Below are 144,179 nucleotides of genomic sequence, written 5' to 3' on the forward strand. Positions count from 1 at the left end.
CCCTAAAGATCCGTCATCCTATAGGCCTATTGCACTATCTTCAGCTTTGTTAAAGATATTTGAACATCTGTTAAAAAATCGTTTGGAATGCGTTGTTGAAAGCAAAGGTTTACTATCAAGAACGCAGTTTGGGTTTAGACGAGGCATGAGTACAATTGATAGTCTCGCCGTTTTAACCACAGACATAAGACTTGCTTTCTCAAGAAACGAGCATGCTGTGGGTGTTTTTTTGGACATCTCCTCTGCATATGACAGTGTTATTCTCCACTACTCAGGCAGAAAATGCTACAGCTGAGTATCCCTGAGAGGTTAACTAGTGTCATTTGTAATCTACAAATGGCTCGTTTGATTTCAATTCGTCATCATGTCTCTTTCTCACCTCGTGCGATTTGGAAGGGTTTACCCCAAGGTTCTGTCTTGAGTCCTATCCTTTACTGCCTCTATACATACGACCTTGATGAATCTGTGGAGTCATTTTGTAATATATTACAATATGCAGATGACCTTGCATTATACGCCATTTCGCCTTCGTTTTCGGATGCAGCCATTCGATTAAATACTGCTCTATCCTATCTCAATGCCTGGTTATTGAAACATAACCTTAATTTATCAGCTGCAAAGAGTAATGTAGTTGTATTTTCTAAAAAAAGATTTATTCCTAATTTAGATATTTTTATTGATGGTTTCCCAATTTTGAATAAAAATGTAACAAAATTCTTGGGAGTTATTCTCGATTCAAGGCTTACAGGAGTTCCTCACCTGGACTTTATCGCCAATAAGTGTGAAAAAAATGTTAATGTGCTAAGGTCACTTTCTGGCGTATGGTGGGGTTCTCACCCCTACTGTCAAAAACTGCTATATAACGCCATTATCAGAAGCCACTTTGACTATGGAACTTTCCTGTTGGAACCTTGTAATAAATCTGCTTTAAATAAATTAGACAAAATCCAGGCTAAATGTCTTCGGATTGTCACTGGAGCAATGAAATCTTCTGCAATTAACGCTTTACAAGTGGAATGTGTCGATCCTCCTCTTAAATTACGTAGGCAATATCTTTCTGATCGTTTTCTTTGTAGATCCATGTTACTTTCCCAACACCCCCTTTCTTCCAGACTAAGTTCTCTTTCTCAATTGGTTCGCTCTTCTCAGTATTGGTTGCATAAAGACCCACCTTGCCTTATAATTAGTTATAAAACTTTCACCGATCTCCCATGTCCTGTAGTCCAATTCCCCATCAATCCTATTTTTTCGATGGAATATGATGCCCTTTCTTTCACTCCTAACGTTATTTTTAACTTTGGTATAGAGAAAAATAACTCCTGTGCTAATAACCTTTTTAACACTATTGTCAATGATAAATGGAATGGCTGGCTAAATATATTTACTGACGGTTCCAAACTCTCCCCTTCTGACTGCGTAGGCGCAGCTGTTTGGATCCCTAAATATAAGGTGATTTTAAATTTTAAAGTTCCTTCTCTCTCTTCAGTTTTCTCCGCTGAAGCAATTGCTCTTTATGAAGCGGTATCTTTTGTTGAATCTCACAAACTTAATAAATCTATAATTTTTCTGATTCATCTAGTTGCCTTCAGGATATTATAAAATTCCCTCTTCGTTCTAAAACTATTTTCCCCTTAAGCTTAAAAACTAAAGAACTGCTCTATAAATGTCAATGTCTTGGAATTGAAGTAGTTTTAGCTTGGATTCCAAGTCACAACGGCATTAGAGGTAATGAAGATGTAGATTTCTATGCAAAAGAGGCTACTAGATCAGGCTGTTCCACTCATTTTAAAGTTTTCCCTTCGGATCTTTTCTCAGTTGCTAAACCACGACTTTTCCAAAAATGGAATCATATCTGGCTAAGGTCTAAAACTGTTAAGGGCAAACATTATGGTTGTATTCAATCAGAAGTCCCCGTTAGACCATGGTTTTCAAGTATCGTAATGCCAGTAGGTGGGTTACTTCCACCATTATTCGACTTCGTTTAGGTCATGTTTGTTCCCCGTTTTTTGGCTAAAATAAGGATTAGAGATCATTCGTTGTGTGAATGTGGGTTGGAGGATGGTACTATTGACCATATCTTTTTTAATTGCCCAAAATTATCCATTTCTTTATATGATTTAATCCTCCTTATATCCCACGCCCCACAAACTCTAACTGCTTGCTTTCTCAGGTTCATTCCCTTTTATTAAAATTTTATCAAAATTCATTCTTATTAATAATATTAAACTTTAGTATTCGATTTAGTCAGTCCGTCCCTTCTGGACCTTTTTTTCTTCTCTTACTGTCTCTCTTTTTAGTCTTGCTCAATGTAGGTATTCGTATATTCTTGTCCATGTCGTTATTCGTCTCTGTAGTTAGTTGTCGTTCTTCTTTTTTGTTGCTTGTTTCTACTTTATCGTCTTCTGAATTCTTACTTCGTTTCCTACATGTGTATGCCTAGAACTTGACGTTGGCAAAATTGTCCCAAAGGACAGAAGCCAGATAGGAAAAAAAAAAAAAAAAAAAAAAAAAAAAACAAAATTCCGGTTTTAACCACGTCTCACATAGAGCTATAACACAAGGGTTAAATTTGTTAATAAGATAAATTAAATCAGATTTGTTCTTCACTACGCTTCTGCAGTTCCATTGTAGTACTTTGCCTAAGTGAGCCATTGTTAAATATGTCAGTTATTATTTTCAATAAAGGGGCAACGTTGGACGGTAAAATTGTTTGTGACAGTGATGAAACTAAAGCTATAATAATATCAGCCACCGATTGTGGTTCTGGCAGGGTACCAGTTTTAGGAAGTGCACACCCATCAGCATAAGTGGGAGAGTTGAAATCACCCACAAGAGCTTGGTGGGCTGCACGATCATAACCTTGTATCGATTTAGACGGAGAACGGGGCTTCAGAAAAACAGTTTTTATAAGAGTTACTGTGCAATGGTTGAGTGGCTGGAGTTTTGATATCTTGGCTGTTGGCTACAAAAGAAGATGGGGTGTAAACTTTAATGTGTCAGCATATGATTTTGTCACCGGAGGATGTATCTTTGATGCTTCTGAGTATGAAACGCAATTTTGGGCCATATACTTTTTTATATTTGTCTGCCTACTGGCTTCTGGACAAACCTTGCTAATTGCAATATGGGGCCGCCACAAAGACAACAATAACTATTATCTTGGTCGCAATCACAAGATGTACCAGTATGCCCTTGCCCACATTTATAGCACCTTGGTTTAGATCTGCATGTATCTTTAGTGTGTCCATACCGGCAACAATTGTAGCATTGAATTGACGGATAAATGTATAGTTCTACTTTGAGGGAATTAAAACACATAAATACTCTTGTGGGAAGGACCTGACCATCAAAAGTAAGCACTATAGTCTGGGATGGTTTCCAAGTAGCAGAGCCATCCACTATTGTTTTAAAATTTAAGCGTCTTACTTTTATTATGTCACCACAACCTAATGGAACCCTAATATTTTCTTTTATTTCTTCTACAGACATGTCCACCGGTACACCTCTTACGAGCCCCATCCTGGTAACATTAAAAGATGGAATAAAAGCTTCATAACCTTTTCCAATAAGGCATGATGTTTTAAGAAAGAATTTGCAGCTGAGTGACTTGTGAATGCCATTGAAATTTTGTTGCGACCGTCACGCTTCAAACTGCCTTGTACTATGTTTGGCACCTGGTTTTATACAAAAATCTGCCAAAGCATATTGGATGCAAATTAAGATCCTGTGTTACCTCTCCTGTACTAGACCTAGCAACATGAATAATAAATGGTGAAGCATCCAATGCAGTATATTCTTTTCTAATACTATCAGATATATTGGGAGGTAACTGGGAGGCCTGAGATGGAAGAACTTGTGTATGCGGTGCTATAAGAGGTGATGGATTTTCAGTGATTTTTCGTCACTGTCTTCACAACGACATCCACTTCTACCTGAATCTACAGCCATTGCATTTTGCGTTTTTTATTACATGTTTTGCACACCTTATTTAATCGTATGCGCTTTCTTTTTATTTGTATTGGAAATTGAACAATCTGTGTCTATGCTTGAAGCAGTTTCTATTGTTACAAAATGTGATGGTTGGGAACATCACCCCCAGGATCTGGGGCTCGTCCATCCCCAACCCCCAACTAAATATTAATAAAATATACACTTACCAATAGTTGTTTTCTATATACACTACACTACAATTAAATAAATAATGAAAAAATATATACAATTTACAACTTAACTGACTAAATTTCTGAATAAAAATAATTATTTTCAATTTAAGATGAAAAAAGACACCCGCCAAATTTAAAGGTTTCCCGCGCTTTTCTCAACGTTTATTGCAAAATATCCCAGATGGATTTTTTTTTATTTACTCCTTAAGGAGAAGGCAAAGGCTCTCAACCATACAGCCTTATCCCAAAGAGATTTAAAAAATAATATCCTTTGCTCGGAATCCTTTGCAAAACCACAAACGAAACATTTTTTTTTTTTTGGACTTGCATGTAAATATAAAATCATACATCCAGTATACATAATGTGTTGACTGTTAAAAAATACCTATTTTCAGCTTAATTATTTTCTGGGTCTAGTTTAGCTCTCACAACTGAAAATTACACATATAACTAAGTTTTGATTGCATTTTTTGCAGTCTACAAACATGTAGAAAATAATAGCTTTACGAGATTGACATAAGGAACATTGCTTAGTTCTTAGTCTAAAGCCGATTACGCCACCTTACTTGTTTCAAACATGAATATGGTTCATTAAGTAAGTAAAGCGGTTAAGAATCAAAGTCGATAGTCGATAACAAAACGATAGATTGATAATATTATAATACTATTTCCCCATCTCTAAAAAATTATCAAGTTCACATTGTTGCTTTCCTAATAAAATCTAATTACATTGTATAGGTACGTACAAAATGTATAAATATTAAATACGTTAATTATTATACTTCTCTGATATTTAATAATAAAAAATCTTCATCGATTCGAATCGATTTTCACTCTAAATTAAAGTAATAATTATTTATTTCATTCTAACGCAATATGCAAGAAATCGTTATTTATTTAATTTCACTTTTTGTGTATGACAACCCCAAATTAAGTGCAATGAACGACGCAAACGGGGCGGTCGTGCGGCACGTGTTTGGTTTTTACTGTAATGCAGTTATTATGAATAAAAAAGTTTAGTTTCCTTAAAAACTTATTGGATTTTAGTACGAAATTCACATTTGCTGTGACAACTGGTTATGATTTGGTAAGTCTTAATATTATAATGTTTATCACACCGACCACGCGCTCAGTGGAGCACGTTTAAAATCACAGGGAAATTAGAGGTATTTTTCACTATCGCTACTTTTTTTTTATAGGGTAGGTATAGTAAATAAACAAAAACGAAATACTATTTTTTATTAGTTTAAATTAAGAATATCTCGATACGAGTACAGAGAAAATAGAAGGTAGTAAGTAAGTAAGTATATTTGAAGGTTCGTGTTATTACCGCAATAATATTTGTTTCTTATATTATACATATGAAAAGTAAATTTTAAAGGTGTACTTTGGTAGTTACTTCAAAAATGGAGTAAATACAATAAGAAATAAGATCATAGCATTCAAAGTAATATGATTTTCATTGAGAAATCCATATATTTTATCAAGTTCTTGTCGATTGTTTAGTTATTTTTATATATTTAAGTCAATCGTAATTTATTCAAAAACAATATGAACATGTTTATTAGTTGCTTTGTATAGGAGATACCTAATACATGTTATGTATAGAGATTTCCTATAATTACTTTACAATATAGTAATCCGATTGCGTATTCTTTTTCGGAATGTATGAAGGTATTACGTACGTACCGTTATCTTGCGTAGATACCGCTCGGAATATACAAATTGTGTTTGAAGTCGCCAAAGAATCCCTGTTTTATAAATTAAATCTTTTATGCCTTACCATTGTTGGACCCCATTCATAAACACAAATGCTGACAGCTATTAACTCTGTTGCACATTTCATGTGTCTAATTTAAATGTCTCTTAATTCACTGTAATCGTTGTGGATTTGCTTATTTTGTAGTCTGTACCTTGTATATGGTAACTATAATTTAATTAAACTCACTTTATTTTGTATAAATTAAGCGTCTTAACTTATTTTAGTTTTCTGTGTTCACATATTTTTGGAATCCAGTCTAGATTAAAACTTTATAATTTTATGTATATTTTTATAACAATAATTGTAATCTGTTTTATGTACAAAACAAACAAAAAATTTGCTCAGGGTTGTAAAATTTATATTATTTAAAGAAACATTTATCTATTTTCTATAATTAAATGCTATTTAGCATTTTAAATATAGAATTATTCATTTTATTTAAAATATTGTTACAAAAAATCAGTAAGTGTGAGGATGCATAAAACACAGCGAAAGTAACCCTTCATTATTTTCAATGTTTTATCATTTGGTGTTGCAGTCAGCTGCACATCCTGGTCTTTGTGCCCATACAAAGAGTGACTAATGACTCACAATATATCAACAGCTTTCTTTGTACACTGTACAGATTAAACATTTTACACTTTGTAAATATGAATAATAGGAATTGTCCGTTTGGGTCAATTGTATCTTTTTAGTCAACTACAATATAATGTTGGTATATTTATTTACTATTTTTGTATAAGTCGAAATTGTATTTTATCACATATAAAGTAAAGACATAACGTAAAAACAATTTTTTGATTTACAATAATCCATTCATAATCTATTTCAGTGTCAAATTAGTGTTGTATTTTGCCAGTAGATTCTTAGGCTTAGGCTGCCAGAATCTTTTCCCAGTATAGTTCAAATATTTCAACTTTATCTTTCATAAACTACATAATATTTATATCATAGTCAAATATAAATACTTAATGGTTTCACTACAACTTTGAATATGGCATGCCATATCTCCATGCTTGCTAATGAGCTATGTCTATTTTCTGCCCATCCCTTTGTACCATAGAGGAAGTAAGACATAAAAACCAGAGTGTAAACACACATTGTGTAGTGCGATCATCGCGCCACGCCGGCTCAGCGGACAATTGGGATAATTCAATCAACACTGCATTGTTTACAACTAGTCTTTGCTCTCGTCTCTCTCTCTCGTCAGAAGAAAGTTTTAAGTGACTAATATATTTATAAAAAGACGCCCATTTTGTCTGTGTGCCAAAAATTTTTAATTTTCGCATTTACCAATTTAGTAGGATTTTTAAAATTTTCTGATACCTACGTCGATTGCGTTTAATCGTACAATGATAGTGATATCACAGGACATAATAAATATGAAATTATAGCATTTTAATGAGACCAAGGCTCCTTCATGCGTTATCATTCGCGTAATGTTTCCATTTTTATAAAATCAATAATCGTGTTATAAATTTTAGGTAGTTGTCGATATTCAGTTGAAATAACACATAGGTATTTTTAAGTTGAAGTACAGTTATTGGAAATACAGAAGGCAAATCGAATAAAATTAATTATGTGCGTTTTCAATCATTATATTTCAAAGTAAAACTACCCTAAGCGCGTGGGCGCGTTTTTCTCAACACCAGCCTCGATTTTCACCGGTGACCAGGTTTCAGTCACGCCATGTCGGTTACTACTAAGATTTCTTGAGATTATGGCTTAAGTCGTGACGGAAAAAATCTAATAGAGAAATCTTGGTCGAAAATTCTCGCGCATCGAAAAATGAGAAACGTGGCTTCATAACAGTCGTTTGTCGACATGGTTAGTTTCGTACAAACTTAGATTTATTTATTTAAATAAATAACCCCAATCACTATTTTCGAATCAATAATAAAATTTTATACCAGCATAATGCTTGTCGACATTTGTAGACATGCTTACAGATTATTTTGATTGGTTGATACTTAATATGGATCTGAAGATGTTTTATTGATTTCGGTCATAACACCCGGTTAAGTACGGCCTAGTGATTCTAAAATCAAAAAAGCCGCTATCTCATACTATAGCGCAATACAAACTCGTATTGGCACTTCAAAGTTCTTATGTTAATCTATTAAAAAATTCCAGATACCGCTAGCAACAGATATATATGTAAAGTAATTAAAATGTATTTGTGCAAGATCAATTTTTATCTTAGCCAAGATAATTCCCGATGATTAAATACGAGCTTGTATTTTAATAAGCTTTTAAGACGATAAATTCATGTTAACAACTTAATTGTTGATAAGGCGGGTGGGAACATAATAGCACCTACTGAACTGTGAAACAGCAATTAGGTACAAGTTACAACCAGATTATCAGTAAGTAGCCTTTTCGATTTGCTTGCTCCTTTTGTAATTCGTAAAATTAAGGTATTAAAAAAAGAATTCATTTTATTATTACACAGGGGCATATAGCTTTTTATCCTCTTTCTAGTGGGAGGATTGAATAGAATCAATTTATTATTATTCTATTGATTATCTCTTCACGAACTCGTAAGCTTACCAATTACCTCCATAATAATACTAGTAACTCCTGCGCGTGAATAGTTCGTCCAATAAAATTTTCTAAGAGATTATTATATTACGTTTAAATTAAAAAAAGTAATAAACTATAGTTTTTATGATAAGTGTACAAATATTATAGACCTCTAAAATATAATATGCGTATCAGCCCTGCACAAATTATGTTCTGTGTTACTTCGTTGTTATATGCATATCGTCGATTAGATGTTCATTGTACTAATTTCTTGCAACCGATATGTTTATTCGCCTCACGACACGGAAGTATTGACCAAATACAATACTTTTAAACAGCTAAAATATTCAAAGTTGCGATCTTATCGCGTGAAAACGGCGTAATGTGAAATGGGTTCCGTTTTAGGCACGTGTCATTATTATAAACCATCTTTTGTATTTCAGGGGTTAATTATCAATACCTCCGTAAACAGCTAGTCATAATTTATTCACGTGATTTGAATAATATTTAGAAAAATAAGAAACTTAAACTAGTACCTACCCAGAAGTTAGTACCTTTATTTTTAAATGTGGAAAATAAATTATATTTGGTTATTTGTTCAATTAAGGAGAAAATGTATTGCATAATATATTTTCACATTTATAATTTATTGTTCATTATTATTCACGGAAAGTGTGAAAATTTAAATAACGCCAAAAAGAATTTGTACAAAGTTCATTGCTGTGTAAGTACGCAATGCGTAAGCCGCATTTTACCGCACGTGCCTTGTATTACAAAAATCCCACAGAGATTATGTTGTCGCCAGCTATAGTAGCGGTGTGATAACACTTCAAATATTTATCTACAGCAGCTATCAGGTCATTGGGTTTGTATTCTTAAGCCTCTGTAGTTGGTACTCGCTTCCACATTACGACAGTCTAGACAGAACAAATATTACTATTGTTATATTTATAAAGAAAATCATGAATCAATATTTAATATGATTTACTTTTTTTCTGATATCTTGCGTGTTGGGTTGAAATAAATTAACATTCGTGCTGTGCTCGGGCTTCTAGTAAAAAGGATGTATAAAATGTTTGTCAGCACGTTTCCTTTAATTCGCCTTGAACATTTCACATAGGTATAAACAATCAATGAATATAAATAAACCTCGTTGTTTGTAAAATGACAAACTATGCAATTTGCCGACATCAAATTGTTGTTTGCAGCATAATTTGTAGCCCTTGTTGTACTATGGTCCAAATTGCGGAAAAATCTTTAAATATAATCAATTTGTGAATAAAATTACTGTTCTGTATAAAAAGATTTCATTAGCTGTATTTGTTAATGTTTATAACACATTCGTTTTACATTTTGCAACCGTTATAATATCGATCTCTTCAAATCTTTGGCGTTGACAAAGGAAGTGTGGGTACCCAGATGTAATACAATGAATGAATGTATGTTAAGGGCTTGTGCATGAATATTGATGGATCAAGTGTCCGTTATGAGGTCAGTCACTTACGGACCGATATATTTTAGGTCAAGATATAGCAGGAAGCAACACGTAAATGCGGTTGAACTCTTCATCACATTTGCATGTTTAGGTATTTATTAAAAATAAGGGTTTTTACGTGTTCGATTTGCCTTATAGTGTTTTAATTAATTATATTCTGACTTTTGTCCGTAAATTATAATTAGAAACACATATTGTTTTGTATGGCATTATGTTTCAATGATGATGGTCTAAAATAATTTCAATTTTCCAAAAAAATGCCATAATTTTAGCTAAGTTACATTACATACATCTTGTAATTACATTTAAGTTTGCTTCCTCTAACCTTTTTACCCTATTGTAAATTACTACAAATGCGTAAATGTTCGACCATAAAAATAAATGAAGAGCCGAAAGAACTGTTACAAATATACTTCAAAAGCAACTCCACACTTAACGTGAATCAAAAGACATTCAACACCATAGATTAGGTATTAGAGAACGTACCCAAGCCAAAAGTCAACAACCATCTCAACTCAACCAAGATAAAAAGTATTGAGAAGTCAACACGTGGCTTGTTGAAAAACTAGTTGGCGAGACCCAATTCGCTTAAAGAAAGGAGAATACTTGTTAAGACGGGAAAAGCTGTTCAATGGTCGTCTAAATACCAAGCGCTGTCTGTGAGCCTAGGGAAGCGGGACGTCAACGAATAGGCTGTCTCGTTGCATCTCAGTGTGTCGAGGCCTGGATTGTTTTTCGGTCAAATACTTTACGTTGCAATGCGGATTCTGTTTAACTGTTATAGTTCGGAGCAAATGGTTGACATTTAGCGCGATCTTTGAATAATTTCGAGTTAGTTCATTCCTAAAATTAGTTAAAAACGAATTGTTTGTTTTAGACGTTTCTTCGGATATCGGCAGTAGTTTAATAGTATTTGATAGTTTTGCTTTTTTGTAAAGGTACAAGCGAAAAATGACAATTCTGTACGTACTATATGGATTTAGCCTTAATCGAAGTCACGTCGCGTTGTTAGTCCCAGTGAAATCCCGACTGCGTTTAAGGCAAAACGTCTTGTTTCTTATGTAAATTATTTGAAACCAGTTTGAATCCAAATCTCCCTTGGGTTTTGGGTGCCCAATAACGCTTTGATATCAATTACATAATACTATCTCATCGTAACGTAGCACATTGGCTGTATTTCTGGGTTAAGCAAATATTTTTTCAGCCGTGAGACCCGAGTTTCACTTTCTATTCGTATCTAGTATTCAAAATATACATTGTACACGGTTTAAATAGTGTTTTATTAATTTTATACGAGATGTCATAATTTCTGCTGCTTGAACGGCAAAAATATTTAAATGATCACACTTGTAATTTTCATAGCATATTTTGTTGGAAGATTTACAAACACCATAACGCCTTGCCGTGTATTTCTAACACGGATCGCACGGAATTAGCAACGACGTCCCCTCAACTTTTTAATTTGACTAGGCAGTGCAAACGGAGCATTAAATAAAACCGCTTGGCTTACGTCTGCGAGAGCTCGCAACTCTCCTTCCTTAGTCTACAACTCTAAATATATGTGCTAAGAGTACAATTTTCTTCTACACTTTTTTTGAGTTGGAATTTTCTTTGTAATGGATGCATTATCGCATATTTATAAACAAATTGATAACGTGACGTTGTTGATATTGCGTAAAAATGTGCTGGTTACCTAGTTAGTTATCTTGTTACTTAGTAAATTATATTATGAAAGCTCGGTTGTTCAGTTATAATAATTGTTTATTATATAAGAACAGTATACAAAATTAAGTTAAAGTTTATTGTTAATATCTAATTCTCACAATTGCGCAGATCGTGAGCGTTAAGAGGTTTGTAAACTTCAACTATAATTTTATTACTTAATTATTAAGTTCCAAACGATACTGAGCTATCGAATTTCGAATTGTCCAAGTTTCAGTCCATATGATTTATTATATTATTTATCGTTATATTTATTAGTTATAAATACCATTAAATAATACAAAAATATGTTATTAATGAGGTCTATAAACTGTATCCCAATATAGAGGTTGCTTAGGAAGTGCGGCCCACGCAACGATTGCGTCCAATACTCCGAATAAGGGATTGGAGTCTCGCAGTGACGTCATAACCTGTTTGACTGGATGTAGCTTTTGGCATTCTTTGCTATCTTTTTATGGTGACTTTCGTTTAGTGGTCGTTTGAAAATAAAAGAGTCAATTCTCTTGGAAACTTTAATAGCTGCACGTTTATTGAGTCTTTTTTTTTATTGTTGTAGCTATTGTTAATAGCGTATATTTAAGAGGTATTGCTCGCGGCCCGCAAACGTGAAAAAGTTTTCCGGGATTATAGTTCCGCTATATATTTTCCCGGGATAAAAAAAAGTAGCGTAGGTCCCTCTCAGTGTATCAAACTATATTCATACTAAGTTTCATCGAAATCTGTTTAGTAGTTCAGCTGTGAAAGTAGGTATTACATAGTTACTTTCGCAATTTTAATATATACTAAACTGCTTTTATTAATTTTTGAATCTTGTTGAAATCCACGACTCAACAAAAGCCAGGTTTTTAATAAAGCGCGTAGGTTTCATTTGAATGTATAAATAATCTCGAATAATATTTCTTGTTCTTTTATGAGATATTAAACTGTCCGATATAAATTTTTCATCCATTTATTGCCGTTTCAAAAGGATTTATGTTTTACAACAGTATGTAATGATATACAACTAATAAGTACTCACACGTCAGATTCCAGTAGATATTCGAGTTGTTGCGACAAAATAAAAGATGTTCAATTTTCTATATATTATCAACGACACATTAACATCTTTATCGGAGTCGAAATGTCAAGACCATATTTTAAAGCAGTTTTTACGCAGCTAGCGATACGAAAGGTTAGTAGGTATTTATATTTTCGATAAGAAAATGCACCAAAAAAGTTATCGTCGTGTTTTGTTGATAAGAATGAACATAATGAAGGAATAGTAACGTTTATAATAATACTGAAAATATTATTTTTTTATACGTGCACGCTATAGTGGTGGCCCAACTGCACCTGATGGTGGAGTGGAGTTTAATAACATGTCGACTGACCAGAGAAGATTATCCCTCGGCAGTCGACACAATTATGTCGGCCTGTTGGAACCGGATATATACAGGCTTATCCCGGGATGCGATATACTTACGTACGCCACTATTGCGGGTTTTAACAGCTTGTGTACGGTGGTCACTATTCGGGCGGATATAAAATATATCCTACCACCAGCAACTTGTAAGTCAAAATTCGCCTAATCATGTATTGCTCAACATGCAGCCGTGTATGTTGGCAATATATAAGTAACGCACATGTTGTCGAAACAATTTGCAGGTCAGTGTCATGTTATCATGAGGCACTTACCGCCACCGAGGGAGCGACGTATTACCGATTATGTTCTTGCTTGAAAAGCGTAAAGTAGATGTACATACCTATAGATAAATAAAAGACATACATTGTAGCTCTCCACTAGTTGGTCACAGTGACATGAGCTATCAAAGATAATCACCACTCACTGGTACTCTCAGCGGTTATACCCTACTACAGTGCCCGTCGCACTTGCACACTCGTTATAATTCGAGTGATGAGACTATCGGCACTATACACCAACTCGCTCCTAGTTTCTGGCTCTACTAATTTTTCGTGGCACTATACACTCGCTAACTCGTTTTTAGTTTCTTACTCTACTTGCTTTTCGTTCATTTCAATGGGATAGGTGGCTTAGGATCGTCGGACACTACACAAAACGCCTTTTGAATTTGTTATTTCTTTACCAACACCTTATTTTAGAAAAGCTGTTAAATAGATTATCAGTCAGGCTGGCATCAGGCCGGTCCTAAATAAATAGCACCATGTAACCGTGTATGCATCATAACATTCTCGTATTGATAGACTGCCAGATTTTTTACACATATAGATTTTAAATGTTCTCTGGAGTAGACACCGTTCAGATATTATGTATCAAAGTAAATTGTAAATATCTTAAAATAACTAACTTTTCCTATATCCGATTTTACCGCAACAAGACCCATATTTTTTTCCAATTTTACTATTTCTATCTTTGACAATTACATGAAATTCCTCTCAGTAGTTTCAGGGATCGCTTTAGTCACCGCTCTTTTTTATAACTTTTCTTTCCATGTAAAGACATCGGGTTCTGCTACTTTATTAAATGTATGAACCTAAAAATCATTAACTAATTAAAAATATTTTTTGATATTAAATTGTTTCTATTAATGTACTTAAAAAAAAGTTATCGCATCCAACATTTGATAAATATCAGCTTGATTATAACAATTTATCTTCTTCTCCAGATCGTGCCAGCCGATTGCCATACAGATGCCCGTATCAGTTTTATGATATCGGTGGTGACCCTGTGAGCCATGGAGATGACGCATCAAGTGGGCGCGGAGGCGGAGAGCCTCCTGCGGCCGGACCAGAGGGGCGGTGTCATCATGCCAGGGCAGAGGACAGGACGTGAGTACATTTATTGGAACACCTTGTTTTCTTCCTTACAGTTAGTTTATGAGAAAATAACGGCTAAAGTAAAGTCCATAAGAACTTAACTCATAACTTAGGCAAGAGTAACAGTAACGGCAGATGGAGAGAAAAGTTCTCAAGTGGAGATCACGTACTGGTAAGTGCAGCGTTAGACCTTCACCATGCAACGTGGAGAGAGTACTTGATAAAAGGCCACAGGAAAATGGTGAAAGCAAGCAGCTTATGACAGATCCGTCTGGAAATCTTTAAGGGAGGCGTAAGGCGACATGTGGCTGATGATGATAAGAATGATGTTCTTCAGTAACTTTTATTGTTACTTAAGAATTGGCCGTTAGTAGGCAAACAAGGAGGTGGACTATCTAATGATAATAGGCTTTAGCCTTTAGAATTTAGCAATATTAGTGGTGCAGGCAATCTGCTGCAAAGAGAACAGTACTTTTTTACCTATAAAAGGTAATTTTGAGACGTATATACAGTACGATTTAATAGTACTCGTGGGTGAGCGGGAGTGCAACCTTAGTAAAAAAAACCCAAAAGAGTGTAGGCAGGTTGAAGTTGGGCACGGACGTAAAAAAATATATTTTTTATAATTTAACCCTGAAAATTATTTAAAATTAAATAAGATACGTCGTACAGCTAATGGAATGAAATTTTATTTAATGCTTTTTAAACAAATTCATTTATGAGGTTTCTTTGCTGTTTCAGCAAAAACATTATAAACGATTTAAACTTTATTAACTTGTGTGGTCATTAGTGGCACGATTTTTATTTAAATTCATGAGAGAATTTGTGTGGTACATATTTCTTTCGTGCAGTACCATTTTTCGGTTGCCGTTTCCGACACCGCGCTTGAAAGCCACTATTCATTATGCAACGCGGCTGTTTAATTTAACAACGAACTATGATGCTGTTCTTCTGATTTATTATGGTTCCAAGACCTCTAACTATACTGAATAATTATTGAGTTCTTTATTTAATATTTATCATTTCAGTAATTAGTTTTTATTTCTGCTTTTGGTGATATTTAAGTTTTAAAAAAACATATTATTAGTGCTCTTAATTAAATATCCGTGACTAAACATATGTTATGATGTATTGTAAGTGTTCCTACCTAGTATTTTTTTTAATTAACCAAGTTTTAACACCGATCAATCGACCTTCAATTCTCATGTGGGTAGGGCTAGGTCAATAATCGAGTGGTGAGTGAATTGATGTAATTGATCAAACGACTTTTACACGAACACTGGTAGCTTAAACTATGTGAACGCATAGTAACAGCAATTTTATAGAAGTGTAGGCGTAAGGCAAACAACCGGTCGTGAACTAACAAACCGAAACTTTATCGTGACCTTCAAACATGTAAATCCTTCAAATATTGGGATAACGCTGTGTTTCACCCAAGCGGAGTGAAGAAGACATGAGAATTTGTGACAACCTAATTGTTCTTGGACTTCTGTTTTGTTCTATCTCCATGTTTCTATTCGTATGCGCTCTTCCAAAACAATTCCTACCGGAACGGAGCGGAAACGAGTAATTTTAGCGATTTGCTTTCAAAGCCACGAGAAATTTTAACGATTTTATTTCAAATTACTTTATAGTTTTTTATACTAGATACCTATTTTTATCTTTTCATATAAAACTTTTCACGAAGGTTATGTTATGGAAGCTATAAATCTGGTCCTAAAACATCGTCTGTAGAAACTTTATAGCTACCATCGTCCCACCAGTTTAAGGTTTAGGTCGTTCTAGCCTCGATCTTATCTTGGCATGTATCGATCGCTTGCGTGTCTTCGCGGAACAGCTACCAAACTTACATCATCATCGATCTATTATAAACGGACGATCATATATCTGTCATTGTATATTTATTTGCATATCGCTGGCTCGCTATTACAAGTTCCTATGTTATTTTTTACTTATGTTAGAAAGATATGATAAAATTTTTATGTTAGTCAAAATTAGAAAAGACAATAAATAAATGGGTTCCACCTTATTCATGATTCGGGATTATTATTTTTTTTTTGCTGAAAAAGACAAGATGAAATAGAAATCTTATATTAATTAGTAATCCAGCGATATGTCGTTCTGAATTGTATGAATAGTTAAATGTACGAATGATGATAAAATCAAATAAACTCGGTTACGCATTATAAGTGTTGATCCTATATAATATTAATGTGTTCTGATTAGGATTTTTTTTACAAAACGCTTAATTTATTTTTAATAATATCAATTTGTTAGGTGAACTATATAAAGAGCATTGCTTGAAAAACCAAAGAAATAATAAAACAAGCCCAATAGGGGACCGGACTAATTTTTGTTCTTTATTATTATCAAATATTTACGTTATATAAATTATAACACAGAAAGAATTATTTAAATCCGGTAAAAAATCAACAAGTTATAAGTCTTTCAATTTCGGTAGAAGGGGTAAGTAAGAAGAAACAGAAAAGAGGCGCAATAACCACGTGTGACGTCATCGGGCATTACGACGCGTGCGAAAGAAAGAGATGAAGCGAAATCCCACTTCGCGCCCACTTCGGCACATAGTAATATTTGAAATATGAATTACTGGCTCATTTTTTAACCAATTTCAATGCAGTTTTCGCAGGAGGGTTTCTTTTTCGTATTATTAACCATTACATATAAAATAATGTACAAAATCAAACACAGGACGGTCCCCTATTCAACGTAATATTTTTTTTGTCCTGGCTACAGCAGCGTGGGTTATGAATTATGCTTTATGAAAGTCATTGGTTAATGGTTATGAATGAATATGAAAAACGTTACTACAGCGTGGAAACTGCCTTAATCACTAAACGTGCTTACAAATGAGGAATTGTTTTGATAAATAATATCCATACAAAGCCATTTCATACTGGATATTATAATATTTATAAGGGTGACTTTAGATGGATTATGTGTTCAGTTTTCAAGAGAGGGTTAAAATCGTAATGTTAAAGAAAATCGTATTGTTATTGTTTCTTAATTTTTTGCCCGTAATTATAAAGAAAAAATACAATACCCGATGAGAATACAAGTTATTTATTTCTTAACACTAAAATCCTCACTAGCACGTTAAATAAAATGAACCGTCATCGGTGTTCGGACCTTGAGCCTGGCTGATTTGTTTGCGTTAACTTAAATTACTCAACCAAACTTCGGAATGTGTAATTTGGTCTTATAATATAGGATGTTAAAAGACTATCATGTTTTGTGTTATTTCTGTGTTAGGAATTGGTAGTTTCTTACATGTTACTGTTTTTGTTTTGTGCGGGTACGACAAAGTGAACGCTATATTCGAGTAATCCAAAGGTCTCTCCATATAGAAAGTCGACTGACGAGAGGCCATACTCCACTCGCCAGTCGACACAATTATGCCGGCCTCTTTGGACTGCATACACAGGCCGATCCCGGAACGCGACACACTTACGTGTATCTCTGTGGCGGGTTGCTAGTTTTTACTGTTTAAGGGTCGTGTCGTTTACTATCAGGCGAGCGGTTTGCTCAATATTTATTGCGTTTATTCGTGTAGCTCTTAATGATTGCATCGCAGGTCAGATTTAAGTGGAGCAGTCTGAATTTTTTTGACCTCTATTCACTTTTAGGGCGTACTCGTTAGGTATATAAATAAATATTATTCGTGCAAAGTAAGAGTTAGTGAAAAGTATTTTGTTAATAAAATCCTCAATTCATAAACAAATAATTTGTTAGTGATTTAAAATAGATTTCAAAAACAACTTCATGAATCTGTTTTAATTTTGGGGTTTGTCTGATAACTGATTCATTCGTCGTGTCTGTCGATGTCTTTACAAAACAATTTTACTCAATAGGGGACCGGCCTATGCTTGATTCTGTACATTATTCTATATGTAATGGCTTTTAATACGAAAAAGAAGCACGTCTGCGAAAACAGCATAAAAATTGGTTAAAAAATGAGCGAGTAATTCATATTTAAAATATTGTAACGTGCAGAGGCCCTACTTCGAAAAACGAACATCGAAACGTCGTTCCGAAACGAAGAAACGACGAACTTCGGATTTAACCCTACTACCAAATTACTTCGGATCCGTCATCGTTACTTTCGGAACCATAAACAATCGTTCGAATGAAAATATTGTGTCGGATTAGAGATGTGTATCTTCAAAAACCGTAATTTTTTACCTATCATGGCATTCTTGTAAAAAAACATATAAATTGGATGTCTAATTAGGTTTTCTGCAATCTATCTATTATTTCATAACTCTAAATGTTTATTAATGACAAAATAATAAATATTTTTACTGATTATGCAATCTACGGTCTTATTGCATTATGTTTTAATCTGTGGAATATTAGAATTTTTGACAATTGATGGACATTGACAAGTTGTTTGGCGAAAATCACAACAAATTGGAATTGTAATTTACAAGTAAAATTATTGATTGTATTGGTAAGTTTATAATTAAAATGTTATTTACTCGCTTTAAACAAATTATCTTTTTCATTGTAAAGGCAGTTAGTGTAATAACAAGTAAATTTTTGGTTTGATCTATTAAAGAAATCATTAGTTTTGCCCATCGATATACACAATGGTTTTTATGGTAAAATTTATTCAATCTTTCTATGAATTTTATTATTTTTCATCCCAGCAGGAATAAGAAACCATATATTTATGTACCCTGTGTTAGGATGTTTACAATAAATAATTAACATTTTTCTTATGATTCCACCTAACAGTTTCAAGGAGAGTACGACGACGAGTGCACCTTAGCGACACAGGCGGACCTCTAATCGGGTCCTTCGCATTGACTGAACTGAAAAAAAAAGAAGTACTGGAGAGAGTTAAAAGAAATGAATAAAAAAAAAAAACAAATATAAAAATGATTGTAATAATGTTTTATTTTCCGATAACATATATTTGGTAGTTAATCTTCCATGCGTGATGCAGTGTTGGTTATGGCAGCTCTAGCGAGTTAGTAGTTGTTTAATTATTTGATTCTGAAACAAGAAAACATATTATGTTTAAAGTCTAATAAATTCAAAGTCATAGGCACTTTGTACAAAGGATGGCATAAAATTCATAAGTTTTCTAATGGTTATATGGGTGCAGTCAATGCACCCACATACATTTGCCTGGAATTACATATTTATGAAAAATGAGAAAATATTAATGGCTTGTTTAACCTAAGTAAATAAAGTGTTTAAATTTATTTTAAATTAAAGGCTAATGCTATGTGGATGATACTTAGGTACTTTCTAAGAATGATTAATATTTATTTACTCACTGTTCTTTAATAAGAGTCCTTTCTTGTCGGTTTTGTGGAAATTTTATAAATTTAGTCAATATATGAGGCTGACTCAGACACTTGCCTGAGGCACTCAGAGACTGTTTGCTGGGCCATGGACCCATCTACACTTAGTTCCACAGCTCCCTAACAACTCCTGGAATAAAAATGTAGCGCAGTCAAAATATGAAATTAGAAAAATATTATATACATTTTAGTACAATGCATCAAAAAACAAAAACAAGATCATTTAGACGTTAAGAATACTACAATACTAATACCAGCTAGGTTCTTGAGAAAGGTAGAAAGTAATATTTCTTCTGTAGCTTACCTTAGTGGTAGTATCAATTCCCCGTATATGTTCTTTGGAGGAATTAGTGTACTATACACAACTATATCCTCGCAGATGGTTTCAAAAAGGGGTGGCAAAGTCCTATAAGCTCTTAAAAATTCCATGTTACGAAGGTTTTACGCAGTTAGAGACGCTTCCAACTTCGCCCAGCACTTTCCTATTGCAACAATTCTTCACACAGGAGTTATTGAGCAATTTTAAAACCTCTGGAGTACCAAACGAAAGGCTTAGAGCTTTCGTAAAATTGACGTTAAAATCCGAACGAAGAAACGATGTATTTTATGTCAAATGGGTTTTCATAGTGCGGTCGACGAAAGTAAAAATGTCATAAGTGTCAAAATCCGATTACGGATCCGTTGTCGAATCCGTCATCGGATCCGTAACACTTCGTAGTAACAAAATGTACGATCCGTCATCCGAAACTACGGATTTCGTTTTTCGAAGTAGACTCTCTGGTGGGCATGATGTGGGGATATCGCTTCATCTCTTTCTTTCGCACGCGTTGTAATTCCCGATGACGTCACATGTGGATATTTTGTCTCTTTTCTGTTTCTTGTTAACTACCCCTTCCACCGAAATTCAGACTTATAACTTGTTGATTTTTTACCGGATTTTAATAACTCCTTTTGTGTTATAATTTATACAACGTAAATATTTGATAATAGTAAAGAACAAAAATGAGTCCGGTACTCTATTCTCTCAGCACGTTAGACCTCTTCGTACTTGACTGATGTATACTAAACAAAGTGTAATATTATTATCAATATTAAAAACAAAATTCCCAAACGATATGCTAGCACAATGTTTAAATATTCAAATAACATAATTTTATTTGCTTAGGTCATGCGTTACGTGATAATAATATATGCACTATATTTCCGGTTGGCTTTCTTAACAATACCTTCTACTGTTTTGGCACCGATAATTATATTTTAAAGATATAGCTTTCTTGTACGTATGGCGTATGCAACTTAATTAAGCTATAATTGGCAAAGGTGAATATTATCAGCCTTTCCCCCTTGCATTTCCTCCACAATCTATTCAATATATTCAGCATCCTAAAGACGTTTCAATACTTATTACTTAACATCGGTGAATATCTTGTTTGCCGAGTTTGAAAAAAACTCGTGTCATAATCAACAATGACGCATAATGCGAAGGTGTTCTCATGTACTCGGAATGTACTTATGTGCACGGAATACGATATTCTAATGCCTAATTATGTGTGCCTAGAATTTGATACGTAAACATTAAATACAGATCAATATATGTTAAGGTTGTAAATCAATTGTACATGTTTGTTATTAAATTATCCATTAAAAACGAATGCTTATTGTTTATCCGATTGTGATCTTGACCAACTGACACTTGACATTGTGTTTATTTATATACATTTAAAGAGAATAATTTATATCTATGCTGAAGTGATTTTTTCGCTAATAAAATGAAGTACACTGACACACGGAAAAACTAGTTGCATGACGGAATGTATTAAATTTGTATTGGAGATGTTTATGAATATACTCTGCTTCTATTTCTTAATATAATTATGCCCGTCATACTTATTGTACTTCTGGTATTGTATGCATAGCATAAAACTGGGACACATTAATTTACAGTTTAAGGGTAGCAAAATTAACTTATCATCATTTGCTCATTAAATAGAATGTTTTTGAAGTTGGCTATTACTGCTTAATATACTTAAACTACATTATTTAATGCGTTTGGATATAGTTAGGTTAAAAGTCAAATATTTTATCAGCGCCATTATCTTCAATCTAAAGCTAGTAATACAAGCGTGTCACTAGAGTTCAAACAAATGAAGCGCGCGTCAAGAGTGCATACAATAAATTATATAGCGTGATCGCCCCGCGAACGACAATAAGACCTAATGAATTGTGATCTAATTACACTCGTTTGTGATTCAAGAGTTCAAATGTTGCATTTTTTGTATCATCTTGTATTGTGTGGTCGGTTTTAAATGAAAACTTCATAGAATATTAATTTTTTATATATTTTTATATTAGAACTTAGATAAATGCAAATTAATTGACGTATTAATTCATTTAAGACTTCTTGAGATTAAAATAGGTTTTCATTCTTTGATACTTAATTTTGCTAATAATAACAAAATAAAATATATAGCAATAGTATTATATATAAATATATAGTACTACACCTGTGTCATTTTCAACGCCTCATTGTCCTAGACATTCTTGTTATCATAATACTTCACAAAAGTATTCACAACACAAGGAATCGAACTAAAACTTTGATTTATAGCAACGAGAATGATCAACATTTATGTTTGATCAAGCATTTATTGTAAACGTGATCTGTTAGCGTAGGAAGGGAAAGTGATGCATAGGCTCAGAAAAAAACAACGTTCAATATGGTTAATCCTAATCATATTATCGCCTGTGGGCGAGTGATGTCAGACTACAATAGACGAGTGAGGATCCGAGCACACGATGTTTAAGCGAGATGACGCGTTTCAAACGAAACTAAAATGCGTAGTAAACGCAATGCAGTCAGACATTGTGCATTTTATAAATATGCGCTTTTTTTAATGTACTCGATTCCGGTGTAAAAAGCCTCGTTCGCATAGGCCCTAATGAATTTATAATAATGTAACTCCATATTATTATTAAGATTTATGTACTTCGCCTGAATTTCATAAGGAGGATGGCATATTGAACAGTATGTAGCCACTTAAAGTATGTAATGAGTTAGAAGGTAGTGACATTGCACTAGCTTTTTAAAATAGGAAAATAGATAAAAGATTATGTATTTCGCTGCCTAGTGGTAAGGTTGTTTGTAGTGCTCGCCGGTCTGGCAAACAATCTTTACCATTTAGCTGATGTACGCGATTTGTAGAACACGTCAAGTCTTACTAGTTTTTAGAGTAAATGTTGATTACACAGAATGGATGAAAGAAGCTAGTGGCTAGTTACCGATTGAAATAGCATTGGATACAAATAATTCAATGAATCGTACGCTCTTTAAGGAAAAGTGTCTTAAAGAAATCAGGTCTGATTTGTGTTTAATCTTGTGACCTCGGCTAATTTTATCCAAAGTTAATTTGACTGTTAATTTGTTGAGATGTTACGGTTGAATTATTATTTTCGTTCCTCCAATAATAAGTTTAGTAAGATGGTAATCGCGACTTCTAATTTTCGACTAGAGATTTTAAACATAAATTGATTTTAATATTTAATTTATTTATAGAGGTTGTTAATAAACTTATTTTTAAAGGTTGAGTATTCAATTAAATACAATCTAAGCATTGAAACTAAAATTTATAATTATAAAGGTGAAAGTAGTATTTTATTGAATTCAACTTGAAATTTAATTTGGTTTTAAGAAAATCTGAACCTAAGATAAATATAGCTTGTTATTTAGGAATAGATTACACGAGATCTGTACACCATAGTGCATGGCACAAAACCTTTTTAGTTATATAATATTAATATCCGTATGTAGTATATACTGTTTGTCAAATAATTTCTAGTTTGGGCGTCCGTGGGTGTCTGTGGGCGTGAATGTCATCGCCGAATGAAAGTTGTGACTTGTGCGCGATTTTTATTTTTCGTTTAGTTCGGTTTTTATGAAGATCCAAGATTTTGTCGTTGCGGCTTTTGTGGGTGTGTATTTAGTGTTAGTAATTTTGTATGCGTATTCTTTATGGAATTAGTTTGTTCACGTATTCAAATATTGAATATAATGTTTGGTTGTAGGCGATATAATATAGAAATTGTTGTATAAATATGTGTAGTGGAATGAATTTGATGTGGCAATAATGTTAGCCTCGTATTTCAAGAAATTCTATAAGTATGATACTTACTAAAATATGTGACGAAGGTATCACAAACCACAAAGTCTCAGAGTCCCCTACAACATATGGACAGAAATATTTATATTTATTTTACCCCATGGGAAAACGAATTCAAGATACTGTGTTGATAATCCACCATGGGCACCCCCATGTTGCTAAGACCATGTCGTAAATCTGTATGTAAGATTAATGTTTACCCAAAGTGCGTTAGTGCATTACATGGATATTTATTTTGGAGTCGATATCGGCTTTCCACAGGGTTCTGCATCAATAACGGACTAATGGGCGGCCGGTTATTGCGCTCTGGCCAAAATTAAATTGTTCGCAAATAGCTCTGCACTGGCGCTTACGGTGATAAGACGGCGGCTTTGGCGGTTATATGCGGTTTTATTGCGATATTCTTGATGAATTTTTCACGCACGCATTATATGGATTTTTGAAAGTAATTTTAGAAATGATTACCAGCGAATGGTGTGTCATCGGGGAATTGTCGGGGAATAAAACTTAATTCCTAAATAAATGTAGTTTACAAACTTAACAATTTTGTACAAACGAAAAAAAAGTAATTATGACGTAATCGTTTTTTCTGTTCGAATTGGCGTAATCTATACTCTATATTATTATGTAAAGATGAAGACTAACCCCCTTATTCATAAACGTTTTTTATCTTAGGACGGAGTAAAGCTGTGATAACAAGCCTGTTTCTCAGTGTCCAACGGCACCGAGAAATAGACATAGGGCCGTTGTGATTGGTTATTATTGTTGTATTTCAATATTAGCCAATCACAATGGCCCTATGTCTACGCACTGCGAAGACTGCCATGCCGTCAGCACTGAGAAACAGACTTGTTATCACAGCCTTACTCGGTCGTTAGATACAAAACGTCTATGAATAAGGGGGTAAGTTTATTTGATTGAACGCGCTAATCTCAGGAACTAATGGGTCCAACTGAAAAAAACTTTTATTCATTTTAAGAGCTTTTATTGCGCGAGCTGCGTAAACGGTTAAAGTTACGCAACAATCATATGTGGTGATATAGTTCCTCTTAAAAAGTTCTAAAAAAATATTATAAAACAAAGTCCCCTGCCGTATCTGTCTGCTTTTTTTTTTGTCGCGGACAAAGAGCCTTATGACTACCCAGTCTTCATGGGGGGCGATCGGGCGGTTATGTTGGGGTCACCGTGCCTTACGACCCGGCGCACAGTGGATCGAAAAGGCAATATTAGTGACTTAGGAAATAATTTTGTGCTTATCAATTTTTTTTTACGCTAATCGCTAGATATTATTAACGCTTACAATATTCATTCTTAGTAATTTTTTGATAATCATCATAGTTTCGGCTAAAAAAAATATTTCTTCTTTTTGATGTATGGAACGCACTATAAAAACCTAAATTTCTACGGAATCCTGAAAGGTCTTGCTTTGAAACCTTTTTTTTATTAATTTTGGTCTATTCTACTATACTTATGCACTTCGAACGTCTGCATCGACCTGCCACTTTTCCAGTTATACAAGTTGAAAAAAATGATAAAAATGATAATATATTTTATATTTTTTAAAAACGTTTTTTACGATTATCTTAGGCAAATTTAACACTTACTAAATAAAATTATGTAATAAATTGATTATTATTACAGCTTATAATAATATTTGGGCGAAAATTACATCAAATAATTTAATTAAAAAAAGGATTATCCCCATCTACTCACTCAACACATCACATCACATCAGCCCTGTACTTATACTGTCCCACTGCTGGGCACGGGCCTCCTCTACTACTGAGAGGGATTAGGCCTTAGTCCACCACGCTGGCCTAGTGCGGGTTGGTAGACTTCACACACCTTCAAAATTCCTATAGAGAACTTCTCAGGTATGCAGGTTTCCTCACGATGTTTTCCTTCACCGTTGAAGCAAGCGATAATTCACAATGAATACACACATAATTTTTTAGAAAAATCAGAAGTGTGTGCCCTTGGGATCTACTCACTACCACTACTATTTTGTAAATTTTCTAAATTACTCTCTACATTAATAAATTCTAGCTCTTCTGGTTCTGTTGGCAAATGCAGAAGTTCCATTTTTTTAATATTTTATTTTAATAAAATTCTTTGGCTTTTGGAGGGAGTATCAATACATTTTGTTTTGTCATGCGGGGTCTAAGGCTGATCTTTGGATCAGACGACAAAAGAAGATTATGGAAGATGTCCTCATTTGTCGCTATCCTATTTATTTTCCGGGAATGGTTTTCTCTATAATCTCGGAAGTCTTTATTACGTGCTTCTGCGGCTTCTTTTGACAGCTTCCCAATGGGTATGGCCCCAAAATGTTTAATTATATCAGCCCCATGCATTAATAATTTGTGTACACTGGACGGCATATAATACCAAGGATATAATTTAACATATAGTTCTGCGGTTTCATTGCAGAATATAGAAAATTTAATATGATCAACACGCTCTCCAGATGCAATGGCTTGAAGAATCACATAAAAATTTTCTATGAGTTGCTCATTAATGCCAGAGATACGCGCTGTTGTGGCTTTATTTTTAAAAAATCTTCGGGCAGTATTACCGTCGTTAGTACTGCCTGTTCCTTGCTTTACTACATCAATTAATAAACCGCATTCTTCTTTAAATGCTCGGTGTATTGCGATCTTTTTGTTCTTGATTTCATTTTTATCGTCACCCCTGCAGCTCCACTTCTTAATTTCCAAACGATAAGATATGTGGAGTAGGCACTCCACGCATTTTATCCAGGCGTGCAATGACGATAATCCATACTGGTACATTTCTTCATCATTACCTCGCAGATTGTGCGATTTCCATAGCATTTTTTCTTACCATCTTGTGTCAAATTTACATATTTTCACAATTTTTTCAACTCGTATAACTGGAGAAGTGACAGGTCGATGCAGACGTTCGAAGTGCAAAAGTATAGTAGAACCGATTAGGATTAAGTAAAAACTAGTTTCAAAGCAAGACCTTTCAAGATTTCACAGAAATGTAGGTTTTTATAGTGCGTTCCATACATCAAAAACATGAAATATTTTTTTTAGCCGAAACTATAAGGTTTATCAAAAAATGACTAAGAATGAATATTGTAAGCGCTAATAATATCTAGCGATTAGCGAAAAAAAAAATTGAAAAACAAAATTATTTCCTAAGTCACTAAAATTGCCTTTTCGATCCACTGTGCGGCGCGGCGTTGATCCGTCCGGATTTAGATGACTACGGGAATTCTATCCTGGAAAATTTTATCATATCTTTGAATGAATTAGTTAATGCACGTGCATAGAGATATGGATTTCAAAAATTTGAATTAGTGCGTTAAATAGGTTACGCAATATTTAGATACCGCGATTGATTCGATTTGGAGGCTCGAGAAATGTATTGTTCCTTTATGCATACAGATTTCGTAACGATCCATTGTTTGAAAATTTCCCCAGGCGGTAAGTCATGTTTCAAGTATTCTAAAACTTTTATAATAATTTAAATTTCTGATGTTTTATGGTATTTGTTCGCTATATTTTTTAAGATTAACAGCAAATTTTTAAGTTGATAAGTCTAAATGACCACGTAAAGCGTTAATTACTTGACATCGCTCCAGTGTCTCGGAATAGCAAGACAAGATATTATTTAAGGATGCTCTCCGATGGAGTCCCAAATCTTGTTATTGCATGAATTGTAGCATTTTTGCAAAAAACATAAGTGGGGTATGAAATTAATATCTAAGTGCGTTTTGGCAAGGAAATGCTTTCACAAAAATGTGCCGCCAATTCTCTTCCAAGCATCCAATTTTGGTAATCTCTTTCGGAGTCGTTTCCGGCTCTTTCTCGCTGACCTGTGACTTGCGATTATTTTGAACTTGTTCGTTTTGTGACGAGCAACATTGTAGCGGTTGCTTGAACACTAAAATTGTATTAATCGCTGAGAAATCTGAGAAAAAATGTTAGTATAATATATTGGTCTTATTGCAATAATATAAAACAGCTTGCAAACTAAGTTGAGTTAATTTAGCTGAGATCGCATGGCTGAGATATTTTTTTTTGCCTGTGTGCAGACCAATGGCGAAGGGTGAATTTTTTTGAAGGGGAACCCGATACAACGTAATATTCGTAATAATAATATGCATAAATGTGATTTTCAAGTAGTTCAAATGCTAATTAGATTTTACATAAATAACGAAAGGGAAATCGGCAGGCATCGGGTTGTATGGACTGTTTGCCACTGGTGCAGACCGAAAATTATGTAATCCAAGGTACTATGTGTTTTTGCCATACTATATGTTAATGTTTATTTAAAAAATATATATACGTCGAGAAAAAAAATAGGTAAAAAAAATGTGTTAAACAGCCGTGTCAGAAATTCTCATTCCAATAATTTTAAATTACTTCTGTGATTCTCAATGTAATATATTGTATCATTCAGTTATTTCGTTGCACGCCGGGAAATACGCGGAAGCGCCTTAATTCTGCTAGATTATCTAAAGTTTATTCATTTTGTCGAGTTTGTGACAAGTTGGCAGCTCTTACGAGTTCTATTTTACTAAATAAATGTGTTCGTATTTTTCACAAAATATATTTATCATTATAAATGATAGCAGTCAATTGTTTCAGTAATTACTGTGTCTTTTTATACTCGTGACTCAGTTTGCGTTAGTTTTTCCTGAGAGGGAAAGTTCTGCAGGAACCGTATATTTTTTAGTTTAAAAGTTGTATAATAGTTGTGCGTAAAAGTAGGACAAATCTTCAAATACATTTCACAATAAATCATTGAGCAAACTTTTCCGATAACAGAAGTAGTAGATTTTTCTTAAAATTTATATTGTATTGTGAACAGTATTTAATTACTCTTTTATATTGTTTTATTAACTGTTACTGACTGTATAGGTGGCGTAGTTGTACTGCATGCGCGGTACGGCAGCGCTCTGAGGTCCTGGGTTCGAATCTCGAGTCGAGCAAAATGATATTTGGGTTTTTCTGCTCAGTATTAGCCCGGAGTCTAGAATATGTGACCGATATGGCGATAGGCTCGCCTCCAATAGGGACGGAACACACTTGTCGAAAAGTGGGTGCCCTGGTTACGCGTCTGCATAGTCCTTCGGAGACAAATGCGTGATGTGTTTCTGTTTTTTTAATAACTGTTAATACGTATATGTTATATTGTAATGCCACTATCGCCGTGCGACTCTCTAACGGTCACCACTAAGCCGTAGCCTGTGACCGACAGTCTAATGTGCATTGTTTACTTCTAACTGCATCCAGGTCGAGATAAGCGCGCCTATACAAACGCACTGACGCACGCGACACCCGATAACGCAATTTATGTTTGTTAATTATCTTTTACGTACATAGGTTTTTTAAATAAAGCCCGTGCTGAATTTTAAACTGTCCAATGCTGGGCGCGGGCCTTCGCTACTACTAAGAGTTAGGGCTAGGGCTAGGGTTAGGGCTTGTTCCATTAGATGGTTCAGTGCGCGTTGGCAGACATTGTTAGGTTTTTTATTTTATACCCTTTTATACGACTAACCGCCATTTCCAATAAACGATCCCTATCGCTTTTTTCGATCTATCTCAAAAATGGATCAATCAGAGTAATAGTTTTTGGTATGCTTACAAATAAGTTATTTTGATTGATTCATTTCCGAGATTGAAGATTGAGATTGAGATTATTGAAAACGCTGTAAATAAAAATACGAGCAAGTGGCTCTTCATACGTCTGCTTATAAATAGTAGTAGTACATGTGGGAATTTCAATTACAAAGCTCTGCATACAATGGGCTTGTCAACATGAGACTTTAACGCTTTCAAGAATACAGTCCCATTTTGAATAACACGAATTGTCAAATTTGACAGCTTAGTCATTGAAGCTAAATGTGAAATCCTAAAATGTCCAATTACTGCACTGGCTACAATGTAAACATTTATCTATAAACTGAAAAAACAGTGCTCGGACACAACTGCTTGGTGGTAGAAATACACAATGCGCTGATCATTATTCAGACGGACTTTAGTCAACGACGGACTTCCCACGCATTTTGGCTCTTGCATTCCACAATAGGCTTCTAGTTGTCAACCGCAATAATGTCTGTTATGCATTCGCTGCATTGTTCCTCCTTCCTCCGTATTGCGAACCTGACCTACATCCCTCAAGGCATTCAGATGACCGTAACAATAAATATAAGTAGAATAAGTATAGATAACTCGTGGTTTAAGGTTCTTTGCTTATCACCCTGATTGTAATTTACAGATGTATTTAGAACCACTTTCTATATTATTTGAATTGCCATTGGAGATAAACATACACACGTCACGCCTGAGAGGTGCAACCAGTCCACCTAATTTTCGCCATGTGTGTCCCATTACTTGATAGCGAATCAATCTCCATATCGGGCATAAGTTCCGGGCTAAAGGCTGATTTTTCTGTTATTGTATGAATTGATACATTTTCTGCTGAAAAGCTCTTTTCAGGTAATCAAGGTCTTGTAACCTTAGCATATCTTTTGTCGTTTTATTTGCCTTCTCTTATCTTACTCCAAAGTGAGGTCTGTCGACGGCGCAATACACTTTTTAAGCAATGTATTTTTGACTCTATTAGTTCTTGTTTAAACTATTTCGAAGCGTAATTTTTATTAGGACTGTCTGATGAGATCTTTCTTGGTCCAATTTATTAAAAAAATATAATCATCGAACTACATAGGCCGTTATCCCACGACGATGGAGCGAGAAGCCGTAGCGGAACTCGGAAAATTATACATCTACCCTCAGCATAATATGCAAAATGACTCATCCAAAAAATGCTATGATTGCGTAAGAAAATTTATTGTTCATCGATAATAATTAAGTATGCTTTGCTTTGGTCAACAGGCGACCTTACTATGTTATTTGAAGCATGGCCACAGGAAAGTGAACGCTCTCATTAAAATGTGGCACAAATTACACCAGGAAGACATGAATGCGGTCCACGGAATATTTGAATACCGCTGGTTTAAAATGTGACATTCTGTTGCTCATTTGCCGGGGATATTTGCGGGGTTCATTTTATACATGTTGATTCACATTTATACAGTATTTTCAGTAGTAGTACATTTTGTACAAATTTTTACAATTGTGTTCGTGATTTTTTATTTAAAGGTAAAAAAATATTAATTTGTGATTTGGAGTATCGTTGATTGTGGGCGCGTTTGACATTACGTCTCGTGTGTTTTCATACCGCTTTGTAAGTAGAGAAAAAAAAATGACCTGACAGTAGTATGTACAAATCATTTACTTGATATTTGTTGTTTTTTTGGTCAAATCATGAATATTTAAAAATATAATTTTGATATATTAAATAATGAAACGATTAGGGGAGTATTTCTCAAAATAAATGTGTGTGTCTAAATAGTTTTCAATAAATATTATTTATTTGTTTAGTCTCATCTCTTTTTGTTTTTCTTAATGTATTCACTGTGTATATTATTTGATAGAACAAATGTATTAAGACAAATAAAATATGAGACAGAAATTTCATAATATTTCATTAAAACTATTTCGTTAGGTACTTTTCTTTTTTTAAAATACTCAAGTTCGGTAGCTCTTGACTTATAAGCTTAACAAATCGTCAAACACTCTACCGTAGACTTTATTGATATCGCATTTGCACCACTCCGTATATGGTACTAATTGTCCATCGGATGTACGATCCACATGTTACTGCAATGCGAGTCTATTCTCGGTCGAGGATCCCCCGCTAAGGTTCAAGTACAGAGGTATTGCATGCTGTCTAATGTAAGCTTTTATATCCGATGTAATGCAATTCAATTATCGAACTGTAAGTGGAAGAGTTAGCTCAGTAAAGCTAATTTCTAAGCACTTATTCCCGCGATAGAAAGGTTTTATATTTACGCTAATTTAATAACTGTTAGCTGATGATTGTTTTTCACCTTTCCTGGTTTATTGATATCTAACAGTTTGAGTGAAACGGTCACAGAAAACATATTTAGTATACATAGTAATGTAACATAGTTAATGACACTTAATATATTAATTGAAATTTATATAAATTACATTAACAATATATTATGTTGTTGTTACACGTATTGACGTATATCATACGGTATTTAGATTAGTCATCATACGAATATACATATGTGACTAAAATAATAAACATAAAATAATTCCTTTATAAATTTTGGTTTATTAATAATGATATTTGACCAATTATGATAGTAGCAAATAATCGACCGGCAGTCTAAGTCATGTGATATTCGAAGCGCGAGTTCAGTGTGAGGAAGTGTCCGCACGTTTTGCGGTCTACACAATTGTTGAATAGTATAATTTATTATTATATGGCGCTCAATGCGTTCATAAAATAATAAGGTTACACGTGGAATACTTTATATAAATACTAGCGGCTCTGACAGAAGTTTTACCTAAAAAGGAGATAAATTTTTCCGAGTCCAGCGCTACCTACCGGGTTCAATTGTGGATTTAAACTATCTAGAGACCCATCCAGAAATACATAATATATTTCATCAAAATCTGTGCAAATGTTTAGAAGTTCGGGTACAGAAGGTTTTATATTTATCCCAAAAAAATACAACACTGTCTGCTAAATTCACATTCATCGAATCTTTGAACTACAAAAAAAAAAAAACTAAGTTAAAATACATAGTTGTTTTTAGAAATTTCCAATTTTCTGTGCAATTTTCTTGATTATTCTTTCTATAAGAACCATCTACACAGTATGAGGTTACTTTAAAAAAAGACTAACTTTTGCTCCCGGCTTCGCACGCGTGAAGGAATTTTTTGATAAAAGTTCCGGTATATATTTTCCCAGGATAGAAAGTAGCCTTTAACCGTCCCAGGGTCTTAAGCTATCTCCATACTAAATTTCATTAAAATACGTATAATAGATTTTAAGAAAATCGATATCATGCAAACAGACAGAAAAGGGGACTTTGTTTTAAAATATGCATAGATAGATAGAAAAATCGATCATGTTGTTCTTATGGCCTGACAAAAGGAGATAGAGATTCATTTATATATATAGATTAAGCATAGATCTAGAATAAGATTTTAAACCCATAGTTATTTATAGTATACGCGTATATTACAATTTTGCCATTTAATCACAAGGCATGATAGATAGACTACCATTTTGATCGCATGCATAAGTAACGAACTAAAAAGTAAAATTAGGTGATTTTACATTTGGATAGGGCCCGGCTCCCCTTATAAAGGGTGGAAAAAACAGTCGTTGAGTCAAGCTTTTACCTGCCATAGGTCACTATTATTAGTACTCTGCTCCCCACGTTAAGTTTTTATTCAAAAGGGGTCCGAAACGGGTGACAATTCAAAAACGAAAGTGGGTCACGTGACGCGTCCGTTTTTTAACTCGCGTTAGTGTACAACAGTTTTGTAAGATATTATTTTAAGTTTTCGTTCTGGCATCTGTTGGTGTGCATCCAGTAACGCAGGGTTCGATTCTGGCGACCAACGGACGTAACGTTTTTTAGTCGACCCTTTTAAGTACACTACATACACAGTGGCGAAATGTCCATATAATACGGTTTACAATACTTGGTTTTCTTATCTTTGAAAACTTGTTCAATGAAATTGATTTTAGTTTGAATTATTATACTCAAATCTAAGTAAAGTAAATAATGACTGCCTCGATAGCGTAGTTGAACTAAGTTACAACTGCAGTGTTGAAGTCTTGGGTTCTATTTCCGGGTTGGACAGTGATGGGTTTTTCTACTCCGTATCAGTCCGAAGCTTGGAATTTGTGTCCGATATGGCGACATGCTCGCCCCCTATCACATCATGGGACGGAACACGCATGGCGGAAAATGGTCGGTAGAAACAATCTTATCAAAGTGTAGTCACTTGTAAAATAAACTTCAGTCTCATAGACCATTATGTTACTCATTCAATCGAGTTGTTTATAATAATATCAGCCCTGTAGTATATACTTGCCCACGGGGGGTTGAGCACGGGCCTCCTCTACTACTGAGAGGGATTAGGCCTTAGTCCACCACGCTGGCCTAGTGCGGATTGGTAGACATCACACACCTTCGAAATTCCTATAGAGAACTTCTCAGATGTGCAGGTTTCCTCACGATGTTTTCCTTCACCGTTAAAGCGAACGATAAATTCACAAAGAATACACACATGATTTTTTAGAAAAGTCAGAGGTGTGTGCCCTTGGGATTTGAACCTGCGGACATTCGTCTCGGCAGTCCGTTCCACACCCAACTAGGCTATCGCCGCTTCGAGTTGTTTAGTTATGTAATAATTTCTCGTTCAATGCCCGCAAGACAGTTATTTCACCATAGCGTTAGGTTACAGCGGCCTGCGATGATTTCGACACGGGTAACTGTTACAAGATTTTTCCCATCAGGGGCCTTATTCTCTATCCCGCACGTTATTTTAACAGTGCGTAACAAGCACGTAACACAACGCGTCATGTTTAGTACTATAGAAATTTGACTTACAGAATACCATTCCACGCACATTTCTCGGATATAACATGACACGGCCGCGTTACGCGTTTACACTATCATACAGAATAAGGGCCCAGTGCATGAACGAAATGGATCGTCGGAACCCAGAAATGCATTCTTCATTTGTTTATTGTGCTAAGATATTTATGTAGTTATACTGAATAGAAAAAATGGGAAGTTGCAGAGTGAAAGCAATTGTTAAGGCCCTCCTCCGAGCAAACTGCCTTGAGGATTCGTTTCATACATTTATGGCGCCTAATTAAGGGCGGGAGTATGCATAGATTAACGTATAATTAAAAAAGATCCTAGACTATACGAACACAGTAGTAAAAGTGTCCAGAAAGTTACATGGCTCTGTTAGACTCCACAAACAGAAGCAACAGCATCTACAACATGTGGTATATCTGTACTGTACTCGGTATCTTGGGAGTTGAGACCTTAGATGTAAAGTCTCCTGTTAAAACTCAAGTGGGCTTCGTCTTGTTTTTATCCGATTTCGAAAAAGGAGGTTATAAATTTTTCGTGTACTTTTTTTGCTCTATATAGGACATGTTATGGCGATCGCAATGCGCCTGATGGTAAGCGGAGTGGGGTCTAGAGTGTCGATTGAGGAAATTATCCCTCGCCAGTCGACAGAATTATGCCGGCCTATTTGGAACTGGATATGGATATACACAAACTGATCCTGGTGACACATTAACGTAGGCCTCTATGGCGGGCTATACATCTTGTGTATGGAGGTGGCTATCCGGGCAAATACAAATATGCTACCACCACCCACCTACTTACCGAGTTTAAAGTTAACAAATGGTTTGAAATCCGCACCGCGTCCTCTATCCTTGAAGAGCGTTCTACGTAAACACAATTCCCAATGTCCGAGGTTATCTGGAGTCGCGGGCATCATTAATCAGTGTATCCGGCGACGATTCGTTATTTATTGTCCGTTGTGCAGCGACAAATGCGCTACACAAACCGGGGCTCGACGTGCGGCCATGTTCTAATGCTACTTTCGTTTCTCAGTATTTTTATGTTGTTATTTAGTTATTGGTGGCAGTAGGCAATTAGATATACTAAGTACTGCTCGTGGCACTGCGCGGGTGAATGACCTTTTCCGGAAGAAAAAATACTTGGACGGTAGGTCAAGGCATGTGTATTTGTGTGCGAAATTTCATCTAAATCCGTTTTTATTTTCCTATTTATATTTTACTTCGTTTTATAACATCAAAAAAAAATCGCATAAGAAAAGAAGTGGTTAAATATATTGTAGGACTTTATTGCTCGCAACAAGGCCCATTGTTCTATAAATATATTAAGTATTCCAATTATCTATTTGCATGTTCTATTTCAATGTTCAGCGCAATGAATATAAATATTACTGTTTTATTGTACAAAGAAAGTCTTCACTGTATTAAAAAGTTAACAGAAATAAGAGGCCTTAGTGCACAACATGATTATACTATCAAAACTATAACTATGGATAATCTGCATATTTTGCGTTAAAGTTTAAATCAAAGTCAACTAAGCCCGTCCAACTGGTAGATAGAACGGTAGATCATAAAATTGTATCAGGACTAATTCAAACAAAAGAAGTTTTCTGATGTGGGTCTTACTTCTCCCAATAACTGCGATTGACGGCTTAATGCGTTCGGCGCAGCTCTGAGAATCTTATGCTAAATGCAGCGGATTCAATGCATAAACTCGGCCAAAGAATTCCTTTTATATATGAATTTATCGAATCGATAAGTAAGCCGTCTATATTGCGTTTTACATTTACCGGATCTGTTTGGTCGCAATCCACTTCGCGTGCGCAAAATTTAGTGGAAGCAATCGGTGAAATGTCACCTGCAGGGATTCGGAAACGTACAAATTTGTAGGTGACGGCGCTGAATGGGAGAAAATATTGCATATTTAGACTACGGGATTTCATTTTGGCATCTATAGATAGTAAATGTTTTAAGTATGTTGAATTTGCTGTAGTATTTTTATTTGACATATAATAATATAAAATACGGCAAAGAAAATATTTGATATACATGTGATTTCAATTCAACTACAAAAACTGCCCAATTACTTTATTTTATTTTTATTTTATTTTATTAGGACATCCAGTGGTAATTACAATAAAACTTATAACTAAGTAAATCATTTAAGAAAAACACGTGTTAAAGGCATTACCTTCAGGCGTCACAGCATGCACCGAATGGAACTACTTATTTAGTTATTTAATAATAATATAGTTAACAAATAAGAAAAACATCAAAGTATGTAACAATAACAAATGTGAGAGGGATCAATGATTGTTATCATCATTTATAACTTTTAAAACCTGAGTTCGAAAAGCTGCCAATGAGTCGCTAAATACATCTATAGACTGGCCGAGAGAATTGTAAGTTCGAGACAATCTGGGTATTGCCGAATTATATTTGAGATTAGTTCTAGTTAGTGGTGGACAAAACAGACAAACAGGCTGCCTCGGCAGGCGGCTGGGTACGCGTATTTTTATGGCTCCTAATAACGGTGGGCAATCAATATAATTCCGTAAAATTTTGTACAAAAATAACATATCTAGAAGTTTCCTTCGGTCATTCAAACTAATCATTTTGAAATATTTTAATCGGTCAGCATAGGAATTAAGTTCTGCGTTTGACTTATTGTGATAACCGAAATAGTCGCAAACATAAATACTTTACGCCCATAAACTTAAGGTGGTAGCTCAAGGTCCATTTTCATACATTTTGTTTCGGCTTTAATCTGGGTAACTAAACAAGTATTGGCAAGTAAAGAATTTAAATTCACGTCTAGTTAGTGATTAGTTCTCGCAGTTGAAGAAAAATGTAAAAATAATTAATAATCATGGATATTTCTGCCTTTAAAATTTCGTCATATTAAATTTTAAAGGCCGAAATATCCATGATTATTAATTATTTTTACATTTTTCTTCAACTGCGAGAACTAATCACTAACTAGACGTGAATTTAAATTCTTTACTTGCCAATACTTGTTTAGTTACCCAGATTAAAGCCGAAACAAAATGTATGAAAATGGACCTTGAGGTATCGCCTTAACAGTTTAATTAACTTGAGTTCGAATGTCTCACTTCGCCATGAGGTCGGTTTAATATTATTTGGTTTTAAAACATCTATTAGCCCAAATCCCTTTTAGAATGTCATCTAACGGTACCATTTTCCGCTTAAATGCGTTCGGAAATCGTTTGAAACCACCTCGTAAAGTTAAACAATTTGTCCAAAAGTATTTTACTTAATAAGCACTTTTACACACGTGTATACCAATTTGTGCGCTATAAAAATGAAAAAGTTTATTACCATTACGAGGAGCGTTAATAGACCCATTGTTGGATTCTGAAATTGACCGATGTAGGGTCCGCTCGGTTTGCCTACTCGGTTAATTGTGAAAGAAATTATTTCGTGAATGTAGTTTTTTTTCCTTCGTGACTACAGTTTTTGAGCCGAGCTAAATATCGCCGACCTAGTTTTGAGGTAATTTAGTTTTTTGTCCCCAGTATTTGTAGGTACAATTTGTAAAGAAGCCGGTTTTGAAATTAAGTTGCCAAAGGAAATTGAAGGTGTAGAAAATGAGGGTAAACTCTTTAGTCGGATTTTATGTAAGCGTGACCATTAGGCGGTGCCTTTCGTCACGGCGAGTGTAAGTCAAAAGCCAGTCTAGATTTTATTTTTTAAACTGATGCAAAATTTTGTAATTGACATAGACTGTTAATGATTGTTTATGGCACTGGTTTCTATAAGATTCATAGACACATAGCATAAAAAAGTAATTATGTATTCAATTAATACATAACATATGGATATAACTGAAAATTTAATTATATTCATAAACAAGAAGTATATAGGCGAACTTTAAGCCAGAGGCATTTTTGCATTGCAAATGTGATAATCTAACGATGTAGTTGCTTAGCGTATTTATTTATCGTTGTTTATTGTTGTGTTGCAGGCTGGGAGGCGGAGGGAGAGAAGGCGCCGTTCCTCCGGAACGAGCCCGTGAAACTGACACCCGCGTGGGAGGCCACCAACCTGCCCAATGACACGCTCAACTTGAAAGGTAATCGCGTTTTAAATAACTGCCACGGGGAGAGGGCACTACACCTTTATACAAAAAAAAAACCTTATTATGGTATATATAGGTATATATAGGTAAAATAGCCTTATTATGTAGTATATAAGGTTATATTCCCGTGACACACGTAAATGTCTAGTAGCTGTCATGTTTGCCGGCAAACATTGAGATGCTTTAACATAACGTTACTTAATAATGTACTGTGTCAATTAATAGATATTGATGACATAAGTTCAGCTTTCATCCATGATAGAATTAGTATAGAACTAATTTTTGCAAGTATTACCGAGCTTAGCCAGCCTTTGCTATCAGGCACAAATTACAAACCCGAATATTCAAAAGGTTTTAGAATCTGAAACAAACATGTTGATTGTTTTACCTTCAAATCCAGCATAGGATCTCACCGGAATATAAGAGTAGGTATTAATATTGTGTAAAAATTTGACAAATAATACATTCCAGTGGCGAAGTTGTTTTAATGTCCGTAAACGAGACGGATTAGCTGATGATCGGTGTGACACACCAAAAGAATCGTTGATGCTCTGTATGCCGAAGAAAATTTATGGGGATTAGAGAAGAAAAAAGATGTAGGGAATTATCTGGGCTTCCAGATGGAAACCCGGATAAGCCCAGATAATAATAGTGAGATAGATATCTCACTACTCTAGTAATCAATGAGTAGAGTACTGTAATTGGCAATACGTCAATCGTGTCTTAGGTATAGCCATGGACCTAGCACCGCCCAAGGACAAGTACCACATAATATTCCTGACGCTGATGCTGCACGGACTGGGCACGCTCACCGCCTGGAACATGTTCATCACCGCCAAGGACTACTTCGTGAAGTACAAGCTGGTCAACGCGCCGGACTACGCGGACAACTTCCACCCGTACGTGGGCTGGGCGAGTCAGATACCGAACCTGCTGTTCAGTTGGTTCAACATATTTGTTAAGATCGGGTGAGTTGACTATAATGTTGAAGCGTGACCAGGAAAATATAAAACCTGCTTTGTTTGTGCAAACTTTTTGTTTTAAAGTTAACGTTGTCAGTATAAGAAATTAGTTCCATAATTAGCCAAATGGGCGAAGATTTATTATCCTGGTCGAAACTTCTAATCTAACTAATATTGTAAAAAAGTTTGTGAAGATGTTTGTTTGAAACAGACGCAACAACTGCTAAATGGATTTCGATGACATTTGGTTCATGGATAGGCTATGATCTGGATTTTTATCTAAGAATAGTTATAATGTCTTTTATTATTCTTGACTATAATGTGACAAATTCCTTCCCACTTCCAACGCAGTGACGTCACTTATTTGTTGTGTCGTCACATGTATCTAGTGGGTACATTAATGCCTAACTAAAACACACGCATATTTTCACAATGAATTTATGTGCACACAAGTTTTGCGACAATTAACATTTATATTAACAATATACTACCGTAATTACAGAGGCGGCTCTAGCTCATGTGCCGCCTGTGTGCAAGAAATTCCTTAGCGCCCCCTAGGAGACAATGTAATATTTAATAATAATATTAAATCAAAAGTTATTGTGTAAAGTAAAGAAGCCGCTTGCCAGCCTTAGCCTTGGCCGTCGCGAGCGACGCATGTCTCTTTGAAAGTGTGTCCCCTAACGCACTGCGCCCGTGTGCAGTGCACACCCTGCACAATAGCTAAAGCCGCCTCTGCGTATTTAATTAAAATATGTTTCTGATATAAGTGTAAGTAACTCTTATGAATGAAAAAATACTTTGACCCGCTAAATTTTTAGCCTAAAATTTGTTTTATGTTTTTAAATATTTCTTATGAATTCTTGGTAATATTTAATCTGTTTGTGTCTGTACCAAATAAATAAACACACTCCCAAACATCATCACAATTTTATTTATTTTTTTATTATAAGGTTACGCATATTAAGGAGTCTGCGATATAGCTGAGTATATTTAATACGAGTCCTCGTATTTATCATGGTACGACCAGTGTCAGATTTATACTTTCCTCAAGTGTAGACACTTCAAGCTGTAAGCTATACTTATATTACGGATAGTGGCAACACCACCGGTAGTGTTACCACCGTCACCGGTAGTTCAATCATCGACGAGGAATTGGCTATTGGACTTCCCTCGCACAATAGTCTTTGCAGAGACGATTTCCGACTTACCGGTATGCAGACGGCAGACGAGAAGTCCGTTACCCGACAAATAATGCCTGAGTTTGGCGTGCAGTATGCTATGCACACCTGTAATTTTACCGAGGTCTTATTCCTAAGACAGCGAGAAGCTCAGCCCAAGAGCTGACTCCTGGGATGGTTGCGGTTGCATGTACATGAAGACCTCGCGACCTTCGGTATAAGGGAGAGTGTAGTATAGGAGGTTTTAGTGTGTAGAATGGTTTAGTCTGGTGAGTCCGTCAGAAATAGCAAAGCGCATTTTAGCGTGTAAATGATTTCTCAATCTACATTGTGCAGCGAAATTGAATGAATGTTTGTTTTGCAGCGGCAACTTGACGACGCGCATAGTGTGGTCGTTGATGATCGAAGTGGCGATATTTGTGTTCACCGTCGTCCTGGCCATGGTGGACAGCTCCGAGTGGCCAGAGGTGTTCTTCTGGCTCACCATGGTGTCGGTCTTCTTTCTTAACGGTGAGTTTGGAGTAATTTTTACCTCGTTTTATATGACTTCCAGATCAACTGCTGAAATGGACTAATCGAAAAGGTTCGCTCATCGCGTTGACTCCACCAGCAACACAATTAATTCTTGGGATTGCGGGTGTACAAACGGCCTTGGTTTTTGGTCCGATAAAACCAAATACGTTTTAATTTCTGTTAGCTCTGGATGAAACCTGTGGCCTCTCACTCCATTCAATTCATCAGCCGTGCCACCAAAGTAATGTGTTTATTTAATATTCTGTCTGGTTTATTTTAAACAGAGTAAGTGTTGATTAAATTCGTTATATTATTTGAATCGTTTGTTATTTTCGGTTTCGGCAATAATGCGATAACTACTTTCCCACTTCCAACGCAGTGACGTCACTAATGTATTGTGTCGTCACATTTTTCCAGTGGGTACATTAATGCTTCACTAAAACACACGCATATTTTTACAATGAATTTGTGTGCACCTAAGTTTTGCGACAGTCAAATGTTTAAACATATTGATCTAGCTTTTTTTGTAATAAAATAAAGGTCTCTTCTATACTCTAATCGTCAATTCTAAGCCTGAAAAACTCAATTGTGTCAAATTCCTTAACTGTTAGTGTAATTTAAAATAATCATTTGAAGCAATATCTCAAAAAGTTTTACCCGTCATTAATTTAAAATTATTTTTTCACAGCATTCAACGCGATATTCCAAAACTCCGTGTACGGTGTAGCAGCCCGCCTACCTCCCAAGTACACTGGCGCTGTGGTGCTCGGCTCGAACATCTGCGGTACTCTGGTGGTGTTCCTCAGTTGGACGTCGGAGCTGTTCGACAGCATTCGCACCTCAGCCATATACTACTTCATAGGCGGCATGTTCGTGCTGCTCATATGCTTTGACACGTACTTCGCGCTGCCGCTCAATGTGAGTACCATTAAGGTCGAATGTTGCCTGCATCAGTGACATTAGCTAGAAATTTAGATTAGAAAGAACTATATGATTCGATGTTCTTGAAGTTTCAATTAGAAAATACTATATGAATAAATTGTTGAACTGCTTGCGACCCTAAGAATCTGAAATTATAATATGTATTGTTACTGATTTGTCTGGACTAAATATTATTATGATAACAACGTCTCATCGGGAAAATTATTATTAGGTTGTTCTGCTCAGAATCAGCCCATAGTCTAGAATTTGTGTCTGATATGAGGATATTACTCAAGTTCTATCACAACATGGAAAATTCATGACGAAAAGTGGGTGTACTGGTTGCTTCTCCGCCTACCCCTTTGGGGATAGCAGGCGTGAAGTGTTATAATGTGTGTGTGTGTGTGTGTGTGCAGCGCTACTACCGGTACCACGACACGCTGCAGCAGCGCACGCTGCGCGTGAACCCGGCGCTGGCCGCCACGCCGCAGCGCGCCGCCGCGCCCGCCACGCCCTACGGCGCCATCCTCGCGCACTCCTGGGTGCAGCTCTACAACATATTCCTCACCTTCTTCGTCACGCTCACCATCTTCCCCACCGTGCATTCAGGTACTCACTACCTTACTGTATTTACAGTTTAATTTATATCAGGAAGCTAGTTATGCTTGTCTTATGGCAAGCACAATAGTTGCCTATAAATAGAAAATTCATTTAAAACCTATAAAGTATGTAACATTAATGCCATTTTCATTCCGGGACAAAATTTGTTGTCTGATTATGTTCCTGGCTGACATTCCATTATACACTTCATAGTATTGTATGATGAAAAATTAATACAAAGAATATTATTTTTTCAGAAATTAAACCAAACACACCTGATTTCCTGGGCACAAAATTCATGATGATCACATGTTTCTTGACGTTTAACTTCACTGCTATGGTGGGCAACATCACAGCCAGTCTTGTGCAGTTTGTAAGTATTACTCTGTTCTGTACAAAATATTCTAAGGATTATCCAAATGTTAAGCAAAAAACTTATGAATCAGTAGATTTTGCTTGTGGTATGTGAAAGTTTTTTCTCAGAATGAAAAAAATACGATAATCGAAAGGTTTTCTACGTCACGTATAAAAATACTATGTGAATACATTGCTGCTTCAAAGAAACACAACTACAAACCGACAAGTACTCTCAAATTTATATAATATTGCAATATGTTATTCGAAATGCCGTCAACCCTCATTTATACTTATATTTCCTTTCCAGCCTAATCGTCGATGGCTAGCTTTGTTCACGACGATAAGGATACTGTTCATACCATTCTTCCTGCTATGCAATTACATACCGGACAAACGGACATTGCCCATATATGTCACCAATGATTGGGTGTATTGGGTGGTCTCCGTGCTGATGGGCTGGAGCTCTGGCCACTGCAGCTCCCTTGGGATGATGTATGTTAGTGGGTAAGTATCTGTAATATTTATAAAGCATACGCGTTTTATTGCCGAAGGCAGGCAGATGTGATAGAGTATTGTAAAGCAACTATCCTAGCACCAGTCATAGATATCTATAATCAAAAGTGTCTCTTCCAACTTTATGAAACTTGGGAGTGAGGATTCGTTCCTCGAGTCCGTTGGTTGCGTACATAAATATTTGTATCTTGTTTATGTTGTAGGATAGACCCTTGTAGTTGTTGATATCCATGAAAGTGGTCCCAATACACTATTGTGTATAGTTTCTCTATCCGTAACTTATCTTCGTATTTCCAGCACGGTGGCGCCAGAGCACGCATCCACTGCGGGCATGATCGGCGGCGCGACGCTGGTGACTGGCATTGTTGCAGGCATCACGTTCTCCCGCTTCTGTCCCATCATAGTCACCATGGAGTTGTGGCGCGGCATCTAGCGCATGCTTGCCTACCTCGCCACCTACTGGGACCTCGCTGTCAAGTGGCTGGGCCATTGAACTCCAAGTGTTCAGTCAGGCCACTCCACTAAGAGCTGAGCTGATGGGCCATTCTGGACTTCAAGCAAACCGTGTAACAGAACCATATGTGTTCATGTGTTGGTGTTTCTGTGACAATTAAGTGAATGGGTGATCTAATGTATTCATATTATCGCAACATTTTGTTTGTTATTGACTAAAGATTTAAAGGATTAGTGACAAAAAAACAAATTATGACAATAGTTTATTTGAAAGTGATTTTTAATATATATTTATTCTTTACAAATAATATCTTTATAGTTTTTACTAGCAAATACTAGCTCAATGTTGCGATGGTATTATTTAAAACAATGACAAGTGACGTGACAGATGGTGAAGTGGCAAATTATTGCTTTTATAAGATTGGTTTGATTAGTTTTTGTGTTAGTGAAAATGTTAGTTTAAGAGAATATTATTTATTTTCACTATAATTTGATATTTGCATTTACGATGTAACTAATCTTGCGTACTGTAAGTATTATTTGACCAAAACCCTTGAATCCGAGTCAGAAGCTATGACTGTTAATATTAAATGTTTATTTTGGTGCTTTGTATCATTTAAGGGCAAGTGTTGACTTGTTTTGATAAAGACATCTATACAGATATAAGAACAGCTCTTTGGGGTAACTAAAAGGGTTAAGTTTAAAGCTCTATAAAAAACATTTGACGTAAAGTTTGATGTTAATTTAATACACACAAATTATTACGTATATTTTTTTTCATGTTTGGTTAGAGAGATTGGTTTTAGCTCATTTAGTTATCCTAATGTTATTGAAGTAACATGGCTATGTAAAGTTATACATACTGTTAATGTTTGTAAGTGGCATAGAATATATTTATTATATATGTAGCTAGTACAAAACGGTTGGATATATGAGCGTTATATATGATTAGCATAGTTTTTATAATAAGTGTTTAAGAGCTACATTGTTTGTTTAAATTTTATGTATTTTGAGACGATTATGACTTGTTCAATTAAAGATCATGCTCTGCTACGTTTTTTACTATTTGCTGTAATAAAGTTTGAGTTAATATGTGAAGTTATTAGCATTACTATATGTATACTTGGTTGTTTTCCTTAAAAATTAATTAAGTAAAATCTGCTATTTTCCCTTTATTCCTAATTTGTAACAATAAGTATGATAACTAATCCAAAGTGCTGTATTTAATGTAATGACTAATGTTAAAAGATAGACAAGTTTGTTTTAAAATCATGAAATCGTGGATAGTTTTAAGACGCACAAGAATCTGTTTGTGGTAATAAGTTATCTGAATTTGAACATTATAAATATCTGAATTTGCATGACTGTTGAATATCGACAGAGTGTACGCTTGTACTTTGATATTAGTCTGATTCATTTGGGGCGCCATTTTGACTGCTTTGAGGCTGGCAACTGGTTTTCCTTTTATTTTATTGAAGTTATTGTTTGGTCTAATAACATTTAGATGTCGCCATTTTTTGTTAGTAAACTTATGTTTGGCAGACTGGAATCACCTACTTTATCGATATCGATATGGAGACTGGTTCAACAAAGTTATGTGGGTTGAATTGATTATATAGTTAAATCACAAGATCGAGTTAATTTTTAAGTAATTATTTTGATATCATTAATCGATATTTATAAGTTATCGATATCGATAAAATGCAATTTATTAGGTCGATACTGGCAGATGACTTTAGTGCTTAGATGTTTTATTTTTACCTTCCTTGTGTTCAAGACATAAACCAAATATTTTTAATCCACGAGATTCAAGAACAAAAATTCATTTTGTTTTCATAAGTCGACCATTGTTGGTTCAATAGTGTGTATTTATTTCATAGTAAAATGTTTTTTTTCCATATTTAGTATTTTTATTTTCTTTTTTTAATTGTAGGTAGTTGGGTGTGCTGTTTTGAAACGCGTAGTATGTCAGAAAAAAAATCCCAATCAATAATCGATTCTAATCGTTAAATCGGATCGATACCGAAAATCAACTATTAATAAATGTCATGTGTAAGCATTTAAAGCAAATTGTTCTGATTGGTGCATTTCTGCGATCGGTCCGAAGATAGTGACGTAGAATTCTTACTAGTTTGGGAAGTTGCTGACTCTCTACTTTGGAAACAAAAATATCTGATGAACACAAACGGAAGGGCTTCATAGTAACCTCGACTTGGCCGTTCTATATTTAGCTTTGCGCCAACAAGTCTCGATTACAGGAATAACCGTTTATCGACTAATGACACTGTAGTGCATTTGTCTCCCGCGATGTAAGATAGAAATGGTTTGTTATTTTAGCTAAATATAGCTTATCAAATCTTAAAAGCCATCTATCCGTTTTATTTATCGATTTAAAAAAATAAGTGTGTCTCCTAAGCAATTTTTACTGTATCATACACAATGAGAATAAATTAATCGTATACCGCTAGAAATCGAATTATAACAATTATTGACATTTCAACTGAAATAACATTTTTTTTTATGTGTGTCATTGAAATTTAAGACTAAGCCAGTCGAAACCGGTCGAAGCAATTCCTCTAAACCGCTATTAAGACAGGGGAGTAGCACCCTTGGGTTGGTAAGTTTAGGGGGCGGCCAAATTTGTGAATTAAAACCTTAATTTTTTTTATCTTATGGAATGTACCTGTAGTTAGGGGCGCGCGTGACTCTTATTTGTTGAATTGACTGCTCTCACGCGGTATCTTGGGCGATAAAAGCCCCCGCTACGCTGTGTTGAGGTACTATGAGAGCCTTTGATGGAACATTGCTTGGAATGTCTGCATGTTGTAAATACAGTAATAAACAGTATAAAGGAGTTGTGTACAAGTTTAGTTCGGTTAGTAGTGCTTATGAATGTTGTACGATACCCTGGTGCCTTATCCATCTTCCATTGGTTTATCACTGATAGAGTAAGTTGTTGAACAAATAGTCTAGTGAGACCACATCCTAACTTGTAGGGTTTGTTTCATTTTGTACATTATTTTATATATAAAAGCAATTAGTACGAAAATGAAACCCTTATGTGAAAATAATATTGAAATTGGTTAAGAAAGATGGCAGTAATTCATATTTAAAATATTGCAACAAATAACAGTGGGCGCGTACCTGGGATATCGCACCATCTTATTCTTTCGCACGCATCGTAATCTCCGATGACGTCACGTGCGCGTATTGCGCCTCTCCTCATGTTTTGACACTTTCCCCTTCTTGGCCTGAACGCATAGTGTTCTCAATTTCAGTTTTCTTTGACTTAGTTTAGCTTTATTTATTTCAATATTAGGCAATTAATCACAGCACCCCGTTCTATCTTATGCCTACGCAGTAGACACTGCAAAGACGCCCAACCCTAAAGCACTGAGAAATAGACTTTTTATCAGAGCATTGGTCTGTACCTGCATACCAGCGTTTGTGAATACGAAGCTGAACAGTGTGGAGCAACACGCACGCCTCAGTTAAGTTAAAGTCGCGCGTTGCGTTACAATAACTGCGTCCGAGATCCCGCATTCACCATATTTAGGACGCAATATTTTCTTTTTTTCTTTCTTTCAATATGAGACGAAGTTCTAGCATGGCATGAAAAGTGGCCTGTAACATCAATATGAGCATTTCCAATTCTCATATTTCTCAATATTAGCAAAGCCTTCATAAATCCTCCGCAGTTTAGTGTTGTCGGTCACAGCTGTAAATTGTCATGTTAATCATTGCTCCATTGCTTCAGTTGCTTAAAAAGCATAACATACCGAGTCATGGCTGCATGTATATATCGTTAGGGTGTGGTTTCTAGGAATGGAGTTTTATTTGCATGTAATATTTTTTTGGTATTGAAATTACATATTAATATTGATTTATATGTCCAACGAAGTATATTTCGTGAAATAAATAATACGTTTTAATAAAACTGTCGAATTGGCGCAAGAAGGGAATCGTAGATTTCCGATTTAAAGGGCAGTTGTATTGCAATTTGAGTGTAGAACGCAAGATCGTAGCGAATAAGTGTTGGTACACCAAGCAAGTTGTTTGCCCATAATAAGTTTGATATAGATATTTACTTATTTGAAGTAATATAATAGAAATATGGATTATTCTAGAGCCTTTTTAGTTATGAAATTCGGCAGTTTTATGAAAATGTTGATCGTCATACACATCCAATAGAAAATATAGGAGTTTATTCCGATGACAATAACGAAGTATTGAAAATATTTACCATAAAAAATTATAAATATTAGTATTTAAATATTCAGAGTATTATAATGAGAGACTTGAGTCGATTCTGGGGGTGATAGTACGAAGATGCCAATCAATACTTTGATGTGATTCATTGTAATATATGGAATAAATCACTGCCATATTTAAGTTCCTAGAAATGTTCGTCTTAACGCCTTTAATGAAAGGTAAGCTGTTATTAAATGGAGTACAAAGTTAGTAATTAGGAGGGTGTAGAAATCAGATTCATTGTTTGTTAGTATTTATCTCTTAAGCAATTTTTCTTATACTTTTGCCGTCACTTAATATGTCGCATAAGGTTAGGGATTATTTTCTGTCTTCGGGGGCAATTACAGGCGTTCTAATGGAAGGACAGCTTTGATAGCCTTATAAATAAATAGGGTTTTTTTAAATTCTGACCTATACAGTAATTGAAGCTCTCCTTCGAAGAGAACACCCGTAATTACAAAAAGACGGAACGCCCCTATAGACGGAATAGGGCCCCTGACTTTATCTATCTTTATGAATTTTGCATAAAATATTTACGACGTTTCATCTACTTCCATTTATCGAAGGCGGAGGATGAATTGAACAGTAAATACAAGTTACGTATAAAAAATATAATATATTGTTGTTAATTAAAGTACTTAAAGCTTCCGTAAAATATAGCTATAAATAAAATCGGTGTAAAAAAATATAAGACTATTTCAAAATATCTCCAAAAATCCACTCCTCCAACTAATATCTTCAGAATCGACTTTATTGTATATTAAATCGTCATAAACAAAGTAATATGATGAAACTAGCGATAGAGTTACGTCTTGGCACTTGTATTGTTTCCACTTCGCTATTAAGATTTTAATATTCACTATACATATTGCAAAGCGAACATTTGCTCTTCTATACTATTGATAAACTTAAGGCTGAATTGTATGCAGGGTGACAGTTTCCCGTGAAATTCTACATTATGTAATGTATAGATCAAAAAATCATATTTAGTCCAAAAATATTATTATTCTTCATAAATGCATTCTAATTTATTAATTCAAGTGGCCTTTACCACAGCTAATATTTTCTTTTTTAAAATACCGCGATTATTTTTTTTTACAAACGTTTGTTTTGTTCGATAATTTTCTAGCACTCCTTTAGAGCCGTTTTCAATAATTGATCCCAATCTCGATCTTCAATCCAATGCACTGAATAAACCAATCAAAATAACTAATTTGTAAGCATGTTAAAAAATGTTTTTATTGGTCCATTTTTGATAAAGGTCAAAAAAGCGGTAGGGTTCATGTGTTGAATATGGCAGTTAGTAATGTTAAGATTTTGCGCCACAAATATCCTCTCTTATTTAGATTTGCTTATACGGATACATGTTTGCCTACAATTCGGTCTGTAAAAATATGAATGTAACAAATCAATGTATGCCTATACATAAACTTATACTATATTCGTTCTTATCTTTGCAACTATGTACCTAAACTATATTAGAATTATTGTGTGTTCTATTAGTATATCGTATATTATATGTACTTGATCCTCTATAAATATGACGGGAGTCAGTGGAGTGAAGTTACATTTAAAAATATTGGTCAATGAGGTCTGATGTTTACGCGAGTATTAGACTTTGAAATAAAACTATTTTACGGATTTTATCCACGGGGATGTCTCGGACCATGAAGCTTGCAAAGTCTTCGAAACGTCGGGAGAAAATATAAATATAAATAACGGCGATGAAAAACGTAAATAGTATTATTTCAATGAAAGTCAAGTTTGCGACTCGAGCTTTAGACTAAAGTGATGATTTCATATGGGCAAAGCCTATTAGGTTAATATAATAATATATAATAACTATACTGTTTAGTGTCTTGGTATCTATATATATTTCTATGGTTCTGAATATTATCTGTAGCTCAGTGGATGGTAAATCAGTTGTGTAGAGAGACCATGAGTTAAATTGCTGCGCCAAGACACAATGCTTAGACAAAAGGCAAAATCGATTAAATTTATATATTTTTCGTTTTTATATGTAATATCACTTCATTGATATAAAAATATGTATAATATTCACTTTAAAGAGTACCTCGATGCACTCCTTAGTCGAAGGCTGTGAAATAAAAGCTTTAACCTTCTCATTTGTAGATATCACACCCATCATCATCATGGTACTAAATTAACTAAGTGTCTTTGATCAACACATGATATATTCTACCTAACGTGTCTTATTTTGCCAAAAGAAAGTGCTTCAAAACCATACTTGGTTAATTTAGTACGTAATATTTGGAAATCTTTTGAAAATGGCTGCAGATTAACAATTTTTGTATGAAAATAATGATTCTTTATTTTTATTATAATATTTTTTCTTATCTATAAATAAAAATACAGAGAATGTGTACGCTCTGCCAAGGAATGGAAAAAAGATTGTCGAATTATGGATGCCCTAGTTTTATCTTTATATTAACATAAATTATAACTATAAATATCCGTATTCGTGTCTGCAGTGGATTTTCATGAGATATGGCCTTTTAAAAATATTTATTATAATATTTGTCAAGTACAAAATATAATTTGACCTTACTTGTGACTCGCGAGTAGTGTAGTCGTCCTGACATAGCCCTACTACTTATTGTAGTGTCCTTGTAAATACAATATTTATACTATATTTGTATACTATCTAGATAGAGCACTATATAGAAATGTATATTAGTCTTTATATTCCTCGAAACTTCCTTAATATTTCTACCTTAATGTGGCAAGTGCTAAAATGTTCAAAATATGATTATCATATTGTGTTCAAGATATCTGTTCTGTTATTTCGAGCGACTTGCTCGTTTCACCATTCATTTGCTTAAAATTATATGATTTCTTTATTACGTTGATATAAGAATTAAAATATTTTTACATGTAAATCTATTTTATACATTGAGTCATTTTATCATTTGCCATGCGATCGTCTATTGCGTCATTTTATCCAAATAAAGTATAAAGTAAAACAATATTTAAACTTTCAGATTTCGTAAAAAATCATAAATGTTTAACAGATAATTCGATTTTGATGAGTTGTCGCATTAACCGTCGTGAGCCTATTTAGACTAGTATAAAAATGAGTGGGCCTTTTTCAGATGATATTGACAATTTTTTAAACGTAAATAGCTGATATACCCAGTGTTATTTAACAAGTATGAGAAGCTGTATAAAAGTCACTAAAGTACATTCAAATTTCCAATAAAAAGTTATCGTTTTTGGCCGCGGGTAAATCCTGATGGCTATGTTTGTAAATTTACATTACGAAGTAAACGAGATTTTGGACAATAAATAATGAATCTCTTACCGTCTTACGAATACGTCTGGTAGTCGTATTTTTCCACTTTTCCACATATCTATAGCAACAAACACTTCTACAAATATTTCACTGTTCACTCGGTAAAGATACTCATGTTTAAAATAAACGATTGAAAAATAAAAATGTGTTTTATTTTTGCGTTCTTTTCAACATGTAGCGAGTAAGAAATTTACTTCTGAAACTGGAACCCCAAGAGAGTTCAGGTTATGGGCCTTAACAAGATATCTTTCTACAATTGATAATACTCATAGAAAACAAAGAAAATGGGAATAACATATTATCATAGCGATAGACTTATCGCAAGGATATGTCAAAGGCATCTTGTCTAAGGCCCCAGTCATGTTGATAGTCGTAAAAACTAAGCCAAATTTCTCCAACATGCCTAAAAAAGGCTGTAGCGCCAATCCATGCAGTGGAATATGAGCAAATAGCTGCTATAGTATCTAATGAAAGTAACTTATTTGATCAAACCCATGGGTTGTACTATGTATGTGCTTAGTTTGTATGTATGAGCGCTACGACGATAAATGGATATTGAATTTTTGATAAATACAGGACCTTATTAAGGAATGTAAAAGTTTTTCACCGCATATAAGGCGTGAAAATATGATTCCCTTGGGAGTTGATTTGGGTCATATTCGGATGTCATATTAATTGACTTATTGTCCCACTTACATAGCTTTCTCATTCGGTACAGTTTAAATAATTTAATAATTCACTGACTCCTTCAAATAACACGTGACATCCAGAAATGGAGTATTCATCTTTGGAATTTAATTTAGCTAACATTTAGATGGTTATTGACCTCATAATTATTTTTCCGGTAAACACAGTCTTGTTGACATTTCACATATCCTTAGATGATAAGGGTTATTCAATAACGCAATCATTGAAAAGACAACGAGTTCTTTATTGTGTAATAAATAAAAATAAATAGTTGTCAATAAATTAACTAAACCCTAACAGTTTCGTTCGTGCGTGCATCCTATGTACATTCAGTTGTGTTTTATTTACATGAGGTATTTGGTTTAATAGGTGGGTGATGACGAAGATGACGACGACGACGAGATTGATGACACGCTGGAGTAGCTCGGCGACTGGTTCGATGACGCTGAGGCGTTGGAGTCACCAGGGTAGTACGAGCTGTAGGCGAGCTGCGAGGGGTCCCACACGCGCGAGTAGGGGCCGGAGCTGGCCGGCTCCCACTGAGGGCTGTACGAGTCCTGAGGGGCGGCCGGGGTCGAAGCCGGTGGGCCGTACTGGGAGGCGGGAGGGCCGTATTGAGGAGCAGGAGGCGCGTCAGTCGGGGTCATCATCATCATCGGCATGGCTGTGAAAAGAAATGTGAATAAGCTTTTTGTACTTTATCGCCTTTTTATGCTACAAACGGATGGTAATTCCCACCTCCTTTCTTCATCAGTAAGTTGTAGACAAGGAATCCAACGACCAGAGTGATGGCCAGTTTGCTGAGGATCAGGGCCTTGATGGCTTTGATGCCGATGATAGATACCAGGATGGGCATGAGAGCCTTCATCTTGAGCTTGAGCAGCAGCAGCACTGGCAGCAGGAGCTTCTTCTTCAAGAGGCCTCGAGCTGCAACAAACATTAAATGTATAATTTTGAAGTTTAATCTTATTTTCACGAATATAGAATACTACCTTCGCCATTGCTGTCGTCTTCCGGGAACTGAACATCCAATCCTTTATCAGCTCTGTATGAGACCTCGGCGCTCTGGAACAGAAACTCAGGTAGTTGGAACCTGAACTCGTTGGTCTGCAGAATCCTCGCGGCGCGTTCGAAGATCACTTTGTCGATGTGCTTGGAGTCCAGGGCTCTCGCCGACTCGGCCGTCACGCCAGCGTTGGTATCCAGGTACGAGAGAACTTTCACTTTGAGGCATGACATAGGTGACTCAGCTTCGAAACAATCACTGATAACACTGTCCAATAGATCATCACTTGTCCTTAACCGCGGCATCTCGATTTCGTTGTCCCTGATGCTGTAACCGTGCACGAGGGCGGCCGAAGCGATAAGTAAACACAAACACTTCATTTTGATATTTCACTTTGTCATTAGATTTGATTAATTAGACGTACGGCCCGGCCGGTTAATGGTACAACAATGATTTAATTTTCAATGGGCTTGGTTTTTATATGTGATCCTTTGGGCGGCGAGGCGCGCGCTGTCCGTGCGTGCTCTGAATAGAAATTGTTATCATACTTGGCAAACTATTTAAAGAAAGTCCTGCTCGGTGAGAGTGACGTATTTTTATGGTAAAATATTATATTAATAATTCTGTTTCATTCGTTATGTGTCAATAGTGCCTTAAATATATTTGTTTTATGCAAGATGTTGATTTGTTTAAATTAACAAATATCATCATCTAGTACCTAAGAGTTATTTAAACTATCATATATTATGTAAAATTAGAGAAAGTATTAATTATAGACTATTCAAATCATACTTTCATCTTAAATTAGAGAAGGCCTGTTAAAGCACTAGAATCTGAATTGCATTATACATTCATAAATAGCGATCGTTTAAGATCTTTCATGTTTGATAACCTATTTCATAACTACTTATACTAAAAAGCGGCGATAGCCTAGTTGGTTTTGGAACGGACTGCCGAGACGAATGTCCGCAGGTTCAAATCCTAAGGGCATACACCTCTGATTATTCTAAAAAATTATGTGTGTATTTTTTGTGAATTATCGCTTGCTTTAACGGTGAAGGAAAACATCGTGAGGAAACCTGCATACCTGAGAAATTCTCTATTAAGAATTTTCGAGCGTGTGTGAAGTATACTAATCCGTACTAGGCTAGCGTGGTGGACTAAGGCCTAATCCCTCTCAGTAGTATAGAAGGCCCGCGCCCAGCAGTGGGACAGTATATAATACTGGGCTGATATTATTATACTAATGAGAAGCATAGGTTTATGTAAACTGGCAATCCTCACAATTGGTTAGAAAATCAGAAAATGTGTTAAATAACATACTTAGTCTTGTGTTTTGAAATGCTTTACAATGTAGAGCACGCACTTTAAATCACTATGCGTCTACATCATGCTGTAAGGTCGAGTCAAATAATAAGTAGCTATTCTAATATTTTTCTCACGATTTTATCCCGTAGGAGTGTGCGATGCAATATGCTTAAAACAATATGATTTAAATCAATTATTAATTAATCTATTTAGGGTAATCTTATATTATGTATTCGCTCTATCGCTACTACTACTAGGGTCTCAAACATCAATCAATAACTATATCTCAAAATATTGATATATGAAACTAATGGATAAGTACTTATTTTTATTTTCCTAATAACGGTAACATTCAACTTGCATGATTCTATGTAGGTATGTTATAGGGGTATTGTATCAAAGTTCCACATTTCGATTCAAAGTGTCAAAGGATATGGTTGATATTATTTGAATTCTTTAATTCATGAAACAGAAATATTACTATTTGGATTATTATATAAACCTGAGAACACTAGGCGATGCAGTAAGTGTTTTAAGTGGATAACCTAGACGAAATTAGAATAAAGTTAAAATACCTATTGTATGTGAATGAACTTTTGTAATTTAAAATTACTATTAATTTAAATATATTCCGTCTCAGTACGAAAGTGTGAAGAAACGTCTTTTATAAATAACCATAGATTATAAAGAATTCCACGTCGAAGTCATTTTAAGTGTACAGTTGCGTTATATAAATTAGTGTTGCCAGTTTCGAGCTCGTTGCGTGCTTGTTTTAGGCTATAAATCATCGAAAGGACTTATTGTCATGCTATGACCGTCTCCTCATGCTCTCACTATTCCCTGCATACATACTAATATGGTTGGAACATTTTCCTCGTTGTTGTAACATGCACCCATTGTTTACTATGGTAACACTTGCTGTGACGTCACCCGGCACTACGCTTGGAATTTTATTTCGATTTTTATTTTGGGTGATAAGGATTTTGGGAAAAAAAATTGTCCATAACTTCTAGTATCTGTGATAGTGTCAGTGTTTGCTGATATAACTATGCCTTTAATGTAATGTTAATATGTTCACTATTCAGCGTTAAGAGTACTCAGTACCCGGAATGCCGTATAAATATATTTTTTTAAATGTTTTAATGAACTTTATGGTGACCGTAAGGAGGTATTTTAAACCAAATTTTACCAATAATCATAAATTCATAAGTCCAGCAACGTTTATAAATCATTGTAGACTCTAAAAGCTTAATAGCTATATTTTGACGTTGTACATTTGGTTCTTAATTTTAATAATATTTTAATTTTATCAATAAAGGACTAAAAACGGATACATTCTTGTCGCGCAAGTTACAGCTTTTTATGACATCCTGGAAGATGCTGCTTCTATAATTTATTGTAAAAAGGAATGTAACTAATAAATCTTAAGTCGAGAAACGTAACTAAACAACATTGTTACAAGAAATTACCAGTATTACGTAAAACCATTTCGCCAGGAAAGTGAAACGTGCGCTCGTTTGGCAAAAAGCGTGTGTGGCTGCGGCGCGACTCCATTATGCAATAAGGGTTGCGATCGCGCATGCGCATCGCGCGCGCATTACCATCCGGCATGTCCGGATTGTGAAATTTATTTTTTCACTTCCGTTCGACTATTGTTGGTTGGGGGTGTATGGGCACTCATTACCGTCGCTTTTAAGGCTTGTGATACATAAGTCATATCTATAATTTTTCGATGTTTGTTATACTTTTAATCTATAATACCAGGTAATCATGACGGGCATATTTTGATTTTGAGAAATTAAAAAAGGAATTGAGAATAATATTCCTAGACTTACGTAATCTTAATGTCGCTATAAAAACATCAAATCTTAGAAATATCAAATTCTTACTCCATATTGATTTAATGTGACATAATAGTATCATTTTGTTTTAGTTAGCCTATTAAAACGATACAAAATATAATTATAATTAAATTGCATTTTTTACAGTGCTTTATAAATGTAACTTTTATTTAGAAAAATCATTGTTTCAAAGAAAGTAAAGTTTTATAAAACGGCATTCTAAAATGGTGAAATTTTACCTCTACGTTTTTGTGTAGTTCGATATGATGATCGAAGGAATTCATATTTATGAAGGTCACCACATACTTCGACCATTTATATGTGTAAAATAACAAACGATTATAATATAAAAACGTACCAATAATTATTAATGAGTGGGTATTTACAGACTGCATTATCTCTTTTAAGACGTTAATATTAACTGCGAAATTGTTTAATTTCAAAGAAAATGAAATTGGTAGCAGAATGATAACCTAAATTATATTTACATTAAAATAATCATATTTTATACAAAAATAGTTACCAGGCTTAACACCAATGGAAAATATTTTTAAATTTGTGTAATGGCTTTATGATTTCTACCTATTTGTAATTGAATAAACTTTAGGTTATAAATTAGAAATTGCATTAAATAATACGCAAATCCCGACCCACGAGGTTTTTTATAACCACGCGACCTCTTCGACAGTAATCATTATATTTCAGTCAATGTACATAAAATCGTAATGTACTATTAATGTAAACCTTCCTCAAGAATTGCACAATCGTATAGTAAAATTCGTACAAAAATCCGTTCAGTAGATTTTGAGAAAATCGACCACATACAGACAGATAGTATTTGTGATTTTGTTTTATAATATGTATAGATATAATATATAAAATTTGGCGAAAAATTATTCACTTTCCTTGACATATACATAACATCAAGTGATTCATAGTTTTTACCTACTTTTGTGGCTGCAAATCATGTCAAAGTAAACTAATGATACCTGAACCTCAATACAAATGGGCATATTAACCTTTACTACTTGCGAGCAATATTTATTACCTTCAATGTCCTTTAGTGTGGTAATTTGGTGAATGAAGTAATGCACTGTTTGCTATTGAAAAGTAGATAGAAGTGTTTACTCAAAAATATTGTCATTATACTACTAAAGTCGTGTCATTCTTCTACTTCTAAGACTAAAGATACAGCTTCGCCATTTTTCTTCATAATTTGAGTTTACATTTAGATTATGATGCGTGCTTTAAGTGTTTTGTTATTATTTTATTTAATTAGGATAATAGAGGCGGTTTGAGTGTGAAAACTTCACATCCCGGTATCTTCGGTATGATGCAATAATTTATTGCTAGCATATTAATGTGGTTTAAATTCATGTTACCTAAACTCTAAAATAAGGATTACAGCAATGTAGAGTTTTGTAACTGAGACTGCTTTGTGGCTTTGTTACTGTATTCTGATATCAATAAAAATGACTGACCCATCATCACTGCCTTGCTTAATAAAACCTGGCGTAATGATAACTTCTCGGGTCAGTTCCATTCATCGAGGGATTGAAAAATATAGGTATTATGGTATTTTATATTGAAAAGGTAAAATGTATCATAAAGACAAGATCTATATCTCCGTTATATCCAAATAATTAAATATAACTCGGACATCTTCAAGTCACGAATGAATAGGTTTCTTCTAAGCAAGCGTGCTCCACCGTAGACCTAATCACTTACCATCAAGCGAGATAGTGGTCAAACGCAAGCTTGTATGTTATAAAAAATCCATTCAGTGCTTTACATTTACTTTCGATAAATACTGAACCTCGTAATCAACTTTTACATTAATAATATGAGACATTAAATACTTTTTTAGTATGGTTTTAGCATTACAATTTTTTTGATAATGTGATTACTAATCTTTTTCGTGTCAATCGTGTCTTGGCCGAAGAATGTAGGTAAGGCGTCCGAGTTATAAGCCATAAGGCTCGGTTATGGACAGGGTACCGTGGTAATGGCGCAGCACTGGGTCACCAGGGTAAGGAAGGCATGCCAACTGTCATTCGCATCCTGAGCGCCCGTGTGAATTACAATGAGTTGTGCCTGGCACAATGTCGCCAGTGTTTTTGTGCGATAAAACTATTCCCTATTAATATGTCCTATAATAACCCCATTATCAGGATGAGTAGATTATATAATGAACTCTATGTTAAACATGGTACCATTGACATAATGAACAGCAGGCCGGGCCTGTTTTAAGTAGTATTGGAAAAATAAGTAGTTTATAGGTAGTATAATATAATGGTTGTCTGGTAGAGATCGCCTCGAGCGATAAGACCGCCATTTGTACCACCAATGTATTCTTTTCCACTGTCTATATGCAAATTTGTCTTTTTTTTGTTTCTTTTTTTATATTTTTGATGTAAAATAAAGTTTTAAATAAATAAATAAATATAATTTAGTTTTCGTACAATTTTTGTTTATATAACTCACTTAAGTATAAGCAGATGTTTATATTGTTAATTGTTTTTTGTAGAGTCGTTTCCGTAGTATAATTTCAATTAGGGCATAGTTTTAAGGGAGACAATCTAGTCTTAATATAATTTAGTGCTTAAGTATTGTTTATAATGAATGTGTTCTGTGCTATTCCTTTTGTTTTGTTTTGTTATTAAGAAGGAACAACTTAGTGGGTGTAGTACGCAGAGGCGAAGTGTCCACACAACTTGTTTCCTACCGGCTTTCCTTTTAGTAGAGTTGATATAGAATTTAATTATCATTACAACGATTTGCAGACCGCATTTATCCATTTTAGTATCTATATTTTGTATGGGATTCCCTTCCAGAAAATTTTACCTTTCGCCACTAGTAGTACGGATGGCCTTACTTACATTTCAGGTTCGAAATCAGGAAACGTTTTATCCTGATACGGCGAAACTACGAAGCATCTAATTAATATAGTGTTATATTGTGTAATCATCATCATCAATCATCTAATTAATATAGTGTTCATCCGGCTGATATAATGATTCTTAATGAAATGTTTATTTCTATTGTGTTATTGGAAAATACCTTGGATAAATAAGCTTAATTGAGGATTTTTAAACAGTCAGTAGGGAGTAGTAGTATATTCAGTGTGTGGTTTGCTGTGCTTTATCGCATTTAATAGAACTATACTGCCTATTGCTACTTGCTAGAAATATTTTAAGAGGGAGAGTGGCATTGTAAAGAATATTATTTAAGATATGCATTTTGTGTTTATGGCACTAATAACTAGTTACTAAGATTTCAATATTTATTTAATAAATTAAACCATAGTAATACATTAAGTGGTAGTACACGAAAACTAAAAAACACATTACATATTAAGCCAAGCCGAACGTCAAAACTAATTGTATGTGAAATTTTATTTAAACTTGTTGTAGGTTTTAAATATTTTTCCTGTGCATATGAAAGCTTGTAATTAGCATATATTTAAGTTATAACTTATGTTTTAAAATTAGACGTAAGCTCCCTGAATAACTCGAAATAAAATTAAAATATGAAAACGCCAACACAACCTGGGAGGCATTGTCGTAAACAAAATGGAAATGAAAAGAGAGCTATACTGTTGAGGTTCTAATATTCATTGGGGTTTGCTGGAGATCCAAAATCCCATTCCGATTGAATTAATAGCCAGCCATTATTAATCGTCAACAAAGAAACTTAAATCATTTATATCTTTGGTATTTTAGGCGGTATTCCACGGTTTTTGTCTTATATATGGTATAGGTAGTTGTTTCAGCAACGTGTATAAGAAATAACGTGAAATTAGTTGCTATTTATCTGTCATGTAAATATTTTGTTGTATCTCGACACTTCAGCAACATGCAAACCTTCTGAGTGTTTCGATGGCGGATAAATGTTTCAACTTTGAAAAAAATGCTACATAATCGACATATCTTCTAGAGACCGATCCTAGACATTCGTCTGGACCAGACAAAGCCAAATCTGATAACGAACATTATTCAATGTACGAACTTTGAAAACTTTCGTCAAGTTGCAGGACCTAGAGGGACGACCCAGAAATTATCCATACACACAATAATATGCTGTAAGTAGATCATCTAAATGTCTTGTATCCAGAATTATCGAAAACCAACCAAATATTAGAATGTCATTTTTAGAAGAACTTGGAAAGTTATTAGTCTTGGAAGATAATTTTTGTCTTAAGTTACAAAAAATAAGTGCTAGTATGGGCGTAGCTAGTGAGGAGGGCAGGGCGGGTGTCACCCAAAAAAAACATTTTTGGCATAGAAAAATGCTTGCGTTTACAGGATCTTTTCGTAATGCAGGCCTTTTATTGAATGCTGTGAGCTTTTGTGGTCCCACGAGCTCCCATACTAGAGAAAATTGATAACTACACTAATGTATCTACTAGCATTATGTTGATTGCCCGTCAAACATTAACTAATTGCAATATATTCAGTATCATCGTAAATAAGAAAGTGTAGAAATGAATTCTTATTTAAATAATAAGTAATATTCTTATATAGGTACTAATTTTATTATTGAGCTCCATTAGTATGAAGCTCCCGGAAAACCAGAAGACTAGAATCTCTTTTCCCGTTTATAGAATTTCTCGTGATAAATTTTAAGAATTAACAAAAGAAATTAGTTGTCAGCCTTGTCTACTATAAAATGCCAATCTAAATGTCAAAGGCGTCGATGATAGTGTCACTGGAGTGCGTGAGTGTGATAATTGATCAGTATCCACACCAGTAGAAAGGCGAGCACTCGTCCAGAAACCTAATGCGGCGCATACCTTCCGCACTTCCTTGGAGAGAAAGTGTTTTCATTAAATATAAAGAACACACGCCATGCTGTCTACTTACCTACATAGTTTTATATTTTCTAATTATTAAATTATACTTATAGGTTTTAGGTCAGTTATTAGTTTATTGGTTCCCTGTGCGTGTTTGTGTATGTAATCATATTATAGTATTTAAGAATAATAAACGAATTAAATTTAATTTTGTTGTCTTCTTAAACTTTCGTTACTTCATTATTTTATTATTATGTATATTTATTTGATGTCACCTGTGTGTTCTATTTTTTTATTGCACATAATATTGTGTATTTTATGGATGTTTATAATATAAGTTGTATTTCATACACATTTTTTTGTTAACATTGACTTTAAGTAATGTGCGTATATTTCAAATAAAAGAATAAATTACTTTCAAGATTTATTATCAGAATTCTATGAGGGTTGTGTAATAAAAATAGAGACATTTATTCAATGATTTTATTAAAAATAAGAAATAAATAACATCAGTCACACATCACAATCACACAGTCGTCCATGCACATTTTATTTCAATAAATAAATTGTATTACATAGTATTTACACGAGAGACGGTTTTTCGAAGAAACCGTTTTATTTGGTCTGCTTTGTCTATGTCCGTTTGCAACTGGAGTTCGAATTTCAAATTTGAATTTCAATCAGCGGTTAGCCAAACGGTTTCGAGTAAAGGGTCGTTGGTTTGAGGTATTCGATATTAATATTCTTAGTGGTAAGCGTTGTAAGCCAACTCTTGGGCGAGTTCTTGGGGCTCGGCGTCTCTCCTACGGCGGGTGGCGGCGTAAGCGGCGTCCCAGGGTCCGTGGGCGGCGATCTGGGGGTGCGAGTTGTCGGCCGCAATCTGGGTAAACTACAATGTTAGATATATGGATAGTAAGGCTGTGATAGCTTGTTAGTTCACTGTTTCTCAAAGTTTAAACCGATGTAAAGTTAATACACGAATGTGCGCTGTAGGGTGCGTAAATTTAGAATTTAGTGCCAATTTAGTGCGTATACGTTTTGAAAAAGAATTTATGAGCCCAGTAGCGTAGATAGTGCATTAACGTTTTTTTTTCATCATTATTAACAAACACAATGTTTTGTATCAAGTGTCATCGTAGTGTTTCGCAAAACTTACCTTCTTGCAGAGCTGGAAGATAGCCAGGGCAACGGACACGACGAAAGAGAAGAAGGACAGCTGCAGCGCGTTCCAGGCCTTCAATCCGAGGACACCAATAGCCAAGGGGATGAGGGTCATGGCCTTGAGGAGTACGAATACCAGAATGGGCACGATGATCTTCTTGAGCTTAGCCTTGCGGGCCTCGCCGACGGCGCGGGCTCCCTCCTTGTTGAACTTGACGTTCAAGGTCAGCTCATCATTGTCAAGGTTTCTGGGGCTTACGGTGATCTTAGTGTCGGCGATGGGCAGCTGGAAGGTGACGTCGTGGGATTGGATGTAGCTCTCGATGGTGTCGAAGAAGTCGCCGTTGGAGCGGCCGGTCACGTCGTTGGCGGCGCCGTTTTTCGTAACTTCAACGGCTTCGGAGATCTGTGAAATAAGTTGTGTTTTAGAGGATATTTATCATAATAGGAAATACGAAAAAGCAGAACCTGGAAAGCCTTATTGCTTACCTGGAAAGAATCCTTCTTGAAGATGGTGTCCAATAAAGACATGACCTTGTACTTTATACAAGCGGTTGGGTCGGAACCTTCAGCGCAGCCAGACCTCATCTCCTCTACCATGCTGTCCATAGGAGTGCCTTTCCAGAAGGCATCCTTGGCGGGCTGCGCCACCGCGCTCCCGAACAGGGCGAGGGCAAATAAACACACAACTTTACTGGACACCATTTTGTTTTTCCGAACTCCAGTTGTTGACTGAACGATGGTTGGATAGTTTGTGATAGTTTCGACAAGGACTCCGCGGTTTTTATACAGCTATTTCAAATTCAGAACGTATTGTGCAGTTCCGGTACGCATTGTCACTCTTGGTACGCGGCAAGCAGGCACTTTCGACCTTCTGCTACGGGCAGGGTCCAAGTGTAAGGGAAAGCTATTTGATTCGAATCCTCTTTTGTGTATGGATGGAAAAAGAGCGTATGTTCTAACAATTTTGTTCGATGATTTGGCGTTTTAGAATGGTATGTCGGAAGCGCCTTTTCTGTTGTTTGTGACACCGTACCCTGATTTTTGCAGCTGTGATCCAGTTGTTTTGTCCTTTACAGACTGTAGGCAATTTTGTCCAGTGTGAGCAAGAGGCGAGATGCTGGTAGTAAGCAGGGTGTTTGATATGGAGGAGCAGACGCGCCGCACGCGCCTCTTCGCATACGTAATTGTGACTAAACTGATATCATTGAACTTGTTGTAGCGGAGATAACATTGATACATCGATCACAGCTGTGTATACAGTACCGAAATTTTATCTTTATTTCACTGTTGAAAGTTCAACAATTATTTCAGTAGATAAACAACTAGTGTTTTCCAAACCGTGTGTAACAGTGTACTGATACTGTTTCTATGCAGTCGTCGTATGGTGTATCAATAGTCAGCATCTATCAGAACATAAATTTATCAAATCTTTCAAAACGGTGTACAATACTGCTGGCAAACAGAAGTTTGTTAGCAGAAATAGGCATTTTGATTCCTGTTGAGATGGAATCTTATAGATACATATAATAATTAGAACGAAACAGAACATCGAACATTGCAATAAATGCATGTTATACAAGAGAATATAAATTTCAGCAATTCCCGTAATTAAACGAGTCAATCATAAGTTTAAATAACATTGAAGTTAGTAGGTATTATCGCTGTGTATTATGTAGAATGAGATGTAATATCTGATGTCTTGAGTTGAGATGATGCGCGCAGTACAAAACATTATACCATTTTAAAGTACATAGTTCTGTATACATTTACTTCTATCTCTGATGTTTCTTTTACCATTAATTTATTTAACGTATGAAGTTCTGCATAGATTTACTTCTATCTGTGATGTTTCTCTTCCCGTTATTAAATAATATGCCAGTTATTCAGTTGTATACACAAAGGTACAATATTAGTAACCTATCATTGATTCTTATAAGAACGTGGTCTATAAACAGCGTCAATGTCGTTAAAAGCAGTAAAATCGGTAAAAAATGGCCCGCCAACTTTCTTGGGCCGCTGCACTTTCCACTAGCTGCTAGCTTCACGAATATGAGTCAGGACATTTTTTTATATTTGCATTTATCAATATGTAATTAATGTTAATTTGTTTTCCTTATGATTTTTAATTTATTTTTCACTATGGATTTTAAAAGTCGGTAAAACCTAAGAACTCTCTTTTTGGTAGGTTGCTTAGCGATGCCTCTGGTACCGTTAAAGTCCATGAGTGACGGTAGCTGGTTATTATCAGGCGGTGGCAACAAAAATAACTTAATATATAATTATTGTCAAGGCAAGTTCATATGAAGATAGATGATGTCTGCTAACGCTTTTGAGCCTTTTTTAAAATAATATAATCTTTTATCTACATTCTACTTAGTAATGAATATTACAATATTGAAATATAAGAAATAGAAATAGGGTTACATGAGAAATTATTGTGAAGAAACTGTTTTCTCTACACACCAAGGCTTAAATTTTTAAAAGGTATATACCTATGTTATAGCGCAGCGTAGAGATTTTTTTACTATCAAACTATTATAGACATTGTCTCCTTATCGAAATAATATTCAAAATCAATTAACGCTACAATGTAATGCAATTTCCAACGGCTTGTCGGTGCCGTTGTAAACAAATCTGTAAAACAATATGATATCCAGTATCTATTTTATTAGGTTTCTCCACACGACCTTTAAGTCAGTACTAGTGCGTTACGTGCGAAGAGCTTCAAATTGATACAAAGCTTTATTCCTTAATAAAGGGTACTAGAATATGAATATAGTGAAATGAGGATAAGAGAAAAAAGATCGAAGGTTGGCGTCCCATCGGCTGATAAAAGTCCTCAATGACACAAATACTTTGTCGATGGTTAACGGGCATGCATTATGGTTGATCCGTCGCCACGCCGACACGTAGAATACAAATTCACTGACCATTTTGAGTATAGTTCCGCGAAGGGTGAAAGTGTTAACGTTGCAATTGGCTCCATTAATTATATATTAATGAGTTCCAAACATTATTCTGTTGCGAAGGAATTCGAAGCTTCGGTTGTAAAATTGTTGGCCAATATTAAGTGACGCGCTAGCGAAAATAGATGCGATGCGTGACGCATGTACGCAATATTTTATGAATATAATTAAAATGTTAAACGAAACATCCTGTATACATGTTAAATAGTTAATGGTAGGTATATTGGATGCAATGGTTCGACTGGGTAGGTGCCACCGCATTTTTTGCTGAAAACAGCATTGTTATATTCTGAGTTATAAAGACTATTATAGCCAGTATAATTATTTTCAACACCTTACTTTCTTTTGATTTCATTAATTTTTTTTACGGGCTTGGACAAGTCTGATAACACTAACCTGTCTTGGGACAGGTTAGTGTTATCAGACTTGTCGAGCTTCATTGTTCGATGTCATAAAACGCGTGGCTTCACCAATCCTGGCTTACAGGAGTTGCGGGGGGCGGGTTTTTGAGGGAGAATGTTTTATAATAAATAGACGCACAATTTAACAAATCCAATGTTAAATTTTGCATCTAAGGTCCGAGGGTGACGATAGCAGTATCTCACGGAGCTTTATATCTCAAACTTGGGCTAGTATATGAGAGAAGTCCTATCACTTAACATGACGTAAATAGCTTGCACTTTTAATAGTATAAAAATGTATGTACATTTATATTAGAAATAGTATCATGTAGGTATAGTTTTTAAAATTTGGGTAACCAAAATACTATGGCGCCATCATGGGGGTAAACTTAAAAACACAATATGCTTCTTGTCATGGTCTTTACGAAAAATCACAGTAATTTCTTTATTAAAATGAATGTTTAAATTAATACATTAATTAGTGCAAAAATACATTAAATCAATAAAACTACGCCAAGATATATGTATAAATCATAATATAATATTTCTTATTTACAGCAGATAGTTCCACTTGGCCATATCATAAAAAAATATTCATCATAAAATTTTTGCTAAATCGTGAACTAAATTCAATTTTATTCGTTTGATTAGATATAAAAGCGCTCCCGCACTGCAATAATGATAAACGAAGATAGGTATCAAAATCAATATACAACGTATGGCAAAATGCAAGTTAATCGGTGAAGTATTTATTATCATATTGACAAATACGCGACACAGTGGCTTAACATCATAATGTGTTTATTTTAAAAAATAAAACGCACGTGCGTAACAATCTTTCAGTGGAAAAGTGTAATATAAAGTGTTTTTAAGCAGTATGTAATTATTAATTTCATACCTACTACGAGTTTTAAGTGATTAACAGGTTAACTAATTTGGTACCTAATACTATAATATATGCAGACGGTATTTGCCGATAAAAAGAATGGTGACATCAGACTAGTTGCCGTAAAACTGGCTCGCATGTGCTCGTCTCTAAATAATTTAAACCTTAGTCTAACGAACAAATTACACAGTGCATACGATCCGGACTGCGTTCATACCACATTAAAAACTAATAATAAATTCATTGCCACGCCTAGGAAGCGCTGACAAACCAAAACTATGGAGCGAAACCCACACGTGGCACGCAGAGGCCGGCCATTCAATATTTGATATAACCGATCATTTAGTACCATCATCGACTGCACGAAGAGTGGACAGAATAAGTGTCAGTGGATAGAAAAATTCAGTTCAGTGACCTAGACAGTTTTCATCGCCCTATATGTCGGCAGCCTTAAAAGGAAATGTCTAAATTAACTGTTACAAACTTCAGCAAGAGAACCGGCAGTCCGTTTCAAAACAAATCAAAGGAAACTGAAGTGGCCATTGTACACGAAGAAGTGTTGCAAAAAACTCATTATGAAAAACAAAAAGAGAAACAGAGTGAACTTATACAGAAAGTGAACAAGAAAACTGCTGAATATCAATCAAACAAACCAAGTTCTGGAATTTTCACTGAAGTTGTGACCCACGGGGCCTTCACAACTAAATCTATTAATAGAGATAAACCAGTAAAAGTTGAAAATGCGACGACGTCCCATAAAAACAACGCAGCAAATGGGTCAAGCAGTAAATCACTAATGGGATTTCCTTCATCCGCTAATGATTTAGCGCTGGACGCTAAATCTGATTTAGAATCTGACCCAAATATATCTGCCGAAGTTAAGGAGAAGGTGATTCAGAAACTATTCGCGTTAGTGTCTATGGTACAACACAATTATGAATCAAAGGTAAGGGTTATGACAGATTTTGAAAAATTTAAAGACACGCACATGAAAAATGAACTAAGACGCGAAAAGGAACACTCAGAACAATTATATAAATTGAATATGAATTTTCAAAATGAGGTTGTGCAATCTATACAGAGGCTGAAAAGTGAATTGGACATATCGAGGAACGTATCAAAGAGTATAATAGACAGCAATGCTAGTTTGAGGGGTAGCTCTGTTGATTTCAATACATTTGAAGACGTAGCAGATGATTCGATAGACAATAGTGATAAATTAGACGACGTTTTTGATTCTCGAAATGAAACACCAGATAACAAAACTACAGGAAATACTAAAAGTGAATAGTTTAAGGCATATTTAAAATAAATTATTGTGATTTTGGTTCGAGTGTTTTATTTTATCATTAGTCTACACATAATAATGTGTATACTGCGTGGTTACAACCGATTTATAAATATTGCATCTTTAATTCGCGTAATTTTTTTTATCAGAACCTTAGATATTATTTTATCAATTGGTGTGGCGATATTAATAATTATTGAGCATTCTTGTTTATTGGTCAAGGCCGTGATATTAAAGAGTAAACATTGCTAGTGGGTGTAGTCTGTGGGTGGTAGACATTGAACAGATTCTTAGGATCTAATTACTCTGATACTTGTGAATGCAAACACTACTATTTTATTTATTTATGATATTCCTTATCCAAGCTTCATCTGGATATTCATTTTGTACTTTATCTTTATTTTTTGTCACACAATTGAAAGCAGTTAGGTATTGAATTAAATAATCTTTGCATTTTCATAATAAGTGATTAAGTAAGTATTTAATTATTAAATTATATAAACTAGAATTTATCGTCGTGTAAAACTAATATTAAAAGTAGGTCAGGAAAGAACTATCAAATCGTCTGTCAGACGTTCCAAGAGAAGAAAAACATACGACAACACACATTTACTACAAAACGAAAGTTAAAATTTTAAATAGATTTTAGAATTCAGACAATACAGTCTATCGAATAAATAAAATGTCCACGGAACGCATATAAATCAACAACTGATCAGACCATATAATGAGAAGCTTTTATAACTGGTAGAGCCATCTTACGTCAATAATAAGTCTGGTTTCAAAACGACCGGAATAATTATTTGTATTATATATAGAGACATCACCTGTTGTCGCTGAATATTATATCTGGACGACACTTCACTTAACATCAAGTGCAGCAGAGTCACTCTACCATGCCTGTAAAAAAACATAATATAACGATTCCACTTAGCCCGTCGTGAATATCTCACAGAGACTAAGGTAAGCAACGGCTTTGATCTCGCGCTACGTGTAGTCAGTTTACCAGATGACAGGCGAAAGATGCCCAAGAGCTCCCCTCATTCCAACATTTCTTTCCTTACTCAAAATATTTGGAACGTATACTTTATAATAATAATAATATCAGCCCTGTATTATATACTTGCCCACTGCTGAGCACGGGCTTCCTCTACTACTGAGAGGGATTAGGCCTTAGTCCATCACGCTGGCCTAGTGCGGATTAGTAGACTTCACACACGTTCGAAATTTCTATAGAGAACTTCTCAGATGTGCAGGTTTCCTCACGACGTTTTCCTTCACCGTTAAAGCGAACGATAAATTCACAAAGAATACACACATGATTTTTTAGAAAAGTCAGAGGTGTGTGCCCTCGGGATTTGAACCTGCGGACATTCGTCTCGGCAGTCCGTTCCACACCCAACTAGGCTATCGCCGCTTACTTACGTATACTTTAATGATCTGGTATTGTGATCCAAGGCGTCCATCATAATTTGTCGCTGGTGTCTCGTTGGCATACATTATATGATATACTATAAGAGGAGAAGGGTCCTTATAACCCGATTTCTGCCGGCTTCCCTTTCGTACTTTATATTAAATCGAATTATCATAACAATGATCAGCAGACCGCATTTATTAGTACGGTCTATGTTGTGTCGGGTTCACTCTTAAAAAGTTTCATGCTTTGCCACTGTATAATGGCATTGTTTATTAACAATTCAATAATCAAAGGAGGATTTATTAAAGCGTCAATCAGCTTTGCCAAGTGCCAACTTGTGCGCATTGGTCCCTTTTTAGTGGTCTATTAGTCATACGTTATTGTATTGTTTTCTTTTCTTTGTATTTATTAAGCCTTTGATGCGTAATTTGACAAAGCACGTCCCGTTACTCAATACTACATATCCAGTAGAATAGGTCGGCATAGTTAAAAGACGCAAAATCTTTAAGAGATTTCTATAATAAAAACACTTGAAAAAATTTGCTATATTGTATCATCTCAAATTTGCTTATAAATAAAGAAATATGTAGTTCCAAACATGATATAAAACTAGAATGTAAAACGGTAGATTAGAGACCATAATTGGTAATAAAAACACGTACAAAAAAGTATAGAAGGGATATTTAAAAATATTATTATGAGACTTGTGCTTCTCCGGCTTTATAGCTAGATGGATAGAGTGCCATAATACAATGTACTTTAACATAGATAATAAAAATAACAATAAATAACATACAACGAGATTTGCTAAGCTTGCAAATCAACTAAATATACGACGTTGAATCAAATCAAGTTTGGTCTATAATTGATTGATGGCGGAAACACATTTTCGTGTCGTATAGCGCGCTTCAAGACTGACACACGACGCGACGTTTGCGAAGACTTAGTGTGTAATTTACAATGATGCTAAAGGTAGTGATTACATTCTCCTTGAATGATACAGACTTCAATCCGACCTCACACTTCACCGCAGCGGTGTGTATTATCTAGTAGTCGCGTTATATAATCTGGAGTTTGAAAAACATAATTATTTACGTAGTGGCAAATATAGAAGATGGCCAAAACATCATTATTGACCTTATAATTACTGTTCAAAGGAAAGAAATAAAAATGGGGTTTATTAAATAAATAAGTGTAGTAACTATACAAGTGTGTTTACTTGCGTAGTAATAACTGATATAGAGTTACTTGTATATGTCAAAACGGACGAACTTCATGTCGAGGTAAGATTATTCATCTTGTTGTGGAGCACAGTTCCGGATTATACAAAATAAAAACATATTGCAAAAATAATTAGTGCACCAAGCAGATAATATTTTTTAACAAGTACGTATTCATTTTAGATATAGTAATGCCATTATTTATATTCATACAGATTATTTTATATTTATCTTTTTAGACCTTATAATAAAGATTGTTTTTTGTCTTTTTCTTCCATACGTCAAATGATTTGAAGATAAAAGAGACAAAATACTGAGTAGGTTGACAACTGATTTAAATTGTGTATTAGTGAAACTCATGGTATGACAATTTACTGCAAGCTGCCATTTTGATTACAGTATTGCTTCTGTATGTACTACTTTGAACTTATGATAATTTTATCATTCCAAAAAGTATATTTTAATTGGATTGTTTCTTGGGAATCACTTGTTTTTGTGTCAATGCTTATATCAGAGGTCACGCTTGCAGGAAAATTATCATTTAAAGATAATGAGAGACCTGGTATTGCATCTGTGTATATTTATAAAATTTTTGGTGGAATGTTACCGAACTTATTAGTAAAAAAGACACGAAATGCTTTCAGCTGTTTATAAAAATGCATTTGAATGTTAATATTTTCCAACGAATTCTATATTTATGCTGCTCGACAAATTTCATGTAACACCTGTTTTGCAATATCCATAAATTGTTTTTGTTATTATGGCGGGAATTTTATGTATTTTTTGGATAAGAGAGGACCAGTTATTAAGACCCTCCTCAGAGCAAACAGCCTTGAGCATTTGTTATACTTTTTAGGAGCCTAAGTTACGACGGGAAAGTGCAAAGATTTTCAAATAATTTCTTTAAAAAAATGTAAGCTACCAATATTTGACCAAAGATAAATATTATGTTTTTAAGCGGAAAATAACAATTCAGTATTCCCAATTTCGCTAGTAAAGCTTATTTGCTAAAGCTATTTGCTAGTACCTAATTATTTTTTATATTTTTTTATTACAGATATGGCATCAAAATTTTTGATATGGAAAATCTTGAATGTAATACTTGTTTTACCAGTATTCGTTTGTGGAAAACCGGCATGCAGAACTCGTTTCCGAACAGAGGTCATATGTGTCGCGGGAACAGATGATTACGTACTACAAAAAGGATTAGTATCAGACAATAACCAAACCGCCGCAATCACACTTAAGGGTTGTCGGATTACAGGCGTAGACTCTGACGCCTTTAAAAATGTCTACAGTGTGCAAGAAATCGATTTGTCACAAAATAAAATCAGTGCTCTAAAAACAGAAGTTTTTAATGGAATGTCAAGACTTTCGTTATTGCGTTTATCAAAGAATTTATTGACGTCTCTACCTCGAGGACTTTTTGACAACTTACCGAGGTTGCAGAGGTTGGATTTAAGTAATAATAAAATTAGTTCTTTAGAATCGGGCATATTTAATAATTTGCCAGAATTAATACGTCTCGAATTGATTGGAAATGCTTTGTTAGGTAAAGATTTAGATCCATCACTTTTCGACAGGAATCCCAAGATGCAGTTTTTACGTCTCTCAGGAAACAATATGTCACATGCACCAGATCAGCTTTTCAATGCTTTCCGAGAACTGAGAATCTTGGATTTAAACAATTGTTCTTTGACAGAAATACCAAAATTTGTGAAAACTCCTAATATGAAAACACTGGAACGGTTGTCATTGCAAATAAATAAAATAAGGAGATTAGATGATCCATCATTATTTGAAAAGTTTGAAAAACTGTCATCGTTAGATTTAATTAGCAATGAGATTGAATATTTACATGAAGACGTTTTTAAACCACTGGAGAATCTCAAGGTCATAGATTTATCATTCAATAAGATTGAGCACATACAGGAAAAGTTGTTTCAAAATATGCCCAGTGTACAGAGTATAGACTTATCAAATAATTTAATAGAGGTTGTTCCAGTGAATGCCTTTCGGGGAACTCGTTTGAAGAAATTAAATTTGAATACAAACCAAATATCATACTTAGGAAACAACTTCTTGTTAGAACTAAGAAATTCTGCAACAAAACTGTCAGAGTTTAATTTTGGTGACAATCCATTTCAATGCGCATGTTTACTGGATATTTTGAACGAAGTCAAATCCTTCGGCGTCGCGTATAATTACGACAAGTACAATGGGGAACATGAAGTGTGCGTTATGACCAGTCAGTTTACATGTATGAGATTTAAGGCTGAATTAGATTCTATTGATATGCGATAAATGTTGAAGCCATAGAATCTTATATTTCTATGAACAATGGTACGTTTGGTCCACATTTGGACAAGGGTTTTAAGCTTGGTACCTAGTAAATGATCTTAAAATCCTTTTTTAAGAGTACACGTTTTTAATAATCTTAAGATTAAGATATAGTTCCTGCCTGTTATATTTCCACTGAAGGTGCTTTACTAGTTATTATAGGTACGATACACGTATTGAAATTTCACTAGTAGAGGGAAGCATCTTATTAGAGTTAGCAAATATACCTCAAGTAACATTTATCTCCGATATGGCGTAGGTGCAATAATTTTTTTTCACTTATGTTGTAGGAATGCTACGGCGAATTTTTTCTACTGGTTGCTTGAGTATCATGAATCCTATTTATGAGATAACATAAAGTACAAAATAACATTCATTACTCTATTACTGTTTAAATTCTGTATCGAATGAAGTTACTATAAAAATATTTTAATGCGGTTTAACATAGTTTTAAAAAGGTATAATATGTGTTTCTTGCCAGTGGATTTTGCTAACCTTAATGTTTTGTGTATTTTCTCTTAATTGTTCGTGTGAATTTTCCATCTTTTAGACAGTGTATATAAATAATATAGATTGTTTAGTAAGTAGCAGGTTAATTGTTTAAAACTCATGTTCACTTTACGACGTCTAAAGTATAATTAAGAAAATATTTGAGTGTCTGAGAAAGCAATGTATAACTGGCCGAGTAGAATAATTGTAGACAATTTGAAGCTGTTTTTATAACAAATAAATTTACGATTGTTTGTATTTCACTACGTGTAATTAAGTTTGTTAATTTATATTATAACCTAATTTAAGTTCCTATCTCCTTAAATTCCATTTATCTCATATAACCTGGGAGTCAGTACCTAACTTTAAATCAAATGGGAAAATACGCAATGCGTGATCGCGTTCGCGCAGTAATTATATTCTTCATTCAAGAAACACTCATCGACCAAGACACACATTTTGAGATTGGTTCTGCACTCTCCGGGTCTGCATTTTAGTATTGTGGTTCTTAACTGAAGTTAAGAAACACTGCAGTGCAGAGTAGCTTCTCGAGCAGGACTACTTGTACTTTGTGACAAGGTAAATATTATTGATTAATGTGTGATCGGAAAAGTTTTTAGTTATTTTTAGTTTAATGTATTCACTTGTTTTAAAATGTTGGTCAAAATAGACTCTTGTTATGTATACATTTCAAGATTAATTTGCATAATTTTTTTTTACAAATTACTAGTAGCTTCGCTTATTGCTTTATCTTGAAAATCCGCTCTGTGTATCCATAACATTGGTAGTGCCAGAAACTTAAATACTAGTAGATATATAATCAGTTGTTGGTGACCTAACTTTATTATAATAATACAATGATATTTAATTACGTACGATTTTATAATCTCACGAGGTGTTGCTCCCGGCTTGCAATGCGAGGAAAGCGGTTGCCGCTACTAAAGTCTCTAAAATATTGTAGCGGTTAATAGCGTCATCTGTATGACGCCAACGCTAATTTGTCAAAGAATTTGATTAAAAAAATTGGATTATTTCTCATGGGAGTAAATTACCGCGATAAAAATTAGCCTATGAGCTAATCTGGGACATGGTTTATGCATGTGCCAAATTTCATCTAAATAAAATAGCGTCTATTCCTAACAAACACGCAAATATCTAAAAATGGTTGCAAACTTTCTCAATTATAACATTAGTTAAATTAGGTTATTAACTTTGTTCAGACTACTTTTTATATTTTGATCTAATAATTATAATACCTATATGAATATTTTAGGATGACGTATTTCGATTCCTGTTATATATATCCCTGTTATTAATATTACAGTTTGTCTATTTCAGATAAAACGCCGGAAAAAACAATGTTACGGGAAATCGTGAGCGCAGTATTCATTTTAACGATATCTGTTTGGGGAAGTCCAACATGCAGAACTCGTTCCGTTACGGAGGTCGTGTGTGTCGCTGGAACCCGAGATTATGTATTACAGAGGGGTCTAGTGTCAGGCAATAATGATACCGTCGCAATAACACTTAAGGATTGTCGGATTACAGATGTAGACATTGAAGTTTTCAAAAATGTATACAATTTAAAAGAAATTGATTTGTCCCGAAATAAAATTAGTTCCCTTAAAGTGGGTGTTTTCGACGGAATCCCAAAACTATCTTCTTTAAGATTATCAAAAAATTTGTTATCAACGCTTCCTTTAGGACTTTTTGACAATTTACCTAAGTTGCAACGATTAGATTTGGGGGGAAATAAAATTAAGTTTTTACAATTAGGGATATTTAATTATTTGCCCCAGTTAGTACGTCTCGATTTGGCAAAAAACGAATTCTTAGGAAAAGAATTAGACCCCTGTCTTTTCAACAGAAACCCAAACATTAAGTATTTATATTTTTCGGGAAACAATATGTCTGAAGCACCAGATCAGCTCTTAAACGGTTTTCAAAACTTGAAATTTTTGGGCTTAAATAAATGTCACTTGACAGAAATACCAAAATTTGTGACGGGGTCCAACCTAATCACTCTAAAAAAATTATTTTTGCAAACAAATCAAATAAGATTAGATGATCCTAAGACTTTTATAAATATGGAAAATTTGGTAGAGTTAGATTTGTTTCATAATGTAATTGAAAATTTAAATGAAACTGTTTTCAAACCGTTGACTAAGCTCAAAATCATCGATCTGTCATTTAACAAGATCAAGCAGCTTCCGCAAAATATGTTTCAGAACATGTTACGTATTAGGAAAATATTTTTGTCGCATAATTTAATAAAAAAAGTTTCAGTGAATGCTTTTCAAAGTCCTAGTTTGGAGTTATTAGATTTGAGCAGAAATGGAATTTCATACTTAGAGAAGAATTTTGTTTCGAAATTATATGCCTTTAATAAGACCTTGTCGTCATTTCATTTTAGGGGTAATCCCTTTCAATGCGCATGTTTCGTTGAAATCTTGAATGACGTGAAGAAGCTCGGTATCGAACATGACATAAATGAAGACATAGAAGATATAAAGTGTTCTATGACGAATGAGTTTACTTGTTTGAGACCTGACGAAGAACTACGTGATGTGGACAATCACTAGGATAAGTTTTGGTCTACATTTGGACGTGCGTATTACATACATCATTTCCAAGAAATAATATTACCGAAACCAACATTAAATATTAAATCATTTTATAAAATTAGTTTGTAATTCTTCTTAATTATCACAATATAAAATACTTTATTATATTATGGACTTTTATTTTAATTAAAATAATATTAATATTCGGCGGGGTAACATTACAAAATGGTGAACTGTGGAGTGTAGTGCCAAGCAGTTGTACACTTATTGTAGTTGTAGATTTACGTAAAAGGTGATAGGGTCAGTCCGACAGGGTTACATTACTGGGATAAAAAGTAGCCTATATATTCATACAAATCTTAGTGTATCCGTTTGCCAAATTTTATTCAAATTAATTCAGCAGTTACTGCGTTTACTTTTAATAAACATCGAAACATTTTCACAAATTTTCGCTTTTTTTATATTCTATTTTATATTCTGGTAATTTGCTTCCATGGAAAATATTGGATCTTTAGTCTGCCTTTTAGGTAGATGGCGCTAGTGTTGTACAGGTGGTGGTAAAGCACTATTTTTTTTTAAACCCGGAAATATGGACGATGTAATTCTGTAATACTAATAAAAATAATTTAACAAAAAATTTAACATCCTTCAAAAACCACTCAAAACCAAAGAATAATTTCACATAACAGGTATATATTGGATACCAATTTTGGAGTCGGTGCCTAATTAAAATTGCTAGTTAGCTATATTTGTTGCATAATCCATCTATGAGCTAAATTTCTTTCAAATTAATTAAAAGGAATAGATTTGCTTGAACTACTAAAAAACATACACAGTCAAAGATGTAATAGCAAGCACATGTATGGTGTTTCATCTTTTTATTTCCTCTTTTTTCGAGGCAGGGAGTGTAATACATTCACAATTGACCAGCTATTTGTAACAGGGGAAGAATTTGGGTAGTGTACAGTTCACAAATTTAAATATATCCTTAATAGCTTCCATTTGCTGTGCTGCGGTGGTGTGTTCATCTCCGGTGACGATCTGACTTGCTGACTTTTACGCTGGCAGTACATTGTTTTCGTATATTCGTAAATGTATTTATCTAGCTTAACTAGCAATTATAATTAGGCACCGACTCCAAAATTGGTATCCAATATATACCTGTAATGTGAAATTATTTTTTGGTTTTGAGTGGTTTTTGAAGGCGGTTTAATTTTTTGTTAAAATTATTTTTATTTTTTGCTTTTTTGTGTTAGTCATAAAAAATAAACCGTCTCGATGGCGTAGTTGTGTTTCGCTCACGATACGACTATCGCGCTGAGGTGTAACACCTCTGCCTACCCCTGAAAAGGGTAAAAGGTGTGATGCTATATATATGTATGTAAAAAGTAGATTCAAGCAAACCTAACGCAAAAACACAACTAATGTGTTTCGCTCGCAGTACGACTATCGCGCTGAAATGTTACACCTCAGCCTACCCCTGAAAAGGGGAAAAGGTGTGATGCTATATATATGTATGTAAGAAGTAGATTCAAGCAAACCTAACGTAAAAACACAACTGATATATTTCGATCATAGTACAACTATTGCGCTGTGGTGATACATCTCTGCCTACCTCAAAAAAGGGGAAAAGGTGTGGTGCTATATACATATAGGTATGTAAGAAGTAGAGTCAATTAACCCAACGCAAAAACACAACGAATGTGTTTCGCTCGCAGTACGACTATCGCGCTGAAATGTTACACCTCAGCCTACCCCTGAAAAGGGGAAAAGGTGTGATGCTATAAATATGCATGTAAGAAGTAGATTCAAGCAAACCTAACGCAAAAACACAACTGATATATTTCGATCATAGTACAACTATTGCGCTGTGGTGATACATCTCTGCCTACCCCAAAAAAGGGGGAAAGGTGTGATGCTATATACATATATGTATGCATTTAAGAAGTAGAGTCAACTACACCCAAGCCAAAAACACAACTGATATGTTTCACACACAGTACGACTACTGCGCTGAAATGTTACGCCTCTGCCTACTCCTGACACTCGGAAAAGATGTTATGTTATATGTATAAGTATATGAGAAGTACACTCAACCAAACTCAATGCAAAAACATAACTAAAAACGGAAAGCTAAAATAAATTTCGTTTTCTTGGACGACATAATTATTCTAGTTTTTTTAGTTTTAAAACCAAACTACAGAAGCGATGTTGAAAAAAAAATTATGGGACCAACCTGGAGAGATATTCTTTCGAATAAAAAAAGAATTTTCCAAATCGGTTCATAAATGAGCGAGTTCTGAGATAACAAACATACAAAAAAAAATCACGTCGAATTGATAACCTCCTCCTTTTTTTGAAGTCGGTTAAAATTGTGTTGTAGAAGCTGTGTGATTTTGCGATAAGGTCGTTCGGACACTTAATTGGATAAGTTGAAAATTGAAAATTATTTAAGAATTTAAATTATTTCTTTTAATTTTTTTCAGTGAAATATTACGTAATAAATTTGGTTGTATTGAAATCTATTTTTTCTTTAGATTATTTTGCTTGCATCGTTATGTGTAATTGGAACAACTATGTACATAAAATTTACCGATTATTAAGATTTTATAAGTGGATACTTAATATGTATAGGTTATACTTGTATTATTGCTTACCATAATTATTGATGTCTTGTGTATTGTAAGATTAAGTAAGTCAGAGGTCACGATATTCCAAACATAGTGTATACATTTAATAGCTATTGATAAAACATATTAAGAATCTTGTTATTTTTTGTAATCATTTATGTACAATCTTCTTCGGTTTTCCTACAAATCCTGTGTCGGGCAAAGTGCTATTAGATTTTTCTGCTCATTATTAACTCGTAGTCTGGAATTTGCGCTCGAAATGGCGATAGGCTCACCCCCTATCACATCATGGGACGGGACGCCCATCGAAAAGTGGGTGCCCTGGTTGCACTTCCGCCTACACCATGGGACGGGACTAAAGTACGTGATGTGTGTATATCTTCTTTCTCCCTTTTTGCCTCTAGAAACATCATTACTGTCGTTTCTTAGTATTTTTTTTACTCCAGTGTGACATCAATAAAAGCAATATAGACAATTTAAAAATGAATTAGAAAGAAATCAAATAAGAAAATAAGACAATCCCGCATTATTTCTAAACTACGAAAACATGGTATCATAGGATTATATTTACATCATGGTATAATGACAGCATTCTTAAACCAATGAAAAAACTAAAACATATCTAATTATGTTTCAATAAGTTAGAGCAGATACTAAAAAACGTGTTCCATAGCATGATCAGTGTAGAGAGCGTAGATTTGTCGAACAATTTAATAAATATTTTCACAGTGAACACTTTTCAAGGAACTAGATTAAAGTCAAAGAAATTTTAAGTGCGAACAGAATTTTTTGTAACACAACTTCTAGCTAGAACTAAAGAAGTACGACACAAGGCTCAAAGCATTTTATTTTAATAATATTAATAATATCAGCCCTGTATTATATACTCGCCCACTGCTGAGCACGGGCCTCCTTTACTACTGAGAGGGATTAGGCCTTAGTCCACCACGCTGGCCTAGTGCGGATTGGTAGACTTCACACACCTTCGAAATTCCTATAGAGAACTTCTCAGATGTGCAGGTTTCGTCACGATGTTTTCCTTCACCGTTATTTTATTTTATGATAATTGTTTTCAATGTGCATGTTACTTGGAAGTTCCAAATGAAGTTAAGAAATACAGCATTGCATTTAATTTAGATAACAATGGAACGTTGACAGAGTGTTTCATTACGAATGCGTTTGAGGCACAAGCTTCATGTAGGTTCATTACCAAAATCAGCGGATAAAACTTTTAATTATTTCGTAATTAATTTAAATATCTATCGATATCGATAGATGCTTTGTCTATCGGCTATGGTAAATTCACAGGCCTACTAAAATAAACAATTTTCGATCAGTCAACTACAAACCGTTGCAAATTGCTATTTTAGATAAAGGCTAAAAAAAGGTATCAAAACCCTGATTTGGTATTCAAGTACCAAAAGAAGTCTGGGTATATAAAAACACTCGTTAAAAAGCTGTTAAATTACAATAAACTATAGAACTACCGGCTTTCTTCGAGCTAAATTTTGTCCAATTTTCATTTGCTATTTACAGCAGTTTCGATGCCTTCCGAAACGTCATTCACACAAAAATGGTTTAGCATTTAGATTATTAAATTAAGAAAATGTTAGAAATTTCGGAAGGAATGGAAACCGCTGTAAGTAACAAACAAGAATTCGGCCGGAATCTCGTCTAGAAGAAAGCCAGTACGCCTTCTGTTCTTTTCTGACTTTCTTAGGAATTAAAAGATACCCAAGAGGTGTGATTTGACAGAAGCTACTAAAATGGGACAGTAAAATTAAAACACAGCGGTATCATTCATGTCACATATTATGTTCGATAACTTATTTCAATGTTAATAAAACTTTGTCGAAATGCTTAGAGCAAACACGGTGCTGTTTTTTCCAATGCCAATTGGGACGAGCTATGGAAACGATCCATTTTTGCCTCATAGCATCATCTGTGGGGAATCTGCAATGAAATACATTGTATGAAACACACTATGAAAATCAGATAGTTTCCTCGACGCCAGCTTTCGCGCACGGTTTCCAAGTGGCTTTTATCACTACACCACCGTATATTGAAAGTAAAAGGCAATTTATGCAAAATAGTAAACTACAATATACTAACATCTATGGTATCTACAGAATATGCAGCACAACACTATTGAACACGACTACGTAAATTGGTAAAAATGAAAAATACTTAATAATGACTGGATCGAATGGCCAACAGCAGATTATAATATGACTACAGCATATTAAAGTACAATTAATAACACTTTTTGCACTTATGTACAGGGTTCAAGCAAATATATTAGGTTTTTTGTTTACGCACCGATGGAAGCTGATGATTTCAGTTTCATTTTCTTTACGAGAAGAATGAGATTTACACCCCACAATAACGCAGGCCATTGCTTGTTCGTAGGGCTATGTTTTAGTTAAACAGCACTGTGTATTTATTAAAATTAACAACAAAAATATTACACAACATGTAGCCACTTTTGAAAAGTACGCGCTGAAGTATAACGTAACTAAATTGTGTAACGTAACAAACGCGCCCGTTTGTGACATTATTTTGAGATTGGCAAGTTGGAACATTTGACATTTTATTTGCTTTTTAATTCGGCATCATAAAGAGGACCAAAGGTAATCATTTGATTATTTTAAAGTGTACGCAAGCCGACCTTATCAACATAATATTTGTCTCGTTCTTGTAACGGTTTTGGCCTATTTGAAAAAATAAGATAAGTATATGAGGGTAATTTAGATTCCTTCTATGCTTGTTCTTGTTCTGAGGGCAGTACTTAAACTGCTCGAAGTGTCAATACACGTTCACTATTTCTAAATTATCGAAATATACAATTTTTTTGGACAATAAATTTGGATCTCTTCTCGCAAGTTGTAACCAAGTTTTCCTCATAATTATATCAGTTCGTACTTGAAATCACAATTTGTTCGGCCTTTTTACACTAGTATTCTTAGATTCAGGAACAACACACGAATGATAAGGATAGTAGTTCATTTTAATTGTAATAATTTCCTCTTATTTATTTTAAGGAAATTATTCGGAAGGATGATGTCTGCAATTTACGTGGGAAAATTTAAAAGGTTATAAATGTATTTAATGGCACTTATTCAATGAATATTTTTTTTATAAAATTTCTAGTGCTATTTTATCACCTCAAAATTAATTTGAGACACTTTTCAAAAAACAGTGTAATACCCTGTTCTAGATCGAATGAAGTTACTATGAAAATATTTTGATGCGGTTTAACATAGTTTAAAAAAAATATGTGTTTCGTGCCAGTGGATTTTGCTAACCTTAATATTTTGTGAATTTTCCCTTTACTGCTCGTGTGAACATATCAACTTATAGATAGTGTATATAAATAATGTAGTGTTAAGTAAGTAGTTGGTTGTTTGATTTAACGTCATGTTCACTTTGAAGAAATTATTTCAAGTGACGGAGAAAGCAATGTAAATTTGGTCGGGTAGAATAAATTGTAGGCAATTCGAAGCAGTTTTTGTTAAAAATAGTATAAGATTGTTTGTATTTTAGTACGTGTAATTTGTTAATATACATATATAATAAATTAATCTAAGTTCCTTCTTCCTTAAATTCTGTTCATTTGATATTACCCGGGAATCGGTACCTAACTTTAAATCAAATGGGAAAATACGCGTTGCGTGATATCGTTCTCGCAAAAAATAAAATTATTCTTCAGTCAAGAAACACTCATTGACTTAGACACACCTTTTGAGCTTGTTTCTGAACTTTCCTGGTCTAGATTTTAGTATTGTGGTTTCTAACTGAAGTTAATAAACAGTGCAGTACAGAACAGCTTTGTCGAACAGGACTACTTTATGACAAGGTAAATATTATTGATTTATGTGTGATCGGAAAAGTTTTTAGTGATTTATTGTGGTGTTTAATATATACTTAAAACTATTGATGGTCAAAATTGAGTCTTAACATTTATAAATTTCAAGATTTATTGTCATCAAAAAGATTTGTACAAATGAATCGTTTTCTTGTTGATTATACACCTTTTCAAAAATCTGTAAATGCAGATAAATATGTGCTTAAAAATTAAGATAAGACTGTTTAAAACCTATTTCTGTAGTTACAGAAATAGGTTTTAAACTTATCTGCTGCTGTTAATCTGCTGTTGGTGACCTAAATGCTTCGTAATACAAATAATTCGTAATACAATTACAAAAATCCTATTATTTCTCACGGGAGCAAATTTCCGGAATAAAAGTAGCCTATGAGCTAATCCAGGACACGGTTTATCCCTGTCCCAAATTTCATTTAAATATAGTAGCGTTTACTTCTAACAAACATGCAAACATCTAAACATTGTTGCAAAATATCGCATTAATAACATTACTTAGATTAGATTAATAATTTTTTTTACATTTCGAATTATATATGAATATTTTAGGATGACGTATTTCGATGACTATCCCTATTATTTATATTACAGTTCGTTTATTTCAGATAAGACGTCGGAAAAAACAATGTTATGGGAAATCGTGAGCACAGTATTCATTTTAACAATATCAGTTTGGGGAAGTCCAAAATGCAGAACTCGTTTCAATGCGGAGGTCGTGTGTGTCGCAGGATCCGACGATTACATATTACAGAGGGGTCTAGTGTCAGACAATAATGATACCGTCGCAATAACACTTAAGGATTGTCGGATTACAGATGTAGACATTGAAGCTTTCAAAAATGTCTACAATTTAAAAGAAATTGATTTGTCTAGAAATAAAATTAGTTTCCTTAAAGTGGGTGTTTTCGACGGAATCCCAAAACTATCTTCTTTAAGATTATCAAAAAATTTGTTATCAACGCTTCCTTTAGGACTTTTTGATAATTTACCAACGTTGCAACGATTGGATGTGAGTGATAATAAAATAAACTTTTTAAAATTAGGTATATTTAATAACTTGCCTCAGTTAGTACGTCTCGAGCTGGCAAATAATGAATTCTTAGGAAACGAATTAGATCCCTGTCTTTTCGACAAGAATCCAATGATTAAGTATTTACATTTTTCTGGTAACAATATGTCAGAAGCACCAGATCAGCTCTTAAACGGTATTCAAGAACTGTCAATTTTGGGTTTAAGTAATTGTTATTTGACAGAAATCCCGAAATTTGCGACCAGGTCCAACCTAAACACGCTGAAAAAAATATTATTGCAAAGAAATCAAATAAGAAGGTTAGATGATCCTACGACATTTATAAATATGGGAAATTTGGCAATGTTAGATTTGTTTAATAATACAATTGAAAATTTAAATGAAACTGTTTTCAAACCACTGACTAAGATCGAAGTCATCGATCTGTCATTAAACAAGATCGAACAGATTCCGAAAAATATGTTTCAGAACATGTTGAGCGTAAAAAGTATAGATTTGTCGAATAATTTAATAAAAATTATTCCAACGAATGCTTTTAAAAGTTCCTGTTTGCAGACATTAGATTTGAGCAGCAATAGAATTTCATACTTAGAGAGAAACTTCTTTTCGACATTATGTTGCTTTAATAAAACTTTGTCGACATTTTATTTTAAGAATAATCCCTTTCAATGCGCATGCTTAGTTGAAATTTTGAAAGACATGAAGAAGTTTGGTATCAAACACGACATAGATGAAAACAAAGAACATACAAAGTGTTCCATGACGAATGAGGTTACCTGTATGAGACCTGACGAAGAAATACGTGATGTAGACAATGACGAGGATAAGTTGTGGTCTACGTTTGGACTTCCACACTACATCAATTCCACCAAATAAATATTAATATTACCAAAATAAACAACCAAATAATTATAAATATTATGTACTTAGGTTCTAATCTTCCTATCGTATTACAATATAAAATACGTTATTATATCATGGACTTTTATTTTAAATAAAATAATATTAAAATTCGGGGTAACATTACATCATGGTGGACTGAGGAGCCAAGTAGTTATAGACTTATTTATGTACAAGGTGGGTGGTTCGACCGGGTTAAATTATTGGGATAAAAAGTAGCCTATATATCAATACTGAGCATGGTGTATCACTGCATTTGATGGTGAATGGTGTGGGGTTACATGAACTATTTTTTATTCCAGTAATTTGCTCTCATTGAAAATAATGTTTTTTTTAATCTGCCTTTTTAAGTAGATGGCGCAAGCGATGTACGGGTGGTAGTATAAATCACAACGGTGAGTTAGTGACTTTTGTAGCGGGAAAGACGTGACGCGGATGAAGCCATGAAACATATAGGTCCTTGGGACACTTATAAGAGAAGTTGAAATTGGAAAATTATTTAAGAATTTAAATTATTTCTTTTATTTTTTTGAGTGAAATATTACGTAATAAATTTGGTTGTATTGAAATCTATTTTTTCTTTAGATTATTTTGCCATCGTTATGTGTAATTGGAACAACTATGTGTATAAAATTCACCGATTCTTAAGATTTTATAAGTAGATAATATGTATAGGTTATACTTGTATTATTGCTTACCATAATTATTGATGTCTTGTGTATTGTAAAATTAAGTAGGTCAGAGGTCACGATATTACAAACATAGTGTATACATTTAATAGCTATTGATAAAACGTATGTTATATTTTGTAATCATTTATGTACAATCTTCTTCGGTTTTCCTACAAATCCTGGGTCGGGCAAGGTGCTATTAGATTTTCTGCCCATTATTAACTCGTAGTCTGGAATTTGCGCTCGAAATGGCGATAGGCTCACCCCCTATCACATCATGGGACGGGACGCCCATCGAAAAGTGGGTGCCCTGGTTGCACTTCCGCCTACACCATGGGACGGGACTAAAGGACGTGATGTGTGTATATCTTCTTCCTCCCTTTTTGCCTCTAGGAACATCATTACTGTCGTTTCTTAGTATTTTTTTTACTCTAGGTGTAACATCACCAAATAAAAAAATTGGACAATCATATACAATTATGTTTCAAAAAGTTAGAACAGATACAAAAAATCATGTTCCATAACATAATCAATGTAGAGAGCGTAGATTTGTCGAACAATTTAATAAAGATTTTCACGGTGAATGTTTTCCAAGGAACTTGATTGAAAAAGTTAAATTTAAGTGCGCACAGAATTTTTTATATCACAACTTCTCGCTAGAACTAAAGAAGTCCGACACAAGGCTCAAAGCATTTTATTTTATGATAATTGTTTGCAATGTGCATGTTACTTGGAAGTTCCAAATGAAGTTAAGAAATACAGCATTGCATTTAATTTAGATAACAATGGAACGGAAGCAGAGTGTTTCATTACGAATGAGTTTGAGGCACAAGATTCATGTAGGTTCATCACCAAAATCAGCGGATAAAACTTTTAATTATTTCGTTTTGATAAAGTAAATTGCGATTTGCGAGTAAGGGCTTGTTTGAGTATCATCGCGTATCAGTGAGAAATGGTATTTTCTTCATATACAGAACATGTCTCAGTATACCAGAGCTGGACGAAATACATGCTTTGCTTTAATTAAAATTCTAATTACAATATACTATCGTGCCTGTATTTGAAATTCACAATAATATAAAATAGTCGTATATTTTAAATATAAAATACGAAATACAGCATTTTAAATATTTTTATTTGAAAAACGAATTACATTACGTTTTAGGTTATCTTAATAAATTAGAATTATTCTAGACCGGCATATTATTCAGTAAAAAACATGTCGAGTTGATAGCCTCCATTTTTGAAGTCAGTTAAAAAGAAAAAATCTTTCACGAACACTCCATATTTAAATGTACTGTTAGACAATCAACCTCTTGAAAGCGAATGAATAATTATTTGCTACAGAACGCACTCATTAATACGATTGCTAGATGTATTGTTAAAATGTATTCGGAAGCGTTAAGTATTTGAAACACTTATTACAAAATACCTCAGCGTCAGGTATTTGAAATACTAATTACAAATCACATTTTTAGGAATTATTTGCAATACAAATACCAAATATGTATTTCAATACGTATTTTATTTTAAAGTAATTTAATTGCTGCCCAATCCTGCCCACAGCCCACGGCCAGTCCTAAATTGCAGGAGTAAAAATGTGTTGGCGAAATAATATCTTAATATGAATAAAATATTGGTCTACTATTTATTTAAATTCTCTATGCAAGCAATAATAGGAACATATTTCTGCTAGCTATTGATTGGTAGTTTATATTAAACACATCTTCGTACACTAAGTTTCTATTTGAATAGAACTCGAGGAATTTGTTTGTTATAAATGTAATATCATATATAATACAGCACTTAATATGAATAAATAAGAAATCTTCATTTGCATGAAAATATCCATTAGTCAACCACAGTTAGTGTAGAGTACACTTAGATGCTTACGATAAAATAAGGCGCCGTGGCTTAGTTGGTTAAAGCGCCTGTCTAGTAAACAGGAGAGCGCGAGTTCGAATCTCGCCGGGGCCTTTAATACCATAATTTTAGCTGTCTTGTTCTTGTATTGTTCTTGTCAATGGCGTTCAAAATAATAAGCCCTTTTTTATTGCCGATAATCAATAGAAAAAGAATTTAATTGTTATTTATACAATTGCAAGGAGCGACTGTCTCGTTACGTCATTGTTGCATAAAAGAAAAAAAGAAAACACTCGATATATTTAATGCTCCAATCCGTAATAACAGAGTATGCATACTGACACTCGCGGCAGTCAAACAAATCTACATTTACAAGAATCTTCTTACTTCTGAGTATGACATTGATCTCAATAATTTAGGTGTACTTATATACGCATATTTGTCTCAGCAGTCAATATGACGAAACGTAGGTGATTAATTATGGTACCTGATTAACTTTACCATTAGGAGCGTTCAGAACTCCATTATTTAAAGTTTAAAAATTGATCTATAATTTCTAGGCTTTTATGAATTTATTGAGAGCAACTACTTTACGCAATATGGCCGAGTTATACTTTCAATATATGCGTCGCGTCAAAACAAGGAAAAACAGTTTAACAGAGAGTGGCAGGCATTAATGGAACAACAGTTAAATACTATACTTGTGATTGTGCGGTGAATCCTCGATTTTATTGATTAAATTTCTGTGCTGTTACATAATTACTTATCAAGATTTGACTACTGTTAAATAAACAAGGTAAATATTAATATTATGTAGAAGCAGACGCCGCGGATTTTCCGTTTATTTTTATATCATGTAAGTATTGGTAGAGTTTACCGTTCTGCACGGTGAATGCAAGCGCAACACCGCTCGCTTTGTAAGATAAAAATGATATATTAACCAAATTGAATTCGTAAAGAATTATATTATTCTTGTTCGCTAGCGTTTATAGTCAATTGTTAACTCGCTAGGCTGTCTATATAAAGCTTCTCAGTATACGATTCGCATCAAAGATTTGGGAATTGAATTCATGACTTCACAGTACATTGTTTAAGTAGCTCTTGGCTGTTTCTAGATGAACGAGACGCTGGCTCACAATTATTGTGACATAATTCGGAATTCCCATTTATAGATGACCTATAGTAAGAAATTAAAATTTGTTTTGGTATTATACGTATAATTTAAAAGCGACTTATTGTGAATATATTGTGGCACGGATTATCCCAAGCACAAGAAAAATACCACAGTTTCAAGTCATATACATATTGAAATCCCCACCACAATGACGTGTTTTGACAGTTGCTTTCTGTACCAGTGTATATCGCGCGAGACAGGCTGGCATAATTCTAGTTACCGTTGAAGGACGATAGTCAAAATAGATAGATAAACACGTTGTCTTAAAATAGAATGTTAAAAATGTAATATTACATTAATGTTATAATAAGTATATTCGTGGCGCTGAGTACTCTGTTCATAAATTGTAGGCTTAGGGGTTTATTTAAAACGTCAATGAACTTTGTTTTAGTTTTTTAATTCGGAAAATACACATTATTTAGGGATTGGAATTCGGGCCTAATATCATGGGCCTATGGCGATAGGTTCGCCTGTCATATATGGAAGATATTTATCAGTGAAGTTTGAGCGCATTAGTTGTGCATCTTCCAATTCCTCTTTAATTACTTCTTCGGAAAGAAAGGCGTGATTAAATAATTTGTGTATGGACACCGAAGATACGATATCGACTTAAGGTTTATTTATATTTTTTTATTTTCTTGCACTTCATACATATCATCATGTAAAGGTGGACTAATGCCACAGGCTTTCTCTACCAGTCAACCTGAGGTGGGACAGATGTATAGACATAGTAGGTGCACGTCAATACGTTTAAGGTAGTCTTATTAATTGCATTACGGTTTGCCTTATTAATTAATTGCATTTAACTCAGAATTTGTTCTTTTCCAGCATTACGTACAATGGCCGAAGTGGGACTTTGGAAGTCTGTTCTAGTAATCCTTATTTACGTGATATCATTGAATGGTGAATTAATCTGCAAGAGTCGATATAGTATCCTTCATTGTGAACCAGGGAAAAACGACTACATACTGAAAAGAGGAATTGTATCAGACAATAATGATACCAACTCGATAATCATAAAGTTATGTCGCATAACAGAAGTGGAGTTAGAATCTTTTGCAAATAATCCTCGCTTAAAGGTGATAGATTTGTCAAGAAACAAAATAAAAGAGCTAAAGCTTGGAGTATTTGATGGAATCAAAACATTGACTCACTTGAAGATCGCACACAATTCATTGACCGCGATTCCTTTAGGATTGTTTGACCAGTTACCCAACCTGAAATTATTACATTTGAATGATAATAAAATAACTTCTCTCGCGTCAGGTATCTTGGATAAATTGTCTCATTTGAACCATTTTGATTTGTCAGCTAATGGACTCTTGGGGAAAGATTTGAATCCTTCTCTATTTGATAAGAAACCAAAGTTGAAATCTTTATTATTTTCAAGGAATGATATGTCTCAGTCACCCGATGAACTTTTAAGTGGTTTGCCGGCCTTGACGACTTTGGAATTAAATGCTTGTTCTCTAACTACATTTCCAAAATTTGCTACGAAACCTAATTTAAAAACTTTGTTATATTTACAACTCAATACAAACAAAATTGAAGCAATCGATGATATATCGACGTTCGTAAATTTGATAAATCTAGAGTCGTTGGATCTAAAAAATAATAGGATCGAAAACATTACTGTGACTGTTTTTAGCTCATTGAGGAATTTAAATTTCCTTGAAATGTCTTTTAATAGGATTCAGGAAATTCCTGAAGATTTATTTACGAGTATGCCTAATTTACAAAGTATGGATTTGTCGTATAATTTTATAGAGTATGTTCCATTAAATGCTTTGTTACCTAGATCTAATTTAAGAACATTGAAATTAGTCTCTAATAGAATATCATTTTTAGAGAGTGGCTTTTTCAAGAAGCTCAGATTTTCTAGAAGGGCCATCTTGACCGATTTTGATATCGCTGGCAATCCTTTTCAGTGTGCGTGCCTCTTGGAAATAATAGATGAAATGAAAAAATACAGTTTTAGGTATAATTCAGACAAATATAATGGTAAACATGAGGTGTGTTCAATGACTGATGAATTTATTTGTAAACGCGATAAACTGAGTGTTTAGTAATTTTAAGTTCTCGTATATTAAACTGCTTTAATAATAAGTTTAAGATTAATTTATTGAATGAAAAATCCATCATAAATTAATTGTAGCTAGGTAATATTTTAAAATTATGAAGTGTTTCTATAATATATTGTTTTATTCTGTTGCACACGTAATAATTTAAATTACTCAAAAATTACGCGACTTTTTTTTACTTCTCTGGCTAGCTAAAAATTATTTTTATATGTGTTGTAAATACGTATTATGCCCTTTTTATACATAATATGTATATAGAGTCTTGGAGCAATGTTTAGTTTACTGCCATCTAGGTGTAGTTATAAGAACTCTCATAATTTGTAAGTTGCAAGATGTTTAAGTACATAATTTGGTTACAAAGTGCTCTACTAGATGGCGTTGAAATAATATTTAAATTAAATACATTTTATGAATGCAATAATACCTATTTATTATTATTTTCATATACATAGGAAAACATATGTTTTAAGAATTTCATGTCATTAAACATACAAATAGACATAAATAAATTATTAAGGTCAGTCGGGGCAAGTGCGCCGACGGGGTAAGTGCACCTACCCTAAAAAAATCGAAAACTGTTGATGTTATACAATTACCGCAATCTTATATCTATGCTACTAACTGAAATACAGTTCCACTAAAAAACATAAATGGCTATGTTCATTTTAATACGATTTATTCGCCATTTTATTTTAAGTGTCATTTAGACCTGTAAACAGAGATGACCCCGTGAAAGATAACATCAAATATTTCAAGATATTTAACATATTTCTGTAAACCAGTACGGTGAATACATAGTTTAAACCTTTTATTTTAACTTCCTGCCCGAATTTTATTTATATATACTAAAATAAAGGATTTTTAGCAATGCGAAAAAATGTACTTAAAAATAGTCGAGTAGGGCAAGTGCGCCACAGTTAATAGTCGTATGGCGCACTTGCCCCTAATCCATATATAACCAACCTTTTTGAGAATAAGTTTTACTAATATGTATTATTATTATAAAAATGTTATACTTAACAGCAGAATTTTTTGTACACAAGGTATTTTGTTTCGAGCCGACTTAAATAAAAGGGCGTATTAGTTAATTCGTTTTTACAAAAGAAAAACTGAAATACCTTGGTCTAGAGCAACTTTACGTGAATAGGTTCCAACTGTTCGATCAGGCACGTTATCTGGATATAATGCAGCTAAAACATATCAAATGTCATAAGGCCAAATTCTAAGTAATTGAGTTATAACGCATTCGAAATTGTTAATTTCTACATTTTTGTATGTTATTTTAGTTTTTAGAAGTAAAATGGATTTTATATTAGGGCTACCATTTTTTTATTCCAACACATCCGCACACAAAACTCTAATATACTTAGCAAAAATCTTATATAGCAAAAAAAAATCTAAAATGTTTTGAAGCCCTGATTTACATATATATGGCGCATTTACCCCGAATTTGATTTGACAGCCATAGTTTGTTATAATATTGAGTGATTAAAAATTATCCAAGAGCAATGCGAGTAAAACTTATTTCTCTATGGACTAAAATGAGTGTTTTCTTTATAATGTTTCATATTGGCGTTTTTTACACAGGCGCACTTACCCCATTTCCGGAGGCAAGTGCGCCTACGACCCTTTTTTACTTTGAGCAAAATATTATTAATTTATGGTCCGATTTCCTTGAATGGCTATAGGTTGTTATCACAAAATACCAAATATTCTTAAATTAATAAAATTAAATTCTTAAGTCAGCACAAAAATAAATTATTTTGCATTGAATTCAGCTATGAAAATTTTATGGCGCACTTCCCCCGACTCACCTTATATGCTCTATGTGTATATTATATAAATGTATTTCTATATATTACTTATATCATATTATGTATAGTATGACTGATATTGTAATAAAAACGCACTTACCATACAAAATAACATACACACTTCTTAGATTTTCTGTTTATGTTACTTTACTAATAAGGATTACAAAATTATTGTTTTAATAATTTGTTGATTATTTATAAGTGGGAAATCCTTCTTTTATTGGTAACATGGTCATAAGGTATCGGTTCATTTAAATTCTAGTGTTGGAAATATTCATGAATTACCACATTTTTATACCTTTGTTATTCACCGCAGTGTATTTCGATTGATTTACTTGAAATAAAAGTTGAAAAATGTAGAGAATTGTAGAGACAAATGTGATTTTTCAAACAAAATAATTGAACGTTGTTCCACTTTTTCCATTTGCAATAAAAGTATCGTAAATTCCGAAAAGCGATTCATAAACAAAATGCAACAGCTGCAAGCTATACGCGTTTTCAAATTTCCAATTAAGAACGTTTTGTAACATTTTAAGACAATTTCATAATCGAGACCTCACACTGGCGGCAAAAAATATTTCTAAACACGTGCATAAAATCAACATCTGCGAAATCGGACGTTTTTTATATAAATTTCTTTGGATATCGGTAAAAAGTGTGTGGGTCCGGTGTTTTTTAGCGATCATATATCGGATAGAGTCGGACTGCGCCCGCTTGGTGAGGATAGACGCGAATATGGCGTGTCCTTTATTCTTTTGATTGAAACGAATGTTAGCAAATAACAAATAAGTACTACTAGTGTTAGTTCTCTCATATGTGAGAGTTCGCCTGGGTAGGTACCACTGCAATGTCTAGTTCTACCTCTAAGCAGCAATGTATAGTCATTGTTATAATATAACGGTTTGAAGGACAATGTATCCAGTTTAACTACTGGATATAATAAGACTTAACAGATTTGTCTTAGGATGGCGAGCACAGTGGAATACCAAAAAAATATTTTGTAATTCAAGGTTTCTTATGGTGTTTCTATTGCTTATGGACCGACGTATCGCTTACCATCAGATGAACGCCAAGTTCGTTTCGTCCCATCGTCTCGTCATTTAAAGCAATAAAGTATATAAATTGTCTTCACAGCCCAAGCAGGAGATAGACAGAAGCGTAACACGTACGATCTTTAAACGCACGAGAAAAAATATTAAGCCGCATTGTATATCGTTTTATAAGTGTAAGTTTGTGTTTTTTAAGCTGCTTGTTAAAGGGAAAGTAATAAAATAAGAACAAAAACGTCTATTTTGATATTCAGAGCCCTGTTTAAACATGTCGCACATGAATGAAGACATTTTTTTAAAGTATTTTGTTTCGGTCCAGGTTTTTTGGTGTTCTAATATAAAATTTAATGTAAGACTTAAGTAATTCATATTAATAATAATTAAGACATGAACATGCTTATATATATATTTAAATTATATTTAAAAACACAAAAATAAAATATTAAAATTAGTTTAAGAAATATGCGACAGAAAAACATCGACCTGTATAAGCGGAGAATTTTGATAGCTCAGGTAAAGCGAAACATTTTTTATAATAAAATGATTCCTCAAAAGCCTTAATTATCTGGCACGAGATCGCACTGTTTTTTATCAATCCCGTTCCTCTTCCACGCCATTTGGCCGAACATAATTTGTTGTGCAACATAAAGTTTGTGTTTATAATGTTGTTTAATTTTTGAAATATATCATAGTTTGCAAATTTAGATTTACCTATTAAATAGGACGTGTAACAAATAATATACTTTTTTGGCCAAAAATATTTAACGAAGAAAACACTTTGTAATTTAATTATTATAACAATACTGTATTATATAGTGTCCCATTGCTGGTTACGGGCGTCCTCTACTACTGAGATGAAATAGGCCTTAGTCCACCACGCTGACCTAGTGCGGATTGGCAGGCTTTACATATCCTTAAAAAATCTTATATAGTGCTTCTTAAGTATACAGGTTCACTCAAGAGGTTTTCCTTCACCGTTAAAGCAAGCTGTAATTAACAAAAAATACACACATACCTGTAGAAAAGTCGAAGGTGTGTACCCTGCTGCGGACATTCGTCTCCGAAGTCCGTTTCACTCCCAACAAGGCTTCTGCCGTTTAATTTGATAAGATATTCGATAACAAGATAGAGATCTCTGAATAATTAAGCTAAATAGGTATGTAGAAGACCCTAATGTGCTAGCAAGTGATAATGACTAGGTAAGTAATGTTTGCAGTAGTTGTTGACTTGGGCTTTTGGTCTTTTATCGAAAAATTATTTAATGGCTGGTAGCAAGACGTACAGCCGGTAAGTATAATGTTCTGCCTTGTCCTGCCTTTGGCCTCCGAAATTGTGTGGTCATGGTATTCTACAATTTCGGCCATGATGCTATTTCCGCGGGTACGTAAAGTTTTCCATTTTATTTGTGTAAGTAATATTTTTTTTTAGATTTTGCGAGTTTAAACAAAAAATTATGATTATTGATGAATTATAGGGTCATTACGCTGATTTCGCGACCAGCTCCAGTAAGCGACCACTTCACCGAATAGATTTTTTTAAGTTCAGACAATACCCTTTCTTTTCGAAATAAAAAGCTTTAGGTTCTTTTAATATTAATTGGACAGTTGTTGCATAATATTCGACACAATTTTATAACAACCGCTTAGTCTCAAATAAAAAAAGATCGCTCAATTTACAAGTTAATTGAAAGGGGTGTGTATGCAATATGCAAAGATATGTTTCGCTATTTAAGCTGCTTTAGTAAGAATTTTCGGAAGTCGACCACAAGATTCCTAATGAATAATCAGGTGATTAAGTACTTTTCGTATTGATTATAATTTAAAATATAATAATAGTTAAATTAAAGACTGAAATAAAACAATGTTTTGTGTTTTTGAAAGTTGTTTTATTATTTTAAATTTTTTATTTAAAATAGTGGTCGCATGCTGCAATAGGTGGTCGTAAACTGAAATTTTTGGATGTTACCCTTATTTTTCATAATTTATAAATGGCAGTGCGATGTTCTTATGTTTCACAACTAGACTGTATTTAAGACCAATTTATCTGCTTGCCATCTATTTTACATGTGAAATATATATTTTGAGAGTCTGGAATCAAGTTAACAACTCAACTAAGTGGTCGCAAACCGGCACAACGACTGTACTTAAAGAAGAAATTTAAGTACATGATACTGATTAATTAATTAAAATGGTGATTGATTAAGGTTGTTCATAGGAATTAGTGAAAATTCTGTATATAAGTATATCATGTAATTACTTTACTTTTATTTACCGTGGTTTTACCAAAAAAAGCCATGTTAATGCTAATTATTAAAAAGTTGTAGTTATTTCCATGCGCTGAGAAATTGCCTTGTTTTCACAAATACCCATCGACTTATTATGTGTTATTTTTTAAATGCGGTAAAACTCTTTGTTGAATTCAATCGTCAATGCTAAAATTATTATACATGCTTACAGAAAAACCTAAGTTTTTACGTAAATAAACTATTATTTTCTCTTTTTTTTACTCTGAATTCATATACGGATTTGCTATGGTACTAAAAAAAATATAAATATTTTAATTTGAATATATTATGTAGTGTGTCTAGGAAAGCCAATGGTTCCATGTAAGGCTGATCAAATTTACAGTTGGCCTTGCTAGGGCACAAGGGTCTTTTGAGGTTCCGTGATGTTTCTAGTAAGAACTAGAAACACCAAGTAATCACGAAAATATTTCTTAATACTTATTTTTTATTGTAAATACGCATCTATCGGAAAAAGTATAACAACGAAACTAGAAGTTCGTAATATTACTTATAATCATGATATATATAATTATATTTTAAACATTGGCTTTACAAGAAACAAATCCAGAAGAAGGTCATTTAGGTCCATTTTGTATTTTTTATTACATAAAAAATTTTACTGGCAACTTATTATTATTACTTATTAAAATAATATTTATATCAATCCCACCAATGAGATATTAGTTTTGCGATGATTTTTAAGTGAAAATACTCAACGACATATAGATATATGTAGGTAAGTATTGTATTGTGGCTATGTTAAACAACAAAAGCGTAGACTCGCCGGGAACTATAACTGTGCGCCATTAGGAAGTACTAGCAATCATCTTTAATCTCCATTATCAAATTAGTTTATTGTTATATCCTTTAGGAAGATACAAATTAGAAAATGTCGAAACGGAAGAACATCAGAATTGAAAACTGCAAATTTAATACGACGAAATTTTAAAGGCCGAAATATCCATGCATGTTAATTATTTTTACGTTTTTCTTTCAACTGCGAGAACTAATCATTAACTAGACGTGAATTTAAATTCTTTACTTGTCAATACTTGTTTAGTTACCCAGATTAAAGGTGAAACAAAATGTATGAAAATGGACCTTAAGCTATCACCTTAAACGCAAAGAAGTTTTACTATACAATTTTGTAATAAAAACATCTTATCTTAAACGTTTTCATAAATGGTTTCGCGAATATTTACGAGATGTTTGTGAATAATGTGAGTTAATTTGAGTTTATTTATTTATTGGAACATAAAAATACAGACTCAAAACATAACAAGTAAAATATGATAATGACTAAATTTTATGAAAACGAACGGTTTTTTCTATCGCAAAAGATTTTTATATTATAATTGCATAACTCTGAGTGCATAACACTCATAAGCATCACAATGTTTTTAATCACATAAGAGCAGAAGCAAGGAAAGCCAAATTATACAGCCAACAGCTGTCCGCGGCACGAGCTACGCGTCCCGTCTTAATTGTTGTTAAGATGAAAAAATCGTAAAAAACGCATCAATAAAAAATACAATTTGGCAAGGAAGGTAAAAAGACAGGAAGAGGAGGCATATTGTGGCCACTTCCGTGGTTTGTTTACTGCGTTATATTTGAGTGGATGTGGTTCGATTATTTTTACAGTGTTCTTTTATATGCTTTTGTTTATATGTTTTAAAATGTATTCAGGAATTCGTATGTTATTAATTGCACATTTAGCTACCTTGCCGGTCTAGTGGCAGTATATTTGCCGTATCAACCGTGTATTTCAATGCCCTATTTCGTAATTTTTGTGCATTTTTCTATGTGAAAAAATATCCGTTAGCTGATATTTAGAATTTGTTCCCAGGATGGCAATAACTTCATCCCATATCAAATCACTCTTGCGACTACATAATTTCTCAGGATTGATGGTAGACGAGGACAAAATGTAAATAAAGACAGGTCATTGTTATACGATTAATAGTCATGTAAGTAGTTCTGTATTATAAGTGTTGACAGACTTCGCCTCTTTGTGAAGAGGTATGAAAACACACGAAAAGAAAGTCAATAAGTGTACATGTCGACGTAAAAAATGAATAATTATATATTTTTTCTTTAGACCTATGTAAAATATTTGCATAGATAAATATTAAATAAGTTTTCCTTGATATAAAATAATCATCACGTCACGTCCACACAAATACAACGTATTAGCAGATTTTTTTTTTAATTCGATCATCAATTGTCCAATGCTCTCGTAGAAAAGGAAAACTTAAAAAACCATAGCTCGTGCGCAAACTCTCGTTTTTTACGGAAGCGTGCGGTGCCATACGATATGTTTTTTATGTCTTTTGTGTTCGGTGAAATGTACTGAAATTAATTTTGCCATAGCATGTGGCTAATGACAGTGGAGCTAAGAGCAGATGTAGTGGCGCAGGTCTCAGCTGCTTTTTGACTGACAAAAATAAAAAACGAGCCGAATAAATGGTCATATTTATAGTAATCATGCACTGCTATTTAAAATATAGATAAAAAATGCCTCCTTTCACTCAATTGATGGAAGGTACATCAGTGTGTATATTCAATTCAGCCTTCGATTGCGCTTTTAGTGTTGATACTTACTAAAACTGCTGTTGCTGGTGACTTGAACTAGTACATTTAAATTTTAAAACGGATTACTTTAATTTCCATATACCTATTTTTTATTAAGTCAAAAATGAGAAATCATAGATGTTCATATTTGTGATGTCTTTAAATCTTTTATATTATTGGTGAAGAGCAATCATGTCGTTTGAATACATTGCTAATACAATTGTGACTACTTCTATCCATGAATACCTATCAACAAATGCAAATTCATTACATAACAAGCACGTGAATTTTGTTAGGTCTGAAAATCACATAGATCTAGTAACGTTAAAAAACTTAATTCTCGCTTCTATTTTCTTTAAGATTTTGAAAACAAACATGAAATAACTGTTGACTTCAGTCTTAAAATTTAAAGAGACATCGATTCTCAATGCTGGGTTTAAGGTTTGGCTGTATAGTCCATGGAAGCCAGGCGCTGATTAAATATTTTTAAATAAAAACTGTAGTTGTTTATCTACTATAATGTAATATCTACCCTAAAGAAATATTTATTTTTGGATAAGCACCCTAATCAAATCCACTGTTTCCAACGATATCAAAGAACTTAACGTATTCTCATTTTGCGACAACAGCCAGTGTTATAATTCCTTATCATCAAAACGGATAAGAACAAAGCATATTTAAAATGCTTAATTTGTTCTCCAAACAGTATATTAAACGTTATCAATCAAAATAAGTAAATATTATCCGATAGTTTTTTATCGGCATAGCGGAAGTGTGGCACATGCCGCGTTTAAAGCATCAGGAATTGCCAATGCAAAAAAACCTTTAGTTTTGTTTAAACTTTTTTGTGAGCTGCGAGCATTTTAGCAAGTAATTTTTTCATAGTCGAAGGTATCTTTTTATAGTGTCCAGATGTTGTATGCAGATGACATTTTTTTTGTCGCGTCGTGCGATTTTTAGTGGTTTGTCGGTAGATATACGACTTTTTTGAGGGCAGGTGGCTTGCATATTTTTTTATTAAATGCGCGGCGTAGCTGAAAAAATTAACATAAAAAGAATGCGTTTGACATTATCAGCTGCTGTTGATGTGAAATTTGCATAATATTATCGAGTGTTTTAATGTTATTGTTTTAGACACTACGAAGAATAATTATACTATTATTTAAGTCTCTAAAGTTTTTTATAATAAAATAATAAAGTATGTGTAATTTTATTTAACTTTTATTTGAATACAAATAGTTTATGTTATATATTGATGAATAAAATAAAATAATTGATTGCAATATGTTACACAAACATCCCGAGATCCCAGATAGTTTTTGTAATGAGTTGTTTTTTATCTTTACTTGATATTCGGTGTACTTGGCATCCTCGGGGTTCTTCTGTGTCATCATAATGTTATATTTTTGTTATTGTAATAAATGTGCAAAAAGTGCATCTAAAAATCCTCAAAAGTTTCTCTTCCCGTCATATTGTATTGGTATAGGTTTAAGGATCAACCCCATAAAACAAACAAATCTAAACGAAAGCACGTAATTCGTTTTTATAATGACCGAACTATACATACTTATAGTTGAAGTATAGTTTGCAGTTACAAAAATGTATATATATTTGCTAATTATTGTATGCATGCATTGATATTTTATTGGCTAATATGTAATTCTAAAGTTTGAGGCTGATTTTACATGATATCGTCAATTGGGTACATCTTACCGTCCACCATCTATTGTAACAGCATAATCATGCGAAAATGTTGCACGCATTAACCGTTTAGCACAAGTGGTCATTTAATTTTCTAATCTGGCAATCTCAGACAGATTTCGCGGAAATATTAGGGCTTTGATCGGGCATTGGGGCTGGCAACATGCGAGAAACGGTGCGTTTTTAATATAATAAAATAAAAATATAATTGCCATTGAAAAACAAATAATCGCGGCCGACCGTCGAGGGCACAATCAAAAGCATTTCGATTTGAATAAATCAATCCCTTATAGAAATGCATCGATATACAGGGTATGGTCAGTTTTTGGGCTTAGTATTTGTAATTTTTTATTTAGAACTTTTGATATTTTAGACAATTTATCCTGAATTGATTACCTACATGAATAGAGATTAATTAGGAATAAAATGCTGTTAGCTACATATGCTGGTGCAGTTATCGAACGCTCATTGGCCTTTTTGAATTTGACAGTTATTTGAATTTAGAATAATCTGTCCGGTTACGATCAACCGTCGGTAAAGAAATAGTCGCGTGTACGGTTAATATCGAGGCAAATATTTGTGTTCCGTAAAATTGGTAAATGTTGTCTAATCGAAATTCTTTCTGGTACTGATAACTTGCAGAGTGGCGTCAGGGTTATATGTCGGTTATTTATTTCATAGCTACCCACATTTTAGTAATTTATGTTTATTTTAAATCATATTGACACAGCGATGTATAAAATCGAATTTTATATAAAATCTCTGATAATAACTTCAGGCCTGTATTTTATACTGTCCTACTGGGCACGGGCTTCCACTATTCCGCCTTAGTCCACCACGCAGGCCTAATGCGGGTTGGGAGACTTCACAAACCTTCGAAATTATTATGAAAAAGTACTCAGATTATCCTTTCAGGGATCGTATAGTCTTATAAAAAGCCGTTGTGACTTAAGTGAGATAATATATAACCATTCCTCTCTAATCTATTTTTACTATTTTTTGCTTTTGTTCTGGCAGCTTATCCTAGATTAAGAACTGTGTCTGCTCTGTGGTAATCAATTAATAGTGATCATCGTTTGCTGGTCTATGAAATAAAATTATAAAGGCGTGTCATAGCGTGTTAGATGATAGTTCTAACGCTGTGTCTAGACATGTGTCTCACACGTCACAACCTGTATATGATGCACTTTTTCCAAACATTTGGAGGTTGACTTTTTGAAGGGTTTTTTCGTCGCCAATTATGCACATTTTTGCCGATGCGGCCCGTTTGACGGCCGATCGAGAGCGAAACTGATTCGGGATACCGAGAGCTGGCAATGTTTTTGTCTGCGTGATTTGAATGTTTATAGATATAACACACGTAGGTTACTATCCGTAAAAACTATGGTTTATTTAAATATGAGTATTAAAAACCTCATCCAGAGTAAGATGCTATGATTTACGAATCAGAGATTTTCCTGTTTTGGATGTGTATGTCTATTTCATTGTAGGTAATAGTTTTTCGTCTATAAGTCTAGGATTTATATTTAAAAAAAAATGCGTCACTTTATTCAAAAATTATTACTGAAATTAAGATTATAAAATATTTAAATTGTATTTTCTAATTAAAACGATATTAAATGTTTGTAATAATCTTAATTGATCACCATGATAATATAATTATGATACAGTTGATTACAATTAATTCAAACTGAGTATAACTGGATTACCGTACATGACGAAGCAACAATCATGTCGAACTTCGAGACAACACCGAATTCCATCAAATAAAAATCACTTTGGCCCGTTTTTGTGTGAGTTTTTGCCGGTATACTTGATGAGGACCCTTCCAGATTTGAAGGGATTCCATTGGACTCCGCAACAGCATTGTCCTATAGGTTGCCTGGAATACACTAAACATGAATATCACTAAGGGTGAAGACACAAAAAACGGTCGCATTCCTATTGAATTATTTTCACTTATTTCTTTTATATGAATCACTAAAAACGGTATAAGAATAGTGACTAACACAATATGACGGAATTAGAAATGAGATGACTGGAATGTTCTAGATGTTCTACATTCAAAATGTTTTTATGAATCGTCATAGTTAGACAGAGTTTTTTAAAACTTGACCAGGAAAATAAAAAGCCTGGTCATGTTGCGGTTAAATATGGAACTAGCTTTTTGTATTGACATTAACCTCTAAACCGAAAAAGCGAAAGTGGCGCCACCAAAGCATGGTTTTATTTACATGGTCAGGCTATTTATTGTTTTGGAAATATTAAATAATTTTCAATTTTGATTAACATTATTCTGTTCTTATTTCATTCTAGGTTATATCCAAATTCTCTTCTTCCTCTCTATAATTATTATATTAGGAATCGTTTCCGTGACCTTCTAACCAAAATAAAAAACTACCACTTAAATCCAGACCTACACCAACGACACATACGTGGCCAGATACACAATATTTTAAAAGTAATGGGACTATACATATGCGCCACAATAAAAACGAAAATAATCTCACAGAGTATGCTAATTTGTATTATGAAACAATTATGTTTGCACATAACAAGCTTTAAGTAATGAATTAAAAACTAAACAACTTCCTGCAACGTTAAGACAGGTCTGAACTACCAATAATTATCATTTGTATTAGTTTATTTAAATTCCAGTATCAGTTACCTGGCTTGAGAATTTTAGTCTTTCCAATGTTTCCTATATAAAACCTTTGTGTACATATCGGCCTAACATGGGGGTCATTAATGTTGTAGGACTAATCTGTCTGTTAGTTGTTGAGGTGTCTTACTTTCATCTTAAATCATTTATTATCAATCATTAAATCCGTGTACATATATATACTTACAGAGATGCATAGTATCACGCCTCTGTCCCATAGGGGTAGACAGAAACTATGGATTGCTACTTTGCACGATTCTGGCATACTTCTCTTGCTTCCTCCACCTTTATCAATCTTTTCATGCATTTATGCGGGTTTAGGGTACTTTTGAACTGGCTTTTACTAAGAATGTCAGATATCTGATATTCGAAGGTTTGTCTCGGTCGACCTCTACTGGGTCTTCCATCCACATTCGTCTTACATATCCCCTTTGACAGTCTTATATCATTCACCCTCTCTATATGCTCAAACCACCTTAGCATACCCTTCTCAATAATCCATGTATCTATGCACCAAATTTAATTCAAACCTGTCTAGTAGTTTATGCGTTTACTTCTAACAATACATAAAAAATCTTCATAAATTTAAGATCATAACATAAAACAATGTTTCATATGGACATTTAAAATCATCCAAACAATCATACATCGTTTATAAATTATTGAATGCCAATGGAAGCGCAAACAAAACAACGCGCGCAGTAATCTACAATGGCGCTCAGGTGTCAAAACAAGCTGGACACAGGTGACGCGGCACCTGATCTCCAGCTGCAAGACTCTACTGCCTTCGACACGCGCCTCCTTGAAAGAAGTTTAAATATTGGCTATTCCTATTTAATGCTAATGCTGTTGCTTAACATAGGTAAAATCAGCGGTAAATGGAAATTATAATATTATATACTTACTGTATATGACCTGACTAGAAAAAAGAAGTCGCGATATTTTGGTAAAATATGAAACTAATTTCTTGTACTGACAACGTTAACTTCAAAACGAAAAAGCAAAAGTGGCGACTGTAAAGCAGGTTTTTTATTTTTCTGGTCAGGCTATAAATAAAAAAGAAATATGGGAAGTAATTTTCGTTTCGCTAGATCTTTAGTATGTAAATAAATAACGTGTTTTTTATTATTTACTCAGGTTTTGTTTAAAATTGATAAAAGGAATTCAAATAAAAATAGAATAATGTGACTTGCGTGTGAAACACTGAGTGTTGTTTGTCGTGTTTGCATTTTAGACAACTTAAACCACAATGAATTAAAGTATAGTTTCAGACTGCCGATTGAGACAAGCCACAGGAGTGTCTAGAAATATACTCGTAAAGCAGAAAATGCATTAATTACCAGTAAAAATCTGATTGTTTCACTAACGGATTTTCTAAAAGTAGATATTACCTCTGATAATGTTAGTATACATTTGGCTCTAAATTATTTTCAGTCAACAGAGCAATGCAATGCACAATATTTATAGTCCTTTGCTATTCTGAGCCTTTACTATTCGATGAATGACAGTTAATCCTCCTCATCCGTTGATCGCATTGGCGACCGTTGCAAATAAAACGCTTTTAATCTGTTGACATAGGTTTTTAATCGTGCCATATTAAAGTAAATAGTGTTGTTATTGCTGGGTTTTATGTGGTGCTATTGAAACAATGTTTGATAAAACGAATTCATTCTTGACATAGGTCATGTGAATACTTATTTAAGTTTAATAATTTTTCTGAATGCTGAAAATATTTTTTACAATAATTAAAATCACTACGTACGTAGTAGAATGAAATTGAGATGTTTTTACTGTGAAAAGCAATAGAATATTGATAAAAATGAAAGTTATAACATCTGTCCATAATATCATTGAAGCATATTTCTATTTCTTTGTAAAGGTGATTCCAAACTACGCGCTCGATCTGTCTGAAAGTGAACCCTTCAACACGAACATGTGTTCACATCAATACGCATAAAAACACAATGGGCAAACCAAGTGCCGACAATACCGTCTCGTGCCAACTTTTTGCGGAAGACATGGCGAAAGCAAATACATTTATCTCACAAAAGACCGGCACACTCCACTCAAGAACTATCGTGTTTCTTAAAAAAAAGATAGCACATGCCGAAATCTGATTACCGACTGTTTGCTCAAAGGGTTGCCAATGAAAAAAAAACACGCGCCTTTTTGCACCCGTATGTTTTATGAAAAAATGCAAAATTGATTTTAGCAGATGTCCATTTGATAGAAAGGGTTTGATGGATTTTTTTTATTAATAAAAACATTCCGTTATGGATTGCCTGTCAGAAATTATATAACATGAGTTAACGGATGTTTTATTTAAAGCGTTAAATAGATTTTTTATGATTTCCCAGGACGTTGCATTTTTCTATGTTTTAATAGCCCATTATAGTTCTTCCTGCAGATTAAAATCGATTGTTATTTAGCACCATGTCGTGGCATCTGCGAATCAATTTTCCGTTTTAAAATGGCGCACTTTGGTAAATTAATTTTCTAAGATATAAAAGATAAGGTTAAAGGTTTACAATCAATGAATGCTGTTTTTTACAACATCCAATATGTTGAAACGCAACAGTGGGTTATTTTGTTGTTGAAAAAATATTAAATGTAAAACAATTATCGAATTTATAAATTTAAACTTATTTTTTTAGTCTTCTATTTCAGTTAGCCAGATGTTGAATTTTGTAAAATAAATACTATTTTATTGTGTTTTATTTTGATTGACGCTGTTTTTCGAACCTTCATATAAAGCCGTGTGTACATATTTTTTCTTCTCATACGTCAAAGCTATATTTAAAAATTGTTTAATATTGGCGGAATGCTGTTTTAATTATTCAAGGTTATTACACTTTTAGTAGAGCGGGTATAGTAAAAATGTACTATATGTTGCTAACTTCATTACCATTAAGGGAACTTAATAACAATATGAAACAATTTAATATTGAGTTCCGTCCGTGTTCTAGTAGCAAGTTATATATGTCTTGTGGAACTGGTCTGTATATCTTAGGTTCAGAGTAGTATATTTATAACTATAGGTTAGTAAATCTCAGGCCCAGGAATAATTTTCTGTGTCTATTTAACAGTTTGTTTATTGGTGAATGATATTGATGGGAATGGAATCCCTCATAAGGCGATTGTTCTGTAATGCAATAAAAACAAAATGCTTTTAGCAATGTTTCCAAAACGAATGACGTTCCTAGATCGCGTTAGAGTAAAGTGGCACCGACGCGATGATGTATTAAAACGAATGAAATTGGAAATTTGCTTTTGAGTATATTTTTTCTTAATTTTTTTTTATTTTACATCGAATGAAAATAGTTCATATGTGTTCCGCAAGATGTCGTTAGTTTAAAGTTAAGGTGATTCTCATATTCCACTCTCTGTGGTAGGTTATTTATTATCTAACTTCAGATGGATACGTTATACACATATTAATAAAGTGTTGAGTGACTTATGATGCAATAAGTTTTAATAAAAACGGCGTGAGCTTAGATTGTAGAATCATCATCATCATCATCAGCCTATATCTTTGTCCACTGCTGGACATAGGCCTCCTCCAATATACGCCATTTTACCCTGTCTTCGGCCTGTCGCATCCAGTTCTTACCAGCGACCTTTCGTAGATCGTCACTCCACCTAGCTGGAGGGCGTCCAACACTACGTTTGCCGAGCCGTGGTCTCCACTCAAGAACTCGTTTACCCCATAGGTTATCGGTTCTTCGACAGATATGCCCTGCCCACTGCCACTTCAGTTTGCTAATCCTGTGTGCTATGTCGGTGACATTGGTTCTCTGACGAATGACCTCGTTACGAAGTTTATCCTTCAGAGAAACTCCGAGCATAGCACGTTCCATAGCTCGCTGATTGTAGAATAAGGAAAAATAATTTCTATAATCAGTTTTCTTTATCAATGCTTTACAGTGTAAAGTGCTGTACTTAATACAGCAAGTTGGGCCTTTAATTTGTATCTAAAGCTTAATATAGAACCTTCATTTTAGAAGTCCTTAAAATAATTAAGATTACCGATAAACACCAATGTCATATATTTGAGCTACAGTGACTGAAAATAAATTAGCATTTTGTAGTTAGCCAAACTAAATATTAATTCGATGGTCATTCACATATTTTAAAAATGATTTACAAATAAAATATTATAGTTTTATTATTATAAAATGTAAATCTTCGAGTTACAATTAAATGACTATCTTTTATCTGATTATTGAAAAATATGAGCTTAGACCATTCTTAATTTAAATATTTTTATCAACCCTCTTGAGCCTTAACTTGTTATATTTGGTAAATAAAAAAAGGATTTTATATGCTTTGTATAAGAAAAGGCGATGTTTTTGTACAATAGCGTGCCAAAAATGGTCCGACGCCGACCGCCGATTAGAATTCAGCTTTAGTATCTGATGACTACATTTAGTTTAATCATAGTTTTTTGTGCATCTGCTTGTATACCATGAGTGATGAACGATTATTTTCGAAGTATTTGTTCTTTATATAAACTTGGTTATACTTGGTAAGATGAACATCAGCCCTGTATTATATACTGTCCCACTGCTGGGCACGGGCCTCTTTTACTACTAAGAAGGAATTAGGCCTTAGTTCATCACGCTGGCCTAATGCGGATTGGTATACTTCACACACCTTCAAAATTCCTATAGAGCACTTCTCAGATATGCAGGTTTCCTCCTGTTTTTTTCCTTCACTGTTAAAGCAAGCGATGATTCACAAAGAATACACGCATAATTTATATAAAATTCGGAGGCGTGGGCCTTAGGGATTTCCTTGGTATATTTCAGGTATTTTTTTATTCCCGCAGTGAAGATTGTAATTTTTTAAAACAGTGTACCTATTAACAAGTGATATTATTGAGATTAAGTTAATATACATAGAAAAGGTCGTTATTAATTGTATATTTATATGTATTGACAGAAGTTTGCGCGTTACACATTTCGCACAGTAAAAACGATAGCACAATTTGCATAAATACATTCATTAAGTTATAATATTGAAGGCGTGCTCATTGAATATAACTTATTTAATGTACCTATATCATATGAGACAGAAACATTTAAACATTTTCATTTAGTTTTATACTTAGTTTTACATGTAAAGAGCATATTAGCTTATTAATAACTATTGATTAAACTCGTAGGCTCATTTATTAGTGATAATTACCAATGTGGTTGAAGAAATGTTACATCGCAAAAACTGATCAAAATCGACTAACATTCGATCGGGTAACAACCAGAATTGTGTGAGCTCTACCGTCGTAACTCCGTTTAATTTAATCATTATTGTTTACTCTTTAAAGTCTAAATTGAACCATGATCACCTCAGAAAGGTCTTAAAGGCTGGTCGGTTCATACTACGGTATGCGACGTAAATTTTCCCTTTGTGGCCATGTATGGAGACGAAAGGGTAAACACTAAGCTTGCCTTCAAGTGTTTTGATTTAATAAAAACAAATTCGTAATGTATAAGGGCAGATAAGCTACGCTTAGTGCGGATTGTTTTTAATAAAAAGAGCTTATCTAATAAAGAATTCACCAGTACTTTGGTTCTTAGAATAAAATATGTCACTTAGCAGTTTGATTACGGCTACAATATATCATAGATTGACGGTTTACTATGTTCACGTTTGTGGATGCTGTGTATTGTAGCAGAATAGCATTTCTTTTTTTTATCCTATAGATAGACGACCACTATCCTTGCCACTATTGGAAGACGCAAATGTAGAGATTACTAGAGGGTTCCCATTATATAATTATTATGTGAACTATACTACACTTTTAGGAGCTCTGATTTAAAAGTATTATCTTTTGTAACAAGCAAACTAAAATGTACATGTTGACGAAGGTTGTGTTGTGTTAAAGAAAATAAAATTGTAAAGTCCCTGGATCGTATGATGATTATAGAATACAGTTTAATAAGGTAACGGAGTTGAATAAGTTGAGATTTATAGGTACTATACAACAAAGTCCCTTTTTCTGATTGTATGTTATCGATTTTCTCAAAATCTACTGAGCGGATTTTTATGGAATTTGATATTGAGACTTCTATCCCCGGAAAATATATGGCAGGACTTTTATCCTGGAAAACTCCTTCACGCGGGCGAAGCCGCGATCCATAACTGGTTTTATTATAATTTCATAACAAAAACTACAGATTTAAAATGATCATTCAGTATAGAGTTTGTAGAATTGTACTACAGCTCTAGTATCAAAAATTTCTGTGCAAAGACTGTGTTGATTCGATGACTATGTAGTTAACTATCTATGCCATGTTATTTCTCCTCTCAATTCGTGAGAAGTACGAGATTCTATGCGTCCACAGATTGTTTCAAAGGTTCTATGTGGAGTTCGCAGACAATTTTTTTTCGATGTTATTTTAGGTTAAGCAAAGAACAATTTTACCAACCAATTAGTTAACTAGATCAATAAAGCAATTGCTAGAAGCTGATTATTCTAAACATTGATGATGAAGTAAAGACTTGAAAAATGTAAAGGAATACCTACGATTCCCGTATGATCCCAATTTTTTGTAATTACGCTATAATTGTGCGATTTTTTGTAAGTCCCAGGCGACATCCGTAAAACTAATTCTTGTATGTTATGTTTTATTTAGGTCGGTTAATCTGAGGCAGGACTGTATAAGGCATGACCGGGGATGCCAACCAGCGCGTGTGCGCATTTTTGAACAGGACGAAATGCTGCGCGAGAGATCGCTGCCAAATTCCGATTGGTTATTCTTTGTGGGGTTTGGTAATGCATAAATAGATGTTCCATATAGTTTAGCGCAGTACATGAATCGTATCGTAATATATAGGGGCCTACGAGGAGAAATAACTTTCGGAGGAACAACACCCAGAAATGAATCAAGTAAATTGGAGATCCCTTGTGGTCTTGCAATTCGCAATACATAACGTATGATATTTAAAATAATTATAAGTATAGAGGTTTCCAGGCGACAAGCCCCTTTTATTTTATTGGTGTAAAATATGGGTCATATTTTACATTTATGACTCCAGAATACTTATAGAAGAAGAAATCACATTTGTTTAAAATTTAATCATATTTTAAATGTAAGATCGTGCTGCACTGTAATGCTAGCATGCAATTTTTAACAATCGAAAATGCATTATTGCATAGAGCACAGAATTTCTGACGTTTAGCATTGAGTTGTCGTTTCGTGTTTCCTAGTACAGTCGTGGGTAAAGATGATTTATATTTTATATATTCTGTTGCTATCATGCGACACCTGCGAATGAGTTCATTAGCTCTATTCTAGCCAATTACGGCCGATAATGATATGTTTGTAAACCATTTTGTCGAATTCAGGTGGTTTATATGAATTTGTAACTAACGTACAATTAAATTTGTATATTTGATAAAGTTTGGTTAAAACGGTGGCAGCTATAATATAAAAGAAGAAGAAAGTTTGGTTAAAAAAAATCCATAAATATTTTAGATTTTACTATATTTAACTTTGCCCATAAGGTGTCATATGAACGATAATTGTAAGTTTCAAAGTTCAAGAGGGCTGTATAAAACAGACTACATGGGGAGAAGAGTGAGATATTCTGAATCAAATTCCAATTCGGGCAACACTTTGTGTGGCTAATGATTGTATATATTGCCTAATACTGAATCCTCAGAATAGAATCTAGAAAGGCGGGCTGTAAAAAATAATATCCCAAATTCTTCCTGCAATATATTTTTATTAGAGCATTCTAAATACTTATGGATGAATAATATTGTTTTAGTTGTATTGCTAACCTTATTTTGATTTGATGCGATTTTATATGGCTGATGTGTAAAAAATATCTTTTTTTGGATTTAAATTTAGAAGCATCTACGTTGCATGTCGTCGAAACAAATTTGGTGATTGCAAAAAATAAAGAAATTACTAGAAACTTTCAAAATAAAATTAAAAACACGTTCGTTCGAGGAGTCAAAGAACTTATTTTGTGTTCGTTTTATTGTATGCTAGTTTATTGCCGTTTTCTATTCAAATAGGTAGTTAAAGGAAGCTAGTTGTTTCTTATCTGTGGCGATGTGGTAGCACTGTAGGTGAATGCCTTCTTATCAAGTGTAAACATAGTCAATTTTGGTTTTGTATCTTTTTGTCAGTATGACTGTCCTTACATCTGCCGTTGTGGGGTCAGCGCAACTCACTATTTCAAGAAGGCTATAGGAAGCATTTGAATTAGTTTTTACGACTGTCCAAAGTGTGTTAGAATTACTAAAATTAAATTGAAAATTTAAAAACAAATTTCAAACAATAGGAAGTAAAGACTGATACAAACATATCGCTCTGACCTCACTGGCTCACGCTCTACATTTACTCTATTTAATACGGACTTAATCTTAATTTTATTTTATTTTTTTTATTATTATTTTAAAACTTAGATATTAAGAGAAGTCGAAGAAAAAAAATGTTACTTTATGGCTGTAACTATTCCATTCTATATGTTAAATTTAATTCCTTTTTACAATAAAGGATTATACGTTGAACTCTAGCGATAGGTCTGAATCTTTCATTCCTATTAGCGTAACTATAAAACAGTAGCGAAGGATAAATAAAAGGGCCAATCAATTTAGTTATCGACGTTATAATATGCGCGCGCGCAGGTGAGGAGTGCAAGCTAACTGCAAATGTCATGGCCGACTTTATCGACGCATTACCGATATTACGACTTCAATACGACAAAATTTAACCAAACTCGTCTTTTAGACAGCTGTCGGACATAAGGTATTGGTGGCCACTGTCAAGATGAATCTTTGTCTTGTTAACTTGTGTTTTGTAGCGGGAATTGATAGAATTATCGATCTTGTATGTAGTAGAGAATTCTCGATTCTCTCTACTCGATTAGTTTAGAGTTGAGTTTGTGGAGACAAAATATTGGGACTGGATCCATTAGTCTGATCAATGGTCATCTTAGACTTGTGTAATTATTTTTTGAGCAAACATAATATTGGTAATATAAACATACTTACATACATAAAAGGTAGCATCGTTATCCCCTTGTGTTAGGTCACTACTGTACCCATATTTCAGCGAGTTATTCATCCTATATTGATATAGGTATGAGCCTATCGCTATATCGAACACAAATATACATCACAAATATTTGACTAATCAAACAAATACTACGTTTAGTGGCCCCACCTGAGAATCAAACCCTAACGCATTACATTTAAAGACCAGTAAGAAGCTCTTATATTGAATCCAATTCATACATTTTATTTAGTACGATCGAGTGAATGATCTATTATCAGTAAACACTGTTTCTGATTTACCTTGGGTGTCGCTTGACAACAATATTTTATTTGAAACGTCCCGGTAGCAACGAGTGTGCATACATGTACAATGTATAAGATTCTTTTTGTAAAAGGGGAATAATTAATTTATTTGTAATCGCCCATTTAGTACATATACTATATATGTGAAATCTAAATAATGTTATGTTCTTTGTGAATTTATCGTTCGCTTTAACGGTGAAGGAAAACATCGTGAGGAAACCTCCACATCTGAGAAGTTCTCTATAGGAATTTCGAAGGTGTTTGAAGTCTACCAATCCACACTAGGCCAGCGTGGTGGACTAAGGTCTAATCTCTCTCAGTAGTAGAGGAGGTCTGTGCTCAGCAGTGGGCAAGTATATAATACAGGGCTGATATTATTATTATTATTTAGATAATGTTATCTAGATTTCATTTAGCCCACATTTTTGAGAAACCTCAATGAGATTAAGGGACGTTTTGTCCAATGCTTCATACAATAGCTTAGCCCTTAATAGTACGAGTACATTATATAATTATATAGACCTATATATAAGTAATGTAGGTATGAACAATAAACATAATGTAGTACATATTTATGCGCACACATTTCATCGCATCTATAATTGATAGTTCGGCAATCATATAAAAAGTGTCAATGAAGTAGTTTTATAGTGCTGTCCTCTTTAGTTTATAATTATAAAACAATACGAGATCATTATTGTAACAGGTGACGGACTATACAAAACAATATCTCAAATACATTAAGATCGGTGAAAAATAGAACTTATGTCTTTGTGTTTACTTAAAAATGCGCGCATACGACCAAACCATAACACATGCTACAGTTGCAATTATTATCCGGCATCTGTTCTGTCCAAGCACGTGCCAATTTGAGAACAGGATTCCGATGGGCTATTTTTTAGTCTAGGACTAATGTTAAGTGCTTTTAAAGGATCAACTTCTGATGCGCTTATATTGTAAGCGCCAAGCATCCTTTAGCTAATAGTGGTTAGGGCACATGGCGCAAGATGTCGCTATATTATAAAAATGTATCAAAATAGCCAATATTAAATTACACTAAGATAAATGTATAATAGGTTTTGTATGAGTCAAAAGAAATAATTAGAGCCAGAAGTTACCTCTAAAAACAATAAATTTATATTAAGACTTATAGTAGGTTTTTATAGTATATAAGTAGGCTTATAGAGATGTCTTTTTGCTTTTGTCCACTGAAGATCCACCATAAATTAAAGCATTATACTATCTTAAACCTGTATTCAGTAGCAGCTAGCAGTACTTTAAACCTTCCATAGTTGCGTCCAGTAATTGGCCGCGAACTATATTGATTTATCGCCAGTTGTTTCTGCATCACATCAATGGTTTTCTATATTCTTCACTTGTCAATGCGAAATCAGTCTTCCAGCTGTCGTTCTGCGCCACCTGTACGCCATATTCTAAGACCGTTTGCAGCGTGCCTTATTTAATAGCTACTAACAATTATGAAATTAGACATTCTAATGTCCCAGTAATTGCTCGATTTGTATTCTCACCGATATTTTCTGACGTTGTATGGTGCCATAAGAGCAATTTGTATGGAATAGAAGTATGCTTAGGGGAAGTTTTTATTAACATAATGTAAATGATTTGTGTTAAGATCGCAATGATAACGATCGGTTTGTTTTCATATGATGTTAATTATGCTGACGGAAGTGTAATGTTTACAAGATTTATAAGTAATTATCATTACTTGCGGTAACTTAATATAATACTTAATGGTTTCTAAAAGAATAAAGGATAAAGCTGAGCTTTTTGCGCAAATAATATACTAAGCTGGTTTGATAAGTCCGATCGCGAGAATAAATTACTTAATTGGGTAAATCCATAAATTAGAAATGTACTTTTTTTTTGGTTTTATCCTTTTTCTATTTTTATGATCGTGATTATACAGTTTGCATCTCTATTTTTTTATTACCTTATCAAGGAAAATCATTATACAATACATAATTTACATGCATGAGTTTTTTGTTCCAAAAACTAGTTTCTTCTCAACACGACATTTTGAATTTGAGTTATAGGATTATATGAATCATTTAGCAAAGAAAGCGAGCGAGTGATTCAGACAACTTTATAAAATTGAGTTCTAGTTTAAAAATATGTTCTGAATTATGTTATAAACTTCTCTACCAGGAATACAGAACGAAGCCCACACGCAAAACTAGTGTCCATGTTTTGGGTAAAAAGGACCTTACCTCAAACTACACATGGTTTAATCTACTAAAACATGGATTAAGGAACGAATTAGAACAGTTTTATGTACCAGGATCGCATAAGACAACAGAAGTTTATACGTGAACACGCTGGTCCTTATCATTTAACATTCATTTGATTTTAATAGTATTGTCAATTAAATTGTGATAGATATATATTGTAATAGAGATATAATATATAGGTTAATAAAAACAATTAAAAATACATAATACCAATTAATGTATTTTTAGAAATCTGACATAATCACAATTGACTATAACCAATAATGTAGCATTAAGATTTTAATTGTTTAAGTATTAGTTATTAGGTGATATGTTATATTCCGACTGACTATATAATAGTATACTACAGTCACATATAGGTTAAAGTTAGTATATTACAATGAATGTAGCACATGAAGAGCAAATAGTAGAGGGTAAGAAGGTAATAATTTCAGCCACGATTAGCGGCGTACTAATTTGTATGGATTATTCTTAATGTTCAGGTGGTTCCAATCGTAAACGAAAGGGCATGTTTAAGCACAAACGATCCAGATGCTATCAAAATAGTTGAAGCTATAATTTAAGAAGTTAATTGACGTCTTATTGTAAAGTTAAAATTATAAGGTAAACATATTATATTAAATATTTTGCAGCTTGGCACTGGGGCGTAGTCAAGGTCCTTTGTGGTTATTTCCTACAAAAGGTTAAACCTTAATTGCTTTGTGTTTAATGAAATCTTTTTGTTTCGTATCCAGTACGTATGTAATTAAGTGCATGTAATTATACCAATTGGCTAAATGCATTGTAAATATTTGAACTTGTTTGTATGCAAATCATAAGAAGTTATATTTTGCAAAATGTCAAATACTAGACTGGCTTATCGTTTTAAAAAAAACCAACATGGTTGCGTTGAATAACTTGTTACTTATAAAAAACAACTGTTATTTGCACAGATAAATCCGAGGTGAGTCTCCAAATTTTTTAGGCTCACCATTAACACTTCCAAAATATATTTTTAGTACCCCCTTTAGTCTCTAACTCCGACCCCTTAAGGTAATGTGTGTTTGACGTGGAACAGTAGTCTAGATGTGATCTAGATACGCATTACACTACACCTTGTCAATGCGTTGGCCTGAACGTCGTGTTCTGTACAATTACAACGAATTTAATTGAGAGACAATCGTCGGAAATAACCGACTGTTTTTAAATTATTTTTAGTCTATCGCCACATCACATTGTATTAATGAGTTTTAATGGTTTATAATTTATAGTTTTTAACAGATCTTGGAACTTTATTCTTGAAATTGTTAACGAAAAGAACATTTTGTGGTGATACTTTATGAAATAATTTTATACTATAGTATTAATTTTCACTGACAATGTTAAGACCGACAAAAATAATAAAAATTATTGCCTGGTTTGATATTGCTTTCAATGTGCACACAGCATACTCAACAACGAAAAAATAAAATGCATTCTTTCGAATCCATAGCTTCCACACTGATTTAACAATGTGATATCAAAACCTATTTCTCTAAGATAACCATCGATACAGGGAAACTATAACCATTCGCTAAAAATGCTGTCACGTCGTTGCCGTAAATCAATTTCTCAACGAAACCATCATCTGGCGCATCATTTATCATCTCGTTAAACTGATAAACATCATTTTTGTTTGGTTTACGCGAATAATTAACGTCTCGTACGTGCTATAACCGTTGTTTATTGGGTGATATGACGCCTCGTTGGTTCTGGACGTGGCCGATTGATACTGCTGATATGATATTGAAGCTTGGTGGTACGCGAAATTTACTAGCTTTTAAGCAGGCATTTGTCAGTCTGTCGTCTTCTACTGCTGAACGTAGGGCCATGTTGGCGCCAATCAACCCTTGATCAGCCAGTATTTATCCTCTATTTGCCACCATTTGAAGTCGTTGGTCCATCTTATTCAGGGCTTTTTCTGTTTGTAAGCGGCAATTCAGCACTTGGTCTTGGCAATTCGGCACTGGTTCAATGATTGTTTGCAGAGAAAGGCGACGTCCACGTCTGTGCATATTTTGTGAGCAATGTCAGGGACTTTGTTGTTGGGATGTCGTTTGGATATATTTCTGCTGCTTACTATAATTACTACACATGTTATGCTAGAGTCCATCTGGCTAGATAAATGTATTTGTATAGCTGCTGTCAAATGTGCCCAAGTTGCTGTTGTGTGAAAGTTTAAAAACTAAACTATGTTTACAGCGTGGTCCTATAATTTAATAAATAGGTATTGTTATGCATTTAATTGTATTATGTTTTGATTTCTCACTAACATGGCAGTTTCTCCACGAAATCTGCTTTAATCTATCAAGTGGATGCACCGAATAACTGTAAATTGAAACATTCTTATTCCATTTAAGCAGTGTTTTTGCAAATTTAATTAAGTAGTCATGTAGGAACTTTTTTATTGTGTTGCATAATAGAAGCCGCCATTTTTCCCATGGGTATATGGCAAAGGAAACAACTACATTATTAGAATACAAGATGCAATTCACACGAATCCCCACAGACTATAAACATGTGTAGCAAAAACGAAAATACCGCTATTCTTACGGAAACGAGCATAAAAATTATGTTACGAAACTTTTTTTCTAAGCCAAATGCGTTCAGAAACCAAATGGGCCGACCACATTTAACACCCGGAAACTGACATCAAAACCTTTTTTGTTGTAAATAAAAAGTTATTTCTTAAAATTAATTAATATTTCTTTAAAGCTAGCAACATAAGGTCGCATTTTAAATAATCTGTTTCTGAACGTGGCATTATGGTTTGTGATGCAAGTCTGAAAACCGCAATATGTTATGATAATTAAAAAAATAAGGCAGGCCACATATTGTGCCTGCTATAAGGGCCTTTAGCAATTAATAATAAGGTTGAAATTCCCGTGTATTAGCTGTTGTAGAAAGTGTATTGGGCTTGACAGGGCCAGTGTCGGAGTCACCTACATTTTGAATGCTAATGAGATAGATTGCAGATTATAGAGTTGCTGTAAAGTTCCATAATAAACAGACAGCTGGTAATACAACGAGAAGTTGTATTTTTGTACGACGTGTCAACTTCAATTTTATCTTCAATTTGAATTTAGGTATAGCGGAAATGTTATCTTTTCTTCGTTTAAATTATTGGAGATGCTGTAAAATAGAAGGATAAATGCTGCATAGTTATTGTATACAATTAAAAATGTTAATACATAAAAATATATAAAAAAATCGTGAGTGTGAAAATATTTAAACATAGCTTGTAATATTGTTAATTATTACCATTAAATACAGTGGTATAATGTATAATGGTGTAACTTCTCCATTCTTATTTTTTAAACTTCTTTTACAGCCTTTCGAAGTCCACTGCTAACCATTGATTTCAGACCATCCTGTTAGAAGCGGCCTGCATCCAACAGGTTCCCGCGACCTTTACGCGCTCGCCTGTCCATATTGTAGGAGGACCTAGCCGGAATCTCATATGAGAGACCTACCACCAGTAATATTAATAACAAGCCAATACTAATAAAATTATGCACGTAAATTGAAATGTACACTCGAAATGACAAACGCAATGCTTTTTATCTCATAAGGCTATTGCCTAAATCCTTTACAAAGGCCGTAACCATTTCAAAGGGCCGAAGTGCAACAGTTTTGCAGATACGCCTTAACACTCAAATCTTGTATAGGTTACCGTGATTATCTTAACTGTTATGGATTCTGAGAATTATGTGAGATTATGCAACCGTTATTGTTAACTCGGTATTAAGTTTTAACTATATATCAGTCGGCGGTAAAGTTTAACTCTGACAAGTCCTAATTGCATGATTAAAAATATCTCGCTTTATTATTGTATATTTTTAACGTAATGGCGTGATAATGGACCTAAGTGAATGTTCAGTTGTTCTATAACCAACTTTAACGATTCTAAGTAGGGTTGGTTTTAAGTTTTGCTTTTAATGTTTGCTTACTTTTGTATTAACCGAATAGTATTCAAATAAATTTATTATATATTGTTAACTAATAAAATAAATGAAAAAACATTTTATTATTAAATGAAAATAAAATCAATGAGCAATATAATTATTAATTATTATCAGGCGTACAGTTTTTTAATTGATATTCCTGTATCCAGCAATTTTTGATACCGGTTTCACTTCTTAGCAAAATATTTGTCAAGTTTGTTCTTAAACAAATATTAATATAGAATACGTATTATTACGTACCTACAAATAATATTTTGTAGTTCAAGGTGTTGGGTGGTATTTCTACTGTTTATTGGCGGTCGTATCGCTTACTATCGGGCGAACGGCAAGCTCGTCTCGTCATACAAACCAGTCAAATAAAATATTTGTCAAGTTTGTTCTCAAACAAACGTAAATATAGCATTTTAAAATAGTATGCGTTATATTTATAATCCTTATCCTATAGTTCCGTATTTAAAAATATTTGTTAATTAGTAGACTCAAAATATCTAATACTATCACAAGTCTAACACAAAACTAGTATTGATTTTATATTGTAATTTTTTGTATCAAACTTTACTTAAAGCGTTCGACATTGGAATTACAAGTAAATATAACGAAAATGGCATTTAAATTCCTTGAAGGGCAAAGTTAAAACAATTATAAATTAATATTACGAAACAACTTGACGCAACGTCTGTTTGTTCGAAATGTTATCACATGAAGGTAATGATTAAACCAGTAAAACATGAAGCAAGTTTACTGGGAAATACACTTGTTATTCCTCGAAATGAAGTCAGGACATTATGCCTTTATAAAGATTATATTAGCATTGTAATATTACATTACTGAGCTTCCCTTTTGTGTACCTATGGATTTGTATAGTGGAACAAAAATTTTATCTGCAATGGTAGCATCTTGATTCATAATTTTTGAATCGTTTCGTTTCGGTAAATTAATTTTATTTTAATCTAATAAGTTTTGAAATATTTAATAATACAATTATATACGAATGATTATCACTGTGATTTCAATATGCAAATATATACAATTTATTTCGGCCGATCAAAAAGTCGATTCGTTTGTTGTCTGGGTTCATAATTCATTCATTAAATACTTAATACTTGATTTTAAGCATGTATACAATAAATCTAAAAATGTATTTAGATATTATATTATTACAATAACCGAAATAACAACGTTTATGCTACACATATTTTAGTTCCAAAACCAAAATTATCCTAAACTTGTTAAAGCACGCTTATAATTTCGTATTCGTTCGAAATTCAAATTCAAAACGTTTCGTCGAATTGTGGCGTTCATTCCACGAGAGGACGTTCTAAAACTCGATGTTATCACGCAGGATGGTCATTCGTCCGATGCCTCGCGCATGTAATGTCCGAGTCAGTATCCTGTACCGAGAGTACATACAAGTTGGGCAATTTAAACATGGAAGTACTTATGAACTGCCCTGACTACTCCGCAGGTTTAGGGGAGCAATGACCTATATCCTAGTCGGAGCTCAAACGCGGAACAACGCTCCAACTGCACCAGCTCACGACAACCATAGTAAACTCTATTTTTTGTGTATTAGAATCCAGTTCTAATCATAGATTTCAGTATTCGGTTTACAAACGCAATGGTCATATGTGTGTGTTGGCAGCATTAGTAATTTGATTCGTACGGTACAGAGCTTAGATTTAAATTGAAAGACGAAGATTTTCTATCGGTGACATTTAGTGTCCGCGCGTTGTGATGAAGTTTATGTTTTTTAAGAATTTATACCCGGACCGTCGGTGGTGCGCTGGCTTGGTTATTTTTAACCAATCCAAAAGTTTATTACATACGCTTACGCAATTAATAGGAGTTTTTATTGGACCGGTAAAGGACTAAGATCGTTTGATCGAAGGCGCTCGGACGATGGTATTATTTAGGGAATGCAGCTGATGTACTCGCTTGTACTTTGTTGCGACTGACGATTAGTCACTATTAATGCCATCTTAAGCCGGCTCGTAAACTATAGAGACAAAAATAAAATGTATGCATTAAAAAAGGCTGCGCGTGAGCCATATCTAAGTGTAATCGCGCGGATCTGAGCATTTGACGAAAAAATTGTCCCTGTACAGTTTAATGCTTTTCTTATTTTAACGTTGTTTATTTATGTTCAACGTGGGATCGCGAATTTTTAATTCACAGTGTAATTTGTTAACACAATTATACTAGTTGCAGCTTTGCCTGATCCTTGAGGCGTAGATGCGTAATTTTACCTTATTATCATAAGAATTAGATCAGCATGTTATTTACCCATTAAATATAATTTGTATCATATTCATATCCATTCAAGCCTTAATTATATAACAACTTTTTTTTAATTTATTTATTACGGCTCTGGAAACAAGTCCATTGAGCCCGTTTTCCTTAAAAAACAATAATTTAAATTAAGAAGAGTTTCCAGCTCTACAATTGACATGGATATATTTCTCAAAATCATGTTTCCATTGTAGATTGTGGAAGACCTGATTTAATTAATATTACTGAAAAATATAGAATCGATATTGGGACGAGTGGTGTTATCTCATCTCTCTTGTGGAAAAAAATCCTATACTTATAATAAAACGTATCATTTGAATGCTTGAATATGGTGGAGAATTGTGATTAGCGAGTCTAAACTATTAATAGTATAGAGAATTATAATTAGCTTAATTCATATTTAAAATCATCGCGAGTATGGGCATAATATTGGTCAAACCAATTGTAATAATTTTGCGCCGAAATTCTTAGTTGATTGGTGTTAATACAGTAAATGCTATAACTGTTCTTAGGGATAGTTAGGTGGGCGAGAGGAGAATTGATTGTGAATATTTTATTAGTAAACTATCGCGTTTTAAAAAGTCAAAACCTAACCTAACCTAACATAAGTTTGTCACGGGACAAAAATAGGTTTTAATTACAATTCCCATTACGGAATTAGGATTGCCTGCGAAATGGTTTAAGGGAAACCTTATTAATATATCTTAATCTTATTGTAAAGTTATTACTTACTACTTATAAGATTTATCGTAAAACGCTGCAGTGGCCCTGTATTTGTTGTTTATAGTAAAATTGGACGCATAGCTATCACCTGATTGAAGTCGCTACTCACAGCTTTAAAAACACATATCACACCTTTGTTTCTAAAGGAGTAAGCAGAGGTGCAACCAGGACTACAACTTTTCGCCATGTGTATAAATTCCAGATATCAGTCTGATACTGAGCAGACAAATCCACTGTCACTGTCTGAGTCAGGATATGAACCCGGAATCTTAGAGCGGTTACTGCGCATGAAATACAATTACGCCAATCAAGCTATTTAAATCAGGAACTAAACATTTATTGCTTTCGTCTTCGTATACCAAAGAGATTACAACGGACCTGGCAATAAGTATAGTCGTTCAAATATTGACTAACAAGAGTCCTTGTGTCTATTTACAGTCAATACAGTTAAGGGCTTGTATTACTGGATACACAAGAAGGGGCCGTAGCCAAGATGACACTACAATCGTTAACGCTAACGCTATGTATGAGAATGATATATCCTACCAATAGACTTATCGTTAGGATATGTTCTTGTCCCTGTCATGTATGCTGTAAGGATTTCCATATATTTTTGTGTTTTCTATTAGTTAGAAGATTTTACTAAGTGCATGGTGGTCGAGATGTATATAAAATAAGTCCGTTAGCCTCCCAGGACACATATATTCATCCTGGACTATGTCCTTATTAGGCACTGCGCAGACTTTGCCAATTAGTAGTCAATAAATACTACACAATTATGTTACTGATGGTCGCTGATGTCGTCTGCGCGGTGTTTTAGATAAATACGCATGTAATATAATAATAATTATTATAAACTTTTTATTACGAATATTTAAATTATGGATAGTCGCTCGGAATCTGGAATTTCTGGCCGATATAATGGGCTCGTCCCCTATCCCATGATAGGACGGAATACACACGGCCGAAAATGACTCCACTAGTTGCGCCTCTGCCTATCCCTTCAGGGATAATACGTGAGTGTGTGGACATTTAAAACTATTTTAAGTGACACACTTAATGGCAAACAAATGCAGAGGATATTTATCGCTTTCTAAGGAGATCCTACATCGCTTAATGAAATGCACGTGTTACACAAATATTTCGAATGGTATTCAACGCGATAAAAACTGTATATCGATATTATGATTATCTTACATAAGTCAGTCTTTTAGGGCAGGTGCTTATGTAGTTTTAGCTGGACATAAAGAATTCGCATGTAGTGGTGTTGTTGAAGTGAGAGCGATGCGCCATAATTCTTATGTTACATAGGTACGAATTGAGAGTTTGATATCAGCATTGTTTGTAATTATGTTGAATAGGAACGAATGAAAAGTTTCAATATCAACATTGTTTATAATTCAGTGTTGTAGCTTTTATGATATATTCAAATATTTACAATTTGACTATTGTATGCGCTGATACTGTATATTGTAGGTGCTATGAAGTTTAAGCATTCCGACTTTGTTTTTTTGTTATGTTCTTAATTTACTGTAATTGGAAACTAGTAAAATTATTTTAATATTAATTAGATATGAGTATTTCGTAAAGACCTACGTTTATTTACTTCGTTATTTCGTTCCTTATACTTTTCATTTACACACCGTAATCAGGAATAAACATGCCATTCTAATTTATTCTAAAAATACAATATATTCGAATATAAATTCCAGTTTATTTTTAATTACATACGTCGCGAATAATTATTGATAACAATATTATGTATTTATTCAATATAATTAATTGTATAGCTATGAATATCTCATAGTTTCTCTCATTGTAGAGTCCAGTGCCCTAATAATGCACTTTGTGCGTGGTCCTCTTATAAGGAACACCACATGTAAATGCATAATGATGATCATTTAGCCTGAACGCCGCATTAATTTGTGATCAAACACCACTCGATGACCATCAGGCAAACTATACCGTATTTTTCTTTATGAAACGCTCTTTAATGTTTTTCGGTATGTTTAAAGGTTGGACTGCCTCGGTGGCGTAGTTGTACTGCATGCGCGGTACGACAGCGCTCTGAGGTCCTGGGTCGGACAGAGTGATATGTGGGATTTTCTGCTCGGTATCAGCCCGAAGTCTGGAATTTGCGCCCGATATCGCGATAGGTTCTCCCCTATCACATCATGGGACGGAACACACTTGGCGAAAAGTGGGTGCCATGGCTGCGCCTCTGCATACCCTTTCGAGGATAAATGCGTGATGGTGTGTATGTGTGTGTGAAAGGTTGGATATACGCGACTCGCATAGTTCAGTAAATTAGTATTTGTGATAATTAATTGGAATAGAAGACAATTGTGTTTAAAATTTCGTTACTTTCACGTATCAAGAATTGACTTTAATTGATTGAAAACCAGATTTCTAAGATTATATAGAGCGGACATTGGGATAATTGTCATACAAAAAATTTGCGCACATGCGATGGTCAATCTACCGCGAAATAGCAAAACACCAATGTAAAATTCTTCATATTTTTTCTATATCGTGATGTTCGTTTTTAATACACATACTAGCATATTTAAAAAATATATTTTTGCATTAATATCTAAGGACGCTGTGACGTCATTTCACACAAACATTTCATATAAGACGACGAGTTATTACTAACTGGTAATAGTTTTAAACTCTTACTTACTCGACATTTGCAAAATCACCGACAAAACGGTGGAGCCATTTCTTTTTAAAGAAGAACTGGTTATAGCTTTTGAAGCACAAATTTGGTTATTAAGTCCGGTCTTTAACTAACTATACCCTTTAATGTCTGCTGTTAACTAATAAATGATAAGTTCTATTTAAATTAGTATTAACACCGGCCAAGACTGAATTACGAAGCTATGAAATTTATTCCACTTAAAGTATAATGAATTATTTACATTGTTTTTTTTTTAGGGGAACTGCCGTGGTTATCACCGGGGGTACCCTGCTAACGGTTTACAAGCGATCCCCCGGCTTAGGAACCACGGCAGCCCTATGATGTTTTTGTGGGCCGTAACGCTATCACTGGAGGTTCGGTAGCCTCCAGCTAGACGGTCTTAGGACTCGGGAGGAAGAAGGGAGGGGACAGAGGGAAGGAAGAGAAGAGGAAGGAAGAGGAGTTCTTACGATGGTTGGAAGGAAGGGAAGGGAAATGTTCACGAACCCTTAGACAGACCTCAATGTGAATTTAGCAACCAAGAGGCATACACACGAGCTGTGCGCCTAGGGTCGCGGCAAACGCGCCCCCATGCATGGTTACAATGTCCTATAAACAACATTATAGTGCGTGGTGGCAGAGAATAGATCAACATAACATACAACGCCTTTATTCCCGAAGGAGGAAGCAGAGGTGGATTAAGAGCACCTACTTTTAGCCATATATGTTCCGTCCTGTGTTATGGGGCGAGTCTATGGACATATCGGGCACAAATTCTAGACACCCGTCTGATATTGAGCAGAAAAACTTAATATGACTGTCCGACCCGGAATTCAAACCCAGGACTTTAGAGCGGTGTCATAATGCACGCAACACAACTACGCCATCAAAGCAGTTAGGCAGTCATAAAGAAGAAAGAAGCTATAATGCCACCTCTAAGTGCTATTTTTGTGCCTTTTATCCTAGAAACGGTCCCATATTCGTGCCGAGAACCGAGAAAAATCTAGTAAAATATATAGACGACTATGCCTAAATATACCTTTAGCCAGACATAATGAATTAATGTTAATTTATTGTAAAACATTCGACATTGTCATTCATATGCGGCGTGTATCTTTAAATGGAACCAAAGTGAAGGACTCGCGAAGGGTAACACTGAATTCAGTTTTCAATGAAAACAAAATATTAACAAGGGTGTTGACATTTATCGTAATGGTTCCGTAGGTGTAGAAAACATGATTAATTTGTTGTTAATCGGTATTTTGGCATTTTGAACCTTAAATTGATCAATGAAGGAACAAATCAGTGTTAGATATTACCTTGCTTACTAACGGTAATTTCTTAATAAAATATTTGGTATAAGATAGTGGTCCAATCCCGGTACCTAACAAGGATGATTTTATATTTTTTTTATACTATTTTCTTTTGTTATTTCTTTTATTATTAAATTTTGTTTTTTTTCTGATATGTGGTAATTTAATCAAAAGTTTTTTTAAATTTTTTATGAAACGTTTCATGAAGTTTTTAAAATTAGATATGCCTTCAAGTGTAATAGTGCAACAACTTCTCATAAACAGAAGTAATATATTCCACTGCAGTTGTCACACTTTGTTATTGTCAATGAAGAATTAGCCGTATGTCTTATAACACTTTTGTATAATAGTAAAATATAACTAGTTAGTATAACTTTGACTTTTCCGACGACAAACACCTATACTACCATGAAAGCTGCAGTCTTAGAAACGTCGGGAAAAAAATTGAATATAAAATACCGTAAAAAAAAATACTAAAACTAGTTTTCTTTCCTCATAGTCATTTATAATATAATAATGATATCAGCCATGTATTATAACTGTTCCACTGCTGGACACGGGCCTCCTTTACTATGTACTGAGAGGAATTAGGCCTTAGTCTACCACGCTGGTATAAGGGGGATTGGTAGATTCCACACACCCTCAAAATCTCTATAGAGAACTTCTTAGGTATGCAGGTTTCCTCACGATGTTTTCCTTAAGCGATAATTCACGTAGAGTACATAATTTAGAAAAGTCAAAGGTGTGTGTCCTTGGTTATTGAACCTCCGGACATTTGTCTCGGCAGTCCATTTCAAAACCAACTTTATCGTCGCTTCTTTTTATAAGAATTTATTTAAATAGAGACTTTTTCGTCAAACATATAAATAGTGTGACCCACATTGTATATGTTCCGAAGGATCTCCGATATTGTAAAATATTGTAATTGGTCCATCATACATACGTATGCATCCACGTGCGTACAATCTATTTGTAGACGGCGCGCGGCGGAACAAATCAATATGACCTGCATTTTACTAAATTTATATGGGGTTATTTAAAAAAACAATATCTATACTTATCTATGTTTTTAAGGAGACACAGGGGAATGGACTCGTTATAAGTGAACTGCACATATTTATCTATGAGGGGATCAAAGGTAAGTGAACACCGACCACAGATATTATATCAGAGGAATTATCAATTAAAAAGGTTCTTGAAAACTGGTTACTTGCGAATGAAATATTAATTCAAATGACTAAATAATCATATCGCACAGGTTTTTGCATATATCTATTAATTTATTATTTATACGCATACACAACATTATAACACTTACAGTTCTAAAGCGATATTATACAAAGGAGGTGTAAATGTAACAATCGGTTTCAATACACCCATTACTAACATAATATTAAACACACAATTTTATTTTTTTATATCGTTATTCAAACGAGTAAGGAACTTCAAGCTATACTTATTCAAGTTGTAAAGCGATCTCTTTACCATCAGTAAAGAGTTGCAGCTTAATTTGCAACTCTTTACTGAGGTCTCTCATATGTTAGAGTCCGCTTGGGTAAGTACCACCAATGTCTACTTCTGCCACCAAGTAATAGTGTGAAGTCACTGTTGTGTTCCGATTTGAAGGACATTCTAGCCAGTGTAACTTCTGGATATAATAAGACTTAACATCTCATGTCTCAGGATGGCAAGCGCAGTGGAATACCAAACAATACTTAGCAATTCAAGATGTTGGATGGTCTCCCTACTGTTTATGGGCGGCCGTACCGCTTACCGTCAGGCGAATCGTCTCGTCATTCAAAGAATAAAAAAACTCATTAATTAGAAAGAAGAAAAGAAAGAAAACTATTTTATTTGTCACGAACACAACGCACATACAGAAGTATTAAAGGAATAAAAAACACTTTAAAATTCTATACATGATATATACTAACTTATTTTACATATAAAAAGTAGGTAATATACATTGTGATGCTGCATGCTGTGGCCGTGACGAGTAGGTAGCCACTCAGCATAATATAGCGCTGCGTTCGACCCACAGCACAGCGCTGATTTTCAGTGGCCACCTTAAGTGACGTTCGAACATCATAATTACACAGATTGTATAAACAATCCCACTGCTGGAAACCGTCCGCCGAACTGAGAGAGTTTAGTTAATCCGTCATGGCATGGCGTGGTTTTACAGACGTAAGAACTCAAATTCGTAATTCCCCTGCCATTGGGAACTCAGTAAAAACTTACCACAAACTGACTAACTTCTCCAATAAAAAATACATACATAATATACGAAGTGCATGAACGTTGCGATGGTCCATTACATATTGCAGTAAAAACAGGTCCATGCCTATTGAAAGAATTCGTTTTACATATTACTTGTTCTAGTGACACAATAATTGTAACAGATCAGGGGAGCAGCTTGTTGTCACCTGCCCTACGTTGTATTATAACCTCTGTTTAATAGAAATATACACTATATTAGAAATGGAACTGATAGAAATTAATGTGAATCGGTGTTTAGCTAAGTAATAACTCAAGACACTGTGAGCTCATTCTGCGTAGATCGGACTATCAGCAGCTAAAAAATTTAAAAAGTTGTATAATTGTAAAATATAGTTAGATATTATAACGTTGACTTTGCGGATGACCAACACCTCAGTCCCCCCCTCGTGACCATGAAGGCAGCCTTTGAAACGTCGGGAGAAAATTAAAGTATTAAAACCGCGATAAAATCCGAAAAATAGTTTTATTTTAATGCCTAACATTCGCGTAAACATAAGAAATCATTAAACACTGTTTTGTTATTTTTTTTTAGTAGAGTTTACTCGCGATATCGTCCAGCCTTTCCTTACAAGGTTTTAAATCACTGCAGCAATTCCTACCGATCCGAAACCAGCTCTTTCCATTTAAAAATCAGAATTAAAGTTATATTGTTTACGATGGGAGCAAATTAACGGAATATGTATGAATCTATGTATTAATACAGGGCATAGTCTACCCGTGTGGTAAATTTCATACAAATTCGTTTAGCAGATTCTGAGTTTATTTCTAACAAACATCCACAATCCCAACTTTTGCATTAGTAGGATATTATTTTTATTAGTAAGATGAGATAAGAGAAGTAGGAATAATGTCTGATACGCGGGTACTATACCCTTTTTTATAGAAATTACGAGCATGCGTGCATTTAGTTCACTTGGTGTGTGATTCCAACCACCCATAATTCAATGTCTATACAAACAGCAATATACACTCAGAAGAATTACAGATGCTGTCTTCAAAAAGTAGGAAATGAGGACGACAGAAGGTATTTGCCAAATTAGTTCATGCATTTTTCTGCAAACACGACCATGGGCCGTACAACGTTGACTCTGTAGAACACAATCGTGGGGTGTTCAATTCATCAAATCAAATGCAATCACAATTTATTTCTGAATTAAATACCATAGGAGTGTTAGTAACAAAAGTGAATTAAACTGTACTATGTTAATTGCGTCTAAGACTTGTCTCACCCAGATCAACTGCAAAGGACAGCCATGACGCTACGCAATCGTTTTTAGAACACTGTTGCAGCTACCACCAAGCCTGGATCAGATTGATGCACCTTTCTTACGCATTATAGCGTGGAAACTATTAATACTTTTAGATGCAGTTATATACATGTGTTTTCCTAACTTGGGCTTATATTATAGGTATACTTATACCTATTATCACTTGATAATATGTAAATTATTGTAATCGTAGTGTCTGCTGGAGAACCTAATAAATAAACACTAGCGTTCAATAAATTATGAGAACATTTAAACTGCGGACTCTATAGAGACTTTGTCACAGATAATAAAAAGCTAGGGAGATGTTTCAAATTAATTATCACGCATTTTCTATTCATCATAGCCATTCAAGGACGTAAATCCACCCACCATGATAGAACACTACTGATTGTACCAAATCTCTCCAAACATTTTCCAGAAAGCTCAACCAATTTTTCATTCCTATCTATTTAAAAAAGGAACAAGTCTCTAATGACCCCATTCAATCTAAATAGGTCATTCCACCCCGTCGTATGGGGTACTGACCCCGGTTAACAGGATTCATTCGTTTTTTGAGATAGCCAGTGAGGGCTTCATTTTTTATCGTCCTAGAGCCTGATTTTAGTTATATGAGTACCGTTAAATGACGGTTTACGAGGTCTTGAACTTAAGGATGTGTCGCGAGATATGTGGGTATTGGATTGTTAAGTTGGAATGATTTGGTTAGTGAATATGGTAGTTTGAATTAGTTTAAATATAGCTACGCAAAATACTTTAGCTCGTTTAAAAATTTAAGAAAATGGTAATGTGTTTAAAACAAATTATATTATAATTATAAGTCTTAAAATACATGCAATTCAATATTAAATTGATTGACATACATATATCTTGGACAATGAAGTCGTTAATACATTGCCCTTTCTAAATGCAATAAATAACATAGTAATAAAATACTAAGTGCATTTTTCTGTTTAACGTGTTTTATTGCTAATATTGTAAACTCCCTTTCACTTTTGGTTAAAATGTTATGATATATCCATTACCTACATCCTGCATACCCGTATTTTGTTTGTCTTTATAACACTTGATATTATAATATTACTTTTCTCTTATAAACCAACACTGTTATTACGTCCTAATATAGGGCTGAATAAAAATTCAATACATTTAACGGCACTATTTTTATTGTAATATTTCCCGTCTATTTTTTATTTATTTCTAGACATCTCGACAATTATTCAATACTTAATAGATTTATTAAACTATTATGTAACGCGACCCGGTGCTATACCGCAGTGAAATCCGCGGACATGTCCGTGGCTAGCGCGGCGGTGTGTAGCAGTAGGGATGCGGGCCCTTCCGCATTCCGTCCGGCCGCCGACCCACTGCGCTAGTGGCCGCGTATCCCTGATCCTGCCGCGGCGCGGACACGTATCGATGTCGATTATCGATGTTTTTATAACTTACATTTATTTTATGTTACATTAATATTATTTTAATTTATTTTTTCTGGATTTATACTATTGAAGTGTGATTATCTTTTTTTATTCTTATATAGTCTGAATTAATTATTGCTACACGTGGTCATAAGAATTATTATTTGATTTATGTGTCAGAATATTTATATTATATTACAAGTCGATGCAAATCATAAAACAGCCTATTATAATATCCCGTATTTTGGTAAAGAGTTAATTTAATACTTGTTAACAAAATTAAATAATAACAGTATTTATAAACATCTTAATTATATTGAAATATCTAAAGATGTAATCCCATTGCAACAGTGTAATATATCGATAGATTTCTTCTTTTTTATGTAAACAATGCCACCAGCTATAGGTTTTAAATCTAACCAAAAACAATATCACAAAAACCATCGACAAACTACCATCCCATCGTTATTTAACGGAGTCCCACAGTACATGGATACCGCTAAACGATACATCAAAGGTTAGTGCTTAGTAATAGCTTATTATAACCACGCTGCTATCTGAAGTGGTCGCGATTATACGCTATCGGTATTTAGGCCTAACGGTGCATCGCCCATTACTCTTGCTGCCCTGGTACCTAACATTGTTTTGTATGCTTTATTTTAATGGATATTGTTTAGGAATTGTTTGTTTATAGAAGGAAGTATTATGGTGACTTGTAAAATTAATGTACAGGGTCATTTTGACATTGCGTTACTCAATGAAACCACATACATATCTACTTGGAAATAACATTTTACAATAAGTTACTTGAGCCTAGATAACTATAGTTATATGTAATTTTAATTTTACGCGCCATAATGCTACTACTACAATTCTAAGAGAATACGCCGTCGTGACAACTTCATACTTTCAGTCATAAATACACTCACACGCCATATTCGCATTAAACTACATAATTATCCAAAAAATTGAAAATTACAACCAGGATTTTTGGTGAAAATATTCGTTATTAATATATGATTTTTGGTAAAATGTCAGCAAATGTGAAGACGAGTTGGTTTCATTTAGTAACGCAATGTCAAAATAGCCCTATATTTATTGTGGAATAGTTGTCAAACAAGTTTACTTTATATTAAATGATTTGCAAGGCTCTTAAGGTTATAGCTTAAGGTCCATTTTTCATACATTTTGTTTCACCTTTAATCTGGGTAACTAAACAAGTATTGACAAGTAAAGAATTTAAATTCACGTCTAGTTAGTGATTAGTTCTCGCAGTTGCAAGAAAAACGTAAAAATAATTAATATGCATGGATATTTCGGCCTTTAAAATTTAATAAGACGAAATTTTGAAACAAAATGTATGAAAAATGGACCTTAAGCTATAACCTTAAAGACAATTCCAGATGAATCATGCGAGCACGTCTTAAATGAAATACCTATATGGAAACGAACGGGGTTTTTTGGGTCTCTACGGTGGTCAAAGTAATGTATTTTTCCATGTATTTGATTTACGTAAGTATTGCTTTTGTGGGGATTATTTAGAGCGTTAAATATGGGTTTCCAGTCAATAAAAACGTCTTTTAAGTTACATTGGGACAAAACGATGTCACGTCAAGGTTGTGATGGTACAATTATTGCTAATTGAATGACAAGTTCCCTTCCTAATAAATATTTATTATGTTTAACTGCAAATCATGTAGGTCTGTGTTGTTCTTTATATCGTTAAATCAAAAGAAAATGAAAACTGTACTGGTGATAGGTCTTTCATATGTGAGAGTCCGCCCGGGTAGGTACCACCGCAATGTCTATTTCTGCCAAGCAGCAGTGTGTAGTCACTGTTGTGTTCCGGTTAGAAGGACATTGTAGCCAGTGTAACTACTGGACATAATGAGATTTAACATCTCATGTCTCAGGATGGCGAGCGCAGTAGAATACCAAACAATACTTTGTAATTCAAGGTGTTGGATGGTGTTTCTGCTGTTTATGGGCGGTCTTATCGCTTACTATCAGACGAACGACAAGCTCGTCTCGTCATTCAAAGCAATAAAAAATAACAGGATTTTTGTTGTCAAAATATATTAGTCTGTATCAAATTCAAATTGTAAATTTTCTTTATACAAATAATCTTATAAGCTCTTTTGAAACGTCCTGAAACCACTATTAATTAAAACTGCTTATAGGAATGTAGTAAGGCAGTCTCAAAGTCCATAGTATAATTTTGTATCAAACTGTTTAATTTGCAGTATTATCAAAGTAAATACAAATTACTTTATATATAAATAAGTGCTAACAGAATCAGCTTCCTGTCAGCTGATAATAATGGGCGGATTTGATGGTGATTCTATTTGCAGCGTACACTACTTATGAAGTAACATATATGTAGATTGATACAATTATTATATCATATAAAAAAATTGCACCAATAGGCGGTCTTATCGCTAAAAAGCTGTGTTCCTATATAAAAAACTCTAAAAATCTAAATCTAAATAAAGTTTAGGTGGGGGTTACTTAGAGGTAAAATCTACGGCTCTATCTATGGTTCAATAGACCTTTTGAGTGGAGTGGCAGAACTGTCAGAAAATCCTTACAAGAAGTGACTGGTGCGGTTTGGCGATTTGGATGATTGAAATTGAGTCAGTCGGGTTGCGGAAAGTCCCTCCACGTCCTTTTCCTGGTTGTTGTGTCGACGCATCAAGGATATCAACAAGACGCATCAAGGATTTTAGGCTTCAGTGTTAGTGGTCTTTGCTGTTGAGTGACACAATAGCTCATTTTTGAATGCTAATTAAATTAATTGAATGCTAATTCTTCATTCTAAAATGAATAAGGAATGTCAAGTATTCTTAGTTTTTTAATAAATTATTTTTAGATAATTTTAATTATTTTTAGATGTTATACTGTTTTAAACAGCATGACATCTAAATACATTAAAAAAAATCTATTCGATTTAAAATTATAATTCAGAATGTTTATATTTACAGTGGAAATATCCCAATGTTTTATTGTTTGATATAGCAAACAAACAAACGCATAATTCACATTATATTACGCATCACAGGAAAACATTACGTATATTCTTATAAAAACCAACAAATTATAAAGAATATAGGTAGGTGGTTTGATAATAATATTATAGGAAAAAGCGATTTCTCACGACACAGAATGGCTTATAAACCACTAATCGACGGAAATTTCACACATACCGAATGTTAGCTGATTACTTCTGCTATCTCGAGTTGTCGTTCATTCATGGTTTGCGCAGAAAATGTTGCGCAGACGTGCGACATACTTGATACTATCTGAGCTCGGCTTAGTTTAGATCGTTTTTTTAATAATCTAATTCCAGAGTTTACTTGTTAGATCGGTCAGTCATTTCCATTAAAAGACAAGAAAAGTTACATACGAAATCAATGGCCAAGGTTTAATGGATTTATCGATAAAATTGTGTGCAATAAAATTAAATTCTTATGCCATTATTCATAAACGCTAATTCACAGTATTTTTAATATTGAATGTGTGCCGCTCTAAAATCATACGACCTAGAAGGACAGACAATGTTTAAAAGGATATTTATAAGATTATGTGGATTTAAGTGTGTGTATGGAAACGCATATAGATCGTGCTGATTTTATATGTACAAAGCTGAGGGCATTGTTGAATTGGGTACAAAATACAATCCTAAAGCAAATTAGATGTATTTATTTCGAACCGAAAAACTTGGATTGAGAAGCGAGAAGTGCGAAGTAAGGTTTTTGACTGTAATGTTTATAAATTTGCCAAGCAAATTGGTAATATTTATTATGTTTTCTAGTCATTTTGATTAGAGAATTTGTGTTTTTATTTCACTGCAAAAATATAGTGTTGTGTAAGTAAAATCAATTGGGGGTAAATCGATAGATAAATAAAATAAAATTTAAAAAATATATTTATATATACACGTGGCGTGTTATTAGCACTTGCCTTCATTCGCTTATCGATCATTGTTTTGAGAAGAGTTTAAGAGCTTCCTCATTTGCTTCCCGCCTAACTAGTTAGAATTATTTTAGGACTAGGTGATGCTCGCGGCTTCGTCCGCATGAGAAGACTTACTTGGAACAAAAGTCCCGAAAGTATTATGACGACGCTGGCGCCACTTAAAAAAATCAGATAAAAACATTATTTCCTATGAGAGAAAATTATCGGGATAAAAAGCAGTCTATATGTTAATTCAGGTCATTGTCTCCTCGTGTGCCAAATTTCATCCAAATACCATCAGTTATTACCGCGTTTACTTCTAACAAACATCAATTTTCACAATCTTTAGCATAAATAATATTGATAAGATTGAAAACAATATAGGGTTTATAACAATTATACTTACGGTAGTGTTACGGTTCGACTGCAGTGATGAGGCCCCAGGTTCCATCTTCGAGTCGGGAAAAATTACATTGGATTTTGCTCACTTAAAATTGTGCCCGATACGATAGGTTCGTTCCTTCTCACCCTTGGACGGACTAAACTTCGAAAAGAGGCTGCACTAGTTGTCTCTATATCTATTTCGATAATTGGCATAAAAAGCGTAAGTTATTGTGTGTATTTTCATAATAATGACATCATTTATTTGTCGTCCAAACGTAAACATGCTGTTCGCACTAATAAAGTGACACTTTAGCAAATCAGTAGAATTTTGTGAAGACATACATGCAAATTTTTCCATCATTCATTACTTAATTTGCTGTGTTAATGCTCGTCGAGCTTCAGTACTTATCTTTAACAATCTAGTTATCTTTTTATATTTGTCGCCTTTATCTTAATGTGTTTTTATTTTAATCCCTAAGTACCCTATAGCACTTGAAAGTAATGTATGTAGCTTTGTATTAAAGTGAAATAATTGTCAAAATTGTTCCCGTATTTCCAGATATTAAGCCCCTACAAAGTTTTTCTCTTTATATTATTATACATACAGTAACACAGCAGAATCCAGTGTTAAAAAAAGGAATTAAAACGAAAAGAGTAAGTAAAGCAGAGCAAGAACACAAAGCGATTTTCGGATATTTTCCTGTCTGTTTTTTGTTTGTTAGCACACATCTCCGACACTGCTGTACGATTTGCGTAGTTTTAACAGAGACATAATATAATTGGACCAGAATATAGACTCATTAAATAGGATATCGGATTTAAATAAATGTAAACGCGTGCGAAGTCGCGGGCACAGCTGGTTTTTATTTATTAAAAGGCACATTTCGGACCACAATCAAACACATATTATACAAATTCTTCGAGATTTGTTGTGAAGGACATTATTATTAGTTCCTAACATACCTATCGCTATTAAAATAAGCCTGTTTATTGCTAATTTATTAAAATATGTTGTATTTTGTTTTAATTCGAATGTTTGAACAAGTATTGACGTAATAGTAATTAATTGAATTATATAATGAAATCGGTAATGTACCTATAGAATTGGTTTTCCGTAGAAAATATGTAGCAGTATTTTATTTTTAAAATGATGTTAAATGAAACAACACAAGCCTTTTAATAATATTTAATAAAACATCTTTATTATCCCCTAAAATAATATGCCATGATCACTTAATTATTATTTAATTATAAAAAAATCAAAATATTCTAGGGTGGGATCCTTTCTGGGCGATTTAATTTTTTCCATAAAATAAGGCCGAAGATAATAAATTTTCAGTCTTAGTAGGCAACAATGCGGAGTGTTCGCGACGCAGGATTTTTGATAAACTGGCCACACTGCTTAGGGTAACCCTTAAACTAATTAATATACACCTATAGCAACATTAAATAATATTCCAAGTCAATAATTATACTAGAACTTACTTTTTTATATCTACGTATAAAACATAGTAGAATAAAAAGAAAAGTAATAAAAGTATTCAAATATATTTGAAAAAAGTGTTTTAATCTGAAGCGCTATGTTCTATGCATAGCAGCTAGTTTTTAAAAAAATCCACGAGAAAATGAGTAGCTTACAATTAAGGCAGTCTTATCTATAATATATCTACATATATAAAAGTATACCATATTTATAATTACTTAAGTTTAATTGATAATATTCTAGCACAGAGTACAGACGAAGCGCAGGAAAAGTGTTGCAACTTTATTTACATTTTGTCAAGCTGAAGGTCATAAAATGGTAACTCGAATTATGTTGTAAGTTACGTATATAAAGGAGCCGAAATTATTTTTAAACGAATCTAAATTCCTACGACTAATGTTTATACGGTCTATTTTTGAAGGTTCCCCAAAAATGTACAGTCAAAATGCAGAAAACCATTCAAAATACCCTTTGCCTCTTTTTGCTTGTCATTTCTTACTTGTCTTAGCCTATTTATGAGGTTACTTCTACGACACACTTTTTTAAGTTTATTACTTTGGAATGGGCAAAAGTAACTTTGTACCTTATGTTGCACATTATATTGTTAATTTTAAAATAATTTCGAACTGGTAAAAAAAAGTGTGTGTTAGAAGTTACGTCGCTTTACAAATAAAAGTAAAAATAATTATTAAAATAAACAAATGCATGAAGAGATATGTGCATACTCGAGAAATAATCAGTCATATCATCTTATAAGCTAATGAGTATTTAAAGTAGATTAGATATTATGCTTTGACGATGAATGAGAATACTCGATGAAGATGAAGGATGCTGTATTCCGGATACAGTGTCATCTGGAAAGAAGAAAAACATACGGTTAATATCAAACGAAAAGGTTACTACATTATTTGCCGGACATCTTAGTGCACTTACACAGACATGAAAACTGTGCGTATATAACAATGTAATATATAAAAATAAACTTCAATAAAAAGTCGATTATATAATCGCATGATAAAATTAAACTTATGAAACAAACGTGCGACTGCGCAAATAAGATACATAATCCTTTCAAACCAACTGTCATTTCATAAACTTCCACAGTAAATAAGTCAGTCATATTTTTATAAGACATTATTTTATTTATCCGATGAATTGCCAACTTGTAAAACGCATTACTAGAAACATTCAGAAAATAAATTCTTCATGCGCATATCTCGCGTTTATTTTTATCAGTACGATGTGACGTGTAATTTTGATGTCATTCCTTATACATACATCGTGGTGCATTTCATGCGAGGGCACCGCGTCGTGTTTGGTGTTCATATTTAAAATAATACGAGCTGTAAGATAATACTTGGTCTAAACTTGACTGGTTTTTCGATATCTTGTCGCAGCACACATGCCGTCAGGTGGTCATCCTCGTTCATACTTCTTTTTGTATTTAAACGTGCTCTAGTTAAAGTAAAAAATGTAATGTGGCAAAATTTTTTTAATCGCCATAAAATTGCTTCGGACGCCGCATGCGTTTTTTTTTTATTTAGAACGTAATTATTATGTAATTTTTATATGTAAATGTCAGTGGTGGATATATTAGGTAATTTATTACTGGTAGACAAAGACATGCTCTAGGTAATGTGTATGCAAAATTTTATAGGTTCTTCTGTTAAATGTTTATAATTAAATTGATTAAATTAAAATTAATGTATATCAAACATTCTTAAAAATCATACTATTGTAACTAGGTAGATAACCATATAATGGTATCTGTCACAAACGAGTGACGTCATAAAAGCTTGTAGAAAACGTCGGCACGCTCTTTGATAATGATCGCACAATGAAATATTCATAAAAAGATGTTTAACACAAAAAAGTCTCGACCACCTAGACAACAAAAACCATTGGATACACATTTTTCAAGGTCGTCACATTATTTTTTTGCAAAAGCAAACATTTTTTTTAACAATCTGTATCTTTGCAAAAAGTGGTCATTTATTTTTATTTTTTTTTGTGTTTGCGCAATAATTGTGGAGGGTCCTTACGCTATTGTTGGATAAATGTTTTAAGTATTAGGGGTTGGTTTTTTGTTTTGCAATACTTTGAAATTGCTTACAATAACTTTGAATGTCGTAAAAAGCCTTTAGCCGATATGACCATTATGCAAATTGCACTAAAAATGTCTTAATTTTTTCCCCTTTTTAAATTAATTTGTATATAAATTTATATTATAACTTATAACTAAAAATTATGTTAATTAATTTACATTACGCTACTATTGGCAGGCACATTCGTTTGGAACAAATATTGCGTACAAAAACCCACTTTATAACAGAACATTAAGTATAATATTTAATATATTTTTTTTATATAAATACAATGTACTTATCCATTTATATAATACAAAGGGTATGTTTACTTATTAACGCGAAACATCCAATTATAATATAGCGATAAAGGCGGTTTTATAATAGAATAGTGTTTCTTGGATGAGTTCATGTAAAAAACCCGCCAATATTTCCCGCCATTTGCCCCAGTGCACCGGCTGCAGTGGTCATCCTTGGCTCAAACCAGGCTCTGTACACCTGTCATTGTTCAATTAAACTGAACGACACATTACCTTAAAATTATCCCTTAAAATAAATAGTACATCATGGTATTATCTGCTAGGTATGTAAAATTTTTATACATGTAACTTTAAACTTAAGTTTTAAGCAAATCGACAACAGATGGCGTTGCATAAAACATTTCTATAATATTTATACATATAATCCACATAGGTATGTAGGTGAATACACTTTAATTAAATTATACGATGTTTTTTTAGTAATTATGGATGTCATTGGTTTGTATTTCTAGAATCAATCCCCTCGATAACGTCGTGATTGTTCGGATCGTCAATTAGAACACTTTGTACTAGGAGATCAGATGTTGCGAAGAGTTTAACTTACATAGATTACAAGGTTGCCTTCTGTCTAATTCTGAACAGCGAGTGTCGGTATAAGTCTTGCGAAAGGATGTCGCGTCGTGTAGACGACGGTCCTAATTACACTCCATAGTGGTCTCGTATACTTCTGATATATAACGCACATAAAATATTTTTTTTAAAATATTAATATAAATATCATGGATTAATTAAAAAATCATAGTATTTTGTTTTCTAATAAGATATTAGGGATAATGATAACAATTAGCACAGCGAATAAATTATGTTTACATAAGTTTATCACTATTAAGTATATTATGTTTGTTGACTGTAATTTGAATCTGGTGGGATAAGAACACGGAAGTTGGAATAATGCTTTCCTTCATTGTATGATCAAGAAAAGCGAGTTATCTTCGGCTTATTACGGGGAGACGAGGTACCAGGCTCGCAGAGATCGCGAGAGGCCAAGTTATGACGTACCCGCTGTCAGTGGTGTGTGTACACTATACGCGTTAGTTGTGCGCGGCGCTTGGTGGTGTGCCTGTGCATGTGTAGGCGTGTCACAATCACACTATCAAACGTCATTTTTGACGCATTCAGCTTCCTTCAAAACAATCCACACAATCATTTTGCTTATTATTATCTATTTATAACACATATTGACACGTTCGACTTGTTTAAAAACCAACTTGCTATATATAAAAATATGAATAATGTAAATCTGTATCTAATTAGTTAAATATAATAGCATAAATCGTTCGTCCACGTGTAGCTGGCGTAAAGCGACTTTTTCTAATTCGTAAGGTTGACGCTCTCGTGTTCACACGGGGGCCGGGTGCCAACCTCACACGCTCGTGTTAGTCGCCTCTCAGAACTGCCTATGCGGAAACACAACTTTGCTATTAACACGCGTTCCTTTATGAGATACTGCCACTTATGCACGTATACAAGCGAACCATAGTGTTGGAAAACGTTTTCAACACATTGACGTATCTAAAACACAAGTTATGTACGAAACAGGAGCATGCGCTTTATCAGCGTGTGATTTTTATATTTGTGTACTGTTTACCTCACATGTGAAAGTTGGTGTGTTGTGTTTTCGTATTCGTCCATGAGCAATCCTATGTTTCTAGTACCAGGAGTTCATGAGTGGTGAAGAGATTATTTTATACAAGCTACACGTGCAATATATACGTGCGCGTGTTTTTTGTCAGTGTGAGTTATCTATTACACAAGTGTTATCGAAGCGTGTGAGGTGATAGCGGTGTGATATTAAATTCGTGGTTTTATATTAGGTAGGTGGGTTACATTTTTGCCGATATGATAAGGTGGATGCACCGAGTGGGTTGAGTGAACGCTTGCGATCTCATCGGCTCCTAGTATATTGACGCTGGATGCAGCGTGTCAATGACTTGATGGATGACGAATCAGTCGGTAGCCATAGAAAAAATATATGAGGAAGTGATCGTAACTTCCATCGATTAGGGTGGGCTTTTTACGACGAGAATAGCCATTAAATGGATGTTATACTGTAGAAAGATAATACTAAATTAAATTTAGTAATTAAATTTGCTTTCAAGTTGCTATATCCGCGTAACAATTTTATAACTTTATGTAGATGTAGAACATTGTGTGGAAAAAAATAAAACAAAAATATTAAAGTAAATACACTTACATGTATTGAAGAAATAAATAAAGGGCACAAAAGCCAAATTGATAAGAAATATTTTATTAAATGCGAATGCCTGTTACAATCGAAATTACATTGTAAATGATCAGGGTCAATTTGTGACAATGACGTTTATTTTAATTATTTAGCCCCAAGGTTGTTTGAGTGACATTACAATTGTGAATTCAGGAAATGTTGTGCAACTGAGAATTTTTATGTAAATATTACTGTATATCTGGTTTAAATATTTTTAAAATATGTAACTTAAAAATGTGGTTATTCAAAAAAATTTACATGTAATCCAGAAAAGAAATCGACCATACGCTAATTGAGTTCTAAATATCCACCAGATTTTTTTATAATTAAGACGACTGCATAAAAGAAAATTTCAGGCGAAGAAAATCGTATCTACCATGAGTCATCTGTGGTAGATGTTTTTGATCATGATATATTGTAGTTTGTAATTCTTTTTGATAGCACTAATACAGTAACTCCGAAAAAGGCGTCAAAAGTATTTCTTTTTTTTTCTTTTTAATAGGTATCTATACATTTATTTTTACGCTGGAATCTGATAATTGGAATAAAACCGCAAATGCATTTTAACTTGAAGTTATTTTGTATTATTTAGAGTTATTGAATTAAATTGTGCCACCTTGTATAAAAATAACTTATTGGTAAATTCCAAAATTATTTTAGTATAAATATGCAATGTTAAATTGTTTCATATATAAAAATAAGTATTGTCATTGTAGGTTATTTCTATGTAACAATGAACCTACTTTACTTCTTTTCTTGAAAAAGATTAATCTCGAATGAAGTTGATTTCACTTCGTCTTTAAAGTAAGAATATATACTATCATTTACTCATGGCTTCTTCAGTTTTAAAGTTAGTTTCTTTTAATAAAAAGCGCCTAAAATGCTCGGGATTATTTACTTTTCTAGTAATGAAAGAATTTTCCATTGGTCATTTAGTTTTCAAAACAACTGAATAAAATTAATATATACAAACACACACATAGCGACTTCATCCCCGAAGTGGTAGGCAGTAGCAAACCAGATCACCCACTTTTCGCCTGTGTGTTTCGTCCATGATGTGATAGGCAGCCTATCAGCAGCATGTTGAAGACATATACAATTATAATATGACTCTTGATATTTAGATATCTAGATAATTCTAAAACTATTTAATATTAATTGCTTATTATTATTGATGGCCAAATATAGCTATATGAAGCAATTTTAAATTGTTTATTATTGACCACACCTCGCACAAAAATTAAAAAGCTAAAACCAAAGATATATTAGAATATGAGGACTATTGCCAACAGCATAATAGTCCAGGAAGACCTGCATGTATTTAGCTATTTCCTTTCTCTAGTGTTGCTTGTGATTTTGCTGTTACGCAAGATTATGCAATGGTTCTTTTGTGGCTTCAAGATTCCCTTACTAAGTAGCTTGTGCTTTTATGACCTGCATTTTGTATTTTGTAGACAATTTTTGAAATCGTAAGCATGATAATTATTTAGTTTCAAAATAGAAAGATTTCGTATTCTTAAAATTGAGATGGAAATATATGTTACTATATATATATGCTACTGATAGTAATTGAAGTATCTTAATTTAATTTTCATTCAAATTAGGTAACAGCGGACGTATAGTATCAAAATTGTTAAAGAAACACTAAGTTTATATAGGTATGCTCATAAAATACATTTGTGAGTCAGTTTTGTCAGATTTTATCTCGATTCCAGAACCAGAAGTTCTTGATTAAAAATGTTTAAGTTTCTAGATAAAGAATGAAAATGTCCCAGTTTCGCTTACGCTTGTAAATGGGACACAGGTGTAAAGCAAATAGCAACATAAATCGTATAGGTGAACAAAAACGCCGCGCTCACGCGGATGTTACGTTACACTGAGCGATATGTTATGCAAGTCGTCTGATGCAACGTATTGAACAGGCAAGGCTACAGATAAATATTTAATTTTAGTTGTCTGCGGCCAATGTTTGACCCACTGACTGCGTTTTTGGATGCCATTTTCGTGTACATTCGTTGGCAAAAATTCAGTACTGGCAGTAATTTGGTTTATTGTTAAAAAAATAATTTTATTATTTATTGCTAGTCACAATATAATCACCTACCAATTTTATTTGAAATAATTAAATTTTTAGGAAAATTATAATTTGTATAGTCGTGATTTAAATTAAATACATTTTAGGTTTTCTATATGTATCGTTAACTACAGGTCTGACTTATAAAATCAATTCTTATATATTTTTCCTCTCTGGCAAATTCATATAGTTAAACCCATAAATTAAAAAGGTAATAAAAAAAAACAAAAATTTAAAACTAAAGGTGATTCCGCCAGTACGCGTAGCAAACTAAAGGTGACTGTTGCGAAATTATTCAGCGTTTTATTTCACAAAAGATAATTATAGCAAGTTAGCACGTTTTATGTGTTGGCGATTACTTATGACGAATACAAATTGCCAGGTGAGTGGTGTGTTTGATTTATTTATTATTGATGCCACTTACGACGTAGGACTTGCATTTATTTTTTTATATAATATTATCTATGGTTTAGGGGTAATGGATATTTCAAATATAGAATCCCGATTATTTGAAATTTAAATTAAATGACAGTCGTGCATGGGAGATAGCATTACGAAGCATGAAACATTATACGCCAAATATATGTGCTATATTCATTGACTTATATTTGAGTAACTAAATTATAGGATAAAAATCATCGTATTTGATTTTTATATCCAAAGTGCCGTAAAATAAAAGCAATATCATACCGTATATATAACTTAAAATCCGGAATCAAGTTACAAACAAAGTAATGCATAATAGATTATATCATCATATCCCAGAATGTTTTTTATTAATATAGGTACACATCTATGTTAAAATATTTGTGTCCAAAACAAATAAAAACCAGTTCTCTGGCTAAGTTTATTGACTCCACGTATTAATATCACTGACTAATACATTCCTTGACTATTTTTATAGAATAATCAAAACATTTGGTGGAAAAAGATTTATATAATAGTACACGTAATAAAGTTTCTAGAATGTTCTGGATTTGTTATTAAATTTATTAAATGTTTGTTTAGTTTTGGGTTTCAAGTCATTACAATTCTAGGGAGCAACCACCTTAGGTTTTTGGAATATTTTGTAATCATAGAGCGCGTTGAACTATGTTATTCATGGCAAAGATGGTTGGAAGATATAAAAAAAACAGCGAATAAAGACTTCTTTATTAGTCTACATTACGCTTTTGGCCGTTTAAAAGTCCTAGAACGAATTTAAACTGTCAAGTGAGGTTAAACTATTGCAAATTATATTTCCTTAATTTTCGCCCATTTCTATTCACCCCATATCAAAAAGTCTTTAGTGTTTACTTGATACACATTCCTTATAAGATATACGTTATTAAGGTGCATTTCCCTTGTATTTAATAATGCCTGTCAACCATAAAACCATGATCAAAATATTATATGAACACCTGCTTCCTTGAGACGTAAATGGGTCAAGATTAAAATGGCACACATATTTTTGTATAAGTGAACCAACAGTACAACAGCTAACAGGCCGGCATAATTGTTTTGACTATCGATTGATAATTGTAGTGTATTGATATTCTACGCCATTCCACTTCATCAGGTCCAATGGAGACAGCATGAAGTGGTGATAAATTGTTAACGATTTACTACTTACAGTATTGAGGAAGTAATATATTCCAAGAACATTTTTCCTCAAATCTTCTGTTATGTAACACAGACCGGCCCAGACAGTTAGCTCACGATAGATGCTAAGATAGCATTTGTTGCGATTGCAAAGTCTAGTTTTTGTTGTTAGTTTTTGACCTCAGTGCATAAGGTGTGTTCTTGGTTATCTAGATTAAGAATACATTTTATAAAATTCTGTTGCATTATGCTGAACATAACTTTGTATTATGTGATCGCCTCTTTACTAAATTAACCCGCGTATAGCATTTTATGATACA

The 144,179-nt window shown here is 33.8% G+C and overlaps 8 protein-coding genes, 2 long non-coding RNA genes and 1 other non-coding gene across 17 annotated transcripts in view; 7 read left to right on the forward strand and 4 right to left on the reverse strand.

Annotated features, from left to right (window-relative positions):
* Nucleotides 1-5,074: 5,074 nt before the first annotated feature.
* On the forward strand, nt 5,075-45,899 carry LOC115442823 (equilibrative nucleoside transporter 2). The gene is made up of 10 exons (XM_030167992.2): nt 5,075-5,250; nt 14,290-14,452; nt 38,386-38,493; nt 39,227-39,467; nt 41,007-41,152; nt 41,844-42,073; nt 42,493-42,685; nt 42,934-43,049; nt 43,341-43,537; nt 43,844-45,899. Exons 2-10 carry the CDS (start codon nt 14,359-14,361, stop codon nt 43,977-43,979), a joined length of 1,461 nt encoding a protein of 486 aa, XP_030023852.1. The 5' UTR covers nt 5,075-5,250; nt 14,290-14,358; the 3' UTR covers nt 43,980-45,899.
* On the reverse strand, nt 19,334-20,409 carry LOC119189665. 2 transcript variants are annotated; one of them, XR_005112524.1, is made up of 3 exons: nt 20,075-20,402; nt 19,744-19,900; nt 19,334-19,456 (listed from the first exon to the last, which is right to left on the reverse strand). It is a non-coding gene; the product is annotated as an uncharacterized LOC119189665 (long non-coding RNA). The 2 variants fall into 2 exon arrangements; XR_005112523.1 differs by having other exon boundaries at nt 19,744-20,409.
* A 6,574-nt stretch (nt 45,900-52,473) lies between the features above and the next one.
* On the reverse strand, nt 52,474-53,761 carry LOC115442859. The gene is made up of 3 exons (XM_030168050.2): nt 53,243-53,761; nt 52,989-53,177; nt 52,474-52,914 (listed from the first exon to the last, which is right to left on the reverse strand). The coding sequence occupies exons 1-3, from the start codon at nt 53,634-53,636 to the stop codon at nt 52,613-52,615; spliced, it is 885 nt and encodes a 294-aa protein (XP_030023910.1). The 5' UTR covers nt 53,637-53,761; the 3' UTR covers nt 52,474-52,612.
* A 7,905-nt stretch (nt 53,762-61,666) lies between these two features.
* LOC115442858 lies at nt 61,667-63,127 on the reverse strand. Of its 2 annotated transcripts, none has more exons than XM_030168048.1 (3): nt 62,848-63,127; nt 62,354-62,764; nt 61,667-62,086 (listed from the first exon to the last, which is right to left on the reverse strand). In XM_030168048.1, exons 1-3 carry the CDS (start codon nt 63,061-63,063, stop codon nt 61,943-61,945), a joined length of 771 nt encoding a protein of 256 aa, XP_030023908.1. In that variant the 5' UTR covers nt 63,064-63,127; the 3' UTR covers nt 61,667-61,942. The 2 variants fall into 2 exon arrangements, with proteins under 2 accessions (XP_030023908.1, XP_030023909.1); XM_030168049.2 differs by having other exon boundaries at nt 61,667-62,077; nt 62,848-63,126.
* Nucleotides 63,128-66,459: 3,332 nt separating this feature from the next.
* Nucleotides 66,460-67,942, forward strand: LOC115442855. Its single transcript, XM_030168046.2, has one exon. The coding sequence runs from the start codon at nt 67,075-67,077 to the stop codon at nt 67,903-67,905; it is 831 nt and encodes a 276-aa protein (XP_030023906.1). The 5' UTR covers nt 66,460-67,074; the 3' UTR covers nt 67,906-67,942.
* Nucleotides 67,943-70,284: 2,342 nt separating this feature from the next.
* LOC115442827 (leucine-rich repeat-containing protein 15) lies at nt 70,285-73,638 on the forward strand. Of its 5 annotated transcripts, none has more exons than XM_030167999.2 (2): nt 70,285-70,602; nt 71,597-73,638. In XM_030167999.2, the coding sequence occupies exon 2, from the start codon at nt 71,599-71,601 to the stop codon at nt 72,841-72,843; it is 1,245 nt and encodes a 414-aa protein (XP_030023859.1). In that variant the 5' UTR covers nt 70,285-70,602; nt 71,597-71,598; the 3' UTR covers nt 72,844-73,638. The 5 variants fall into 5 exon arrangements, with proteins under 5 accessions (XP_030023859.1, XP_030023860.1, XP_030023861.1 ...); XM_030168000.2 differs by having other exon boundaries at nt 70,289-70,354; XM_030168001.2 differs by having other exon boundaries at nt 70,587-70,705.
* Nucleotides 73,639-73,727: 89 nt separating this feature from the next.
* Nucleotides 73,728-76,099, forward strand: LOC115442831 (insulin-like growth factor-binding protein complex acid labile subunit). The gene is made up of 2 exons (XM_030168005.2): nt 73,728-73,947; nt 74,707-76,099. The coding sequence occupies exon 2, from the start codon at nt 74,727-74,729 to the stop codon at nt 75,948-75,950; it is 1,224 nt and encodes a 407-aa protein (XP_030023865.1). The 5' UTR covers nt 73,728-73,947; nt 74,707-74,726; the 3' UTR covers nt 75,951-76,099.
* Nucleotides 76,100-82,250: 6,151 nt separating this feature from the next.
* LOC115442828 (phospholipase A2 inhibitor) lies at nt 82,251-84,445 on the forward strand. Its single transcript, XM_030168003.2, has 2 exons — nt 82,251-82,418; nt 83,048-84,445. Exon 2 carries the CDS (start codon nt 83,068-83,070, stop codon nt 84,346-84,348), a length of 1,281 nt encoding a protein of 426 aa, XP_030023863.1. The 5' UTR covers nt 82,251-82,418; nt 83,048-83,067; the 3' UTR covers nt 84,349-84,445.
* A 2,501-nt stretch (nt 84,446-86,946) lies between these two features.
* Nucleotides 86,947-87,020, forward strand: Trnat-agu. Its single transcript has one exon. It is a non-coding gene; the product is annotated as a tRNA-Thr (tRNA).
* A 239-nt stretch (nt 87,021-87,259) lies between these two features.
* On the forward strand, nt 87,260-90,198 carry LOC115442829 (SLIT and NTRK-like protein 4). The gene is made up of 2 exons (XM_030168004.2): nt 87,260-87,702; nt 88,909-90,198. Exon 2 carries the CDS (start codon nt 88,920-88,922, stop codon nt 90,144-90,146), a length of 1,227 nt encoding a protein of 408 aa, XP_030023864.1. The 5' UTR covers nt 87,260-87,702; nt 88,909-88,919; the 3' UTR covers nt 90,147-90,198.
* A 45,066-nt stretch (nt 90,199-135,264) lies between these two features.
* Nucleotides 135,265-144,179, reverse strand: part of LOC115442835 — a 12,873-nt gene continuing 3,958 nt past the window's right edge. Inside the window, exon 2 of the long non-coding RNA XR_003938558.2 lies at nt 135,265-136,430. This is a non-coding gene — a long non-coding RNA (uncharacterized LOC115442835). The remainder of the gene's footprint in view (nt 136,431-144,179) is intronic.

Source organism: Manduca sexta, chromosome 18 (genome assembly GCF_014839805.1).
Source record: "Manduca sexta isolate Smith_Timp_Sample1 chromosome 18, JHU_Msex_v1.0, whole genome shotgun sequence".
Lineage (NCBI taxonomy): Eukaryota > Metazoa > Arthropoda > Insecta > Lepidoptera > Sphingidae > Manduca > Manduca sexta.

Excerpts from the sequence above, each read along its gene's own strand:
- LOC115442823 (XM_030167992.2), top strand. The coding sequence starts at position 14,359 with ATGGAGATGACGCATCAAGTGGGCGCGGAGGCGGAGAGCCTCCTGCGG. Across the intron at positions 39,468-41,006 it reads AACATATTTGTTAAGATCGG|CGGCAACTTGACGACGCGCA; the intron begins GTGAGTTGACTA and ends TTTGTTTTGCAG. Across the intron at positions 43,538-43,843 it reads GGGATGATGTATGTTAGTGG|CACGGTGGCGCCAGAGCACG; the intron begins GTAAGTATCTGT and ends TCGTATTTCCAG.
- LOC115442859 (XM_030168050.2), bottom strand. The coding sequence starts at position 53,636 with ATGAAGTGTTTGTGTTTACTTATCGCTTCGGCCGCCCTCGTGCACGGT. Across the intron at positions 53,178-53,242 it reads AGACGACAGCAATGGCGAAG|CTCGAGGCCTCTTGAAGAAG; the intron begins GTAGTATTCTAT and ends TGTTTGTTGCAG. Across the intron at positions 52,915-52,988 it reads CTTACTGATGAAGAAAGGAG|CCATGCCGATGATGATGATG; the intron begins GTGGGAATTACC and ends TTCTTTTCACAG.
- LOC115442858 (XM_030168048.1), bottom strand. The coding sequence starts at position 63,063 with ATGGTGTCCAGTAAAGTTGTGTGTTTATTTGCCCTCGCCCTGTTCGGG. Across the intron at positions 62,765-62,847 it reads TCAAGAAGGATTCTTTCCAG|ATCTCCGAAGCCGTTGAAGT; the intron begins GTAAGCAATAAG and ends CTTATTTCACAG. Across the intron at positions 62,087-62,353 it reads TCTTCCAGCTCTGCAAGAAG|TTTACCCAGATTGCGGCCGA; the intron begins GTAAGTTTTGCG and ends CTAACATTGTAG.
- LOC115442855 (XM_030168046.2), top strand. The coding sequence starts at position 67,075 with ATGTCTAAATTAACTGTTACAAACTTCAGCAAGAGAACCGGCAGTCCG.
- LOC115442827 (XM_030167998.2), top strand. The coding sequence starts at position 70,951 with ATGTACTACTTTGAACTTATGATAATTTTATCATTCCAAAAAGTATAT. Across the intron at positions 71,102-71,596 it reads TAAAGATAATGAGAGACCTG|ATATGGCATCAAAATTTTTG; the intron begins GTATTGCATCTG and ends TTTTTATTACAG.
- LOC115442831 (XM_030168005.2), top strand. The coding sequence starts at position 74,727 with ATGTTACGGGAAATCGTGAGCGCAGTATTCATTTTAACGATATCTGTT.
- LOC115442828 (XM_030168003.2), top strand. The coding sequence starts at position 83,068 with ATGTTATGGGAAATCGTGAGCACAGTATTCATTTTAACAATATCAGTT.
- LOC115442829 (XM_030168004.2), top strand. The coding sequence starts at position 88,920 with ATGGCCGAAGTGGGACTTTGGAAGTCTGTTCTAGTAATCCTTATTTAC.